Raw genomic sequence first — 144,179 nt, forward strand, 5'->3', positions numbered from 1 at the left:
ATTTCCTTCAAAATATGGAAATACACTGTTGAGTAAACGAGCCTGTCAGATGAGAGCTGGGTGAGAACCGTGGAGACAGCTGCAGCCTTTCAACAGGAGTCACGGGAGCGCAGAGTACCTCCCCGCCTCCCGAGCCTGCAAGGAGGCTCCCACCCGCCGGAGACACACGCTCTCTCCTCCAGCCCTTGCAGGGATACTCGCCCAGACCTCTCCAGGCCGGGCGGGGATACAAAGGGCTGGAGACCTGAAAGCACCTTTCAAAGGAGCTCCATTCATAAGGAATCCCCCCAATTCAGAGAAACCCACTTTCGACCTGACATCTCCAGGTGTTGAGTCCATCTTCCTGAGATCCCATCACTCAACGCGCAAAGGTCAGCCTTTTAGAAGAAGAATGACTTATCCATGGAATATGGATTAAAATAGAAGAAAAATGGCTTTGACTTTAATCACAAGGTATTTTCCGATTCTGACTGAGGTTTAAAAATTCCACTAAATCAGATCTGAGAAATTGATTAGATGCACTGACCTCTGTGATACATCACTTCCTTCTGTGTTCCCCCAAACCAGCCTTCTTTCTCACCTTCTCCCTTCCTTACCTGAAACCTGGGATCCTTCCCCTCACCCTTACCGTGGGGAGAGCAGCGCTAAGCTATGGCTTACCTTTAAAAGCCAGTCTCATTTCTGTCAGTGAGGCAGCGGGTGTGTGTGGATGGAGCCCAGGTTCCTGGCCTGTACAGCGTGACGGGAAGTGGGAGGGGGGAACCTATGGTTTTCTCCTCCTCAAGCTTTTCCTTTAACAATGTTTGGTTTGTGTGTGTGTGTGTGGGGGGGGGGGGGGGGGAACCTTTATTTTTCTAAATATTTTCAAAATAGACCATGAATTATGAGCAATTTGTCGCAGCGTGAAAAGCACTGAGGATGCCTTAAGTGGGAAGCGGACACAGCAGGGCCAGTGCATGTGGCTTCTCAGACAGGCCGTGTGCACGTGACAGAAACAGAAGTCACCAGGCAATGGCGGTAGAAAGGCATGGGCGACTGATTTTCCCCACTTTCAGTGTTACGATTAGTGCGGGAGTACAGATTTCCTTTGAAAACCTGTACAGATTACTCGTGATGTTTTAAAAAATTAAAGAAGAGAACAGAAGTCTCCCACTTGCAACAAACAAAACACACAACGACGCGTCTGCTCGGTCGGTTCAGACTCACGAGACCGTGGGCTGCAAGGAAGACAGGCACCTGACCCTCCACCAATGAGACGCCTGTTCAAGGCCAGCGCTGAGCAGAGGAGGCGGGTCTGGGGGGCCTGGGGACAACTCCCAGCCTCGGAGGGACGGTCCCAGGGCCCTCTGTCCACACGGGCAAGACATGGGACGGACCGAACCCGAGTGCGAGAAAAAATAAAAGCTACACAGGACAAAAGCAGAAACTGCAAGGTATTTATTAACACATCTTTCAAATTACAGTACAGTTCAAAACATATTTCTCAGCATGGAATCACATAAATGATACACACAAGAATACATTTTTTCCAACCATGTCACAACTGTTCTTCACATATATTCCTGATAAAGCTGTCACAGTGATTAGAGCAAAGTGAAAAACGGGGTAAAACAAGGCAACATCATTTCCCGCAAATGTGTGTAGCGTTTGGTAGAAAACACGGAGTAGATCACCCAGAGGAAAGCAATTCGCTCAGCCCTTGATGTCTCAACTCCCAGTGCGCGCCCCATAACCACAGCTTCAGACTCGACGCCGAGCTGGCCCAGGCCAGCTCACAGCGATTAGCAGTAAGGTTAGGAAGGATCACAGTCAGCGAGAGCGGTAACAAAGTCAAACAGGCCGCCACCTCCCAGTGGAAGAAGAGGCACGCTACCACTAACACTCAACTCATGCAAAAGAGGTCCTGCAAAAGTGGATAAAAACAGAGAAGGGGTGATTAATGGCAGGGCCGGCGCAGGCTGCAGGACGCTGGCTTCCGCGGGGCCCCAGCCCCTGAGTCGGACTGCAAAACAACAGAATCCAGATGTTACTCTCGCCAACCAAAGACCTGGAGGGACAAACCGTGAGTAAAACCTGTCAAAGCAAAGGTTTAGATGTAATCGAGTTGTCGACACAGCACAAAGATATTCACGGCACTGAGAGTGGAATTCTAAACGTTAACATTTGGACAGAGCAGCCAGGAAGGAGCGCCGTCACCAGATGAAGAAGCCGTCACCAGGGGAGACGGCAGGAGAAGAGAATGGACACCCAGCAATGGCGAGTGAAAGAAGGGGCCGCGCCTGAGGACGGGGGAAGGTGGGTTTGGCAGGGAGACCCCCGAAGGAAGGAAGGAGGGTGTGCACCAGGCCTGGCTGACGTGGCCCAGACCCTCAGCAGCAGCAGCAAGACGCGACGGGGAGCCCAGCAAAGAGAACCAACTCAAAAATGGGGGGCGGGAAAAAAAATCAGATTTCAGGCTGTGTTGTTGGTGAACCTGAAAATTAAACAGTGGAATTAAAGCCTTAGAGTTAAAATCCTCACAAAGGAAGAACAATTCTGGATCCCATGCCTGTGAAAAGCAAAGCTGAATCATAAAAACAAATGATTATCTGCTCTTCCGTCAACAGTATAAATGTGTGTTGCATGCATGCGTGTTGCTTTAAAAACATAAATTATATACTCTAAGACAATACTGCAGAGTGCACACAATTTAAATAGTCCTTTAAAAATCAGGTTCCATTACGTGCCCTTAAAATGAAAAATAGTTTAAAAGAAAATCATGCTAGCAAGAGGTCTACTTTCTAGAGTATATAAATTACTAAATACAGAATATATTAAAACAGTACAACTGTTTGTCCACTCTGGAAAATATTAAAATTCAAAGACTACATCATGTTCCTTTTTAAAAGGCCTGTATTTTTCTACATACCTTTCAAAATTAGTAAAACAAAACACCAACATGGAGACCTTTTTACATTTTAGTTGGTAAGAAGTAAAAGCAAAAAGCAACTTCTCACTAAAAATACCTGTTCTGCCTGCCCATCTTAATGAAAAGATTTCCTACCAAAACACGGCACAGAAAAGAGCCAGTTAAGATTTTCTGCACCTTCTCTAGAAAGGGCAGGTTACACGTGTAAAACCAATGATCCTTCCCAACCACACGCTACCAGAAGGTATACCTGGGATCCAATATGAATCAGTGAGTTTTGTTTGGTTCTAGGACACAAAACCAAGGGCACTTTAAATGAGAAAAATTAAATAGGTTGTAAAAAACCTTACACAAAATCCTTAGGATTTAATAGAAGTCAAGGCTGACTGCCTTTGCAGAGTTCGTATTTACCAATGTCCAAAATAACGCGTCATTCACAAGTTTTAAGAAGAGTTGAGAAGGTTAATTAAAATGCTCATTAAATACAATGGAATATCTCAACTTTCCCTCTATCGATGTAAACTCCTGTGGCTTCCTTCATGGGGGGTGGGGGCGTCTCCTGGTCCTATTTCGCATCACCCCCCCCCCTGTTGGTTAATCCCCTTTCAGAATTCTGTCACTTAAAACCCTGTAAAAAATCAGTAATACCTTTCAAGCACCCCACCCCCTCCCCCAACAAACAAAGAGAAAGGAGCTGGGCTTGGGGGGACGGGGCGGGGCGGGGCGGCTCTAGCTGACTACAGGAAAGTAGAAGCAGTTCTACTGGGGCGTGCGTGAAGCCCGGAGAGGCACTAGGAGAGCGAGGGCAGCGCGGGCCTGCGCCCGCCGGGACACGCTTCTGGACAAGCGGCCTGCTGCCTCTCCAGGATCTAAGGGACAGAAGGGAGGACAGAAGCCCCCAAGAGCGGCTCTAGGTGCTCTGCACACAGACCTCGACCAAAACCTGACCGTCCCCAGAAGGGGACGACGAGCACATTGAGCTTACCTTCAATTAAACAACAAAGAAATTTAAAAACATAAGAAAACAAAAGCCAAACAGAACAAAACAAAAACCAGAAGCCAAAAAAAAAAAAAACACAAAAAAACAAAAAAACTAAAAAAACTAAAAAAAGAAAGTGACAGGTTCTCAAAACAACACGGCCTCAGTTCTCATCTACCCTCCACGCAAGCCAGCCAGGCCTCCTCCTGTCCAAGAGCCCGGTGGTCCACCAAGCCCAAGGGGCTGGACCTGGTGCGGACGACCCTCCTCCAGCCCGGGCCGCCAGCGGACATCTACCGAGCCCACCGTGCCCGCCGCCCGCCCGCCGGCCTCCCCACCAGACCGGCTGACTCCTGTGCAGGGCCAGCGTGTCAGAACAAAGCCTCTGATGGACCCTCGCTACCAACCCTCCGTGCTACGACTCTCCTCGCCCCACTTCTGGGCTCCTTCTTCCCTCACCCTGGACACCTCTCCCAGCCTCCTTCCAGCAACAAAGTCTGTTTGCATAATTAAGCCAAATGCCCTTTAAAAAAAGACCCCTTTGTGCAGGATCTAAGCTGTCACAATTCAGAAATGCTACAGAACCAAGCACAAACAATTGTTTATCCAGGACCTTTACAAATCATGAGAAGGAAGACCCCCAATTAGGAATGGTTATGATGCCGCCCCCCTCCCTTCCCCCGTTCCCCCCCCACCCCCCCCCCGGTGGGGAGGGGGCACAGACACCCACTTAGCATGCTGCCTGCCCAGAAAGGGGGGAACCCGCAATATTTCTTTTGGAAAAAAGAGACGATGTTTCTCCTTGAGAAGGATATCAGTATAAGAATTTAACAAATGTGGCCAGACCAACGGTAGTGCAAGGTTACGCTCAGATAAGTAGCTAAGTGAACTTATATTACAGCATAAAATCAAAACAAGATAATGCGAAAAGAAAAAGCTCCTCAGCGCCACACAGTCACCTGCTGTATTTACCTTCTGAGATACACTGATATTTACTGGCTTCTTGAATTTGTGAACAAATAATACACAGGTCAGGATAAATGTATTGACTTACTACCATCTTTATAAAAATCGAATATACACACAAACACATCAACAATTATGGAACTGTATCCATTAAACTTTGATAAGACAACACAAAAGAACTAACAAATAGCTAAGATGCTGCTGCTGAATTGAAAGCATTTCCAATAACATTTCATTTTAAGAGGTCCGTATTTACAGGGTATGCTAACTGCTCCTGCGTATCCTTTAAATGCATGATAAAGAAAGAACAAAGATAATGGTTGCAGCAGATCTTCCAAGAGGGTTCAGCTCACGGTGGTCTGATTTCACTGCGAGAAGTGCACCGAAAATGGAAATAACGTTCCTTTCTAATTCTGCTTCTTTCTTTCCTTTTCCAGTTTCCCTCAAGGAAATCAAGCCTTTGTTCCTAGGCCTGGCTGGCACTAACAGAGCCCGTGACCAGGGGCCGTGTGCATCAGGAGGCGACCGTGGGAAGCCTTTCTAACCAGTCCTTTCCGGAAGGCCCGGCTCGACTTGGCCTTTCAAGAACATTCTATCAAGAGAAAGCTTACTTCTCTGTGTGTGTAGACTGTTAACAGACACACACCTGTCCCGGGGCACCCCTGTCAGACTCAGACAACACAAGAACAGACCTTAAAGTAGCCATGAGGTCTGCCTTGAACAAAGGAGCCCAAATAGGATTCGTTTCTTACCACTAACTAGAAGAAAGTATGCCTGAATGGCTACTTTCCTGAGACAACATGCAGATTTTTAGTTTCAAAGCCACAACACACTCAGACTATTTCAAAAAGCGGTAAAATTTTGTAAACTCAGCTCATTGCGTCATTAAGTCCTCAGTGATAAAATAAGTCCATTAACTGTGAGCCTTCCTGCTGCCCAGGGCGGGGAAGTGGTCTGGATCTCTCCTACGTGGTGCCTGCAGGTTACCCAACTCACCACTTCAACGCAGCTCTCTGTGGACGGAGCCACATAAGCTACGCTCCTAACCTGTGAACACACCTGTATCTACTACTTGTGAGGACGGGGCAGTGGCCACTGGCCACCTGGAAGCTCCACTGGAGCACCCGGGGCCAGGCTGGCACACACCACCACCTCCCAAGGCTTAGGCAGGGGCTTTCTGGAACACGGGTGGCCAGGCACCTCAGCTGGGGGGGTGTTCTAGTGTGTTCTACGAGTGCCTATAGTTTCCTGGAACCGAAATCTTCTGAAGAGCAGCCATCAACACCCACCTTCACATTCCAAGCTCACTCCTAGCACACGGTACCACAGTGGAATCAATGCTACAGAAAGTCTCACCGGGTCTGAAATGCTCTCCTCTGGTTCTGGTAACTTAATTTGAAAAAGTAACATAAAATTTCAACTGTGAAAATAAGAAGATACAAGTTCACATGACCTGTGTCTTAGCTCCCAAGAGAAGGCTGAGAAGGAGGGACGCCTTGCTGCAGGGGGCTTCCTGCTCACATCTGGTCCTCGCTAGGCTAACCAGACGCATTAACTGGTGGTAACAGGCTTCTATTTCCCTTAATTCCATTAATAAATCTCACAGGAAACCTTAGGTATAAAATATAGCTTAAAAAGTCTGAGTATGTCCCGGTATCATCTGCTCAAATAGTTCAGGTCCACGTTAGAATCAATCCAAAATAGTGAAACTCCTTCATGAGCAGTACGATAAGGCACTTTTTTCCACGTTTGCCCAGCATGAATTTTACTACAGATGACTCTAAGGGGAGGAAGTGTCTCACCTGAAGGAGCCTACCCAGAATCCCCCAGACACACTGCGCCACACGCCACGGAGCGCGACAAGCCAGCGCAAACGTCCCCTCGCTCTCGGGTCCGCTGAAGGACAGCGCAGCCCCTGCTCAAAAGGCCTTCAAAAAAGAAAATCTTAATCACAGGTTGCCCAAGAATGTTCTATATGCGTCACAGAGCCGGTGACATGAACATGCCACTTGGGGCTGCATTTAAAAAGAGGAAAAAACCAAACAGGCCTGCGAAAGCTTCCGGCTGTCCGACCCTCCTCGCCTGGCAGGTATGCTACGCAGCTCACCTAGCAGGGAGCCCGGCGAGGGCCGGAGGTGAGGGCGTCCCGACACCTGCTCTCAGCCTGGGGGCGCATAACGACGGCCAGCAGCACTGCTGCCGCATTCAGGACGAGTACAAAAAGGGGCTTTCCCTTTGGAACTAGGACTATACAGTTGGCGCTTTTGGAATATTTACAAGAAGCAGAATCGGCCACACAATTGGCACCGCTCCCAACCACCCTCATACCCTGCTTTCCAGGATATGCAACTGCCAATCATAATCACCCGAATTTTAACCTACGTTTTTACAACAGCCTTTTGAGGGTTTTCTGAGAAGGTAACACAAGTGAAGCTGGTTGAGAAAACGCTCATCTAGCCTGCACTGAAGATAAGTGCAACCATTATCAAATATTCTTTGCTGTGAAAACTACTGAGAATTTGTGACGTTAATGTTCTTTACTCACTCTAAGTCGCTGTAATCGATCATACATAAGATCACGAAGAACGATGTCTACATGCATTGTAAGCACTTTGAAAACAAAAGAAAGCAAAACCTGTAGTTCTTTGTGGTGACAAGAGAATGTGAAGCGACCTAACACCGAGTCGAGTCTGCCGCGTCCCGTAAGGTCAGCTCTTCTGCAGTTAGTGCTGGGCCGCTGGGCGCTCCGGACAACAGCCACGCAGGGCTGCGGACGGAGAGACCTAAGCGCGCGGGGCTCTGCGCGGCGGCTCCCGGGAAGAAATCCCACAGCGCGTGTGCAGCGTTACGGTCGGGCTCTCCTGCCAGAAATCACTCAACAATCAGGGCCACATTTATGTGGGACAAGTCTACCATATGCCTGTGGGGATGTAAAGAAATAGTGACCGTTAAGCTACCTCTGCACACCAGCAGCCACCTGATCAAGTAGAAGGAAACATGCGGACTGGCAGGGAAGATCAACACAAACCCAGGGGTGACCACCCACGTCATAAAAAGAGGCGGCGTGCCCTCTCTCTACACCCCCGGTGCGTCTCCGCAGAGACAGAGAGCAGGTGGCAGCACGGACCCCTCCCATCTCCCACCTGTCACCGGGGAATCCAAGGCTACCTGTGGAACTTCTGCTGAAACGCTAATGCATGGGCGGGTTCCTTGAACTTGGCTATGGCTTTCCGCTGCTGGGGAAGCATCTGTAAACTCTGAAGGAAGATGACAGAAACACTTTAGAATCCTGTTGTATAGGGTGTAATATATATATATATATTTTTATACATTAGATTTAATGCAAAATTTGAGTCCAGGCTGACCCTTAGATCACTAAAACAAACTAATTCTACCTCCCTGGCAATTTTTTGTAACCTATCCAGATAATCTATCCAAAACCAGTGCTTCAGTAAGTCACTGCCCTGAGCAGCACTCATTCATATCCTCCCAGATTGGTGTTAAGACCTTCCTTCCATCGTGGGGGCTTCCCTGGTGGTGCAGTGGTTAAGAATCCACCTGCCAATGCAGGGGACACACGTTCGAGCCCTGATCCAGGAAGATCCCACATACCACGGAGCAACTAAGCCCACGAGCCACAGCTACTGAAGCCCGCGTGCCTAGAGCCCATGCTCCGCAACAAGAGAAGCCACCGCAATGAGAAGCCCGCGCACCACAACGAAGAGTAGCCCCCGCTCACTGCAACTAGAGAAAGCCCGTGCGCAGCAACGAAGACCCAACGCAGCCAAAAACAATAAATAAAATAAATAAATACACACACACACACACACACACACACATATATATATATAAAGACCTGCCATCATTTGCCCCGTCAGCCACCCAATCTTCTCTCTAAACCTTCTTGGGGAGGCCCAGGACAGGTGTCCTTGGAAAGTTACTTTCTGGTTTCACGTCTTCCTGTCAGGCGATTTTCCACGGGGCCCTCAGTCAGCTTTTTAAAAGTACAATACTCATCATACAGGAGGAACTGCTGTAAGGCAATGGGACCCCACGGTCGGAGTGGGTAGTTACCTCCTAATTACCACTGGGGTAAATTAAGGGTTTCATATATGTAGCTGGGCCACAGTGAGGGGCAGCTGTGTCTGTGGCAGCCATCAGCACAATTTGGTCACGGTTTGTGCTTTAAAAAGTCTGAGAGAAGTGGCATCTTAAATTAGACCTTTAGGGGACTTCCCTGGCGGTCCAGTGGTTAAGACTTCACCTTCCAATGCAGCGGGTGCGGGTCTGATCCCTGGTCGGGGAGCTAAGATCCCACATGCCTCGTGGCCAAAAAAACCAAAACATAAAACAGAAGCAATACTGTAAGAAATTCAATAAAGACTTTAAAAATGGTCCACATCAAAAAAACCTTAAAAAAAAAAATTAAATCTTTAGGATTTGAAACAACCATTCCTGAGGCTACTGTTTGCAGTAAAAACCAAGTGAGTTCATGAAGAAGATGGATCCATCAAGTGAAGAGACGGGTGCAGGGACAGTGGACTTACACCTGGTCCTCCCTCACACCTGCCCTGAGGACAAGGGGCAGCTTTGTGCTTCCCCGAGGACTGGAGATGTAGGATTCCAGGATTTGGGAGGGATGGGCCAGAGGAGAATTCGGATTTCTCAGCCAGTCCCACTCTCCAGAGTCTGATCCTTCTCAAGCATTTTGGTGACTTGCCATGTGTGTCTGGGGCAATAAGCAAAGTGGCAGGGGGGGGCCTTGCTACCACGGGGACACAGCCTGAGGAGGCAGCACAGGATTCAGTGGCAGGGAACCGTCTGCTGTGTCTGGGCTTCTGTCCAGTGATGCTTACAGCCAGAAAAAATAACTAATGGTAACACACAACCCTTTAGAAGTGTTTACACACATGGCTGTTTCATTTTAAAGCATTTGTTCAAAGACCTACAACAAAAGCACACAGGCAAAATATCAATTCCTTGAAATATGTTCAAAAAAGGTATACTGTATATGAAATAAGCACTCTCCATTTTAGTAAACAGAACTCCCATGAGTAAAACATGACCAGGAGAGCGCTAAAAAAATAATTCTTCCCAAAAAGTTGCTTTTCAGTGCTTCACACAGAAATAAAGAGTTTCAAGTCTCCGCGTTACACGGCACTAAGGTTTACACACAGACTCCCCTCGGAGGGGCAGTCAGATAGTCTGGGGCACATCACCAACCAGACCCAGACCAGTGAGAGGAACAGGCCCGGAGGTGGCAGAGGCAGCCACTAGGCAGCAGTGAGCTCTGTCTGCCTGGGTTTCTGAAACCAGTTTAGTAGACACCAGAGTTTTCCTCTTCTTTCAGATATAAAAACCAGACGCAGAAGATTTTTCTTGATGATTTCACTTATCATTAAGTTAACTGGACAAGTAAAGCTCAGCAACTTGGTCTTTAATTAACGCCATCAATTAATTTCTCTTGGACACATTGTCAGCATGCGGCTTTTCTGGCCTCTCAAATTCCACTTTTGTTACTTGACAAAGACCTGTTTTCTCTGCCAGCCCCAGCTTTCGGCTCACGCCCACTCTGTGCCTTATCCTTGAACGATCTCCAGTTGTTGAAGCTCTTCTGGCACTGCTCCTGAAGAGAAAATGCAGTGCTGTCCTGTCACCACCAGAGGAGGCCAGAGAAGAATGTGGGTAAGAGCCTGCTTCAAGTCACAAGTCCAACCCAAGCACTGCAGCAGAACCTCCCACCAGGCCCTGCTTTCTAATTCGATCTCGGGCGCCTCAGGCACCCTTTTCCTCTTCCGGCCACATGGCTGCAGTGCTCGAGGGCGCTGGGGTGTAGGCACAGCTTCATACTAACTGCTGCCAGCACTGTGGCAGTTCTTACCACAAGACTTAGAAGAACTTACCTAAACTTATTTTGTCCAAAACTACAAAAATCGCTCAATTAGGAACAGACAAGAAAAAACTAATTTGTTATGATATCACAAATAATTACCCCCACTCTACAATTCACAGATGGAATCTGGATTTTGAAAATACTATGCTCTTCTTTTGAGAAAAAGCATGTCTAGATGTCATTTCCTCTGGGTGATTTCACAATGTGGAATGAAGGCATGAAGCTTCCTCTTTACCATTTACCAATTTATAAGGTAAGAGGTAAGAAGATACGCTTATCTGTATCTCAGTGGTTTAAAGCTCAATTCGATTGAGAAGGTATCAATCAAGAGAGCATAAACTTTCGATGAAATTTTTTTAATATTTATTTATTTATTTATTGGCTGCGTCAGGTCTTAGTTGTGGCATGCAGGATCTTTCGTTGAGGCCCTCGGGCTCCTCTCCAGTTGTGGCGCACAGGCTTAGTTCCCCCGCGGCATGCGGGATCTTAGTTCCCCGACCAGGGATGGAACCTGTGTCCCCTGCATTTCAAGACGGATTCTTAACCACTGGACCACCAGGGAGGTCCCTCAACGAAATTTTTAAATCACAGGAAGGAGTTGGTTCTCAATAGTCAACAAAAGTAATAAGAACACTGTCTTAAAATGTTTTCTGTCTGTTCCCCTTTATTGACATTTTTGCACCCTTTTCCAAAAAACAAAACCTATTTTCAGATATAAGATTGAATTGCTAAAACTGTCAATATTCAACCATTTCCGACCTACCAAAACGACAAGTATTAGCGATCACTTTATTGGGAAGAGAGGAAAAGACACTGTCCACTAATAAGCTAAAAACTTACTATGATCACCAGCTTCTACTTTGAAAATATGTGCTTCTTCTAATCAGCAGCCCATTTCCAAATAATTAAACACTTCAATTCACCCAGAATGAACGGAGAGTTAAACTTTGTCTCCAGTCTACACACTCACTCTGACCCCGCCCCATCTCCCCCACAAATACGGTACTGGCCCACGGAGAGACAGGCTAACTTGCCCACGCCCACCCTGATACACTTCTCATTTTTCAGAGACAAGACATCTGCAGACAATTTGAGAATAACTGTGCTACTATAAGTAGCAAATTACCAGTTAAAATACTCCTTTAATTGGCCGCTTCCTTTGTTTATATTCAGCCATCCCATTCAGGGCCATTTGACTGAACTGCCACAAGGCACTACGTTAACGGTAGAAAAGCTGCGACAACCTACAATTTAAGTCCAGAAAAATGTCCATGCTGTTCAGAACCTTGGCCGTTTCTTCCCTGATTAGGAGAAGTTCTTCCTCTTTCTAGAAAGAGCTTGTGTTCATGTCCATGTATACTAATAAATTACAATATTAAGGGGATTCTTTTTTTTTTTAAACATCTTTATTGGAGTATAATTGCTTTACATTGTTGTGTTAGTTTCTGCTGTATAACAAAGTGAATCAGCTATACGTATACTTATATCCCCATGTGAATGTTAAGGGAATTCTGAAATGATTCTGCAGCCCTGAAAATCAATTAAACTATTCTCCCACTCTGGCCAACAGTTCCCAGCACCTTCAGGAATCAACCTAAAGCCAAACATGATATTGATATTAGTTGTTTTAAACAAGTGAAATTGCTCAAACAAGAGCCCCATTGATAAATCATTAGATATCTACTCTCTCGGGCTCCACCCCAGACCTGATAAGACACCCTGGGGTGGGCCCAGCCTCCAGGGACAGCTTGGGAACCATCGAGGGACACGCGCTAGTCCTCCTTTCTCACGCGATGGCACCTGCACGTGTTGGTGGCAGCTGGCCTATGCCCATTAAATCTTTTCTTCTCCGGCCTCGCAGTCGGCTTCCTCAAGCCAGTCCTCGGGCAGCATGGCGCAGGACCCCTTCGCTCCGGACTCCTTTCTGTGCACAGCCCACCTGACCTCTCGCTGGTGACAGGGCAGCGTCTCAGGCTGCTCCATCACACACGCTGCTCCTCACGGAAATCAACGACTACTCCCGTGCCTGTTCACATTTAACTCATCATCGCAGCGTGTGTGGTCTTTTCTGATGCCGATTCTGTTTTTTCCTCGATTCCTATGTTTGGGCTTCCTTGTGTCCACGGCGTAAGTGCTGTTCTTTCTGCTCTGATACAGTTTGAAGACATTCTGAGGCCCTCCTCTTCCACACTCACCTTCATCTTGTACAAACGTGCCCTGCAGGTAAGAGCCCGTGTCTTATCACATGGTCTGCCTGGAATCTTCTTTTTTCTTTTGGGATTATTTACAACAGTGTTTTCAGAACTTTGTGTGGGAGCCTCCAATTAACAGTTTTTCCCATTACGGTTTCAGATCATGCGGCCACGCCTATATTTTCTTTAAACCTCGTGACGTCAGTTTTCGGAAAGCCTACATTTGACTATGCCTGGTGTTTTCCTTCCCAAACGTCCTGAACTTCAAAATGACTGAACTGCTTTCACTGAGATCCCAGCTTTCTCCACATCACCCACCAGACATCCCTGGTCAGTCAGAACCAGACGCAAAGAAGGTAACATGGTCTCATCCCAGAAGGCGAGATGCTCCAACGTGACCCCACCTTACACGACTGCTCAAAGGGGCTCTCTCTCACTGGGCGGCCCAAGATACCCGCCAGAATGAGGGCTTTCCAAGTGTCTGGTTCCCTGGAACTACCGCACTGGGAGCTTGGCAAACTTGGTGGGTCCCGGAGGGCCTCTCCTCAGCAGCCTGAAGCGACCCCCCCAGAGGACTCTGCTCTGGGACAGCAGGCCGCCTTTCGAGAGCACACGCTTTCCCTCAATGGCATGTGGAGGCCTCCGTGTTTCTTCCATTCCCCCTTCTGGGCGACGCCAGGGAATGGTGAAAGAGGTAGGAGACAGCGCTTGCAAGCTTGTGTGGTTCATGAGACTCACGTAGGTGACGTACTTGGTTGGGGAGCTGTACACCAAGAAACGGCAGACTCGGGACCGAAACCAAAGCCCTCTCTCAAAGCCCAACACTTGCTGCTGCACCGCCGCATCTCGGAGGGCCCGGCAGCTTCGAGAACGAGCCGCCATGTCCACTCCGGTCACTCGGGCTCTCGGTTTAGTGACTACTTTCCAGGGTTGTTGGAGAAATCAGGGAAGAAGCCGGGGAAAAGTGAACAGCACGGTGCCAGGCACGTGTTGGCCTAATCTAAGCCTCAGCGGTTATTACTGCCGTTGCTCATGGCCAGTGCCCGGCTTTTTATTTTAGTGATGATCACAACAAGGAAAATACTTTTATTTTTACACCGTGGCATTTCATTTCTCTATAGGATAACACATTTTTCTTCTTAGCAGTTTTAGGCAAAATCCCACAAACAGGGAAATAAGGATAGCTCAGCAAAGGGGCTCAGAAGTTATAACTACCTTACTTCCTGACCCTAAGAGTTAACTCGGCTCCAGCCTTGCGGAACGCAGCGGAGGCCGCTCCGCGGGAACGTGCGCTGGTCCCCGGAGGGGCACCTGCGCGAGGCTGACCTGTCTGTGGAGCCCCCGCGCCCCCGCACAGGTCAGCCTCCCGGAGCCCCACCCGCACCCAGCCGGCCCCTCCCTTCCCTAAGAGCAAGACCCCCCAGTGTCCGGGCAGAACCTTCTTTCTGATTCTTTCTATATCACTGCTAGAGAGTACCAGGTGGGCTTATTCTCACTGCACCCTCTCACCTGAAACTCTCAAACACGCTGCGATGCTTCCTGTGTCATTTCTACCGCTGGTCAGAATATTTCTGACAAAATCCTATCATTTTTCCTTATTCTGTCAGTGAGTCTACAGATAAATGTCTTTAAAAAAAGGACTCTTTAGAGAGGCTTATGAGAACAGGTTAAGGGGACAGCACACTAACCGGGGAGTGACGCCGCCACAGTAAAGAAGCAGAGCTGACGTGCTGTTACTGCCGTTCCCATAATTAAAGGCCCAAAGGAACGGGCCTTTCTAGTCCAGACACCGCCTCTTGCTGTTACACTAAGTGAACGCCAGGTGGCACCACAGTCCAGCCCACCAGAGGCTTGACACACGTTTCTTCCTCAGCCAGCGCAGCGGGGCGGGGGGCCTGGGTCCCCTAACCATCCCTCTGAAGTGTACTTATAGTTAAACCACAATGAAGTCTTGTTATAAACGCCTTTAAAAAATTTATACCTAGCAATATCATTCTTTAGCTATCTAATGCTGGCAGAAGCTTGCTATTGACAGGTCAGTTTGTTTGTTTTTTTAAATTGAGAAACTCAGCACTTTGTGAATGCAGTGTTTAAAAATCTATAAACTCCCCCTCAAAACCATTCCATGGAACTAAGTAAGACTGGCAAGAAACGAGAGCTCTGCTTTTTGCTCCCTGGGATGGACGAACATGCCCTACTGAGTAAGTGCTAGATTCATCACCCATGGGGATTTTTTACGGTGGCATTTTCAGGGTACCTGATGTAACTCAGAAAACACCACTCTCATTTTCCTATCTTCCTCTCCCTTTCTAGTTAAGAGAAGCCCTTAAAACACTTGACATTGTTTTTGCCTGGCTTTAAGTGCCCTCAGTTAAACTTTACTTAACACAATGATCTCTAATCCTTCTTTCCAGAACAGGAGGAAAAAAAAAAAAAAAAAAGGCAAATGGGAGGAAAGATGGCCTCCAAAATGAAGAACTCAAAATTCAGTTTTTAAGATGGATAAAACCAAGGCTAGGTGTTTTAGCAGTGGCTCCAAGCTAACTTTCGCAGGGCGGTCAACCTCACGCAGTGCTGTAAGCAGCAACGGCACTGCCATTCACACTTCCTGAAAACCGAATCACATTCAAGCATGCTCAAGATACGGAGGAGGAAGCAAAGCCCAGGAAACGAGCAGGTCACATGTGGAAAGCAACAGTGCTACCATTTCCCACCCAAACACAGACACCAGGAACACGAGCCCTCAGAGAACAGACTGGACGAGGCCCCGGGTCTTTAACTCCAGGCTCCCTGATGAACTGTGATTTGACCCCAAGTTTTCAACCACCATTTGTTTGAGAATCCACTCAGGATAACCATATTTTAATGCATTGTAAGTTCTCTAATGCCAGTTCTGTTCCTGCAGGTTAATCCGTGTTATGACGGACTGTCCAAGGACAACTCTCCTTGGACAAGAGCTTAATGCCTCTTGATGACTGACAAGCCGCTACTGACCACACAGCTGGGAAACTGACCCTACTAAAAACAGAAGCCACAGTCTCTGGTTAACGTTTCACTATTACATACACATGAAAACTAAGCTTAACCATCTCTCTGAGAATCCAAGGATGAAGGCAGAAGTAGTTAAACCTAAACAACGAAATCATCTCGGAAGGGCTTCCATCTACGCCTCACTCTTGTCAACACTCAATGGTAGATGAAGGCTTAAAATACACTAAAAATTAATTACTTGTGTCAACTCTGTTTCCCCATTAACCCACGAAGCAAGACACCTTAAAAGAAAGCACTCTGTGCTTTCTGTGTTCTTTTTTTTTTTTTGGCCATGACGCTTTCGGGACCTTAGTTCTCCCCGACCAGGGATCAAACCTGTGCCCCCTGCAGTGGAAGCACGGTAACCACTGGACCGCCAGGGACGTCCCCTTTCTGTGCACTTTTTACTCAGAAATCTAACATTCACACTCCACGTCCTACGATTTGCATCAAACGTCCTTCCGAAGTGCTCCAGCCTCAGACACGGATCCTGGCGCAGGATTGGGGGGTGTGCTGCTCATGGCTGTGACTGGGGTTGGGGGGAGAGGCGGGGAGGCGGGGAGCTGGCAGGAAAGGCCAGAGTTGGGGACACGCTGCTCAAGGAAAACCAAGTCTACCCACTGCGCTGGTTTACCTCCAAGGCTCTAGAGGCTGGAGCGATCAGGGATTTCAGTGGCAATTTTTGTTTACAACACAACTGGAGACCTATTTGCAGCCAGCAGAGATCTTCACGCATTTAGAATTAGCCAGTTTTAAAATTAAGAGACCAAAATATAGTCCACATTATTTTACATTTGTAAAGTCTAAAGCAAGTTCCAAAGGTGTTAACATGTGAGGCTATTTCTGAAAATTAAGGTCAAAAGGCTAAATACTTTAAAATTTTAAAATTGTTTCACACAAAACAAGTGTGTGATAAAGCAAAAAGACTGTGTGTTTGGGTGCATATAAGAACTTTAGGATAATTTGAGGATTTCAAAGGATAATTTGTTCAGCTAGAATAAATATTTCATAACGTTTCTGAGCACCTGATAATTTCTAAATAATCTAACCCTAAGGCAAAAGTTCTGGCATCAAGTGTGCACAGTAGATAAAATATGTGTCTTTCTTCTCAAGAGTCCTGTTTTAACATGAAGTAACCAACACAAAGGGATTTTAAATGAAGAAATAACCGAGTCTTGGGAAGGACAACAGGCACCGACAGAGCGGGCCCAGGTGACCCACCTGAATAGGTCCCACTGACATCAGCAGGCTCTTCAGTTGGGCGTCAGTAGTGGATGAAGAAAGCCCTTCAACAGACACGACGCAGGGCTGAGGCTTGCACTCCACCACCCGGAGATTCTGCTTGTTCGGCATCAGGCGGCCCCGGCCCATCGCACCTGCCATTCCCCGGCCTCTCCCGTGCATGATGACCTGGCAACAACAAAAGGAACTACTCAAGGTTGAAGCTTGGGGTTTTTTTTCACAGCTACTAAGATACAAAAGTGAACAAATCAGAATCCATTAAAATATACCGTGAGCGAAAGGACCTTCTGTAGTTTTTATCCACTATCAGAAAAGGGTTTAATGTCTAAATAAGACCACAGTACCCAGCAAACTGGAGTGAAAGAAAAGGAAGGAAAAGGAAGTAGCGAAGTCTGCACCTATCTTGGTGCCAAGCATGGTACTAGGTAGGTACTTTCTGTGCTACCATCATTCTGTAGACAAAGCAGCAGGATCACAGGGGTTCAGAAACTTGCTGCGAGTAACACAAAGATCTGGGTCCAGTCCTTATCGGCCCCAGAGCCCAAATTTCTCCCACTGTATCCCAGGCAAACCCAGCGGGGGCCAGGGGGCTGGGCATGGTGCCCCCCACAGCCGCCTCCCTGTCACGGCACGCCACAACTCTACGTACCCTGGAGGGCAGATTCTGCAGCAGGGGTCCCGCCAGCTGCACCACTGCACATTACACTCCTCTGCAGGGCTTTCAAAACAAAACCAAGAACCCAAACTACAACGACTGAGTGCCCCTGTCCCCCACCGAAATTACAGCCATCACTGGCCTCAGGTAGGGCCCAGACCTTAGCATTGTTTAAAGCCGTCCAGGGCTCAAAACCACTGTTCTGGGATCCTTTAAACAAGAAGGAACAGCTGAGCTTTCCGGTCTTCTCTACTCCGGCAATCAGATAAAGCAGCAGCACCCCCAGATCAGGACAACAGTGAGACGCAGACACGGGCGTGCCTGGGCTCACTGGGCTCTCCAGACACCCTGCCCAATTCTGCCCGAGAGTCGGGGTACAAAGAGCCAAAAATGACCTCCCGTCCCATCACAGGAAAGGGCAGAGAGGAAGGCGGACAGAAATCAGAATGGAACCTTAGTACATGAATGGGTACCACACAAAGGGAAACTGAGAAAAAAACGCAACACTTCTGAACATTCCACAGAAGGTGACACAACTACTCCTGTGAAGTGAGTTCTTGGAGTGCAAAAGGGTATTTCAAGAGAAGTCACACGGGAAAACACCATCAAAAAGTGCAAGTTTCACTGCCTGGAAACCAGCAGTAAATAACCATTCTTGTGTTCTATAACATTAATAACAATCCTTTACCAAATGCTGGCTTACATTCCAGGCACCGTGTATCTTCTTATAAAACCCTCACAAAAGCCCAAATAAGACAGGAAAGATTACTGTCCTCGCTTTATAGGAGAGTAACCTGAGGGTGAAGATGAAGAAACGCGAGTGCTTTATCTAACGTGTACAACAGCTGTATTGGGGGGGCGGGGGGTGGGGGTTTCTACGGTCTTTCTCATCGCATACCCAGGGACAACACCTGACTGAAGAAAATTTAGACTGGAGCAATTTTTAAAGAGTGTATCTGAAGATACGACAATGTGTCTGTGCCTGTGCCACCTGCAGCAAAAATGTCACAATTCTGGTTGTCCCTGTATCATAAGGTATTATGAGATAATAAATCCGGAGTAACTGAATTACTTCAAAGACCTAGAATGGTCTTCAGGCTAACACTACTCCTTAATATCAACTGCAAGGCAAGCAGAGAGGATGAACTGGCAGAGTTCAGAGCTTTCTAGAAGAAACTCAGAGCAGGTATTGCTGCCCCTCTTCCACCCTAAGGTCATCAGGCAAGGGGCATCTGGCTTCTGCGCCAAGAGGGGACCTTGCTGTCAGGCAGAGAGGGGGGCCTTGGGAAAGCTACAGAGACACCCTCACCAGAAGCTGGGGGGGGGAGGGGGGCGGTCCCCAGCAGGACATGACGGGACAAGGGGGACGCCCCTCTCCTCGGGAAGGTTAAATTCACAAGGGGTACTAGATGCCCACACCTCATCTCCCACACTGAGCTCGGAGAAGGAAAACACCCCCTCGACCCCCAGAGCGAGGGAGGGAGGAGGGAAGAGCCGGGGGGAGAGGCACTGTCTCGGGCAAGGTCCTTCAGCCCCGAAGGCTTCCCACCTGCGAGCTGGGGTGACAAGGAGGGAGCAGCCTCTGGAGGAGCAGCTGGCAGGGGAGGAAGGCGCGCCGGGCTGGGCTCCGCGCAGGGCTGTCCCCAGAGCACGGCTCAGAGCTGCCCGAAATACCCGCAGCCTGGGTTTAGGGTGATTTCCCAGCATCGTACCACTAAAAAAGCCGCGAGAGGAAAGCGCTTCTGTGAACACGTGAGCTTCCAAAGCCAGGGCGAAGGAAACTGTGGCTCATTTGTCCACAGTCTGAGCACTCCTGCCGCGCCAGGCACTCCCATCAGCGGGTTCACGGGCCGCCGGCGCCACGCTCCTGGGGCGGGGGCAGTAACAGGCAGTACCTTCTTGGCCGGGTGAATTCCTTGGATGCTCTTGATGCCTGGAGGGCCGGCTGAGTGCACGTGGGCCCCCACCGGAGGGTGCTGGGGCTGCTGAAGCGCCCCCTTGGTCAGCGTCACCTTGCGGGCAGGCTGCTGTCTCGCTTCTGGGGGCTGCGGGAGCCGCTGAGGCTGGCCCTCCAGGTGAAAAAAGCCATCGCTCTCTCCTCCCTGCTGAAACCAAGGCAGCACACTGGTCAGTCTCCGCACAAGCAGGCATCCCCCCCCAGCATCGGGGTCCACCTCGATCAGTGTTCAGCTGAGAAGCAAAACCATCAAGGCTGCCATTTCACTAGGGCCACTAAGGAAATTTCTTATTTGACGGGTGTTTGGGTTTTAACAGTATTTCTCAAATTTAAAACTAAGATCTTTAATTACTGTATCCACTCAAGAGGTCTATAATTACTAAAGTAAGTGCTGTTGAGTTCAGTGAAATAGTGCTTGACTTTAAAAATACTTCATACTCAACATGCCTTTTCCATTTTCATGAGCGTTCTTGTTAAAATCTGACAGTTTGTCTAGGCAGCGGTTTTAAACTTTTAACTCCCATCCGAACCTAACGAAAGTGGGTCATCATCCTGACTCGCCCCGCTGCCCCCCCCGGCGCTGGTTGTAAATCCTGGGGCGCGCCCCAGTGCCTCCCTCCCTGCAGACACGACCCTGAACACTTGGGCTCCCCAGAGCGCCCGCAGGCTGAGGAGCACCCTGGCCACCCCTCCTCCTCTGAGTCACAAGTGTCCACACGTAGGCTGGCCTCCGGCCTCAGTCCTGTCTGGAACAAGAGCAGACCAGCCAGGAATCCGAGAAACTGAATGAGGAAATTCTAGAAATGAAAGAGTTACTGGAGGCCCAGACAAGTCCTCCCCACGTGGCTGACAGGGAGTCGCGGGGGGGCAGCAGGAAGAAGAGCTGAGGCGGGGTCTGAGGGGGCAACCTGCACACAGACCGCCGGCCGAGGGCGAGGCACCGAGCACCAGCGACTCCTGAACGCTGGCTGACCACTAAGCGAGGCAGCAGCAGGGCTGCCTCCCTAGGAGCCCAGGCTACGAAATGAAAAACCCAGGCCCAAACGGATCCTCTGGTGAATCCTGTCAACTATTTAAGAAAGACAGACTCCCAATCTTACACACTCTGGTTCAGAAAACAGAAGTGGAGGGACAACTTTCCCACTCATTCTCTCAGACTTGTATTACCTTTTTACAAAAGTCAAACAAAGACATCAAAAGAAACAAAAGCCACAAAAGAATATCCCTCATACATATACATGAAAAAAATTCTCACCAAAACACTAGCAAACTAAATTCAGCAACACAGAAAAAGAATCATACCCCATAACCAAGTAAGATTTACCCCAGGAATGCAAGGTTGGTTTAACTCTCAAAAATCAGTTATCAGACCACATGAGTAGAGGAAAAGACCACATGACCACCTGCACTGACACAGGAAAAGAACTCATAATAAAAATTTTCAATGAACTAGGAACAGAAGGGACAAATCAACCTGATAAAGGAAATCTAGCAAAAATCGACAGCTCACATCATGCTTAGTGTGAGACTAGTCAGGGGTATTCGACCTGCACGTTAGTCACCCGGGGAGCTCTCGGGTGTCAGTGTTCCTGGGCTTTAACCCAGAACCATCCAATTAGACCCTCTGGAGCTGGAACCCAGACATAAGCATATTTTAAAGGCTCGTCCAGTGATGTTGTCCAGCCAGGGCTGAGGATGGCTGAACCAGGCGGGTCCCCCCATAATGTTCTGTGACTCTGTGACTCTATAATGTCGGCTATAATTGCCTGAAACGTGATCCTGCTGGGAGTTATTCCAACCTGATGGAAGACTGGTTCCCCAAATGGAAACGGAAGCACTATGGAAAGGCAGGCCCTTCTGCAGGACCAGGATCCACATAAACTCAGACTGCTCCTTGTGCTTCTTGAGCAGGTGCCCCAGCCAGGCAGGGATGGCCTATTCTCAGCACACAATTTTTCAAAGTCCTTATCTTGAAAAGCTATGTGAACACTCTCTAGTTTTGTATACGCTTGAAATTTTCTATACTAAAAAGTTGAAAATTGTAAGGATATACACCACATATTTCTATCTTTAAAAGCCAGTAATTCATCACTTATTAATTTACCTAAAATCATATTGAAATTATGTTAGTATAAGATTCATAAATTCACTATTCAAGTGTTAAGTCTCACTGTTCTTAAAAACATCTTTTTACATGGGCTGACACTTCACACTAGCCCCCAGGTCCCACCAGAGGCTGTGCCATAGATGCAGGTGGCACTGGGTCACTAAATTCTCCACACAGCTCAGCTACCTAACAGTCTACTGACTGCTTCTCCACCGTCTACCTTTTTCACGAATGTGGATAAATGAACTGGCTATGGCGTATGGTTAGCTCTCTGGGAAAAGTCCTCCATTTTGCGGACTCCCTGGCAGCTCATCAGAGGAGGGCAAAGTCTATGGACACCTAGAGCACGTGCCATTTTGTAAGGGTCTAGAAGCGCCAGCGGCTTCGACTCTGCTGAGTCTGCTTTTGTTCCCCAAGCCAAAATTTCCTATGCATGTAGATGGCACTGAGGTATTTACTGAAGAAAACAATCAATGGTAGAGCAGGCTTCTGAAAACTACGTAGTTCTGAATGTGCTATTAAAAAAAAGATTACAGTATCAGGATACTAGGTTATAGCCACTGTCAATTAGTACATACATATTTACTAAATGCCACCGTGATACTAAAAAGGCCAGCCTTCAGTTCAGCACTGATACTGGGTGCATCGGAAAACATACTGTCATGCTGTACAAATCGGTAATTAGCTGGTACATGTGGTCTAAAAGGAATGATGTCCATATATATGGTGGACAACACGGTGAATATCGTTGCAGGTATTTTCTTTAGCAATCCAGAGCTAAAAACGTAGATGATCTTAAAAAAAAACAAAAAAAGAAAAAGAAAGAAAAAGAGAGAAAACAAAAACGGAATTCCCTCGCCACCAGTGGTCAGGAATCTGTGCTTCCACGGCCGGGGGCCTGGGTTCAATATCCGGTTGTGGAACTAATATCCCACAAGCCGCGAGGAGCGGCCAAAAAAAAAAAAAAAAAAAAAAGTAGATGACCTAGATAGTAAACTTTTATTTAAAAAGAAGAGCTTGCACCAGAAGTAGGATATCTGCCTATTTTTAAGGTGTACACTGTGTGTATGTATTTGGGTGATAAATATGTAACACTGTGGTGATCCGATGATTTTTAAACTGGGAATTGAGAACAGAAGCATTTAAGTCAATAAACACCCCAAACAAAAATTCTCTTTACTGCTATTATGAGTTAAGAGACTGGTGATGATTTATGTCTGACAATATTAGGTCAGAGGAACACCCTGAAAAACAAAGTTCTAAACTTTTTATTTTCCTTTCAAAACAAGTTTACGTTTTAAAGTAAGCTCGATTCCCATCTGCAGTTCGGAAATACAGGTACAGGTATCACAAAAAGCCTCTCCACTTAGGACTTTCTAAGAGATGGCCTGAGAAGACACAGGCAAACGACGTCTGTGGTCAGAGCGCCCGCAGGTCTGGACCTCGCCGCCTGGCGGTCTCCTCGCTCTGTCTGCGTCTCACAAACTCACGAGCACGGTGAGCGCCCCCGCCCCTCCCCGCCCGGGGAGCCTCCGCAGCCGCCAGCCTGACCCGCTCACTCGAGGGGGCCCCCAGCACCTCCGATCCTAAGGTTTCCCAGGCCACGTAACTGCTTTGTTTTTCTCCACAGCATTCATCACCACTCACAGTCCTGTCATGCTCACGAGAAGGGGCGCCCCGCGGGGAGCACCGGTCACCACGGCATCCTCAGGACAGAGGAGAGGACCGACCCCCGAGCACGCAGACGACAAGCGCTGGGTGAGTCAACGATGAACAAGAAAGAGGGATGTTTCAGGCAGGGATTATAACAAAGGCCCAACTTTTGGGAAAAACTGCTATCACCAGCTTACTGACAAGTGACGGGAAGGTCTGGGTAAGCCCAGGAGTTACTTATATTCAGAACAATGTTTTATACCTTCTACAGCTACAAATGATGTAATAAACTTTATAACAGAAATTTCCAAGGCACTCTAGGCTCTCCACCACCATGCTGAATGGCATCATTCAACATGCTCCACTCATGGGAAGATGGATGGAGTTGTTTGCTGGGTGTCTTCAATTTGACAAGTAGTACACTGGGGTCTGTACAGAGACTGTTTTCCTTCAATCCTCCCTCAAGGTAAATATTATTATTCTCACTTTGCAAATGAAAAACCCGAGATCCCTGGTCACACAGGAAGTGCTTCTAGGACTTCCTGTCTCAGTGGTTCCAGAGCATGGACTCCACACGACCTCACAGGCAAGGAGCTTATACTAACATAACTATTTTTAGCAGGGTTGGAAACAAAGGGACTAACCATCATTCAATTAAATCATTTTAAGGAAATGAAGGTTTACTATAATGCTCTGCTCTGACATTTTTCTGGAAACCATGCTGAGGACTCAAGGCTTAAATATAAGTAATAAGTTATTTCATTTTGTAAGAAAAGCAGATTTTTTTTTTCAGTTGAGAGAACAATTATTTTCTTTCAAATTAGCACAACGAAAAGCTAATTCTTAGGATAAATTTTAAATCCCAGAGTTATTCCAGTTAACACTAGGCAACATTCAACCTACTAACTTCTAGGCTGTGGCCAGAAACATATTTTTTACACCTACTCACATACTCACAGACACAGAAAAAAGGTGAATGAGAACCAAGCCAAACTGAACCCACCTATTTATTTAGAAGTCTTCTACAACTTGTGCATATAGTTAACAGCACTGAAGGAGATCCCAAAATTATTAGTTATGTAAATTTAAAAATACTGTCGATTCAAATTAGGACTTTCAGAAACCTGAAAGTTTCATTAAAAACTTATTAAGTTACATTATCATCTTAATGTAAGGAAATAACTAGTCATCTGTGGATGGCAGATTACATTCCACTCAAAGAAAGGAAATCCACTTTCAAAGTTCATTTCTCTAGGGTGGCACAGTTCCCTTTTAAATTCCTTACACAGCAGTGTGTTTAGACATGATTTTAAATACCTTTTACTTACTCCAAAACAGATGAAGAGAAAAGAAGTTTGGCCTGTCTTAGACCAACCTGGAAATATTTTCTTGTTTTTTTTCCACAAATAATTATCTTTTAATGAATACTATAAAAATGTCTTTTGAGAGCAGTTTTTCTTAAATATAAAAGGCACTTCCTGAGTTAAGTAAGCTTAGGGAACACTTTTTATCAGCTTAATCGTTACAAAAAATGAGGTTTGTAGCCAACCAACATTATTAGCATGACAAATTTATTTATAACAAATTGTTTAAACGTATAGATATAAATGCCCATTGATACTGTCAGGGTATCCTGCAATTTGACAGATCAAATCTTATTTTCATTCTTAAACCTCATGAAGAAGTGGTATCGCTGGCTTGCATTCACTAGTGAGCAAATTGATTAATCCCTCTCTATAGAAATCTCAACTCTTGATTACACCTATCAGACGTTAAGCAGCATTATTCTAGAGTGACAACACTTGACAAATTCCCCAACCATTTTTCTCAGCCTTTGTGGCCCTGCTAGCTTGTATTAACCCTGATGAAAAATTAATTTTCCTTATCTTCTTCTAAACCCCAAAATCCAAATCCGCCAAACTGGCAACTCTTTCTGTAAAGGTATTATGAAAACCTCTAAAAGATTAATTGCATGTCTTCAGGTGACATTAAATTAATTTCTGTACTCATGACAGACATTTGATACTCCGTACTGAGAGGACAGATAACATTGTCGGGACACAGAGAAGGACAGTGGTTAGGGTCCCAGGGCAGCCTCTTATGAATTCTCCTTTCGATAAGGCCTACTTCACTGTCATGGCAATGGTGCTGATCTGCCAGCCCACAGACCTCACAGAGCAGGTTTCTATTAACTACAACAATGCTGGGCCTAGCCCTGTGATCTTTAGAAAGCTCACCCAGAATCTGGACAATAAATGATATGCATGCTCTACGAAGTTTCTAAACACAAATACATTTCATGCTCTAGTTTGTCTTTGAGACTACTACTTAAAGGAGAAAAGATAAAAGAAAATAAACAGGCTAATAACATTCTTATCCAGGCTCCTGTGTCAATTCCCTAATTAAACTGCTGCAATATGATATGTGGTGAGGACACTTCACATGTGCAGTGTCCATCTCTTCTAGGCAATAAACTATCCTTACATACGGCAAGCATGCAAAACATGTAAAAGCAGCAACTTAAATCTAAAATGCTTCCTATAAAATTCCAGTAACAGGTCTACACGGGTTGAACTGAAACAAAATCCATAAGGTTAAAGGGATCTCACAAGTGCTTGCTTGGGCTTCCTGGAGAAAAAAAGGATTCAAGCGGTAGGTGCACCAGGATTTCGCCTTATGGGGATAACACGGCACAGTTATTCACGTGCTTGCTCTCTCTCTCTCTCTCTCTCTCTCGCTCGCTCGCTCTCTCTCTCTCTCTCAACATTCTACCTTTCTGAAACTAGCTAGGTTTGGGGAATCTTTTAAAAGCAAAATTAATTGGCCTTTGGAGAAATATACCAAAGCCCTGAGCCTGTGAGGGGATCTGATACCCCAGGATTCTCCAATTTCTACAGCACAGACCTACCAATCTAAAAAAAGGAAAGGACTGCCAGAAGTGAGACTGCGGTTCACCCAGCAGCAGGGGCCCATAAACTCTGGCTTCTCCAGCAAGAGCGCCCCCGTAGGGGTGAAGCTCCAGACTCTGGAAAGCAGACGCTTCCAACCTGCCCCGGATGGGCAGCTGGGAAGGACCTACTTTAGAGCGCTGGGTGACTTCCCGGCCCAGATGACGAGGCTCCTATTCTTGGTAGCCGTTCGAAGTGAGGAGAGGGAAGTTACTCAGGACGCTGGAGAAAGCAGATTCCTTTTCTGCTGGAGAAGGTGGGTTAGCAAATCCTGATTCCTAATTACAAGAGAATTATTTCTGACTTAAACCACTTATTTCGCTCTGAAAGAAACACCATATGCCTAAAAACACCTATAAATTCATGTGTAGACATTCTAATTCATTAAAACTGATTTCTGTACTCTAATGAACAGTAGTCTATTTTGCCCAAATTTAGAGGTCACATGTTTATGAATGCTTAAAAGGTCATGCCTCTAGAAGTTATCAATTCTTCCCACCAAAGTGTTTCAAAGCTCTTAAAAACAATTATTTATGCACAGTAGCTTCTCCTCCAAAAGAAGATTCTAGAATATACATCTTATCAAACAAGCAATTAATCAAGATTCGTGCCCCATTTTTCTTCCTCTCTTATTTGCCTTTCGGCCACCTGACTGCTCATCAGCTCCTCTAACAGGGAAATGATCGGGCAACAAATGAGGCCCAACTACAACCAGCCACTTGGCCACTCTCCCCACCAGAGAGGAGAGGGATGGCAGGATGAGAGGGAACCAGGGGTCAGCAAGGTGGGAGTCTGGGCTCTCACCTCCTTGGACGGTGGTGCCTCCACGCCCACCCCCACGCCCCGTCCATCTGGGCAGGGCCTCTCCTGGCTCCCCTACCTGTGTCAAAGCAGCTTCTCTTACACTCAGCTTCCCAGAGGTGTTTCTCTATCACAAGCCCACTGCAGTTCTGTCCTTTACTACCCATTTGCAACTCACTTTCATCTGACTTGCTTTCTCCTGGTCCTCTAGCATGGCATCAGCTCTTGGGTACTGCCCGAAACCATGGCATCAAGTCAGCTTCCACCAGAAACCAATGAGTCAGGACAGCTGAGTCCTCCAGCCGTGGCCAGGCAGCCTGGCGAGTCACAGAATGACATCCACAGCGTGAGCCTTGTTCCGCCTTGGCCTGGGGCATGGGTCTCCCCAAGAACGAGCCATCACCACAGACTCATCAAACAGCAGCCAAATGTACGACACAATCGCTTCTTGTAAACTGAATTAACAAGGATTAATGCTATTTTTGGTGTTATCATACTCTGCTTACTAGTGTCATCTAAATGTCTACGATATACAGCTATTACTTTTATAATCAGAAGTACCGTGGGGCGGTGGGTGGGTGGGGCTGACGACGACACGACACCGTGTTAACTCCTCCTTGGATATTTCCATAAAGAAACTGTAAACAATACCTGTATTTTTAAAGGGAGAAGCTACTTATTTTCTCTACGATTTCAACGAATGTTTCTTAAATATTTATAATGTATTTGAGACAAAAAATGAACTGAAGCGGAAACCCAGCCTCAGTCAGGAGCAGTGACCAGGAGCCAGCTCCAGCAGTGGGCAGAGAAGGGCAGGGCGTGGCGGCGGCGTGCAGGTGCGGTGCCGAGAAAGGGCGCAGCGTGAGTGTGGACGGAGCGGGGAGACAGAACTGCAAGAGCAAGGCGGCCAGACCACAGAACAACAGGGCACGTCCGGAGAACAGGAGGCCGCGAGGGTGACCACTTGCATCCCCACCTGCGACTCCTTCTCAGACTACGGTCCCCGAAGACTGACAGATGACTCCAAGACCAGCACTTCTGTTTCTAGTAAATCTGATACACAGTGTAAGAAACTCCTTATACTATTTTTGCAACTTCTCTTAAATTGAGATTACGTATATCAAAATTAAACGTCCTCCACTCCACAAAAAAAGATCAGGTATGCACACACCACCGCGCTAGAGAAAATCTGAGAATAACTTTTGAGGAAGAGAAGAAATCTACAAATGCACACCAACCCCCAAAAGCAAGCTCACACAAACAAATTGGGACCTTCTACGTGAAGCATTTTGACAGCCTTTTAAAGGTAAAATACAAGAGTATCACGACTGGACAGCTGGCTTTCCTGCTGAGGCATTCTGTGCTTCTCCCATTTCTCTGTGTGGCCAGCAGAACAAAGGGCTTTTTACTTAATCTGCTGCCAAATTCTTAAAATTTTCATGACCTCAATTAGAATAAAGCAGCTGAATTCAGAATCTGCTTTTTCTTAAAGAACACTGTAAGAACACACTTTTTCTTTCTTTAATTAAAAGGAAAGGGTAGTAATATCTACGGAGCCACTGCCATGCGCCCAAGCACTGAGCCACTCATCTCACCCATGTCACGACAGTTAACCCTCACAGCCACCCTGGGAGAAGCTTAGCCTCATTCTGAGGAGGAGACGGGTTCATTCTGGCCAGGTAACCCGACGCAAACATCTCAAGGGTTCCCCATTTCCCCTAAACTGGAAGACAGAGCTGCAGGCCTAATTAAATTCCTGGATAAACAAATTTGGCATGGCACTTGCTCGTCCTAATTCTTTTTTCTGGTGTTTAATCACAAAACATGGCTGAGAATGGTTATAATAAGTTTACACTAAGCAAACATTTTACATTTTTATATACGCTCTGTTATTACCTGAAGAGTTTTTCTGGATTACGTACTGGCTATGAGTGAAATTATGATTGGGGGCAGGGGGTACGGCACGCTGCACAGCCTGTGGGATCTGTTCCCCAACCAGGGACTGAAGCCAGGCCCTCGTCAGTGAAAGCGTGGAGTCCTACCCACGGGATCACCAGGGAATTCCAGAAATTATGATTTAACAAGATTGCTCTTTTGGTTTCTGAAAATTAAATACTTAAAAGTAGCTTTCTGAGAAATGAGCAAATGGAGACTATTCCTATGTTTTAAATAATAAAAAGAGAACCATTCCATCAAATAAAATTCTTTAAGTAGATTACTTATATAAATAATATTCAGGGAGGCACATGAAATTTTAGAAGCAATATTTGCCAACATTTAACACTCTTTATAAGTAGCATTAATTTATTCCTTTTTAAATCTCACCCAACAAATCCAGACAATATAAATGGGAAAAAACTAAAATTCACAAAGAGATTGATTAGCCTCATCACAAAAGGTCTCTTTAAATTCCGAAGTCCCTTCATGATTTCAATTTTAAATATAAAATCTGATCTATTTTGATTTACATAGAAATGGTCAACGACACATTTCTAGCACACAGCTAGTCATAGCTACGCTCCGCCCGGGTACACCGTCCCTCGCTTTAATTCACCACGCCAGGCTCCTCCACACAGGTTCCGGACCAGGCGTGACGGAAGCCCAGCCGCCCCCCAGCCCTGACCCACGGCTGAGGCCGCTCAGCGGTCAGGGCGCTGCGGCCCGCCTCTCAACCCTTCTCAACGCGCTCTGCGGCCCGCCACTGCCAACCGGGGCTGGCAAGCCGAATGAAACCTCATCACCCCCTTATCCTAGAAGCCCCCCCTAAAAAACTCAGTGGAAAAAGTAGACTCCTCTCCCTAATCTAGAACTAAAAAACATTGGAGGAAAAGGAGCAGCAAAAATAGCTACTATAAGTAATGGTAAAAAGCACAGGATTCAGAAGCCTCACTCTGCCAGTCAGTAGCTGAGCGGCCCTGGGCTACTATCTGAGACTCAACTTACTTACCTATGAAATGGCAATAACAGATCTAACTCATAAGGATGCTGTGAATACATGCTAAACACCTGATAAACAGCAGCTACTACCTATTATGCGGCATAAAATCAGGGAATGTATTTCCAGAAGGGGCCTTCGGAGCATTCCAAAAAGAAAATGGACAGTTATAAAGTAGCTTCTACGTGTTAGAAGGGTCCCCGAGACAATAAATAATAGACAAGCATCCAGCCACGGGTCTTCCTCAAACACAGCCACGTTGTTTTCACCTCATCACACCCTCCTGGTGACTGAGGGCCTCAACCTCCACGCCCCACACACAGGAGCTTCGGAACGGCCAACAAAGAACGCATGATGCCAAGACGGCCCCCGAAGAAAGTGAGGTACGACTCTGCGGGCTACAAACCCAGACCAGACCCTGGTCAGGGACTGTGTGAGAACCAACACCAAGAAAGACTTTTCATTACGTTCTTTTTGAAAATGCTTCCCATGTCCGTAATGCATTAGCTCTAACAAAGAGGAACAATATAAAAAGACTAGAAATTCTCCTTCGATGATCAGTATGAATTAAAATCACTTTGAAGATAGTATAATTAATGAAAGGGCAGACTGAAAAACCTATAGTCTTAAGACTCAGGCTCTTTCACCTTTCAAAAACCCCAATTTAATAAAATCCAAAGATAAATTATTTAATTACAGGTAATGAAATATGGAAAATGACAAAAGAGAAGACCTTATTGATTCACAATTGCCTCACAGGTAAAAGTTCACCTAAAGAAACCTAATTTAAGCTGTAATATATTTCCAATTTGTACATCAGAATAAGACTGCCAAGAAAATTCTGCTTTCCTAACAATCCTGTAGATACATATTTTTACTGTGATCACCACCAGAGCACAATTTCTAGAACAGCACTATGTACTGCGATAGCTCTGTGTCCTGTCTGAAGACCAACTACTAGAACGAGGAGACCACTGAATGCAAAGAATAGTTTAGTTAATACATTCGATGCCAGGTTAAGTTAGAAAAAAGTGAAAGAAATCAAACGACTCTCTGAAAAGTAAATTTCTCTAGAAAACCTTATAAACAGAATATCTATTCTATTTCTGCACTAACAGAATGTGAAGAAGTCCTGGGCTCATAGCAAAATACAAGAACGTGAACTGACAATGAAATGCTTTTATTAAACAAGTAACTATAAACCTGAAATGCACAAATAATATTCTGCACAGGTACGATATACAAGTCAATCCTCCCAGATGCTAAGCCCCTGTCAGACCCTCACCAGGGTGGCCGGTTCAGCTCCAGGCACACAACACAGCACAGCCCTGGGCATTAATGCCATGGTGCATGAAAGGAGAGAGGGACCAGCAGGGACAGAGATAAAAGGAAAAATGAGAGCATACTTAGCACTTGCAAGAACTGTCTCCTTTTTGCACAATGGGTATGTTACAAATAGTTCCTACCCACCAAAAAAACACAAAAAAACCCCCAGGCCATTAGGAAAACACTGTTTGTTCTGGTTCAGAGAGATACAAACAAGAGACATTTATCCTCTGATAAGGTGAAAGTTGCCAACGTGCTATTGGAGGAATTATTGGAATAAATCCTAATATACAGAACATGTTGGTTAATTAACTTAATACTTAAGAATTAAAAAGGGAGCTAAAAAACCATTTCAAAGTTTGGCAGATAGCTATTTTCATGTAAAATTCCTCTGTTGTTTTCCTGTGTATTGTAAAATTATATAGCATGACTTTGGAATATGGTCTGATATAAAAAATATATTTTTTCCACTGGAGAAAAAAAGATAGCAAAAATTGAGGTAGATAAATTCTTCTGAAGTAGATGAATTCGTTAGTTGAAGGCTGCCTGTGGACAGCAGAGCCGTGCCCCACACCTCCTCGTCTGCCGGAGCCCAGAGTGCCCAGGCCCGCACCGCACCACTGTGGCTGCCCAGGGAAAAGGCCTATTCCCAAACCATCGCCCCATGGCCCATCCTCAGAAGTTTCTAACTCAAGTAAAACAATGAGACACCGACAAAGTATGATTAAAACACGGTCAAAAGCAAAAGGCCACACAGACACCGGAAACTGATCAACACTTGGGTCTTCGCCTAAAGATAATAAATTCATACAATATTTAAACAATCTGATATAATACAGGCCATCTACTTATCAACATTTTGAATCACAATGAACGGAGGTGAGAAACAACAGATTTGCTCTGTCACAAAGTTTCTTATGGCACGTGAAAAACTTCACACCTCAGTCTACAAACCTAGAAACAAAAGCAATTAAAACTCAACTGATTAAGCAGCTAACGAGGAGCTGCCCTTCCTCCAGCACAGCAAACAACTCCTGCCCGTTCCTAGCGGTACTGCTCTCCCTGGGTGAACTGAGAATTAGAAGTCCTTTTCTTTTTTTACTGTCAGTATTTTGTGGTTTTAGAAGTAACCATCTGCAGCTGGTTTGCTCTAAGAGCCCGTGTCTTACAGCTCTCCCCCTTCTTCCCCAGTTTGTAACACAAAGTGCACACAACAGGGAGCTGCGACAGAGAGTACGACAGTCACTCGGACCAAAGAGAGTTTGCTGCAGAATTCATCATAATTAAAGCAAGAGATGAGCGTTACCTCCTATAATAAATAAAGACTATACGGCAGAATTAAGGAAGCGAGTATTCTACAGACGCTGGCGGGAGAATCTCCTGCAATGGGAATCTATCTGCAGCAACTCTGTTTAGTTTAAGTACTGAATTTATCCAAACTGCAATTACTGTGCTTTATTGAAAATGCTCTAAAATGGGCACTGTTCTGAGATGAAGACAGAAATGAGGGGTGCCCCACTTCTGAAAGCACATGGTAGGACCACACATGATTTCACTTTAGAATACTGTCAATCCCTTTTTCCCTCAAATGTGGGCGGGGGGGGGGGGGGCAATTAGCTTGAACTGGAAGACAGGAAACAGTCTTTGAAACAACGCTGCTTAAAAGCAACACACACACTGTCCCCCCCACCCCCCCGCTGACATAGATGCTCCCTGAATCTAAAGCTACACACAACAAATTATGTGTTCTGTGGTAAAGGAAATTTTATTTTTAAAACAAACTTGATGGTTCTAGCATAAATTATCTATAAAAAGAAGCTAAAACTGAGAAACATCTAATTTAGGAACTGTTACACTGGTTTTTCTCTAAGACTCAAGAGACAACTGAAACATGGGTCCCAATTGGAAGCAGGATTTAAACGACAATTCTTACACCAGCTTCAAGTGAGGAAAGGCTGGTCCACATGATTCTAAGACAGGCAACTTTACTTCCCTTCCTTCAAAAATCCTCTCTGGGAGTTAGGACATACTAAGTGAAACATAGATTCCAAGAGGCACTGGTGACCTCGTCAACTTACCCCGCCTGACAACTTAATCACCCTGACCTTGGAGCTGACGTGCGGCCCGTCTCCGCCACCGCTGTTGGCCCGGTGCATGACAGTCCTTTTCGTGCCAGGCTTGGCCTCCGGGGGCCGGCCCTGGAGGGACGTGGCTCGAGCAGTCTGCGAGGGGGGTGGCGGTCCCTCCCCGTCTGCAGGCTTTACCTGCAGGACTTTGTGCTGAGCTGGACACTGAGGTATGGTTCTGGCCTGTCTCAAATGTTTCAGTGGTTTCATCTGCTGTCCTTGATACTGCGTGTTAGCACCAGATGGCACAAAATTGGATGTTTTGGGTGGAACACTTGAAACAGTGGCATCTTGGTTTTTCACGAGAAGTCTGTGTTTCACATGCGGCCTGACCTGTGCCCCCGGGAAGGGTAACAGTGGGCTGCCATTGGTGGGCGAGGGTGCCGACAGCTGCTCTCCCTGCTCGGCCAGGGCCGGCGGGGGGCAGAGCTGCTGCTGCTGCGCCAGCCTCTCGAGCAGCTCCTTCTTCCTCGCGCCGGCCTGTTGCTGCCGCCGCAGCTCCTTCTGCTTCAGGATTTCTTCTCGGAGGCGCTTCTGTTCTTCTATCTTTAAGCGGTATAACCTCGTTTCTTCATCTTCATCAGGAAACTGAAGCAGAAAACATGCATGGTTTACTTTAGAGTACAAGGCTAGGTGATGGTTCCAGTCTGTTTCAGCAAACTTAAGAAAAGGCACTTTCTAAAAACCCTTTAATTCAGGATTTGAAAGAAGCCATTCAAAATCTGCTTACAGACTTTAAGTATAACTCCTTCCCCTGGGGAGGGAAAAAAAAATTACACAGCTAAAGCTAATTTGGAAAATCTTATCAGAATATTAAAAATGAAATAATGTAAATTTCCACTCATTTACAACTTTGAAACCAATTAAACTATTCATTTAAGATATCAAAATATGTTTGAAATGGAAACTGCAACAGTAGGGAGGCCTCGCTGTCACACAGGTTTTATCTGGCTCTCCTCTGACGAACCAACAAAAGGTGGGGTGTAAATGACCTGAAAGGGCCTGATTAGAACTATTGATTTTTCGTACAGAATTTTCAGCCTGATCTCAAACTCATTTGTCACAGAATAATTGCTTATAATGAACAGCACAAGTCAATCTCTCTGACCTTGAACTCATGCACTCTCCTCAGAATCAAAATGCTGCCAACTGCAGTATTGGAATATTAATGGTATATAAGGAATGCCTTTAATATGCCAGTCCCAAACCATTCTGAAAGTCTATCAGAAGAATCTTTGTAAAAGTCCAATAATTTTCTTAAAAAAAGCATCCAAAGAGGAAAGTTTATTAAAAGTTTAGCATTTGTTTAAAATTGTAATAATTTTCTTTAAAAAAAAAAAAGTCATAGATATCATCACTCACAGATCCTCCGCAAAAGAATATAACAGGATTTACTCTATCTAGAATTCAGCTGTTAACAAATAAACCTTAGAAGTTAGGAATTATAAGACCAAAATGTAGCTGAAGCGCTGGCTGGTGCCCCCAGAGCCCGTGCACTTGACCTAAGAGACACAGAGCCAAGCCCCCTCACTGGCGCTTGCTTGTCATTTTAGAAGCAATCCTGACCAACTCAGTCACCTAATTTCAAAGTCTAGGACAGATCTGAAACAGCAAACCTGAAGTTGGGTGAGGGCTACACAGAGCTAGAAGTGACATTAAGGGGAAGACAGAAAAACAGAAGTTCGAAAAGTACAGGGGCCAGGGCATTCTGGGGAAATAGTAACAGGTCCAGAGGGCCCACTGTTTCAAATGCAAGAATAATTAATATTCACTAGGATTTTTCCCCATGTAATCAAAAAAGAGTTAAAGTATATTCAAGAATATAGGTAGAAATACTTCTAAATAGATTTGTCCTTCATTATATCATTACCAATTGGGTGAATATAAGAAGATAAACCACATTTACCTAAGCGAAACAAACGGAAGATTTTAAAAAATAAAAAAAACTTTACTCCTGGCCCCATTCTATGTGCACAGAAAATTAAAAGCAAACAAATTAAGACACGCGCCACTTACACTATGGCCACCTGCAAGTTGCACTTCACGCACAAAGCATCCATTTTATTCTACAGAAGACTTCTTCAGAAGCCTGCTTATTAAATCAACTATTATGAAAGGGACAGACAAACGTGGCTAGTGGTATGCCTAAAAAGTCACTTTTCTCATTTTACTTAGCCACTGTTACTATAAAAGTGTATGTGACTTCATTTTTGAGCCAAATCCATTTATACATATGAGTTAGGAGCTAGCTATATAAACTAAAAGCAGGATAAAATTTTTAGCAATGATTTCTTTTTATAAGCTATCCCAATCCAGTTTGTAAATCTACATGATTTTTTCATATATTGATTTTAAAACCGAAATGTCACCCTTCTTCTAATAAGATGTTATTAAACGTTAATTCAGTATTTTCACTTTATACTTACATTTCTGACTTGGAAACATTACATTACAGCTGCTATAATAATTTACTAGAAGAAAATCTGACCCCCCCCCCCGCAATTTAACTGATTGAAAGGCAAAAACCAGTTAACGCTTGTTTTTATTATGATTAAGGGCTTATATTCTCATCTAAGGAAACTTTGTGCCATTATTTTATAAAGTTAATAGATGTACTTACTTATTACATTATACATATTATTATTAACGTAACTTCCATGTACTGATCCTCTTGCCACGTCTCAGGCACATACACCCAATAGTTAAGGAAACTGAGGCTTGGGATAAGTGAAGTAACTGGCTCAGAGCCGCACTGCTAGCGACGGCAGATCATTCCAAGGGCGTGTTCTGACCTGTGCTACACTAGATGCCTATGCTTCATTAGAACCTACATTATACAGATACTGCCCAACTTTTGTATCTATAATTCCAGGGAACAGCCCACAATGGAATCCTGACTTCAGGGAAGCATTAGACAAGCACATTCACTTCTTTTACAGGAGACCAAGGGCCTCAAGGAGTTTGTCTCAGACATAAATTTTACTGACGTAAAGAAATTTTTTTAAAAAATGTAAAAGTTCGTGACTAATATACTACATTAACACTGAACTGCCTCTAAGCAAAACATAACCAAGTGGCCAAAACTAAACCAAGGTGCAAATAACATCTCAATTGGAAATCATGTAGAATACTGACTTGCATTTATCATTTATTCTTACAACATTTATACCTATTTAGAAATCAGCAATAATATACACAATTCAGAACAAAACACCCCTCCCCATCTTATTTAAAGGTCCAAACTGGTCCTACCTTCTAGAAGTTCACAGTGTAAAACCAGAAAAGCCACAGGAACGTAAGAGTAAACATAAGGAGTCAGCTAACTATGGCCCATGAGCCAATCTAGCCCAACACTTGGCTTTGTCGTAAAGTGCTACCAGAACACAGCCATGCCCATTGATGTAAGACTGTCTATGTTTGCTTTTGTGATAAAACAGCAGAGTTGAGTAATTCTGAGAGACAATTTGGGCTATAAAGCCTAAAATATTTATTATCTGGGCCCTTCAGAGAAACAGTTGGTTAAGATCCCTGATAGACACAGATTCTGTAACACACAACTATAACTGTATAAATATATAAATACAATCTGATATAGTACCAGTGAGAATGAAAGTGTATCTTATATGAATATGGCTGTTAGGTTAAAAGAAGGTGGGAAGATTTTGTGAAGAACTCACTGGGTGAGAGTGAACTGAGATAAGAGGTACAAACCTTGGTTATAAGGTCTCCCTGTTTGAGACCAAACATTATTTTTTAATTAGAAAAAGAGAAGTCCTACCTCTGGTTCTGTTTTTGCTTCCTCTTTAGGCCGGCCCACAGGGCTAACTGGCTTGACTTTCACATCAGCCTTCCCCTGCGCAGTCCTGGGCCCCAGCCCGGGCCTCGTGGGCGGTGACGTGCTGATAATCGGCTTTACTTGAGCCGCAGGTGTGGAGGCGCAGCGGCTGTTACTCAGTTCTATAACATGTGACGGTGCTATTGGTAATTCACGCAAGTTACTGTTCCGTGGAGCAGTTGGCTGCATTTGCTGCATTGGTCGTTTGGTTACATTCTGAGAAGTCGTGTTCTATCATCGCAAGAAGAAAGAAATTCTAATTACAACTGGAAACTTGGGAGAAGAAACATAAAAAGGCACGTTAGACTAAAATATTTTAAAAAATCATTCGAATTGAATAAGTGACTTCTCCTTCGGGGGGCAGATACCTTCCTGTTGGTAAACAGATTTTTCCTGCATAAATGCTTCCTGCTCTACATAGTAGCATGCCCTCACTGACGAGGACTGGGGCTGGGAAAGGCACCGTACCTGCCGACACACAGGCTCCTCGTCATGGACATTACACCAGGTGACTTACAGGATGGGGACAAACATTTTTAACAGAATCAACAGTGCAACAAGGACTCCCGCACAAGGAGTCAGCTGGGTTAATGGCACCACCACTGTCAACGGGTCTCCTAAATTGAAGGTAGAACTAACAAAGAACAAAGCATTAAGTTAGTGCCCTAAGAAAAAGGAGAAAGATGCCCAAAGCTCTCATCGGGGAGGAGACTGTCAAGTCACGTTCACCCTGAGGATTCTTAACAGAGACCCGACGCCTAGAGGCGTGTGTAGATCTGTGAGCCGGCTGGGGGAGGACTGCATTCCACGGCTGCTCAGCTCCAGGCTGGGGGTGTCGTCTGCCACTGTTCTTACAAAATGAAGCCCAGATTGCAGAGCACCCTCTTTCCAGATCTAGAAATCCTTTCTTATTTCTTACATCATTTTAGTCTCAATGTTACTTTAAGAAACAAAGAGGCGGGTATGAAAAAAACTGAGATTAAAAGTAGGTAAGTGACATGCTTGAAGCTCAAGGTCAAAAGGACCAGTATTAAAGGGAAAACCCAACTATCTCCCCTTACAGCCTGGCACTCTAACCCTGAGCCTCTTTACAGGGTTAGTTATGTAATGGAGGATAAGACAGTAGCCATGCCTAGTCTTTGATTTTTAAAGCGACACGCATCTCCCAATCTCTTCCAATGCATGACAAGCCACACGTCTGCTGATGGTACTCGAGAGCGTAACCTCACAGATCAATGCAGTTCATCCCCCACGATTAACTATAAGCTCCATGAAGGCAGGAAATGTGTCTCTCTCATTCACTCATTCACTGCTGTATTCCCAGGAACCAGAGTAGTGCCTGACAACAAAGGATATTCAAGAAATTCTTCCGGAATTCATTTACTTGTGCATTCATTGCCCAAGGAGATAGACAGAACCTCGGTACCGGCAAAGGTAGAATGATTATCACCCAAAACTACTTTCTGAAGTTATGCATCAATTACTAAGGCCATCTCACACTACAGGAGGATCTAGATACACAAGGCCCCGCGACATAAAAGGTGCCCCTGGAAGACAGCTGAGGACACTGGACACTTACATGCCTTAGCCCCTGGCGCTGGGGGCACTGCGTCCGACTGCTGTTTGGCTGAGGCGGCCCCGTCTGCATGTGAGGCCTGAACTGGGGCTGAGCCACGGGCATCAGGGGCGGGGGAGGAACAGAGAGGTGGTGGTGCTGGTGCTGGTGCTGGTGCTGGTGCTGGTGCGGGTGCGGCGGCGGCGGCGGCGGCGGCTGGTGCTGCGAGGGTGCCTGGAGCGGGGGCGGGAGCGGGGGCTGCTGCTGGGGCTGAGGGGGAGGCGGCAGCGGGGGGTGCAGGGGCCCCTTCCAGGCCAAAAAGAGAGAAGCAACAGTTTATCATGTACGTACTGCTCGTGTTCCAATTCAGCCATTTCCTTAAAAACCCCAACACCAGAAAGAAACTTCAAGTGGCACTAAAGTTTCATTTCAGATTTGTTGATGAAGCTGATACTATCTTAAATGCAGTGATAAGCCAAAAGCTACTACCCTGCATTTTATATTTGCCCTAAATCCTTTAGATCCTGAAATTCCAGGAATTTATCCTAAAGAAATAACTAAGGATGCGAGCAAACACAGCCTCAAGGACGTTTCCTGCAGCACTGTTTCCAATACCCAAGGACGGAAACCAATAAACGTGCGCCAGAAACAGTGACAGCCGTAAAACGTCAACTCGTGCAGTGTTTTCAAATGCCGTGGTGAGAGAACTCATCACCATGAGAAGACGGTAATTACATGTTAACTGGGAAAAGAAAGCATCACGATGAGGATGCAAGCACTAAAGAGGCTGAAAGACATGTGCACCCAAATGTTAGTGGTAACTGTTTCTAGATGGTGGGATGACTTCATTACCTTTTCAAATTCCTATCTATACTTATTTCTGCAATGCACATGTAGCAATTATATATATTATATTATATATATATATATATTTATATATATATATATATATATATATACACACACACACACACACACACACACACACACATTTATATGTATTTTGGTTGTGCGGAGCAGCTTGTGGGATCTTAGTTCCCCAACCAGGGATTGAACCCGCACCCTTGGCAGTGAAATCACAGAGTCCTAAGCACTGGACCGCCAGGAAATTCCCAAATTAGATTTTTTTAATAAAAAGAAAAAAACATTTTATTCTACTGTAACACCTTATATAATAACCATTTTCCTGTTCTTACTTTAGGTACATATTCTATGTGTTTCTAAATAATCGGTTCAAGCACATCATCATTACATACCTTAACAGGAAACTTAAAACAAAGAAAAAACATACTGGGTGAGAGGGGTATCAGACTCAAGGCAGCTGATGAAACATAAAACACCAGCAGAGGGCACTCAAATCTCTCAAATAATGAGGGAGCAGCAATGCTTTTTTTCCCCACTACATATTGCAGGAACATAATTTGACAAAGAACCTTATTTCCTGTTAACCTTTTAAGAATCTTGCAATGATAAGCAAAGGTATTATCAAAACATGCCCTAATTTCATTAGCAGTGTATAGTATATCCTTTACAAAATCTTACTACTGAATTTTTTCATTTCCCAAAAAACGACCATCACTTTCTCCATTTCTCCTATGATTAAGGAGATAAGCAATACTGTTAAGGAAGTTGTCTTTAATAAAGAGCACATTTAAGTTTAATACCCTTGTTCTTTAAATAATCTCCACATCTTGGCAGACGAGAATAAAAATGTGAAAGGTTCTGACTTGAATTCTGAAACACAAAGCCAGCCCCGATGCCTACCTGCAGGTTAGGCTGTGTGTGGGCGGGCAGGAAGGGCTGTCCTGGGCCGGGCAGGAAGGGCTGTCGAGGAGGGATGAACGGCCGCGCTGCTGCGGACCCTGGCTGGCTGAAGTGCAGGATCCCCACCGGCCCCGGCGGCTGGAGGGCTGGCCTCACGGGCCTCTCTCTGGGGAACACAGGCTGCTGCCCTTGCTGGTTAAATGCTGGTCCAGGCTGGGTGAACGGTAAGGGACTGGGAGTGGGCACAGGGTGACCACTGCTAAGAAGCGTGGGAGGAGGTGGCGGGGGAGGGGGACTTCGCTGTTCCAGAAAGAGATGGCTCGGGAACCTTGGTTCACCTGAAACGGAAGGGCGTTGCAACGTTATTGCCCTCTGGTCACACAGAATACACACTTCACAGAAATCAGTTTTATGTACTGTCTTACTATGGACGAAAATTACAAGAGGTGGCTGGGGGTGAACGTCTGAAAAGAATTCTACATTTTGCCTCTTATTTCTAGATTGCTACATTAGTCATTTTCTATAGATGATTTCCTCCTTCGCATGAGATTTTCACATTTCAGATACCAATAATGTCCAATTTTAGCATGTGAAATGATAGGCAGAAGGGTTACGGGACAAAAATCTGACACTCTTAACAAAATCTCCTATTGGGAGCTAAATACCGTTTAAAACATAAGCGTGTTCAGGCACGTCGCCCCACGCGGCTTTGCTCTGTTACTCTGCGCCATCCTTTACCTCCTAAGAAGAAAGGGTCTCGCTCCTGGGGAGGCGGCGGGGCCCTCCACTGGTCCTGAAGAGGAAGCCGAGGGGGCTGGCTGAAAGTGTTGGGAACAGGTCCAGGTGTGTGCTGTGGGAACTCTGGAGGGCCCTAAAGCACAGCAGGAAAACAGGGTGGAAGGCGGGAAAATAAACGGTAGTTTTCAGAAGGGTGTACATGTTTTAAGTTTTCCTCTGCAAACGTCAAGGAACTTATCTCCTGAAGCCGCCACCCCCGTATATAGACGCACACATAAATATATATAACCTCATATTACAAAATAGGTGATTCTGCCATAATGAAACAGTCAAACGTCAAAATGCAGCATCTAAAAATTAATTCAATGTTTTAACAGCACTACAAAACCAAAAGAGTATTATTTTTAAGCTTACTGAAATCCATGCAATTACTGAGCCTCTTGCCCATTAATCCAAAAGACTAAATGTCTGCTTTCAGTGTTCCTGACACTCATCTTCTCAAACATGCTATTCTTTGCTACCTTTTTCACACAACCATAAGCCACAGCTATGAAGCTGCTTTATTTCAACAGAAGAAAAAAGAAACTGAATGTGTACCATAACAAAAATCAGCAATCGGGCTTCCCTCGTGGCGCAGTGGTTGAGAGTCTGCCTGCCAATGCAGGGGACACGGGTTCGAGCCCTGGTCTGGGAAGATCCCACATGCCGCAGAGCAACTGGGCCCGTGGGCCACAACTACTGAGCCTGCGAGTCTGGAGCCTGTGCTCCGCAACAAGAGAGGCCGCGATAGTGAGAGGCCCGCGCACGGCGATGAAGAGTGGCCCCCGCTTGCCACAACTAGAGAAAGCCCTCGCATAGAAACGAAGTACCAACACAGCCAAAATAAATAAATAAATAATTAAATAATTAAAAAAAAAAAAAACAACTGGTACTGTATTTAAAAAAAAAAAAAAAAAAAAAAAAAAAAATCAGCAATCTCTGACGGAACAGGACAATGTGAAATGTTTAAGAAACCACATTACTACGAAAGAAATAATACAGTCAGATTCCACTGGCTAGAAATTCTGAACTCTTAAAACAGATTACCATTTTCCAATAACTGCAGGTTACCAGTAGAACTCTACAAAGACAAATTAAAATTACTTCACTTTTTAGCCAATATTTTATAATAACTTTAAATGGAGTATAATCTATAAAAATTTTGAATCACTACGTTGTACACCTGAAACTAATATTGTAAATCAACTATACCTCAATTTTGAAAAATTACTTCATTTTTCAGTTGGCCTTTCAAGCATTTATGGAGATTCTTTTAAAACACCACATTTACTTAAGAAAGCCTCACAACTTTTTTTCACTTCTTTATCCAGAAATTCATTGATTATACATACTGCATCATCAAAATAATATTCATTTAATAACACCTCATTCTTTGAAGTATTTCTCAACTTTCAAAAACCACACTTTTCTCATAAACTTAAAATTCTAATGACTTTTCTGTCATTTTATTACGAATTAGCTGTTCTTTCTAAATGTGACATCATATTATAACACTGAAAATGCTTTTGCAAACTACATTTGCCTTCCTTCTCTCTTTAAAGGTCTGCTCTATCCATAGTGTTGTAAGAATAATGCAAAATGAACACAATAAACACCACAAACCCATATGACCACTGGCTATATAACATTAACGAAATTAGATTTACACACAAATATTACATCTTCATAAAAACACATGGTACTGAAACATATGGATCAGAAAGTTGCAAAGCTTAAATTCTTGTAGTCTGTGTCTATCAGTTTACGTGAAATCAAGGGTATTCTCACCTTACCAGTGTTTGACATCTGACATTAGGGAACATCACTTCTCACTCTAGATAAAGGCATCAATTAAGATACAACTGGGGGCTTCCCTGGTGGCGCAGTGGTTGAGAGTCTGCCTGCCAATGCAGGGGACACGGGTTCGAGCCCTGGTCTGGGAAGATCCCACATGCCGCGGAGCAGCTGGGCCCGTGAGCCACAATTGCTGAGCCTGAGCGTCTGGAGCTTGTGCTCCGCAACAAAAGAGGCCGCGATAGTGAGAGGCCCGCGCGCCGCGATTAAGAGTGGCCCCCGCTCGCCGCAACTAGAGAAAGCCCTTGCATGGAAAAGAAGACCCAACACAGCCAAAAATAAATAAATAAATAAATTAAAAAAAAAAAAAAGATACAACTGAAGCAAACATCATCAGAGAAATGTTGGATTTATAACTGAGAATACATACTGTATACACTCATACTAAACCATAAAGCTTTTTACCCCTAATAAATGTATATATTTTATCGCAATGTTTGAGACTTTACTAATATGATGCTTTGATATGGATATTCTTCAATATCTACTATTTTTTTACTATGGTAACAATACGCTAGAAAAACACATTTCTAATAGCATCGGCTATCCTACATTGGTACTGATTACATCTGCACTAAGAGTTTCAATGGACTTGCCTTCTGTCTTCCACTGCCGCGTTCTTTCCTCGTTTTAAAACTACTCTTACTTTTGTGTGAAGCCGATGAAATACGTGGTGTGCATTTGCATGGATATTTTGCCAGGTAACTTAAACAGAACATTTATTAATAAAGTATTTCTTTATAAAATATAGCATTAGTACCCTGTGTATAGTTTTACAGGCCTTTTCCCTTGTGTATACACGTATTTCAAAACTTTCTGGACGATAACAAATTAGCAATCAAGGTCCACTCATTTTCTTGTTGTTGTTGGCCGTGCCACGTGGGATCTTAGTTCCCTGACCAGGGATCGAACCCGTGCCCCCTGCAGTGGAAGCGTGGATTCTCAACCACTTGACTACCAGGGAAGTCCCCAACCTTTTTTTTTTAATGTTTAAACCATTTTTCTTGGAGTGGCCCAGAAAATAGAATTTTAAATTGTCTGCCCTCTGGCTTGTGGCAAGGTTTGACTGGTCACGCTGCCTCCAATCCGTGCAATCTGACTGCATAAGTTAGCGACGTTCACCTAAGTAAAACCCCGTTTCAGCTATACGGCGTGTTTCCTTAAACTAATTTGATGTATACCTGACTGTCCCTCTTCTGGAGGGGGAAACACCAAGAAGGAGTTTCGAACAGATAAATACAGAAGGGACAGATAAGATTCATTAACATCACCACAGACTAAATAAAACAAGCTATGGGATGTAAAAGGTAAAAGAAATCACTGAAATTTAAAATCTTTTAAAAATGAAATATATGTATTTTTCATGAGGCTTTAGCTTACAAATAGTAAAATATTAACACCTACTTGAAGACAGAAAACATTTTCAGCCTTTAAAGTGTATTAAGAAACAACAGCTCTCTTCATATACCTGTGCTGTGATCACTTACAAGCAGGTGTATGTTAGCCTGCATCAGGTCACTAGGGCAGGGTTTGTCTGGACACGGGTTTGGTGGGGTAGATCCCAGCCAGGGAGCGAACAGCACCACGAAGCCTCAGAAAAGCCCCTTGGGTATGGAAGTGCCCCACGGCAGGGGGACTGCTGCACCAGGAAAGGACCTCAGGCCCGTCCGTGTTCTGAGAATCAGGCGGCAAGCTGAAAGACCGAGTTGTGAACCTGGGCCAGCGCTGGAGCAACCAGCAACCTGCAGGTCCGTCTGCTGAGCTGGGCACGGGGTGGCATCAGGACGGCTCCAAGCAAGACAGGGAGACCTGGGGGATGATGGCTTGGTGAAATGCAGGGGCTGGGACTCGGTGGGTGCTTACTTGGTGTAGTCACCTGGATTCAGTGTCGATTCTCTTGCTTCTCTGGCTGGTCTGACAGCCCTGGGGGAGCTTGGTCAGAGACTCAGGACCCGCGTAAGAACCCAGGCCAGAGCCTGAATCAAGGCTCAGGTCCGGGCACGGTCAACCAGAGCGGGAGATAATCCTTTCTACTCACAAGGATTCTCAGCCTGTGTGTGTGCAAGCCCATGCTCCTGACACACTCCCACTGTAGTACAGCGGATAACGGCAGCGACTGGCACAGAAGTCACACAAGTAACCCTGTGAAGCCAGCGTGAGCACCTGCTTCACAGTAAGAAATAATGAGGACCCAGGCGTGACGGCAGCAGCTTCCACCACCTGTGGCTCACGCACTGCCCCCCAGGCCCTGTGCAGAGCCCCTGACCACCTGAGCTCATGAACGCACAGCACAGTGACATCGGGGGTATGTGTCCTACTTCACAGCCAAGGAAATTGAAACTCAGGACATTAAATAATGTGTCCAAGGTGACACCATTCTATTTTTTTTTTTAAATCACAGATTTCAATACCCAAGAAAAACAAGTTAAGATGAGGTAGGGGAAATTTCATTCCATATGGTATAAATCTTGTCAAAATGACTAAATTTGGGGATTTTAAAAACCATACTTTCCCCTGACTTAGATATGAAAATGATCGTCTAGCACATGAATTCTGGAAACCATCACATCCCATACAAACTTCCATATACTACAGATTTCTTCAGGAAATGTTCACTCTATACTTCTGTTTCAGCCAAAACGTGAGCCCTCTCATAAGCCCTCATTATACAAACTTCATTTTCTCCCGTCCCTCCTTCACTCTCTCACCGACCCGTCCGTCCCGCAGCCACAGTGTTTCAGGAGACCCTGCGTGCACGTGGGCCCCAGCGCCCCGCTTCTCTATGGCTGCTGAGTACTGCTGGGTAAAACTCTCCGTACGCTGAATCGGACTCACTCTAAGTTTCTATTTACTCTTTTTTAAAAAAAATAATAAATTTATTTATTTATTTATTTTTGGCTGTGTTGGGTCTTCGTTGCTGCATGCAGGCTTTCTCTGGGGGCTACGCTCTTCGTTGCGCTGCGCGGGCTGCTCATTGTGGTGGCTTCTCCTGTTGCAGAGCACAGGCTCTAGGCTCACGGGCTTCAGCAGTTGTGGCGCACGGGCTCAGCAGTTGTGGCTCGCGGGCTCTAGAGCGCAGGCTCAGTAGTTGTGGCGCACGGGCTTAGCTGCTCCGCGGCATGTGGGATCTTCCCGGACCAGGGCTCAAACCCGTGTCCCCTGCGTTGGCAGGCGGATTCTTAACCACTGCGCCACCAGGGAAGCCGAGCTTCTACTTACTCTTAGCGGGCCCAGCACTGTCCCTCACAGTCTCCCCTCCTCCTGGCCAGCCCTCCCAATGCCCAGGACATTCTCCCTTCTCTGAGCATCTTCTAGTCCCTCAGCCTCCTGACCTGCCCTCTCTCACCCTCCTACCAGGTAAGATGCTTCCTACCCACCCCCCGTCAGGTGTCCCCCTCCCCTCCTCCCCCGCCAACAGTGCTCTCTGCGTTCTCGCTTCCTTTCTGTCCCCTCCACTTTCATTCAGCTACATCTACAGAGAAGTTTCTGGCATGAATCATGTGTTTGTTGCTAATTTTTAGCAGCAGTCTATTTGTTAAAAATATTAATTCTCATTCTATTACTGCATTTGGTCAGATTTTTCACTTAAAAAATAGGAACAGGGCTTCCCAGGTGGCACAGTGGTTGAGAATCTGCCTGCCAATGCAGGGGACATGGGTTCGAGCCCTGGTCTGGGAAGATCCCACATGCCGCGGAGCAACTGGGCCCGTGAGCCACAACTACTGAGCCTGCGCGTCTGGAGCCTGTGCTCCGCAACAAGAGAGGCCACGATAGTGAGAGGCCCGCGCACCGCGATGAAGAGTGGCCCCCGCTTGCCGCAACTAGAGAAAGCCCTCGCACAGAAACAAAGACCCATCACAGCCAAAAATAAATTAATTAATTAAAAAAAAAGAAAGGAACAGTATGCTGAATTATAACAGCAGTTGAAAGTATTACGCTACTGATTTGTTGACAAGCTTTCAATCTGAACTACAGTCAGCATACTTCAGGGCTCATAAACTCATTAGCTGTATCAGTCACCACTATGCTAACGAGCTGACAAAAAAGGACAGACACAGGGAGACGGTGTCAGAAAGGAGGACGGGAAGAGTAAAACGCATTTTCTGAGAAAGAGGGAAAGTCCTTTGGGGCTATTTCCACTTAGCCTTTCAGTACTGCGTTGTATGAATAGCTAGAAAGCAGCATCACTCGTTGTGGGAACTTTTACTAACTTACAAATGTTTCGCCGATTCCCATAAGGGGTAAAGCAAAACTTAACCTCTGTTGTTCAGAACCACTGTAATCACAGGCCCCAGTCCAGCACTGCTCCTGCACCCCAGCTCGGCCCACTTCCACTTCCGTCCGGTGTGGGTCACTGCAGGACACGTGGGGTTTTGCACAGTGCTGACATCGGCACTGCCAATACCTGGAAGGCAGAACTCAGCCCCGTAAGAATGACTCCTGAACTGCTCCTTCACTCAGCTTCACGGAAGCCAGGGAGTGACTGACTCTCTTTGCCTTACTTCCTTGATTCTGCTCACAATTAGAAGAAGCCTGGAAAAGCGTCCTGACTTTTCTGTCTTGACTAATAAACACAGCTTTCTTCATTACTTAACATGTGAAGCCCCGATATTTCTTACCACTTTTCTTAGCAGGCTCGCATCAGGCTGGGAAAATACTCGGTTTCTTCTGAAATCTGTAGTTATTTGTAAATTCCATGAGTGCATTTTAGTGCCACAAGCCTCACCCCCTGCTGATGAAGCTCTGACCGGCACTGGTCACGTGGCTGCTGCAACAGGGCTCTTTATAACCTTCTTTTCCTCCTTCCATTAGACAGTTAATTTCAAGCCCTCCCAACGATAGGTTTTCTCATTACAGATAAGGCAAAATGTAAGTAGAAAAGTAGACTGGCTTCCCTCCACTGTAAGTAGAAAGTCTGCTAAATTTTGATTTTTACCTTGCCACAGGCTGAGATCAGGGAAAGTATTCACCCCTTAGCCCCTTCATCCTTTTCTGAAAAGGAAGTAGGGGGCTTCCCTGGTGGCACAGTGGTTAGGAATTCGCCTGCCAATGCAGGGGACACGGGTTCAAGCCCTGGTCCAGGAATATCCCACATGCCACGGAGCAACTAAGCCCGTGTGCCGCAACTACTGAGCCTACAAGCCACAACTACTGAGCCCGTGAGCCACAATTACGGAGCCCACGAGCCACAACTACTGAGCTTGCACGCCTAGAACCCGTGCTCCGCAACAAGAGAAGCCACCGCAACAAGAAGCCCACGCACCGCAACGAAGAGTAGCTCCCGCTCGCTGCAACTAGAGAAAGCCCGTGCACAGCAACAAAGACCCAACACAGCCAAAAATAAATCAATTTTTTTAAAAAGTTTAAAAAAAAAAAAAGTAGTCACTGAGTTACAAGAATAAACTCAAAGAGAGACTGATAATTTCAAGTTGCCTGAGAACTAAGTACATTACTTCTTGGGTCTCTAAGCACTTTCAGGTTTCCTGGGAGATTATATTGAACATTCCTAACTTCTAAAGACATTTTTTGGTATTAAACTGAAAATAACATTGGGATCATAAATCTTGCCCCCTCTGGAATTTTAATATTGTGATTTTCATCTCTTCCCCAAACCCTCTTCCCTTTTACTAATCATCCATGTGCTAACTGCACATACACAGGCATTCAAGTGTTAGCAATACAGAACAAAGCCCCGGAATTCTTTCTCCACCAGTAATATTTAACTAGAACTTTATTCTTACTTCCAAATGACCCTCTATTATATAATATATAGTATATTATATTGATATAATTATACTATAATATAATTACAATTAATAAACGTATCAGCTTCTGACAATTAACGTGTTTCCTTGTAAGGTGAAAGACAAATCAGCACAGATCTCCTTCCTGTGCTCTCATTCTGAGTTCAAACCGGAAAGCCTTCACAGAACAGGTATGACCAAGTCCTAGTAATTTTACCTCCTAAATCTCCCTCAAGTCCACCCCCGCCTCTCTCTACCCTTCACCCACAGAGCCACGAGGGCCGAGACCACGACTGCTTCATTCACCAGTGCATTTCCACGCTCGGCACAGAGCTTGGCACAAAGACGCCCATAACACGTAAGGGATGGATGAACCGCCTGACTCCGAGGCGAGGGGAGCCAGGCCCCACATCTAACGGAGAATGCCGCAGCACGCCCAGCAACCGGCTGCCCGGGAAGCACACGGTCAGGGAACGGCTGAAAGCCTCAGGAAGCAAGCAGAGGAGGGCGGACCGTGCTGACCGAGGCGCCGGCGACCAGCCCCGAGGCTCACGCGCCGAGCGGACTCGGAGCACAGACAGGGCAGCAGGACCAGAGAGCAGCCAAGACCAACAGACCCTGACTCTCCAACCTAACTGTCGGAGACAATTTGCTGTAACTTGTCCTGTAATGATGTAATATAATTAGAGAGGAAAGGTGACGTGAACCTGGAGACTCTCGTCCTCACCCTATGACCACGCCCCTAATTTTAGAAGAATGAAACTGAGGTGGATAGTGGGTGGGGTACACTTCCAGCACTGCTGTTCAGGAACACAGCCCAGGCTAGTGTCCCCATCTTGCCTGTAGATCCAACTGAAGAACCATGCACCTGTAAGATGAATGAAGCCAATACGGCCTCATGACCAAGTTCCTGGCAGATGGCGTGTGAGCAGAAGTGAGGTGGGCTGGTTCCAGGCCCGGTCAGTGAAAGACAACCTCCCGTGAATAATCTTCCCTCTTTCCCCACCTGCCAGAGGGTGGAGAGGAAGGCCCCTGGGGGCCAGAGGAAGATGCCCAGAGGGTGATCTGAGTGAGAAATAGGCATCCCGGTGGCGCTGTGAAGTCAGTCCACTCTGGCTGATACTCCCACGCTGGACGCTCTGGGGCCATCGCCGAGTCTCCTTCACTGGGCCAGCACCACATGCCCCAGGTGCTGCAAATGCCGTCCTTCTCCAAGGACTGCCTGACATGGCCACGCACTCTGCCCTCTGCCCCAGGATGGACAACTTACGCTCCAGAGCCCTACCCTCTGGGGATCAGGCCAGGGCTGGGGACTTTTACCTGAAACCCCATCTTACCCTGGGGGCGCCACCTCCTTCCTATCCTGCATCCCCTGTGCCCTTACCTAGTCCTGGGCACCCCAAATGCCCCTCCCGGGCCCTGCTGCTGCCCACCTAAGGCTCAACCCACACTGCTGCTGCTGCTGCTGCCAATTGTGCAGAGAGCTCCTCTGCTGTCTCCCTCAATCCTGCCAACAGCCCTACGAGGGAGCTATTGTGCTCACAGAAATCTTCTGAGCACTTAAATCACCTGCACAAAGCACAAGGTTAGAAAGCACAGGTCACCTATGTCCAGAGCACGGACACGTACCCACCATGCTATCTACTGCTTGCTGGGAACAGCAAACAGCAGGGACTTAACTTTCACATGCCCTTATCTGTCTCAGTGTCTTTCAATCACATACGTATATGTAATTGCGTGAGAGTGTGTGTGCACTTTAGAGTTAAGAAAACCAGTAAATACTAAATCCAGTCAAGTCAGACAGCCATGGACATTCCATGGCTGGTCTGAATGGCTAATACAGATTAGCAGTTCTTATCTGATCAACCTGAGAGACTGATAAAGGAGGGAGGACCAGAGATGCTATCCACAGCTTAGAAAGAAATAGCTGACTCAAGCTGAGTAAACAAGGAAATTTCTGGCTTTGGAAGTTGGCTCAATAGAATAAGAATGGAAAAAGAGGGGTTTTGTGGGCTTAACCTTGAAACTAAGTGACACTAGCAAGGTGTGGGAACCTGGGACAGCCAGGTGGAAGGCAGCAGGTGCCAGTTAAGATCATGGCAGCTGACCCGCAGGCCCCCAGGAAGCTGAAAGCCACCCTGAGGTGTACAAATGAGGGAGGCCGACACTGGCAAAGAGACAGCTTTAATGATAAATGCAGGCGTATCCAACGAGGAAGAAGCCCATTTCCAAGAGGGCAAATGCCTACGTAAGAGGATTAGAAAGAAGAGGGCAGATAATACAAGATATTATTCCGAAAGAAAGACAATGGCTGATACATGAAATAAACCACAGTGATGGCTGATACATGAAATAAACCACAGTGACAACGGCTACTTCTCTGGCGATGTCAGACCATGCCGGACGCTAGGGAGAAACCATCTGGGAAGATAAGCGGGCCCCTAGTTGCCTCCATTTGCCTCAATGGATAACAGAACTTGAGGGTCTGAATATGTAAACAAACTGAACAATTTTCAGCTTTAAGGTCCTAGAAGCTGCTTACTGTTATCAGTATTGGCTTTATGAAATAAAAATTTAACAAATAGTAGGTATCATTAAGCTCACAATACCATTTTTCCTCATTGTTTTCTGTTCTGTTTTGAACACAGATGTCACTTTCTTTTTCTCGATTTACACAACTTAAATTCTGACCACAAGTTTTAGCCACATGGAAAAGACTTCCCATTGCTTACCTAGTATAAATTCTCACTTCTTCCTTAGTAACAGAAGGACAACACTGTGCCCAGCTAGAAGACCACCAATCCCAGCCTGTGACAAGGCGAGCTGGCACAGTTGGACAGGGCCTCCGGGAAGGCTCACTAGGGGCTGCCTGACCCCCCCTCCTCTTTCAGCCTGAAACTTGGGTAGGGGAAAAAAACGGATCTCTGATAACAACACAGAAGTGCTATACCCACCCAGAAGAACTTTCTTTTTTATGCAAAAAATATGACACTCAGTTTGTTAAGTCACTATTAACTGAGTTTTCCGTTACCTGCAGCCTCATTCACATCCTGACTGATAAACCACGAAACCAAGTTTCTTTCATAAATACAGTGCCAAGAATCAGGCAGAACCAATAACTTTTCCTTTAGGGGATGAAGAAACTCAGGTTTACAGAGTTAAACAATTATCCAAAGTTACACTGTCAATAAATAACTCAAGACACGAACCCACATTTTCAGACTCGTGGTTTATAAATGCTCTTTTTCTCCCCTCGCGCGCTGCTTCCGCTGCGGCCAACCTGTCCTCAGGTAATGCTGAATAAACCGTCGTTCCTGAGTCTGGCGTTCACTACCTAAATTCTCTTGATGCAATCATTCATGTAATAGCATCTGCCATTTCACAAGTAGAAAGGATAATAAATGACCAACTCTCTCTAGAAAATGAAGAATTATTTTAAGACTGTTAGTGAGCTGTAAATACCTCACTTAACAGAACTTTTAGGACTACCGTAATTCTGCCTTTTGAAAGAAAAAGCTACCATAATCCTTTCAAATAACTGCTCTGTTTTGCTTTTCTTTATATCCCTTTAAAAGTCCGAGGTAAGAAATTATCATTCTCCCACATATAATTCTTATAGAAATTGTACTTTCTTTTTTGCATCTCTTGTTAATTATGTGATGTTATCTATGTTAATCCTATTCAGGAAGAACTGATAACTTCAGTTACAAAAAAAGAAAGATGAAAAACTTTGCATAAATTGCTTAGCACGAAGTTAATCGTATAATGCAAAGAATAAAGAGGCTCTAACAGCTATTATGTGACTTATCAGCTTCCCTGAAAGGGTCAGTTGGTATATTTTAATAAGACTAATTGAATACCTTAACAATGTCATTGAAACTTCATGAATCTTTCAATAAATTACAGCCTCTGCTACAACGTGTTTTCATTTATTAATCTCACTTAAAATGCAAAGAACTATATATAAGAAACCAATAGACACTTGAGAATGCCTCTCAGTTAATTCTGATTAAATGATGGGTTAAGTGCAAAGAATCAAGACCACTAGTGACCCACGACGTAATTAGAATTATAGCCCATTGTCACAATGTTAATCCTCTTATTTCAGTATTTTCCAGAGATTTTTTTCTTTCAGGTTATGCCCTGTTTAAATACCTACATTCATTTTCCTAGAAGATACTCGTGTATTTGCAGATGCATTCTTAACATTCTGAAGCACCATATACCCAGCAGCAAGCGCGAGGTTTCACACTGGAGGTGGTGGGGGGAGGAGGAGGACACCACATGAACTTAAATACACTAGGGTATTTAAGGTTACTGGTTCAAGCGGTGAAGCTAGAGCAGGCACTGCAAGTTATAACACTGTTACTTTAGTACAAAATACTGTTTCCGATGAACCTACTGAAGACTATTTACATTTTTTCATAAAACGAAAAACGTTTTATTCCTATACCTCACCCCTCCACTCTCCTCCGTAAACAAGCTCACCCAATGTCAGGCCCTACCGCGGTAAACTTCTCCACTTCAGCACTCCTGACGGTCACAATCTTAAATAGTTAGGATTCATCTTACCAGATCCAATTATTTTTACCCGGTTTACTGAGGTGCATTTTAATATTTAGAGAGAAAGGGAGAAGGTTCAGCATGATTAAGAGACTCAGGTCGCCTTGCTTCAAATCCTACCTCCTGCACCCAGTTATGTGAACTTGAGCGATTTCATCTTTCCAAGACTCAAAGTTTCCCTATCTGTAAAGTGGAGAAAATGGTACCTTCATGAGGTTGTTGAACACAAGCTTTGAGCAAAATCTGGAATATTGTCATCACTCAATAATGTTCTTCATTTCCCACTGGTCATCAATAGTATATGCTCTAGGAAGATGGTATTTCCTCATTCAATAAAGGACTAAGAAAGCAAAGCAGCGGTATCAGCTTTATTGACTGAAAGCACACAGTCTGCCTCAAAATTCTCATCTGAATATACCTACCGTATGACCCACAATCCCCACTCCCAACTATTCACTGACAACTATGACCAGAAAAAATTCCAATGTCCAAATGGTGACTGGGCAGACAAACTGGGCTACATGTGCACAATGGAATAATGCTGGTCAATAAGAAAGGACAAACCACTGGCAGGGACGACAAACGGGATGATCGAGCCTCAACTACACTGTGCCGGGAGCAAGAGGCCAGGCTCGAAATGAAGCATGCCATGTGGTTCCATTTATGCGCCACAATTGGAGGAGCAGAAAGCAGATCACTGGTTGCCAGGGGCTGGGGTGGGGAGAGGGGCTGCCTACAAAGGGGCAGCACAAGGAAGTCTTTCGGGGAGACGGAACTGTTCTCTATCTTAATTGTAGTGATTACACAACTGTATGTATTTGTTAAAAATCAGAGTGTACATCAAAAGGACAAAATTTTCAAAGTTTAAAAAAATTCAAATCTTTTGGAAGAAGTGCTTTCAGGTACTTTAAAATAGGGCCACTTTCAAAGTTTAAACAGAACTATGGATCTTCAAGGACTCCTGGAAAAATAAACATTAGAAAAAAAAATTGGTGTGCTTTGCAGGACAAATCAGTAAAAACAGGACAGAGATTTTCTTGGCATGGAAGGAGTTCTAAGACTTTGAAACTTTGTGTTATTGTCAACATTTCATTGGCTGAGTTATTAAATTACAGATGGGCAAGTCATACTCAAAGTTCAAGTCTACTATACAATGAATGGCACTATGTATCTGGGAGGATTTATGAAAGGTATTCAATTCAATGTAACAGTTTTACTTAGCCGAAAATGAAACAAAATAGTGCATCACACTTTTACAATGCAGTTTTTACACTGTGCCTTAATGGCTGGCCTTTACGATCTCAGTGAGTACTCCCCGGCCTCCGAGGTACCGCTGTGGATGCTCACCACCGTCTCTCCGCCCAGCGCACACAGGACAGCAAGTCACGTCAACAGGGCACTGAATGTTATAACCACCACATTTAATAGCTGTTACCACAGTGCTTAGCTGCTCCTGTTACTGCTGCAGATGGGAATGCACTGATATGATTAAATCTGATGGTATGATAATGTATGGTAATCATGATTAATCAGAAACCCACTAGCAAATGGAGGATGTTGGGTATTATGTCACCTGCATTTTAAAACGCATCCTCTTGCTGCAAGCCTGACAATGTTTGACAGGGGGAAGGACCTCCTCCCACATTCACCTGCTACTACTCAGAGATCTGATAAGAGAAAATGCCCATCATTCCTTACCCATCTTAAGTGCTAATAATTACAAGGCATTGCAGGCAAGTTGTAAAGACAGTAAAAGGGTTCAAAAGAAAGACTTCTTTTTCCTAGACGGAATAAGGTCTGGACTCACATCTGCAAGGGCTATCATCAGACAGCAATGTAATTTGATGCAGCGGTCTCATCAAACATGACTTGCATGAAACGCCATACAAATACATCCAGGAAGCGTCTATCACCACCCCCTGACACCATGCATCCGCGTTACACGGAAACACAGTGCAGTCAGACCCACCCGTGAGGTGCTCTAACTACACAGTAAGCACAAATGGCAATTTCATTTACTGGGTCTACCTAATAAGGTAATCACTAAGGAGACTAATTTAAACTTAGTATGGTAGTCTTTTTTAAACATAATTTTTAGTTTTAATTTAAACAAAGATCACTAGGAAATTATTCAGTAGCCAAATTACTCAGCATTTAACTGGTTACCCTGAAATAGCAGCATTTACCAGAAACACCAATGCAAAATGAACGACTAAGCAGGTTTTAAAATAGCCTAGGTCAAGAATCTTCACAATGGGAGTTACTTGAAATTTATCTGTATGCTTACCTGACACTGAAAACACTTTTAAAAATATTATTAATCAACACTTCATTGTTGCTTTTTCAAGTGGACAAAGTTTAAAAACAACAAACATCTCTTTGAGGACAAATACATAACTGGATAGCCATACTTATAGATAAGGAAAGGACCTAAAACTTTAATGACAAAAACATCAGGAACAGCCTCTGTGGAAAGAGAGATCTATTAAACTAATGTGTAAAACAAAGAACATGGAACTGAAAACGGAATTCAAATAGACACAAAAACAGAAGCTGACTTGCAGAAAGGTAAACTAGTCTCCCCATCCTCGCTCCCTTGCAAAAACAAAACAAAAAAGAGGGCTTCCCTGGTGGCACAGTGGTTAAGAATCCGCCTGCCAATGCAGGGGACACGGGTTCGATCCCTGGTCCGGGAAGATCCCATATGCCGCGGAGCAGCTAAGCCCGTGCGCCACAACTACCGAGCCCACGTGCCACAACTACTGAAGCCCGCGCACCTAGAGCCCGTGCTCCACAACAAGAGAAGCCGCCGCAATGAGAAGCCCGCGCACCGCAACGAAGAGCAGCCCCCACTCGCCGCAACTAGAGAAAGCCAGTGCGAAGCAACGAAGACCCAATGCAGCCAAAAATAAAGAAATAAATTTATTTTTTAAAAAAACAAAAACACACACACACACGAGAAAACCACAACTGTCCTGTGAAATCACACTCAAAGGTCGTGGCATGAACAAAAATGCTTCAGGAGTGGACTGCGGGCAAGCAGGCGGCTAGATGGCAGGATGGGGCAGAAGAGAAGGAGCTGAAACGGAGGAAGGACGAACACTCACTCGATGGCCCCCTGATCTCCTGAGGCACGTGCTTCCCTCCTGTGCCAATCTGCTCTTGTAAGTAGTCGCTATTTCTAAGGTACATTTTACATTCAGCAGATTAATATTCTGATATGAAAATAAGTATGAAAAAGATTCATTCTCTGATATGCTTGCTATCAACTGAGATAGACTTACGATTCCAAAAAAGATTCATAACTCTGATATGAAAAATTAAAATAGTCCTGGGAATAAAAGCTTAAGTGAGAAGAAAGCAGTAATGGCTCTATCTGTAACTAAAATTAAATACGTGAATCTAATTTTTAGAAACCTAAATTACAAAGCACTTCACTAAATTCCATAAACAAAGGAAGAAGGGGGAAAAAATCCCATCTGGATGCAAAGACTAACATGACAAAAGAAGTGCTGGCAGTGAGCTTAAAAGCTTAAGCAGTATTTTCTAAAATGATCAAAAATAAGGAATCCTTTTCTTATGATATTTATTACTTTGACATTCAAACCTTTGTTTTGGAAACTAATTCAATTCTGTAAATAAAATTCATTAACAGGAAATAAAAATACTAGTATTGCTACATTAAGCGTAGCCTAGAATACCATATTTTGGTCTAAGACTGTGATTTTAAAAAATAACTATAAATAATTCTATTAAAAAATTGTGTTTCATATTAGGTTGTCTGGAGTCCTCTGTGATTGTTTAATTAAAAAACTGGATGTGTTATCACTTAGTACAATTTCTAGGCATACTAGTTCTAAATTAAGAATTTCTCAAGTTTTCACAAAATTGTCAAACAAACTGGACCATTAAGAAAGTAAAGTTTACCAGTGTTGGGGAAGAGAAGGAATATCTTAGCATTAATACCAACTGTATCCTAATCCCATTAAAACTGGGAAATCTAGTGGTACTTCTGTCTACTGCCTGCCGTTTTCACTCTTTAGTCAACTGGGTAGAGCTGAATTCTTATATAGTTAAATGTGGATAATGTAATTCTATTGTGCAAATCCATTTATGTATTCTTGAAAACAACAAAAAGTAAAAAATGAAAGTATATACCCCTTCTCTACACTATTAATTTTATGTAGGTTCCTAATAAATAGCAAGATAACTCAATATTAAATCCCTGTATACACTTATTCCACAACTATTTATCTGGACTTCTGTGCACGAGGCCCGGAGTCAGGTCAGCTCCACAAGACACAGGATGCCTGGGTCTCTGTACAGACATGAATCGGGTCCTTACATCAATACAGTGTGAAGCTGTGAACAAGAGCATGACCTACTCTAGGAGCAATGGGAATTCATTCAAGGGGCTTAGGCTGGGAAAAGACAAGATGAAAATCAACTTTGCTTTGCTCAATACATTTCTGTAATTCAGATTTTTTTGTGTGCCAAGGAAGCACACTGATTCAAACAGACCCTATGATGAAACTGAAGTTAGGTTTCCTAACATGTTTTATCAACGAGTGTGTGTGCGCGTGCTCGCATGCGCATGTGTGTGTGTGTGTATAGTCATTTTACAAAGCAAAATTCAGTTTAACAAATAATGACTGAAGTCCCCTATGGAAAAGTACCAAGAAAGAGCCTGCAGGGCACACTGCCGTCAGTAAGAAATTGCCAAGGGGCTTTGTTAAGCCACAACAGTACTGTCTTCAGGAGGAAAGTTAGGCTCCAGTGACCTATGCTTACACGTTTTATAGTTTAAGGACTAGCTCTGTGCAGAGCATTCTGCATAGGAGAAACTCACTCAATGGTCACAAAACTACACCTACATTGATAAAAATCCAAGTATAATCTATTAGCAGAAAAGGGAAAAAATAATTTTACTCAGAAAAGATATATGCACCCCAATGTTCACAGCAGCGGTATTTACAATTGCCAAGACGTGGAAGCAACCTAAGTGTCCATCAGCAGATGAATGGGTAAAGAAGATGTGGTACATATATACAATGGAATATTACTCAGCCATAAAAAAATGAACTGTTGCCATCTGCAGCAACATGGATGGACTTGGAAGGCACTACGCTAAGTGAGATAAGTCAGACAGAGAAAGACACATACTGCACGCTACCACTTATATGTGGAATCTAAAACATACAACAAACTAGTGAATATAACAAAAAAGAAGCAGGACTCACAGATATGGAGACCAAGCCAGCGGTTAAGGGCGGGGGGGGGGCTGGGATTTTTTACAGGGGTGGGGAAATGGGAGGTACAAACGACTGGGTGTAACATAGGCTCAGGGATGCACTGTACAACATGCGGAATATAGCCAATATTTTGTAATAACTGTAAATGGAAAGAAACCTTTAAAATTACATAAAATTAAAAATTAATACTCATAAAGATATTTTTTAAAAAAATTTGGCGTACGTATGACAGGAGATGGCCTAGAGTTACTCTCCCTTCCCAACAATATTTTGATGGACTTTTAAAAAACCTAACACCTCTAATGTAATTTTTAAAAAATAAATTCCACATCCGATTGTTCTCTCTAAGGGAGACTGATTCCAGAAGTAAGTAGAGCACTGCATTTTCAAGATCACAAGTTTACTGTAACTTCAGCTTAAGAACCAGCATTTGGGGCTTAAAGATACATACTGGCGCAGTGGTTAAGAATCCGCCTGCCAATGCAGGGGACACGGGTTTGAGCCCCAGTCCAGGAAGATCCCACATGCCGCGAAGCAACCAAGCCCGTGAGCCACAACTACCGAGCCTGTGCTCTGGAGCCCGCGACCCACAACTACTGAGCCCACGAGCCACAACTACTGAGCCCGCGTGCCTAGAGCCTGCGCTCCGCAGCAAGAGAAGCCACCGCAATGAGAAGCCCGCGCACCACAACCAAGAGTAGCCCCCGCTCGCCGCAACTAGAGAAAGCCCTCGCGCAGCAACAAAGACCCAACACAGGCATAAATAAATAAGTAAATAAATAAAAGATACATAATAAACAGCGGTAAATATTTCTGAAATTATATCACACAGACAACTAATTTCTAGGCCAACTACTTCCCATCATCCCCACACACATCCCACCTTAAAAACAGTAACAAAACATTACGCCTTGCAGAAACTTCCAAAAGCAGTTCAATAATATTTACCACCCTCAGAGTACAATATAACTTAAAAATAAGTTCAATTTCTCACAAAGAAATTCTGTTTTATTATCCTCTTGTAAAATCCTCAAGTATTATGAGGTTTGCTTCTTCCAGTATCAGATACAATTATATCTGTACAATCAAAAATTATAAGTAGATAAAAACTGCAAATGATTATTCTAATTTTATATTTACATACAACATTACTTTATGATTTAAGCTACAATTGCTTTTTCACATCAAGTTTTATCGCTATACTGCAAATAAAACATAAACACAAGTCCAATGAGGATTCTAACACAGAAGCTCACAACCCTGAAAATAGCAAAAAGTCCATTTTTTAAAACGTCAGTGCTTTACAATAACTAGCAGTTAAATTACTTCACCAAAAGAAATATATCTAATGACTAAAATCATACGCACTTATCCTTGGGTAATACAATTAATAAATCTTAGCTATTTAGACAAGTGCTTCAAATACAGAATTGTACTCAATAAACATCACCTAATTTTTAAAACTATTTTTAGAACTTGGTAAGTAATTTTTAAAAATTAGCTAATACAGGGTATGAAACCAGTACGAATCAGTTTCAGAAATCATAATTCATAAATAATAATTACAAATCAAGGAATTTTCTAAAAAACACTCTGAACCTTAAATCCAATACTGATTTTTTGAATAATCATCTGACTACACATCTAGATATCCTTCATTAAAACCTTTTTGCTAAATGCCCCACATAACTATGGTATCTACTGAAGCATCAAAGCTAGAGTCAAATAGGTCATTTAGGCATTTCCTGGATATCAGATTGTTTAGCCTCAACAAAACTACATGTTTTACATACAAACTACATTAACATGTTATGGTCCTTGTTTCCTCAAAATTGTTCTTAGAACATGTTCTCACTGATTTCACAAAACCATGAACTAACTACAAATCAAACCAAAAACTCAACTAAAATGAAATTTACTTATTTAAACAGATATAACTATTTAATGGACATTTTTCTTCTAATTAAAACATGTTAGAAAAATGGATAAAGTTATGGGAACTACAGGAAAGTGTGGGGAGGAGTGTTTTCTCTTAACGATATTTTAAAAAGAAAACCTCCATTTTAAAATATAAAACCAATGGCTCATGAAGACTTCTGAGGGTTTTTTTAAAAACAAGTAGACATCTCATTATTATTCCCTAAAATTGCACACACATACCCGTACTTACCCAAATGCACATGTTCCCCCCCCACACACACGATAATAAAGGCCCTTTTTCACTTTAACATAAGGCAATAATAAAATCAAAATTCATATTCTTTAAGACGAAAGGCATTCTACTGATGATCCTGATTCAACAATTTTACAGTTAAACAAAATTAATTCCATTCTCAAAAATCCATTGACCTTAAGCTTTTAACAAACATTTTCCACTGCAAAAATTATTGTCAATATTTACAAATCCTTGAACTCATATTTAGCTGGAACCACTTATATTTGCTATATTAATATTTCCTAATAAATGTGTGCGCATCCCTATCAGGGCAGAAGGAGCAGCTGCTACTCACCGGGAACCTCTGGGGTCCCACAGCAGGTCTCGGCTGGCTCGGGACCGGCAGCAAGGGCACTGCAAGAAAAACACCTTTCATTACCAACACATCCAAACCCACCAGAAAAGGAGTACAATGTATTAAGCTTAATAAAAAACATATACTATGTGTATAATACATATAATAAGTTTACACTTAAGGTAAGTGCTGAATATTTTTACAATTCCATAAAGGGAAAGGGGAGAGAACTTCTGTCTTCAGTATACAATAGCACGAGCAGAAGCTTAAATTTCAACAGTGAATTCTTATTTAGAATTAAAATATTTTGCAATAAAAGAAGGTATTATTCCTCTACAATAAAAAACCTACTTTATTTTTGACATCCATACCCAGGTTATCCAGGCTATCTAATCCGAGTTATATTTTCTGACTCCAATCAAATACGAATTTAAACCCAAATCCTCTAGGATCATGAAAGAGAGAGGAGGAGGGAAGGAGGAAGTGAAGCAGGCAGAGAAAGGAAAATACACACACCCAGGGTACTGTGACAAAGAATAACCTACTCAACAACCTGCTATGCCAAGACTATTAGTTTGTCTTAGCTTTGTGTTTAAACAGGCCGAACTCTCATCAACTTACCAGAAGAACAAGGAGCCAAATAATTTTAAAACAGACATTTTATCATAGGGAAGAAGCCAGATGCTAGTTTCACACCGTGGGACTAAATCAGATATGTTTAAGCTATTTAAAACATATGCCTTATACTGATTTTGATTTTGGGGGTGAAAAAAATGCCCACCCGAGTGGTGACTGCTACACGGTAGCATGCTGTATCTTCCATTAAAACGTCCTGCCAAATGCATCCAGTAAGATCTCAGACGGTCAGAGGCTGTGGGCTGACCTGTGGCCCCGTCGCATATTCGTATGTTAGTCCTAACCACAAGGACTCTGGAAGGTGACTGTATTTGGAGATGGGCCTTTAAAGAAGTAATTAAGTAAAATGAGGTCCTGGGTGGGCCCTGATCCAACACGACCAATGTCCTCATAAGAAGACGACGTCAAAACACAGACACACACAAAGGGATATCCATGTAGAACTTGGCAAGAATAATATAATAAAAGTTCTGGTAAATGAGAAACACAGAAGTGATAAAGCTTAAAAGTCAATCAAAATTACTTTTAAAATAGATTGCTAAGGATGAATTTTTTTTTTAGTTATTATGATTACTCAAAGAATTCCATAACTCAGCTTCTAATTAACATCACACTTCCACAGGTCCAACTGAAAGTGATACAGTGTGAGGGCCTGTGTCAACTGCCTGACCAAAGCCAAAAAGTGAGACCAAGAGAAACTTCCTTTGATAAAATGTAAAAATGGGAGAAGTCCATCCCTCTTGACAGTCTAATCTAATGAGTCAAAATTTCAAAGTAACAGTGGGTCACTGTGCAAGACAATATAAAATTTTATACAGCTAGGTAACAGGCAATGGGGTACGTGGATTATATACCTGAAGCAAAATATTAGATTGTGAAGTGGAGAAAGAAAAAACTAATAAAGTACCTCTGACCTCAGAAGATTATAATGAAGGTGAGGAAGAAAAAAAAAACTACATAGTAAACAATATAAAGACAGTGTTTTTAAAATTAACTACCAAATAGAAAATACGCAGATCTCCAAGAATATGTACCACTTATTTTTAAACTTGGATTTAAACATCAATTCCTATCAAATAATTCCAATATAATGAAAGGGTAAGTATTTTAAGTCTCTCTAAGTTTGGGGGGACGGGGAAGGGGGGATGGATGAGAGCAAGAAATCCCGTCATAATTAATAGATTTCTTACACAGAAGCCTTCTGATGAGTTGGCAATTTTTTTTTAATCAACTGTAAAAAGCAAGGAAAGAGAAAGAAGAGAAAAAGAACAAAAGATGACAGAAGACAGCATCTGAGAACAGGTGTGATAGGAGCAGATCAGAAATCTAGCCAAACCCAGGGGGGGCCGTGGTCAGACTGCCAAGGTGTTTGCAAAGCTTCTTTGCAGGAGTCTCGTAGCACACGACCTGGTTTGCAAGCAGAACACTTCTACTTATCTGCCTCCTTCTTCACTGTGAACAGGAGAGAATTTAAAACCTGTAATGCTAGGGCCTCCCTGGTGGCACAGGGGATAAGAATCTGCCTGCCAATGCAGGGAACACGGGTTCGAGCCCTGGTCCTGGAAGATCCCACATGCCGCGGAGCAACTAAGCCCACGCACCACAACTACTGAGCCTGCGCTCTACAGCCTGCGAGCCACAACTACTGAGCCCGCGTGCCACAACTACTGAAGCCCAGGCGCCTAGAGCCCATGCTCCGCAACAAGATAAGCCACCGCAATGAGAAGCCCGCACACCACAACGAAGAGTAGCCCCCGCTCGCCGCAACTAGAGAAAGCCTGTGCGCAGCAACAAAGACCCAACGCAGCCATGAATGAATAAATAAATAAATAAATTTTAAAAATAAATAAATAACACCTGTAATGCTAACAGAGCATTCTAGTTGAACCTTGAACTCTTTGTATTTGATATTTAATATTTATTTCCCATATTGTCCCACGAAATAATGAACTAAACTGATTAATGTTTCAATTCATTCCCACAGTTCTAATACTGAAAATCTGGAAAACAAGATAAATTTCCACCAAAACTGGTTAATTACAATATGATAGAACACTCTTCATCCTTGAAAAGAAAATATGTACTATCAGGCAAAGGTGGGCATACATTTTTAAATTTTTTAGAAACAGTTTTTTAAAATACCTTTTAATTGCCTGAGGCTCTGAGAATCACGGGTTAATCTATCTCTCATGTACAGGAGACCACTAGACATTCAGCCTCTCTCAAGAATAACGGCGGCTTTCTATTTAATTAAGCTCGTTCATTTAATATTGAATAAACAACTGCTTCAAAAGTGTTCTCAGTGTATACCCTGCAAAGGCAATTTCTCTCTCTCCCTGTGTCAGGGTTCTCAAGATCAAAGTTACATTAAAGAGAAGGAACGTGGGTGGGGCACTGAGTCGCCTGGCTTCCTGAGGAGAACACATTTAGCTGGTTCTAAGAGTTTAAAAACTCTTGTCAGAAAGCTGATCTTGTATTTACTGAATCAGGCGCGAGTGTTGGGATGCAAGGCCTGCATTCTGTACCCATATGGCAACTGACTCTGGCAAAGCACACTATTTTCATGCCTAGAGGACAGCTTGGGGTTTCCTTATAGCTTTCCCACTGTGTAGTTCCAACACTGTTTATTTTCATTAAGCTAAAGAAAATCTGTGCACCTTATCAACTGCCAGTTTTCCATTCAATTTTAGAAGGAAATACACAGTAACAGATGCTGACATCGGTACAATTATTTCGACAAATTAGATCTACTGCAGTTGCACGTCTCGGGAAGCCGCTGTGGAACAGCCTTCCCCAGTGAGTCGCCCTCCCCCTTCACGCAGCGTGTGCGGGCTCCTTCATCCCACAGCTGCTGCAGGAGACCCAGGCCGCCAGTGCGCTAGCTGCAGGGACTGCAAAGGTTAAGTGCAGCAGCCGTACTGCCTGCCCCTGGGAGGGGGTGAGGCCAACAAGTGACTGCAGCACAGCATGGGGACAAGGGAAGGGGCCAGGGAAGGAGGCTCAGGGACCCACAGGTACCAACCCGACTCTGACCCTCCCGGGTATGTAAAACAAGAGCAACCCCTAGAGCCCCACGCGGACACTGACACCCACGGCCAGCCAGCTGCCCTCACGGCCCTCTGCTCCAAGGCCACAGCACAGTTTCACGGTGACGCCGGGCCCTGGCTGTCTCCCATACTCCAAGTCCTATCTCAGGCCTCTCTCCAACTTCTGGAACTTCCTGACCCTTTAGAATTCCAAGTTCACCAGCAGCAGAACCCGTGATGGCCTCAGCTCTTCCCCTTCTTGCTCTAATGGAAACCTAACTCTCCCACAGGGTGGGGCTGTTTTTCTCCCTCAGCCCTCTTCCCGCTGGCTCTGGAGGGGGGGCGGGTGGGAATCCTTCTTGGTCCTCACTGCCGTTTCAGACCCCAGATTTGGGTCTCATGTCATCGGACAACACGGCCCAGGAACCCCTACTGCTGCCCACGTACTGGTCACACCACTGCTCTTTCTTGTGTCTCAGAGTTCAGTTCCTAGCTCACCACTGTCTTCAACACCAGCCCTGTCTCAGGTCTCGGCAGCGACGCTCATGCTCCAGCGCCCTGTCGCCCCGGCGCCCGGCTGCCATCCTCTGTCCCAGCTCCACACCTGAGACCTGGTCATTATCCATGACCTTATGCAATCTCTACGAGTCCCCCTTCTTACCACACTACCTTCTACCTTTCCACCCCACTTCCTCCAGGACCCCAGTTCCTCCAACTGTTGGACCCTCAAAGATCTCCTGGCCCCTTGTCACCGTACACGCCACAGCCCTTCATTATGAGCAAGGCGCCTTCTCTACTGCTTTGCCAACACCTGGACTCAAGCAAGTCCAGCTCTGTCTAGGCTGCACCTGACACAGAAAGGTGAGAGTGGCTGGAGAAGAGCGTGCAGGCACGCGGCCGGGTCTCCGGTCAGGACCCACAGCTCGAGTGGGCGTCGATGCTGCCCAGCACCCCCACTCCCCAGCTGTCTCAACAGGACACCTTCGACAACTGTCAGTACAACCATCTCCCATTTCTGTGCGCCCGTTCCCTCTCAAACCCACCTCAGTGCGGCGTGTACTGCCACCACTTCACCAAAACCACTCTGTCAATACCCCAAAGACCCCTCTACCGCCACGTGCAGCACACGGCCTGAAGCCCGTCCCCAATGACCTGGCAGCAGTGGGCCCCCTGCTGTCCCCGTCCTCTACACTCTTTGGGTTTCCGCCTCCCTGCGGGCCCCCGCCTATCACGTCGAGGGCCCCAGGTTCCAGGCCTCGGTCCCCCCGACACGATGACGCCTGGGTCTGCCACTGGGTGCAGACTCTAGGTCCACTTCTGTGCCAACAAACCCCCACCTCTGCTTTGCGCCCAGACCCCTCGTCTCAACTCTTCCTAGTAACTTCATACGTGACGCTTCCACCTGCACGTCTAGGTGGCATCTCCAGCACAGAACTTTTGTTGTGCTGCTCCTCAAAACTTGCTCTCCCCCAAGTGCTCTCAGGTGAAGGCAACTCCATCCCTCAAATGCTCAGGCCCCCTCGGCACCATCTCGCCTCTTCTCCCTCTCATGCTCATCCGGTCCATCGGCTCCATCTTGAATTACATCCAGCATCTGAGCCCCAACCACCACCACGGCCCTGACCCGAGCCATGTCATCTGTCGCCTGGAGTATCAGCGTCACCTCCTAGCTGAATGCCTGGCTCCACCCCTGCCACCCTAACAAGCCCGCTCTCAACACGGCGGCAAGAACAGCCCTTTTAAAACATACACCAGATCACGTTATTCCTCTGCTCAAATTGCTCTAATCACAGCCCATGTCTTTCAGAACAAAAGCCAAAGCTCTCAGGATGGTTCCCAGGTCTTAGCTGACCCAGGTGCCACACTTCTCTCCACCTGTATCACTCCGTTAATGTTACATGGTCTCTTTTTAGTTACTTGAACACAAAAGGCATAGTCTCACCATAATTAAAGAGCCCCTGTACTTGCCGACCCCTCTGCCCGGAATATTCTCCCCCGAAAGAGTCACGTCACTAGCTCCTGGACCTTCAACTCTTTCCTTCTCAATGAAGCCGGCCCTCACCACCCCATGGAAAGCTGCAGCCCACCCCAATGCCCCCCACCCTGCACGTGTGTGTCACTGTACGTCCGTCCTCTAACACGCCACACGGCGTTCTTATTTTATTACGTTTACTGCTCGTTGTCTCTGCTAGAAAGCTAGGTCACAACTGAAAAAAGCATTTGTCTGTTTTGTTCACCAATGTATCTCCAATGCCAGGGAGAGCGGGATCTCAATGAACACTGTGTTGAACAGATGCATGAAGATATGCTCCGTATCAACTGCTCAAAACTAGTTTCCCAGCTTCAGGAACATGCATCTGTAATCATAACAGAAGAGGTTATTCCCTTAGAATTAATAACTAAAAGATGGGTTTGTACCTCTGGAACTCAAAGGAAGCACACCGAGTGGAACCTGAAAGGAACATTCACTTTGCAAACATCCCCACCTGGGAATTTATGAAGAACACCAATCAGACACTTCCACAATTAACTCTGATGCCCTTTACATTTACTGTGTCTTCTCAGTACCCGCCACTGAATGATACAACAAGAGACGCACGTGTTGCAGCAAACGAGCGTGGCCTGGCCAGGCAGCGCGCATCTGAGTGGTGGGGGAAGAGTCAGGGAATCCACGTCGTCCTTACAGACCTGCACGTGAGAATGATCTGCCAGAGGAACCTGGAACTTTTCAACAGCAACGGAGACACGTACCTTGCACGGGCGTCACCACCGCCCCCTTGAAGTGGGGGTTTATGTGTATGTTCTTGGGCTGCTGTGGAGTCACGGGAGGAGGGGTCATCATCGCCCTCGGGGCCTCGATCTGGGGCGGCAGGTGCATCCCCTGGGGAGGGGAGGGATGGTGTGGGTGCTGCAGGGGAAGCAGAGGCTGGAGCTGCTGCTGCTGGAACAGACTTCTGATCGGCTGCTGCTGCGGCGGCGGCTGCGGGGGAGGCTGAGGCTGTGGCGGAGGAATTAACCTCGGAGAGTGCGCCTGAAAAGCACCGGAAAAGAGACACATTCACGGAGATCAACACTCAGAAGAAAAAAGGCCAATGCCTTACAGATTTCACATCGACTGAACTGTAAAAGTTATGACTTGGAAATAAGTTTACAGGAACAACTTGTGTAAAACAGCAGGATAAATAAGCTGCTCCGCCCGCTCACAGTAAGGGCCACTGTCGGACAACACGAGTCAACCTCAGGGCCAGGAGGGAAAAACAGCAGCCCCAGAATAACACGCATGGATTCCAAAAGGAAAAAAAATGCAGTTCCACCATCAAAACTGCCCACTGCGAGCCAAGCGCTGCGCTGGGGACGGAACACAACCTGCCCTGGGCTGTCCCTGCACAGCCAGCCCTGCTCCTCTTTGAGAAAGCCTAGTGAGCGAGGCGAGAACGTGCACAAACAACCCTGCTAGAAACCAGGCTGCAGAAAAGGACAAAGGGCTCCCCGAAGGGAGGTGGGGGAAGCTCCTGAGAAGACGGCATCTGAACCAGGAAGGAGGGGAAGGAGACGGGCCATGCCGGGAGGGGAACAGAACCACCTGAGAGCAGCAGAGGCAGAAACACGTGCCTGCTGGGTACACGAGGGGGAGACCAGTGTGGCTACAGCCACATCTGAAGACCGGAGGACGCGAAGGTGGGAAAATACACCCTCAAGGTGGTCAAGGATCTCGGGCTGTTTCATGGAAGAGTCGCTGGAGAGCAGGAAACCACCACCCACACAAACAGCTGCAGGGCACCGGGCTCTTTTGTTTTAAGCACCTACTCAAAGGTCAGTATGTGGAGTAACTGACTCACTCCCAACCACCCTATGCAGTGGGCCCTTGTTAGGACTCTCCTTTTACAAGACCAAGCGGCTGGTAAGCAGAAGAGCAGAGAATCTGATTCCGCAAGTCCTGCTTGTAACCACTAACCAAACCGGCCACACGCAGCAGTCGAGGCAGCAGGCTACTACCGACCAAAGTCTCTCGTATAATGAGCTGTTTTCCCCGGGATGACGCCAAATTACGGAGGCTTCTCAGTTGTCACAGCATGCATGACGACGATGACTAGCAGTGTGTGAGATGGACGAGGGGAAAGAGGATGGAAGAAGACAGACCATTTAACAGGCTACGGCGGGAGCTGAATGGAAGAAACGGCCGTGGTCTGAACAAGAGCAGCAGGAAGAAGACATTTCAAAGGAACAATGAGAATTTTGAAACCAAAGTGTACATGACCTTGTCTAACCTATCCTTCCTCAGGGGGACTTCTCTAAAGATTCTGAAACTGGCTTAAATCCGTGGATACATACATATGCTCCCAGAAACCAGTCTGTTCCCTCCTCTAACTCATGACATCTGTAATGTGCACATTTGCACATGGTGCGGGAGTCTTTTCTATCTCATTCACCACTGAATCCACATGGAGAGCATGCTGACAGAGGGACAGCTAAGCTAAATCTGAACAGAACTGGGAATGAGCACAGCGCAGGGCCATTCACTCAAGAGCGTGAAGGATTTTTAAGGAAATCGTGTGTTTTAAACAAGGGGAATTTAGGGCCTGGGCGACACCCATGCAGAGAGGCCCAGGGCAGCTAGGAAATGAAGACACTGAGCTGGCAAGAGCTAGGGCTACAGACCCATGCTCGTGTGGAGACAGCAGATGGCAGGAAGGACAAGGCTGCCGACTTAGAGCTCTGACTAAAAAGAGGCCTGAGAACAACGCAGCCAGAGGAACAGGGGAGACGGAAGGGGCCCTGCTGGAAGAGAAGAGAGTACACCTCAAGCTCAGACACTCAAAATAAGAAAGGCTCAAGAAAGAGGAGCTCATGGGTGATGCCCAAGGTCCCAGAGTGCAGTCCAACAAGACGGACTGCAAAGGTCAGGTGGCGATTCTGGGAGCACATTCGGGAGAGGGAAAAGAACGAAGTCCAGGCAGCAAAGGATGGACCGAGAAAATGGACACAAGCAAAGACGGTGAGCAAAGGTTATTCTTTCCAGAACTCTGAGGGTGAAGAGTCAAAGAGACAGACAGCTCTGGGGTGGGGAGTGGCCAGGATCAAGGGTGGACACAAGTGTGAGTGAGGTTAAGGTCGTTTCAGACAGCTGTGACCGTTTCAGTAAACTGCAGCTTTAAAACACCACTGACTAGCAGAGATGAGCGTAGAGCATATATGCCAAAGCCCCAGGAGTGGGTGCAGGCCCAGTTCACTGGGAGCCCTATAGCACCTACAGAATTCCAGAGACACGGCATCACTGTCGGGAGGGACTCAGGCCAACTCACACTTGGGCAACGTTTTTAAAGCACCCACAGATCTCCCAGTTGAGCCTCTCTGAAGGAGACACATAGGGGCACATACTTCCTCTCTATGTAGATAAGAAAACAGGGAGTTCAGTTACTTTTCCAGGATCATGGAGACACAGTTATGCAAAAAAACTGGTCTCCTGTGTGGCTGGCTCCCCCCCAGGAGGCCAAAATAACGGAGCTGGCTGTTCAGTACATGGCAAGTGGAGGTTGGGGGAGAGGAGATGGGATGGAGAAGAAAAAGAAAAAACTGAAGGGCCAGTCTTCTCGCTATCAGAGAAGCTTAAGAACAGTTGTATGAGCAGAAAGCAGTTATTAATATCATCAACCTCTTTATGCTGTAGTCAACCCACCTACCCTCTTCCCTGTAGATCAAAATTAGAATTCTCATGCTAAAACAGTAAGTCATCCTTAGAGGACAAATGTATGGACACCAAGGGGGAAAGGAGTGGGGTGGGAGGAATTGGGAGACTGGGATTGACACATTTACATTATCGATACTATGTATAAAATAGACAACTGATGGGAACACGCTGTACAGCACAGGGAGCTCTACCTAACGCACTGTGGTGACCTAAATGGGAGGGAAGTCCAAAAGGGAGGGGATCTCTGTATGTGTACGGCTGAGTCATTCTGTTGTGCACTGGAGGCTAACACAACACTGCAAAGCAACCAGACTCCAATAAAAATTAATTAAAAGTAATAATAATAAAACAAAACAAAAAACCAGTAAGTCATCTTTTCTACTTTGTTATTTCACAAATGAATGCCTCCTAAAACATCATTTCTACACGGAGGCAAAGTGTGGTTTTCCCCTAAACTCAGATAATAATGTAGGAGGGTAGACAGTGTGGACACATATTTATATTAAATGAATCTGTCCTTGAAGACTGACTTCTGAAGGAAAAAGCTATAAAATCCTGAGGCTAACTAAAGGAACAACAACAAAAAAATCACTACAATTCCTGTCTTTGTTCCTGAGATGTCTCATCTTTGAAATACAGAGGAAATTCAAATGAAGTTGAAATTACAAGTACTTGATTTATTCCTAAATTATGAAAACTTTTTATGGATACAACAATCTCCGTTTTTATGGATAGGATATGACAGTTACCTGTAAGAGAAACTGCTACATTTAAGGAAAAACCTACGGTAAGCAGTGTATAAGAAAAAATATTTTATAAAATATACCATTACTGCTAGATTCTAGATGTAAGACGTTCAGTATTTTCCGAATGGTGCTCATAGGAGCAGCACCTGCCCACAAGCAGAAGGTAAAAGCAAGGCTTCCCTGTGGTTCGGCCACTGGAGGACACCAGGTCTCCTTATCGCCTCTCTCTTTATCAGTCGTGTGCAGAGAATTAGTTTGCACTACCTGAATACTAGAGGACTGAATGTGTGTGACCATACACGAAATCATACTATAGATTACAAAGAAACTTGAGCCACTATGCCTTTTACCAAATTTCAACTTCAGACTAAGATAAATGCAAAATATGATACCCACACAAAAGCGTATTTCCATTTGTTCTCAAGTCGCAAGCTCCCACAACGAAACTGTAAAGCTTACCACCACAGGTGGCTGCGTGGGCAGCAGGGCGGGCCTGTGATCCTTGGCTCTTCCCCTCTCACTGTTCTCTCTCCTCTGGTCTCCGGCTCCACGACACATGGACGAACCTCCTCTCCTTCCTCCCCGCCTTGAGCCGTAGCGTCCCTGTTTATGCTGTCGCTCCCTTTCTTCGAATTCAAGCAACGCAGCTTTGGCTTCTGCTGAAAGCTCTATTTGAAAAGATGCATAAGTGTTAGATACCTTCCAATAGCCTAAATCAGACTTATAGGGAAAAACAGGAAAGAAATACATGACGATGAAACTTAGGAACGGCAAGTGCTTCACCCACTACAAACAACTCAACTAGCAGCATCAAGCAGGATACGATCACAGAGACATGCAGGCCCCATGAGTGAGACCAGTTAAATGGAAGACGTGCCTTTCCCTCGTAATAAAATACAAGGGTCTCCTGTAAATTTTAAAGTGTCTTCATTTGTGCTGAGGGAAGCTAAGAAGGAGAAGCTGAAGTTCAAGCCCACCACCGCCCTTCATCTGCTAGGTATCCTGCAGTGATGGCGGATGACGCTGGTCAAGACCTGGCTCCCCCAGTCCTAAACCAGGACACTCTTCTAAGCGGAACCAGGACGAGTATTAGTGAACACACAGTGGCACAAGAGACTCAAAAATGACAAGTTCCTGATTGTTCTGCTTTAAAAGCAAAACTAATAAAATCACTCTCGAGTCAAATACTTAATTTCATAAAGAATGGAAACTTATTTAATACTGTCATTTCAGATTTTCAGATTTATTTTTTAAAAAATAACAACTTAACTCTGTGAAGAAAGGCTTATAGCCATGCAGTCTGAGAGGGAAGCTACAGCAAATGAGAGCAAAGCCACAAAAGAAAAAAACCCATTAATGCAGATATTTCTGGGACACCCAGTAGGTGCTGCTCAGCTCTCTGACCAATGCTTTAGGGATACAAGAAACATATAGTCTCTGGCCCTAAGAAACTTCAGTTGGCACGTTATTCTGAATTCCTAGAAGAAAAATGCTAACTTATTCATATATGGTTCCTTCATTTTAAAATATTATCTAAGTTATGATAATATATCTTCCATTAATAAATGAATACCTTCTAAAGATTTCACTGCATTCTACTAAGAAGGATTGTTATGCCCTCTTCCACAGTGAAGGGTAAATTTTAAATATTACCAGTTTATCTCCTACCTTGGATTCCATAATCATCTCCAAACTCTTCCAAAATCTCTAAGCCACATTTCATTTTCTTGCAATTGTTTCTATGGTATTCCCCTCCCCTTCAAATGAATCTCTGACTCCGTTCAAAAGAAAATTTAATCTCTTCTTAACAAGCACAGACTTTTATTCTCATCTTGACTACATGATTGGTTCACATACACATTTTATGCAGTGAATCAGCAATTATTTTGCTAGTGGTTCTAAGTGTCAAGATTAATTTCACTATCCCCAGTAATAAAATGGTTTCAAATGACATCTTTAATCAGCAAGTAAAAATGCTTTCCTCCAATTGAGACAAGCTGTCACAAAAGGTCACCAAAATATGACAGGATGGAAATTACATTTGTAACTTCAACTGAAATGTTAATTTCCCTTTAAGTGTTTTCTGAACTATGTCCATATTCCAAAGTAAAGAGATATAGCTCAATGTAACAAGGTTTTACAGCGTTGTCCCTTTCTAAAATGTGCTTAAGAAAAACATATTTACATATAAATAATTTTATAATAGTTGAACTAATACATAATGAATATCTATAAAACACAGTTTACTTGGCAAAATAAAAACAAATGACAGTCTTTTTTTTTTTTTAAACAGATAACTGAATCAAGAAATTTGTGAAAATCTTGCAAATACAAGGACCATCGTGTAAACTGAAGGCGGTATCCTATTGCTGGTACTAGGTGACCTTAAACTGTTTATTACTAGATGAAAATATTTTTCCCAAAGATCCTTTGCCTTCAGCAAAATTAACCGAGGATATTATTTCAAGAGAACTTTATGTGGGCATAATAACAACGGTCTTCAGGCTAAAGCAGTAAAACATAATTTAACACATTACATGTGCCAATGAAACTGAGAATATGGCAAAATCTAGATGCCTCCTCATAGAGAAAGAATTGTCAAAGCCTAACTAAAATAAACATAGTCTTTCATTTATTGCTTGTACTGCTTCCAAAGAGAATCTGAGGTCCACCTCCTAGGGCAAAAGAACTGGCAGCTCTGAACTGCTGTGCTGACACTTCAGGGTAACTGGTCAATGACACCCACGTTTCAGAGATGGCTTTTGACATTTCCATTCAAAATAAATCTTTCCCTTACACATGCATGTGCTAGAAACCCTTCTCAACTGCATTCTGTGAGAGAATTAAGCCCTTTTACCCAATGGAGTCCTTTTTATGTAATGAATGAATGTATTTCCTAAGTACGTAGTTTTGTACCATCCTTGGGAAAACTGAGAAACGGTCACGTTTTCTCTAAGGTATTTAATTCCCAGAATCCTGGTTGAGGATAAAAGCTCACTACTTAAGATCATAACTCAGGTAAAAGCCCAAAATTCCATATCTAATCCAATCTGTAATTCAAAATACAGATCAACAACTGTGAATTAGGCTCTACAATGGTCAAGACTGTCATAAATATGAATTAGTGTTCTTCATATTTAAGGATGACATCATATATTTGAATGGAAAGAAGACTAAAAGTGACCAAATGCCCTTCCAGATTTTGAAAAGAACTCACTAGTCCACATGCAGATGGAAGGGTCAGAAATGGGGGATGCTAGACCATCATTTCATTCTTCTTTTTATATTAAAATATTTTATTTATTTATTTATTTAGGCTGTGCTGGGTCTTAGTTGCGTCACGTGGGATCTTTAGTTGCGGCATGCAGACACTTAGTTGCGGCATGCATGTGGGATCTACTTCCCCGACCAGGGATCGAACCCAGGCCCCCTGCATTGGGAGCACAGAGTCTTACCCACTGGACCACCAGGGAAGTCCCTCTTCTTTTTAGAGTGGAGTGTTCTTAACATTAATCAATGATATCACAAAATAATTGTTTTTATTTGTATTCAGAATGTTAAAAGACATCATTTGTCAAGAAACACATATCAGGGCTTCCCTGGTGGCGCAGTGGTTGAAAATCTGCCTGCTAATGCAGGGGACACGGGTTCGCGCCCTGGTCTGGGAAGATCCCACATGCCGCGGAGCAACTAGGCCCGTGAGCCACAACTACTGAGCCTGCGCGTCTGGAGCCTGTGCTCCGCAACAAGAGAGGCCACAATAGTGAGAGGCCCGCGCACTGCGATGAAGAGTGGCCCCCGCTTGCCGCAACTACAGAAAGCCTTAGCACAGAAACGAAGACCCAACATAGCAATCAATCAATCAATCAATAAATAAATCTTTAAAAAAAAAAAAAAAAAAAAAAAAAAGAAACACATATCATATGAGACGACATATATACTCTGGTAGCAAGGTATTTTAATCCCATTACAAAGAGTAGGTAAGCAGCTTTATACAATCAAATAAGTGCAAGCATCTGTATACAGAACCTGAAACTGATATTTTTACCACCAGGAGTATACAAAGTGATGAGTACAAATTTATGTGAATTTCTAGTATACCAAGTACTGTAGTAGCTTCTCTTTCTCACTGAATATTCTTCTTCTATATAAAATTAACCTTTTGTTGGAGGGGAGGGGTCTTAAGGAAATAAGGGAGCTCACTGCTTTAGGAAACCAATCTCTAAAATGAACAGAAAAATCGTTTTTGTACTGGGAATAATCCTAACTTTTCAGTTACTAGAAAACTCATGTTTTCAAACACTAAGCTTTCTTAAGTTAGGGCTTACAAATAGGGAACAGAGAAAGATACTTTTAAAGTATCATTTTTACTTGCCCTATTATCTAGCCAAAGAATCACATTCTGCACAAATACATTTAAAGCCTTTTTTCTTAACGTTTAAAAAAATGGTAAATGGTCAAACTGTTTATGCTTCAGACACTCTGCCTCTAAGAACCCCAGGCCCTCTCTGCCCATATGTAAAGGGCCAACCTGCCCATCACTACCCCCCTTCCACCCTCTTGTCTCAGGATGACATGACTATAGCAACTGAGAAATGCCTTAAAAAGAAAAAAAGCAAAGGAAAAAAAAAAAGATTCAACACAAATTCTTTTCAGTAAAGTAAATACAAATGACCCTGAAAAGAATGAAATGAGGCAAAGATCCTGAAAAGAAAGAGATGCAGGAGTGAAACAAGTACAATTTATGAACACAGGCAAGCTGGACATTCCAGAACACGTCAGCGCTTGGGTCAAGGTCAAGTGAAAAGAGATGAGAAGACCGTAGCTGAGGAGCAGGGGACGGGAGAAGCAAGGGCGCTGAGGATGCGGGGAGGGTGACCCATGCAAGGCCCCAGGGCCCACGAGGAGCTGGCTGCAGAGGGGGAAGGTCGCCATTCCTGACGGTGTCTGTGAAGTGGTTTCACATCCTTAGAACGTGTAGCTATCCCAGTTACTAAGATGTGACACACATGTTCCCCAATTTATGTAACAAAGCCACAGCCCACCTACACAGAAGCAGAAAAGAGATGATTCACCACCACCACCCGCCCCACATGGCACCTTCCTTCCCTAATAAGCCGCTGCCCATTGCCCTCTGGTGTTCAGCCAGGGGCGCCATCTTTCCTTTGTTCATCTTATCCCAGCCCAAGATTGAGATGTCTATCTATTCCAATAAGCTTGTTCCATAATGTTACCAATTACTCCTGCTGACGGATACTTTTGGTCTTTTCATCCCCTTTTTAAGACCTTTGATTCATCTCCTTTTACCCAAGCCCAACTTTTCAGCTCCGCTTTCTTAGAAACCTATGGTGTACCGGTTCAGACCAACCGGCAACTTTATACCATAACTTAAGAACAGTCTAGGGAAATCCTGGGCCAAAAGGCAGAAGGAGGAAACTGGAGGGAGAAGAAATGGAGAACACTAAGTCTCTAGGTCAATCTTTCCACAAACCTCACTTAGTAAAGGAACATGATAAGACTGGCTCACTACTGTTAACTCTGGCATCTTGTGAGCTTAGTGCCCTGACAGAGAATTCCTATCTGCCACTTAAAGACACACACTCAGGGTTCCGACTGAACACGGCTACAAATAACAGTTTTATGAAGTAATAAAGGTAGTAACTAATGGTTAGTTTCTTGACTTTTACTTTGACCAAGACCAGAGAACAAGTACAACAACCCTCCGTCCTTCCATCCTTCCACCCTCCTACCCTCCTCCTTGTAATACGGGACAATATCCCAGTGGTTCTCAAAGTATGGGTTCCAGGGCAGCAGGAACAGCATTACCTGGGAACTCACCAGAAATGCAACTTTCTTGGGCCCCACCCTAAACCTACTGAATCAGAACAGCTGAGAATGCATCCAGAAATATGTGTTTTAACAAGTCTTCTGGGTGATTCTGCTGCTCAAATGTGAGAACCACTGCTTTATTCTCTGCAATGGGCACTAGACAGAACCACAGACAAGGGGGGGGCGGGGGGTCAATACTGGAAAAGGCTCTGCTGATTAGCAACAGCCTGCAGTAGGTCTGTAACAGAAATGACGTTCAACTGATTGTGCTACAAACAAGTCATCTTGTCTCATTAAACACTGAGAGGAATGGCATACAGAACAACAACAAAAAGAGATGGTTATAATAACACTAAAAGGTACAAAATAAAAACAGTCTGGCCCAGAATTAGCCCTGGCAACCTGGACAGTCTCGGGAAGGGTAAAATGACCCTGTACCACCCCACACCACCTTCCCAGAGCCAACCAAGAACCACACAGTATGCATGAGAGCAGGTCTAAGCCACAGACTCCAAAAGAAAAACTATTAAAAAAAACAATCAAATATTTTATTCAAACATGTTTTAATCCAGAAGACAAGTCATTTTTATAGACCGACCTTTACAGCACCGTAACTCAGCTCTCACCTCACACAGACCATCCACCCTCTGAATGCCATGCATAATACTCTATAAAGGTAACTTTTTTTTAATCTGTTTCATTAATCATAACAGTACTATGGAGGAAGTTGAAATGGGAGTGAAGGATGGGAGACAGGCAAAAAAAGTTACCCAAAGTTTCTGGAATGTTCCTTCTCTCTCTAGTTACATCTGAGAGCCTAATAATTGTTCCTTCTTTCCTTTCAGTTTTGAAACGTAATCGTCCAGATTCTTCATCATCATCCTCTTCTTCATCTGACTCCTCTTTCATGTCCTTCTGCAGCTCCAAAGTTTCCATGCCTCCCTACATTGCAGACATACAAAAAACAAGAGGAGGGAAAGTGAGTTCTTATTCTTTTGAATTAAATATTGAATAATGGTTATGTATACACATATGTGTATGCACACATAAAAGCTCTTTATATTCAAGATGTAAAAATACTGCAAAATGTCCTATTTGTAAAGCCATGTGAAACATTAAACTGATCCCAGGAGACAAAATCTCAAACATTAAAAATTAACAATGTTAGAAAAAATTCGAATTCCTCCTCCTGGTTAATATACAAAGTCTTACACATTGTTACTACTTATACTTCTAAGAGAACAAACATGAATTCCAAAAATCCCTGCTGCTCTGGAGTCTAATTCAGAGCTAAACAAAGTTCAAAATATTAATTAAATTAACACTAGTGTTCCCGTGAGCTTATTAGCCTATAACCCACCTTGTAACTCACATTAGATGACAGCACACTCCTTCCCGTTAAACAGGCTCCACATTTCCTGTAATTCCTGACCCCATCTACTTTGATTTCCAATGCCAGGCAAGCGCTCCAAATCTGCTGTTGGGTTGATTTGGTTTTTTTTCAGCCTCCATAATCTTTCCTGTAACATTTCTCAACCCTTTCCACTTCGTTCCACTGCCTAGTGTTCGTTCATTACCACCTCTGGCTCAGATTATTAACCATAAAACTATTTTTTTTCTTCATTCACATCACACTAAAACCAGTTTTTATCTTATATTTCGCTACATCAGGATTCCTACAAAAATTCTGCTTAATCTGGTCCCAAACTAAAAGTAATTTCTTCATCAACAATTCTTTCTGTATAACTCATGTTCCTTTTGACACTAATCACTTTCGCCTCATGTTACATCTTAGTGACCTACTGTTAGGTAATAAGGTAGGTACCTACTGACCGTTAGGTTCACTTAGATTTTTGGTAAACTTGAAAAAAAAAAAGACCCAGAAACTACTCCTTCAGTCTCATCCATAATTCTTACATGTCCTTTACTCTTAACAGAAACAAATATGAACTACTTCATTAGAAAGTGTGCAAAAAGAAAGATACAATCATTTTGGATTCTTTCCCCAACATTTTCTGTGTAAAAAATGCACACACTCATTGCTATAAACTCTAAAGTAGAGAATCAAATGCCTGAAAATAAAATAATGAATGTAAACTGTAACTTTTAGCCTAATGATTGCAAAACCACTTTTCAGTATTCTGATACTCAGCATACTATAGAATTTTTTTTTTTAATTTTAGTCCCTTTCTTTTTTTTTTATTTATTTTACTTATTTATTTTTGGCTGTGTTGGGTCTTTGTTGCTGCGTGTGGGCTTTCTCTGGTTGCGGCGGGCGGGGGCTACTCTTCCTTGCGGTGCGCGGGCTTCTCATTGCAGTGGCCTCTCTTGTTGCGGAGCACGGGCTCTAGGCGCGGGGGCTTCAGTAGTTGTGGCTCGCAGGCTCTAGAACACAGTTGTGGCGCACGGACTTAGTTGCTCCGCGGCACATGGGATCTTCCCGGACCAGGGATCGAATCTGTGTCCCCTGCATGGGCAGGCGGATTCTTAACCACTGCGCCACCAGGGAAGTCCACTATAGAATTTTAAAGTACCAAAATTTTGGCATTTTGTTGGCTTAATACCATTACTTCTGTCTTACTGAATATCTGAAACCAAGAATGAGTGACGTGCGAGATGGACCCAGCTATGTTTGTGCTGCGCTACACTCAAACTGAGCAAACGTCAACTCATTTACAAAATACTCTTCTCCACCGCCATTAATGCTCCAGAGCAGTGCTTCTCAAATTTAAGGTTTATATCGATCACTGGGAATCCTGCTAAGATGCAGATTCTGATTCCACAGGTCCAGGGTGGGGTCTGACTTTCTGTATTACCAAGAAGCTCCAAGTGAAGTCAACATGCAGGTCCACAGACCACACTTTAAGTAGCAAGGCCACAGAGGAGGAAAAGAAATCACTACCAATAAAGCAAAGATTCTATTACAATAGTCATTTCTAATTCAACCATTAAAAGCAATTACAGTTCAAACACTTTCCAAGCAAGTTTAACATGAAACACGACAGTACTGAAGCTAATAGTTTATTCTACATACAAATCTCCATCTAAGAAATCTAAATACAATACAGACAAGTTGCAAATTGTTTCTTTGAAACAAATACTACAGGCTACCAGAAACAAACCAACAAACAATTCTAGTCTATGACCCGGCAATCCCACTGCTAGATATTTACCCAAGAGAAATGAAAATTTATGTTCACGTAAAAACCCACAGGAAAATGTTTACAGTTCTCTTTTGGATCACCGAAAACAGAAACAATAGTGAATGGATATACGAACTATGGTGCATCCAAACCATGGAATGCTCTTTCAGCCATAAAAAGGAATGAACTACTGATACAACAACTGGGATTCAATCACAAAGGCGTCATGCTGACTGAGAGAAGTCAAAAGGTTTATCACTCAAAAGGTGATATTCTGCGACAATTCCACATATATGACCCTCTCCAAGAAACAAAACTGCACTAGTTACCAGTGATTAGGAATGGAGGGAGGGCCTGACTACAAAAAGGATGGCACAAGGTAGCTTTCTGAGAGATGAAATGTCCTAGAATGCAAACTTCTGGTCCAAGTCGCAGGGTCCAGTTCAGCTTTGAACTACATCAAGGATTAGACAAGCCCTGAGCTGAAACTGAAACACCACCTGGTCTCAGCTGCTTCAAGTACAGGCCACCTGGCAACATTCACTAAGCTAGACTCGCTCCTTCAGCCACTGGTCACTACCTCTTATTCTAAATACTGGGCATCTCCTTTGGCTATGTGCTTACAGAATTAACTAACAAACCTACCTGCCCAAATGTTGACTTTCTCTGCAGAGAAATACTTATGAATGGAATATTCATACATATTCACAATATTCCATTCACAACTAAAATTCCACTGAAGGGTGATACTGGATAACAATATAAAAATTAAATTAGCCTAAGATTATATTTTGTAAGAATTTAAATACGTATGTAAATCTCTGATTTCATTATAGACACTGTCAGAAATATTTGAAGGTTTGATTTTTAGCTATTTAATTATCTTGAAAACCTGAAACTTGTAGTTGTAATGCTTAACAGAGGGTGCATATGAAAATCATCATGAAAGTTCTTTAAAAATAGATAAGTCCACTAAAGTCTTATCATATATATTGGGTTGGCCAAAAAATTCGTTCGGGTTTTCCCGTAACATCAACACGGAAATAATTAGAAACCCTAAGGGGTAGCAAGACCCAGACTTGTATATTTTGTTACATTCTCCAGCTAACTCTGAAATGAACTTGTGATCTCAGTGTTTTGAAAGAAAATTCAATATTCCATCCCAAATGTGAAGAAAAAAAAAATTAGGCAGTTCTCTGAACTACTGGGTTGGCCAAAAAGTTCGTTTGGTTTTTCCTGTAAGGTGGCTCCAGGAGCACGTAGTTGTCTCTAACTTCATTCAAAACAATTTTGTTAGACTGTATTGTGACAGCTGTCATATCAGCATACATTAAAAAAAAAATATCAAAATTGGTGAATTTTTGTGTAGCCATTTTAATATTGAAGATGGAAGACAAAAAGCAACATTTTTGGCATATTATGCTTTATTATTTCAAGAAAGGTAAAAACGCAACTGAAATGCAAAAAGTGATTTGTGCAGTTGTGCAGTGTATGGAGAAGGTGCTGTGACTGATCGAACGTGTCAAAAGTAGTTTGCAAAGTTTCGTGCTGGAGATTTCTCCGTTGACCATGCTCCAGGGTCGGGTAGCCCAGTTGAAGTTGACAGCGATCAAATCAAGACATTAATTGAGAACAATCAATGTTATACCAAGTGGGAGATAGCCGACATACTCAAAATATCCAATTGAGTGTTGAAAATCATTTGCACCAGCTTGGTTACATTCATCACTTTGATGTTTGGGTTTCACATAAGTTAAGCAAAAAAACCTTCTTGACCGTATTTCTGCATGCAATTCTCTACTTAACTGCAATGAAAATGTTCCATTTTAAAACAAATTGTGATGGGCGATGAATAGTGGATACTGTACAATAATGTGGAATGGAAGAAATCGTGGGGCAAGCGAAAATAACCACCACCAACCACGCCAAAGGCCGGTCTTCATCCAAAGAAGGTGATGTTGCATATATGGTGGGACTGGAAGGGAGTCCTCCATTATGAGTTCCTTCCGGAAAACCAAACAATTAATTCCAACAAGTACTGCTCCCAATTAGACCAACTGAAAGCAGCACTCGACGAAAAGCATCCGGAATCAGTCAACAGAAAACACATAATCTTCCATCAGGGTAACACAAGACCGCATGTTTCTTTGATGACCAGGCAAAAACTGTTACAGCTTGGCTGGGAAGTTCTAATTCATCTCCCGTATTCACCAGACATTGCATCTTCGGATTTCCATTTACAAACTTCTCTTAATGGAAAACATTTCAATTCCCTGGAAGATTGTAAAGGGCACCTGGAACAGTTGTTTGCAGTTCTTGGCAGAAGGTAGTGGAACAAAAGGGTGAATGTGTTGTTCAATAAAGTTCTTGATGAACATGAAAAATGTGTCTTTTATTTTTAGTTTAAAAACTGAAGGAACTTTTTGGCCAACCCAATAGAAAACAACTATAGAGAACACTGCTTTAAAAAACTTCCCAAAAGTTTTTAGTGCTTACAAAATATTTGATAGAGAATATTTCTTTACTATATCATGAAATACAAAAAGTATCTAATTCTACCAACAGTTAAAATTTACAAGCTGGAAAGACTGAGCAATTAAATTGTGCAAAAATTACAAGAGAATAAAATTACAGACCAACCTCCTTCGTGAATACAGAGACAAAATTCCTTAAGAAAATAAAAGCACATGGAATCCAGCAAAAAATAAAAGGAAAATTCGTCACGACCAAGTGAGGTTTAGCCGGAAGCATAAGGTTGATTTAACATTCAAAAATCAATTTAACAAATCTTACTTCGAGAAGAATTCCAAATATATGTACATACTCTCCCCTCCTCCAGGGGTGGACCTTAAGTCCCTCCTCTCCCTTGCCTTGGGTGCAGACTAGACTTAGTTACTTGCTTCCAAAGAAGAGAGCAGAGAAAGTGAAAGATAGTAACTTTACAGAATTACTATCTTTAACTGGCAAAGGCCACCTCACCACATAATCAAGGGTGACATTGCCAGGGAGGTCCTGTACCCAGTGGTATGATGGAATGAGGACACCTAACCTCCATGGTATTCTTTCCAAAAATCCATAACCCCAGTATCATCATGAGAAAAACATTAGACGAGCCCAGGTTGGGAGACATTCCACAGGACACCTGGCCAGTACTTCTTTAGACTATCAAGGTCGAGAAACTCAAGGAAAGACCAACAAACTATTACAGACCAGAGGAGACAAGACAGCAATGTGGTGCCCTGGACTGCATCCCAGAATAGAAAGAGGACATTAATGGAAAAACCTGCAAAATGGAAATTAATTCGGGAATATAGTTAACAGTTTTTAAAGCTAATTTAATTCACATTAATAAAACGGGGGATAAAAGTCACAAGATTATCTCAACAGATGCAGAAGAAGCATTGACAAAATTCAACACTCATTTCTGATTTAAAAAAAAAAAAATCTCAGCAAACTAGACATAGAAAAGAACTTCAATTTGACTGAAAAACCTCCAAGTAGCTTATATTACTTACTTGATGAAATATTGACTATTTTACACCTACTATGAAGAACAAGGCAAAAACTAGTGCCCTCAATGTTTCTATCCTACATAATGCTGGAGATCACAGCAAAAGAAAGAAATAAAAAAACAAGTAGGAAGAATTAAACTGTGCTTATCAACAGGCAACATGGTTATTACGATGTTAGTTTTCCCCCAATATGATCTAAAGATACAATGTAATTTTCATAAAAATCCCAACCGGATTTTTAATAGATATTGACAAGTGAATTACAGAATTTATATGCAAAATTCAAAGGATTTAGAATAGCCAAAACAATCTTGAAAAGGGAACAAAACTGGTGAATTACACTTCCTGATTTCATGCCAGAGTAACCAAGACAGTGTAGTATTGGCAATAGAACAAAAAAGAGATTCCAGAAAGAGACCCAAACTTAAGTGGTCAATTGATTCTCAACATAAGCACTAAGGCAACTCAATGGAAAAGCCTTTACAACAAATAATGGGACAAAAACTAGACAAACAAATGGGAGAACTGAGACTCTCATACGCAACTGGTGGGAGTATAAACGGTACAAACACTTTGGAAAACCATTCAGCTGTTTCTTATAGCATTAAACACATTTCCACCCTGTCTCAGTAATTCCACTCCTAGTTAATGCCAAGGGAAACGAAAAATTACATTCACAAAATGACGTGTAAAATAAGCTTTGAGTTATTCATAATAACAACAAAAAAAACTGGAAACAACCCAAATATCTATTATCAGGAGAAAACAAATAGGTATATCCATAAAATGGAATGAACTGTTGACTACTGACATACACGACCACTTGGATGAACCTCAAAAACATTACGGTGAGCAAAAGAAGCTAGACACACAGCATTACCTCATCACATACTGATTACATAAATGTATGATTACATTTACATGAAGTTCTAGACTAGGAAAGACTAATTTAAGTCAACAGAACTAAGAACACGGCTTGCCTCTGAGAGGAGTCAGGACAGACTAGAAAGAAACAAGGGGGAGTTTTCTGGGATGATGAACTGTTTCTCACCAACAGAAGGACAGTAACTTGGATGTATACATGTATCAAAACACTGAACGTATACCTCAGATGTGTGCCTATCACTGAATGTAAATGTTATGACAATTTTAAAAGTATTTCGAATTTAAATAGTGCAAAGATATTTTTAAACTTCTCACTTGTTCCTCTATACAAGCCAAAACCTTTTTAACCATGTTTGAAGACAAAAGCATCACTGACACTGAAGTGGCTGTATAATTAGAAAGGCTTGAGAGTTAGTCTTCGTAATTGGGTCTTTCTAATTTGTTTCGAGTACAGTGATTCCTTTGTATTAACCAAGCAAGAACATTAGTTAAATAAAAGGAGCCACTGAAAATAGACTTTTCAACTGAAATTACTTTTTAGTTCCATAATTCAGATTCTAATGTGTACTTAAACGTAACTCCTAGAAAGAAGTCAACTGAAAAACTGCAATATGCCTTCCACCTCCGTCTTAAGCAACCCAGAGCCATGAACGCTGCAACGCAAGGTGGAGTGCAAAGGTTTGGTTCATCAACACACTGCAGTTAATTTAAGAAAATGGGTCAAAAAACTAGCAAGACACCAAAACACAGGTGTATGCGGCAAAATAAAACTGCTGCTCTTCCCTGAGGACTCTGTAACTTATTTATACTTCTAAAAAAGATGGGAGGACAGCCCTCCAAAAGCAAAGCCTACCAAAAGGTACTGAAATAATACCTCCCAGCACCTACAACAGTACCGTGCATACAAGTTCTCAATAATGATCTCTTTGACTGACATTCAGCGATTCCACTACGAGGAAGAAAACAAGCCCAAAACATCTGTTGCCAGGAGAAAAGACCAGCACAACACCTGCCTCCAAGAAGGACTAGTTAAGTCCTGAGAGCAAAGAGCAATACAAAGAATTTTCAGTCAGTACAAAAACAAGCAGCATAAACAAGGTAATAAACAAACCAACAATCAAGGACAGAGGATAAGGAAACTGTATGAGTGACTTTTTAAAAATATTTTTAAATACTATATTTAAAATTAAATTATGGAACATACAGCTTAAAAGAAAAAGCAAATAATATACCTCTTAACAGATGGTATAAACTATGTAATCTGGATGAGAGTTTACTTTCTTCTCTATAAAAAGAGTCACATAGAAAACACAAGCATTAAGATGTTTCAAGTGAGAGTTAGCAGCAACTAGAAATCACAGGAGTTAAACAAATGCATTCTACTTCTTTCCCCTCCAAATCACCAAGGATCAAATTTTAACCACTCTGTATTTCTCTGTTCACAAAAGTTATTTTATTCGTGGCAAAAACATTTTAAAATATTTGACACACAAAGTATAAAATAATCCCACCATCCAGAGGTAATCACTATCACCATTTCTGTCTTTATCCATCCAGACACGTGTTTGAGAGTCACACACACACACATTTAGACATGCAAAACTATGGAGGAACCTAAGGGGAGGAAATCTGTTAGCTTGCTCTTTCACTTAACGCATCACGAGCCTCTTTCCATGTCCAACAGAGCAAGGGCATCCTTTGGCAACCTGCAGTTCCCTGACCATCATTTATTCAACCTTTTAGAAAAATCTATTTACATTGGTTCCACTTATTTTCAACGCTGCAAACAAATACCCGGTGCACGTATCCTTGAACACATCTTAGATTAACTCTTGGATAACTTCATCAAAGTGGAATTATTGAGCCAAGGACCTTCAGGCTTTTGATACTGTCACGAACAGTGTAGGGTCTGTAATTTTACTCTTCTTCCAAGTTAATAAGGTAGCCTGCCACTGTTTCATGGAGGCTGTGAGAAGGCACGAGACTCTCAGCCACAGACTAGGACAATTCATTACTTTTAACAATAGCAGTAGCATTTGGGCCCAGCTCCCTAAGCCCCAATTCCCATTGGGCCATCTGACAAAGAGGGCCAGGTGACCCTGCGCAAAGGTAGCTGTATTACAGGAGGGGCACTGAGTTTAGGGAACTGTTATAATGTGCAGAAGGCATGGCTGCCTCCTGCTCCAGGGAAAGATGCGTCTTTCCTAGATGCTGCTACAAAAACATCCTTGAAAAGATTGTCGGGAACAAAGGAGGTGCCTTGCTCCCCCGAACATGCAGAGACATGACAGAATTGTGGAAAATTCTTCTGGCAGTCAATACTTCCAAAATAATCCCAACAGAATAAAAAATACCTGACCAATAGTTTTGATTTTTGCCAATATTAAGACAGGTTAGAATTCTCAACTGTTATAATTTTTATTTTATTGAATATATTTTATATACTTAGTGATCATTTGCTTATGTTATTTTTGGATTACTTTCTCACATTATTTGCCCTTCTTTCTACAGGAGTGCTCATCTGTATATACGGAACATACTGAATATGTTAACTCTTCCATACTGAACATATTAACTTTACTACATATATTAATTCTTAGGCTCATGTGTAAATATTTCCTCATATTGTCTAAACTTGTTCATAGTGTTTTGGGGTATTTCTGTATGATCAAATCATTCTTTTCCTTTATGGCTTAAAAAGGCCTAATACCAAGAGTAGTAGAGTAGTGAAACCAAGACAACTTGGTACTCATTTTTACTCATTCTCTATCATGTCCTTAATCATGAAACTCCCAGCTTTTAACTGAACATGCTGTCACCTAATAAAACACTATATTCACCAGTCTCCTTTGCTGTGAAGTACAGCCACGTAACTAAGACGTAACTCATGAGATGTTTACACAGTGTTGTTTGAGAACTCTGGGACGTGTCTTCAAAGGGTGGGCATGGTCTCATTCAGTCTTCCTGCAACCCACTGCTTGGATGTGGACCATGGTAAGACCAGCAGCCCTGGAGTTGTACCACGGAAGTCTGGAAGAAGCCTGGGTACGTGATTACCTCATGAGGCCAATACCAGATCTGAAATGCCTTCTGGAATTTTCTGACATCAGTGAGAAATAAACTTGTACTATTTGGTGAGTTTTCTGTTTTGCAGATAAGCCTAAGGCTAACACACCATTATTAAAACATTAAAACATTTTCTTCTAATACATGTAAAGTTTGGTGTGAATTAATCTGAGATCAATATTGGCATAAGGTACAAGGAAGGGATCTAACTTTTCCCCCAATGATTAAGCCTTCCTAAGTATGTCTGAGATATTGTTATATTAACTCATACATGTTATGAGTCCATTTACTTGAGGGCTGGGTCTGATCATTCATGCTCCTCCAAAGATAACTCTCTCCCTCAATCTCTCTGTTCAGAAGACACTGAAAATGGAAGGTAAGATTACCATTTTTTAAAATAATAATCCACTTTTGCTTCAATATTTTAATGAATACAGTTCAGGAACCAAAGTCGGAAACATCTAGATCTACAAGTCATACCTTATCAGTTCCAGAAGGCACCCAAGCAATAGCATAACACCTACTAGCATTCTTATTCTTTAACTGCTTTACAATAAAATAGTTTATATCTCCAGAGATCATTTAAAGCTTAAAATCTACAAAACCTCTTCTCACTCTAAAATATGCTACAAACACAATACATTATCAGAGTAAGGAGAAGTATTACCTAAAATGCTGAAAGAATAAATTACTGGGGGGGAAAAAAAAAACTATGGCATTAATTTTCCAACTACAAAATACTACAAACTAATGAAGAGGACATGAACTAACTAATGGGCGCTGGATTCCCAGGTTTCCCTTTCAACTACTCACCCCCAGAATGACCTCCACAGCCACTTCCGTCTGTCCCCCCCGCCTTAACAGCTTCTTAGATTTCTCTCTCAGAGATCTTTTGCCAAAACACCCTTTCACAGGTCTGACCTAATCTAGGCTCGTACTGGCTCTGCGCTGGGCACAACGTGGTGCTAAACACGACCCGCATAAATCGGGCCTCCCTGAACCTCGGTTCCGTGGCTCGTCACTCAGAACAGAGCAGTCACCAGTAGGAGAACCATTTCTTACTTAACATCTTCTTTAGCTTTGTCTTGGTTCCTTGGGCTAAATATATTTGCCTACAATTGAAGAATCTGGGAAAAGGGAGCGTTCTACTATTCTACCTTTTCTCTAAGTTTCAAATTATTTCAAATAGCAAGAGAGACAGAGAGAAAGCACAAAAAGAGAAGTTAAATTTAGCTCGTTGGGGAAAAGCAAGGATGTGTCCCAGAAAGTGTCTGTAAGTGTTCATATAATCTGCCGTAGCATTATATTAGGGAAAAGAAAGGTTAAATATTTTGTATACTGAGTTTCTAAAGCACTGGTGTAAAACCTAAAGGAAATGACCTAAGCCAGTGAAATACCACTTTTCATGATCTCTTGGGAAAAAGAGGGAAAAAAGTATTAAGGAAAATAAGTGAGAAAAAACATTAATATGGAAAAAAAAAATTTTAACCCACAAGTTCTAAGACTATAGAATGATTTTGTGGCTCACATGCTTGACCCATGGGACAAGTTCTAAGGTTGGAAAACAGAATCTATAAGCCTCCATCTCAGAGCACACCTCTATTCGTCCAATGACATCTATTTTTCCAGACCTACTTCACAGGCTACCTCTTCCATAAAGCCTCAACACATCCCACCCCGGTTCCCCAATCCATCCTCAAGACACACACCCGACCGGAGAGGTCCCCTGTGTGAGCTGCTAAAGCATGTACCTGAGCCTCTCTTCCGGGAGGTTTACGTCTATGTTTACATCACTGGAATTTGCCCACGTCTTCTCTCCCTTTTATGAGGCTGCAAGTACCTTGAGCACAAGAACCAAGCTTCTCAATCATCCTTGTTTCTTCAATACCTAACACAGCACCTAACTCCAGGGAACTCTGCAGTATTTTTTGAATAATGGTCAAAATTAACTAACGTTAACTAATTTGAAATAATTACAGCACTCCTTTCAAAGCACTAACATATACTGCGCATTTCAAAACATTTCTACCCACACTCCCATAAAACATTTAAAACATTCTAACACTCAAAGGGCAAACAGCTATCTGGAAGCCACAGCTAACCAGAACTCACTGTCCAAAGATTCTAGAAAGCTCAGGGTTTTGTTTTTGTGGGTTTTTTTAAACTACACTCATACTTCAAAGAAGAGATGTATCAACTTTTCGCTAATATTAAAAGGATGCTCATTTTAAATCTAGAAGAAAAAAAAAAACTCCAGCAAACTTTTGGACTCTTTTTAAAAGATGAACAAATACCTCTTCAGTTTCAGGAGCAACCTGGGAATCAGTAATCTCATCTAATTCCTCTTCAGCAACACAGTCTTCCTGCTCTTTCATCCCTTGTTGCCCACAAGCCTGCAAGTATTCTTCATCCTAACAGCCATTAAAGAGAAAGTAAGTTTTTCTCATATAGCTTTGGGGTTTTTAAGCACTTTTCACCTTCATGACTCATGCTTAGTTATGTTAGCAAATTTTACTATGGCAATTATCAGACTGAGCAGAAAAGCACTAAGCACAAAACCAGAATGGGGCCTCCCCTGGGTGTTCATGAGAGCAAGAGAGCAGTACGCCAACCCAGTCGCTACAGGGAGTGACACGGACCCTGCTTCAACCTCCAAGGGCCCTGACAAGTAGCTCCTCTTCAAAGCAACACTAAGGAAATATAATCTTAAAAGAAAGTGTGTATGTGCTTGCACAGAGCAGCTCAGCAGCAGTACGCGGGCTGGAATCATGCCCAACTCGAACAGTTTTTACAGCAACAGAAGACAACAAAAGTATGGGCAATTCAATTCAACTCAGGAGCTGTATTAAAATTACATGTTAGAATTAGTTGCTCCATCAGCCGCTCCCTTGAATTAGAAGGATGATTCCAGGTTTGCATGAAATGTAAGGGCACGGCAGCAGGCAGGCATCTCTTGAGGGCATAGAGAAGGAAGCAGGCAAGCTGGCTAGAAACAACAACTGCAAGGAAAGAAGGGCTCCTACAGGTATCACTACAAGTAACATGATCTGATCCCCTCCAGGGGAGCTGAACTCCCCAGTGCCCCTGGCCACCAGCTCAAGTGAACAATAGGCAGGAAGGAAGAGCGGACCAGCTGCGGGACCTGCACAGCCCTACTGCCCAGAATCCAATAGTCTCTCTACAAAGAACAGCCGCTGTACCCAAGGTGACAGACCACCTTAGTCCCCACAACTGTCTCTCAAGACTGTCCAAACACACTGCATTTTACTTCCCAAAAGAAACTGTTACCATCCTACCTAAAAGAGCAACTATCACTACCCATGATTCACGGAGAGCAAAACTGTCGGATACGATGCTAATCAAAATTTTCAGCCAACATACAATGGAGAACAGTCTACACCACTGAACTCTCACTGGGAAACAAAAATCTGCTATCCATTACATAAATTACCAATCTGAAATTGTTTTTACAGAACAATGTTTATGAAATCTCAATCTATGTTAACTTCAAAGGCACTAAGTAAATCTGGTTGTGCTCAAAAGTATAAATCATCTGACAGTGTTCTAATATTCTGTTGAATAATAAATAATATACATCTCTTCCTAATACAAGAACACAAGTTTTTACATCAAATCCCAATTCACTCTCAAGATTAGGACAGCAAAATTCAAAAAAATTTTTTTGAGTATGAAAGGAAAGAACACCACAATTTACTACCAACTTTTTATGGGAAAACGCAGTTTCTTCATACGTAAGACTGTTCCTTCCAATTGTAAAATTCTGCGATTTTATGATTCCACTCCCAGTTATACACAAAATTCCTCCCTGTGACGTTACGTGTGAGCTCAAATAGAACATACTCGTGATGAGTACAGTTAATTCTAGCTTTAGAGTACGAGTTAAGAAGTCCTAACTAGGACATGAACCACAGTTAAATAAACCATTTAATAAACTAAAATACCACTGGGACACACAGGACTGCAATCTACTCATATGTTCGTTACTCTAATAATGAATAATTAATTAATCTGTGCACCAGTGACAGCCTAAGAAGACAGTAAGAGGCCCGTACTGCAGAGCTGGAGAAAAGTATTTCACAGCTTAAGTCCATTTTTCTCTTCCCATGCAAAGAAGAGGCAGTGCCAGATTCTACCACTGTGATAACTATAAAGAAACCAATAATCTTCAAAAAACCGGGAAGAAGGGAAGGAACGAGTGTGGCTATAAAGCTGGATATACTGAGGTGAGCCGATACTGCTCACAGGAAGACGTCTAACTTCGCCTTACCTTTAAACTTCACAACTCTCTGTGAAAATATTTGGACACGTTCAGTTAAGTAAATTTATTTACTTTAAGATTTTTTTTTTTTAATTCTGAAAAAATTTATTTTAATGTGGAGAAGTACTGTGAGTATATTGAATTTGCATTTTTTTCTTTTCAATACCTGAATCTTAGGCACAAGATGCTGGATAGTTAAGTTGGATTTTATACAACGAGGGGCCTAAATGTAGCCTCAAGTTTGGAAAATAAGAGAGGGAAAGTCCTCACTTACTAAAAATTCTCTTTACAACAAACTGTGCAAGAACACCAAAGTGAGAGATACCTCTTACGTGACCATGTATAAGTGCTATCAAGCACTTTCCACACTGTGATTTGTTCCACTAAAGTCTAAGTTAACAGAAGGCAGGGGCCATGCTTCATGCTTCATATTTCAGCAATACTTACATCCCCACTGCTTGGACACTGGTAAATATCTGTTGAGCTTTTGAATTTACAAGGGATGTGACTGACTGACCATCTTATTTTAGGGATGAGCAGTAGAAATACTAAAACGCTCTAACCAGGAAATAACGGGGCACATTTTTAAAAGATCTTGGCTTAATTTTTAAGAATCATTTTAAATCACAGTGTCTCACTTTAACATAGTATATGGACACACCAGTAAACCAGAGAGCACCTGTCCACACTACTGAAGGGTTTATTACCAAAACAAATCATTACAGAGTTATCGAAAAAACAAGGACCCATGATGCCTTTTACAGGATTCTGTTTACCAAACCCAGAAACATTTTTTCATTACTGTATCTACTAAAGAGAAAGGATTCAAAAAGAATAAATCTTAAAAACAACACTGTGATATATAAACGCAACTGTGTTTGGAACTAAATATTCTAAGGCTCCACATAAACAATTAGTGTCTTTCAAAACTACACACACACACACACACATTTTTTCTCAAATGAAAAATTACCTACTCTGAATGGAAACATTAGGAGATAAAGGCAGAACTCTAGCCCGAACGCTGCCTGCCTCCACCCCACGCCAGCAGCCCCACTCACACTGCGCCTCGGGGGACCCCACGCCAGCAGCCCCACTCACACTGCGCCTCGGGGGACCCCACGCCAGCAGCCCCACTCACACTGCGCCTCGGGGGACCCCACGCCAGCAGCCCCACTCACACTGCGCCTCGGGGGACCCCACGCCAGCAGCCCCACTCACACTGCGCCTCGGGGGACCCCACGCCAGCAGCCCCACTCACACTGCGCCTCGGGGGACCCCACGCCAGCAGCCCCACTCACACTGCGCCTCGGGGGACCCCACGTCAGCAGCCCCACTCACACTGCGCCTCGGGGGACCCCACGCCAGCAGCCCCACTCACACTGCGCCTCGGGGGACCCCACGCCAGCAGCCCAACTCACACTGCGCCTCGGGGGACCCCACGCCAGCAGCCCCACTCACACTGCGCCTCGGGGGACCCCACGCCAGCAGCCCCACTCACACTGCGCCTCAGGGGAGACTAGCACCCTGAAAACCCTAAGATCCGATTGCACCTGTGGAGGTCATGTCCTTCCAACATAAATTTCGTTAAGTGCTTATTTCAAAAACAAATCTTTTTTAATGATAAATCATGAAGATAGATGAGCCATCTTTCACTAATACCTTTTTCTTTCTTGACAGTTCAACCTAAAAAAAAAGCTACCAACCAAAACCACCTTTCTGAAATAAAAATCAGTGCAATCTTTGCTTCCTGATTACAGATAACAAATTGTGTGTGACATTTCCTAAACTAACCTCCAATCTCTTTATTCATGTTTAGACAGTTCTCGGTTACAAAAAAGGATGAATGAACAGGACATCAATCACTCTGGAATATTAGCGCCTTAAAGATGTCTTTAGCAGGTCAATAATCTTTTCACCTTAGAAGGACTTTATCAGATCTTGTCTAAAGCCTGGATAAAAGCCCTGCATTAAGTACTTCTAACAATTGACAGTGTATCTCCACCACACAAAGCTGTTTTCTTCCTCAAGGTCATGATTCTGTGCAGCCTTCCAGGATGACAAAAGGAGCATTACCTCTGGCCAAACAAGCTGTCAACACAAACTTTGTCATAGCGCAGATAAAGAAACTGGCAGACAGTGATAATAAGGTCTACTTTCCCGCCCTCCCAGGGGAGGGAAACAGACTTCAAATCAGTCTAGAAACCTATACCCAGGCAGCCATGCTATCTTCAGCCATACAAAGGAGAGAGACTCACTGTGAACTCATCTAAAGGCTCATTGATCTCGATGTCTAACACCTCGTCACTGTACAGCTGCTCCTCCTCCGGCTCCCCCACGTACTGGATGTGGTCTTCTGTCAGCTCAGCACCGTGGCCTTCGTACTGTCCTTCTTCCGGGTACTCAGGAGCATACAGTTCAGATCCATCAGACTTGTGATAAACGAGTTCATCCTCTCCTTGTTCATACTCGGATTCCTGTTCTCCAGACTGGTCATTAGTGTTGTCAGACAGTTCAAATGATGTGACCATGCCAGATGTGGTATTCAGACTAATTGTGACACCCTGAGAACTAGAGGGGACAAAAATACAAAGAAAGGCAGGCAACTGGAGTGAAGCTCAAAACTAAATCATTGCATAAGTTAACTGTTAGAAAGACCGGTGAAAAGTTACTCCAGTGACTGATCAAGGCACACTGACAACAACAATGACTGAAAGCAAAACTCAACGTGCTACCTACTAAGCCAGCACTACAAACTCCGCCTGCACACCGCAGAGCTCAGTGCGCTATACGTACACAGGGCCAGCACCAGACTCCTACTGCATAAGGTGCCCCCTCTATCATCAGCTGCAGCTTATTTGACCGGGAGAATCAGACCAACCATGAGAAACAGGTCTACCTGGCAAAAGTCCAGGACTGAAAGCAAATGGACTACGTTTCATTCTAACTTCCAAAATGAAACGGGTGGTATCTATTTTCTAAAACATCCAGGTAAAACTAGGAGTATTACTCTATAAAGAGAAAATCACAGATGGAATTTTAAGAACAACTTGTTTTCTTTTTTAAATCTATGACGCAAACTATAAACTCCTATTTAAAAAATCAAAATATTAAAAATCTGCATGAAAATACATTTCAATGTTCAACTAAAGTTTATACTAGCCACAAATTTTAAAAAAACAGTTAATTTCTGAGTAAAATAAACGAAGGCAGTTTTAAAACTGCAAAAAAAGAAATCATATTCCACCTGTTAAATCACAACAGATAAATGTCAAACAATTAAAAATGCATAATAACACTTAAAATGCAAGGTTTTGTAGCTAGATCTAAGTTTACACTTATTAAGTATCCAATCCTAACAAAAAATTGAACATGCCACATACACTTGAAGACATATGGCTAAAAAAATTCCAAAGGTTTATTTCAAGGGCAACTTAACTAACTCAAAAGATCAAAATATAATAATGATGTCACAGAATGGAACTGGGAAACAAATAACTGACAGAATAGATTAATTTAAAACTTGTTACCCATAAAAATTACTTTATGTTAGAAAAACTATTACAAATCTATAGCTCAACAATGAATGGAATATATGTTAACTACATTTATAAGCAAGAAGTGTCTCTATATTTTCACAATAAATGTTTCCTCATAAAACTGAAAAAATTACTCCACCTAACAGAGTATACTAAATGCCTCTTCCTCTTCTTATAATTGCATTACTATGTCAGCAACAGAAAGATATTCTTTACTGCCATGCACTGAATATTTGTGCTCCACCCCCCCCAAATTCATGTGTTGAATCCTAACACCCAACGTGATGGTGTCTGGAGGTGAAGCCTCTGGGAGATGCCTAGGTCATGAGGGTGGAACCTCATGAATGCGATCAGTGCCCTTACAAAAGGGACCCGAGAGAGCTCCCTCCCACCTTCCAACCATGAGAGTACACAGTGAGAGGGCTGGGGGTCCTCACTAGAACCCAACCAGGCCAGCACCTTGACCTTGGACTTCCCGGCTCCCAGAACTGTGAGAAATAAATTTCTGTTCTTTGTAAGCTACCCATTTTATGATATTTTGTTATGGCAGCCCAAACAGACTAAAACCACTATATTCAGATAGTCAACTAGAGTCGAAGTACAGTCCAAAGGAATTTTCAAAATGGCAATTCAGTTACTACATATGTATAAATAAAAACTGTCTAAAATGAAAACAAAAGCAGTAACATCAAACTGTGACCAACAGTATTAAGAGTCGGAGGCCACTGCCCCCCGTCCAAATAAAGGAATTCTTTAAAAGAGCAGTGCATATACCTGTACTGAACTTCTATAACCAGCACTCAACAGAGCTCTCAGAGGTCGTTAAATGCAAGACCAACACTGACTTTAAACAGTTGATGTATTTATAGAAAAATATATATGGCTTCCACATCAAAGTTATATTAATATCCTGTTTACAATATAATCATATGTTAAAGATACAGTACATTATCATTTACATCCCACTATAATTATAAATTAGTTACTAGAAATTTAGTTACATAAAGAACATTTTTAATGAGCTAATATTGAGTACCTGAAATTTTCTTCGTCTTCGTTATCACTCTGTAGAAGATCATCATTTAGCTCCTCATCTGACAAATCCGATTGATTCTAATTAAAGTAAGAAATCTAATTAATGCATGTCACTTCCACAAAAAAGACTTGTTACAAAAGTGCAAAATTACATTGACTGGATTGTTTCTAACCTTGTTATTAAAACATCTGCCATTCAGAAAGTTTTCTCAGTTTGATATAACCATTTGACAGTCTTGATTCTACATATGGCCTACTGGCTAACTACCCCAGACTAATTTTTATTTATTTATTTTTTAATTAATTTATTTATTTATGGCTGTGTTGGGTCTTCATTGCTGTGCGCAGGCTTTCTCTAGCTGCAGCGAGCAGGGGATATTCTTCGTTGCCGTGCACGGGCTTCCCACCGCAGTGGCTTCTCTTGTTGTGGAGCACGGGCTCTAGGGCGCGTGGGCTTCAGTAGTTGTGGCGCACGGGCTTAGTCGCTCCGTGGCATGTGGGATCTTCCCGGACCAGGGCTCGAACCCGTGTCCCCTGTACTGACAGGCGAATTCCTAATCACTGTGCCACCAGGGAAGCCCCAGACTAATTTTTAGATGCACAGTCAAATAAGTATAGAAGCAGCAAGCATAATGATCATATTTACTGTAACTCTTAACGAAAGAAAAAAAAAGGAACGAGTCCTTTGTCAGTACCCTATAAACAAGTAATTTTTTCTTATCATAAAAAAAAAAATGGTATCCTTAATATTTGACTATATTTAGCACAACAAAAGAAAAAAATAGTGGAATTTTAGAAATAAGCAGATTTTAGATAACTAGAGTGCCCAACTGAAATGGTAATGGACTAAAAGAAAACTCTGGTTTGTCCAGTACGGATGAACACATGAAAATAAACACAACTTAGACCCTCTCTCCTGTTCTTGACAGGCTTGTCTACTCATCAGATCAGTAAGTAGAAGCAGCCTAGTGATTCCGCCAACTGGTCAAATTTCTACAGTTCCAGGCTTTGTTAGGCTGCATGCGTGCATGCCGGTCTCTTAGATCCCGGGGCACCTCACACTTCCCTACCCTATCAAAATGATTTCTGTGGTGTGTGTGCGTTACTACTCCCCGACAACATGCACACAAGGGAAGAAAGAGGAGGAAAAAAGGACTTGAGTTCCTACTTAAAGATGAACTGGAGTGAAGTGTTTCCTCAGGCAAGAGAGGAATAGCTAGGGAGGACTCTGGTCAGCGTGGTCTGCAGGAAAGCAGGGCAAAAGAGCGTAAGAGAGAGTGGCCAAGAGCGCCTGTGAAGTCATTAGGGCCAGGTGGGCTCCCTGATAGAAACCCAGGGCAAACTATGAGACACCAGCCTTGCCCAAGGGTAGAACTCCAACTTCATGTCCAAATACTTTACTACATTTAAACATTGTAACATGTAATTGGTATTCCTCACTAAAGCATTTTAAATAATTACAAAGGAAAAAAATGTGTCTACGTTAGGGTAGTGGAGCCCCACGTACAGTGAGTGCAGTTCAAGGATGTGCAAACTAATTCACTGAGTCGGAAAGGACACAGTCCTCCCCTCCCCTCTACGACCATGACACAAGAAGGACTGGCCCTGGCCCCCCAAATCACACTGCACATGCGGCATCCTGAGGCCACAGCACAAGCTCAACATGGGCAGGCTGAGGGGCACCGTCCCTGGCTTTTCACTTTCAGTCACTATGATCAAGTGGGTTTACAGATAACGGGAACTAATCCTTACTTAGAGATACAGGTGATGACAGAGCCACTTTTTAAAGGAGAAAATGTTGGGGGAGGCCAAAGCCAAGACACCTGCAGGCCTATGGTGCAATAAGAAACAGAAAAGAGAGCGGCTACAGCAAATTCATGTATTAGAGAAGATGTTAATGCAACATAGTAAGTTACAGGAAAATGGCAAAGCTGGTACTTCTAGTACTGGACCTTCATCAACTAAATTATAAAAGGAAAAGGAAAATGTAATCAGATCTGATAGATCAGACAACTGATGTGGCCCAATCACCTAAGAGTACAATGAGCTTGAAAACAACTGACAGTAAGGAGCCATCACAATCTGAAGACTTAAAAAAACTAAGCATGAAAAGCTATCTTGATATTTAGTGAGAATAACAAGTGTCTTTAAACTGTTAATAAGTAAAATAAAAATTCAGTATTTCACTTTAATTTTTGGCTTTTTATTTTTAATGTTTCATACTGTTCAAAATATATTGGCAGGGGACTTCCCTGGCGGTGCGGTGCTTAAGAATCCGCCTGTGAACGCAGGGGACACGGGTTCGAGCCCTGGTCCGGGAAGTTCCCACATGCTGCAAAGCAACTAAGCCCACACGCCACAACTACTGAAGCCCGCGCACCTAGAGCCCATGCTCCACAACAAGAGAAGCCACCACAATGAGAAGCCCACGCACCGCAACGAAGAGCAGCCCCCATTCGCCACAACTAGAGAAAGCCCACACGCAGCAACAAAGACCCAACGCAGTCAAAAAAAAAATAAATATATGTATATATGTAAAGTTACATATATACATATACACACACGATATATAAACAGATATACACATCAACGATAACTGCTTCCAAGATTTTACTTGATCAAGAGTTTAGAAAAACCTACATCAGGTTTTAGACTTTTATTCTTATTTATCTGAATATTTATCATATTTGAGTATGTTTATTTTTATGCTTATCTCTGAATATTCCCAACAAGTAAATCCCAGCTCCAGTATGCAAATACTAACCACTGAATGTTAAGGAAGGAGCTGCCACTTCCTTCGGGCAAGTGGCAGCTTTGCTGCCGCCTTCATAGATTCAGTGCCTGCTAGAGTGCCTTGGCGTAGCAGGAGCTAGAGTACTTGCTTCAAAGGGTTTAGGGCTTGAATTCTAAGTTATCAAAGAACTTACAAATTAAACACTCAACTCTTTGTGCATTTAAAAAGTAATTCGATTCACAAAATTTTAATCTATACCCAACTTTCCAGTAACACATCCCATGCATAAGATGTACTCCTATATTTTAAATGCAATTAAATAACTATCATTTAATTTCAGGAAGATCTGTATTTCTTACCTTTTTGCCAGAGAGCAAATCTTCTCCAAGTAAGTCATCTTCAAGTTCACTGTGGAAAAAAAGAGACATGACAATGTATTATTCCTATTACACACTGCAAAGTTTGTAGACCACTGGGAAATTTATCCAGGACTTTAGGGTTTGGGTACTTTCACATTAAGTTTGCTACATTTTCCTTTATTAATAATGAAAACATATTTTCAAATATATAGGGAACATCTGGTCCTTTAAGTATGGGAAGCTTTGCTATAACTAGCGGCTCTCACTAGACTTCTAATCTTAGTTTTTTCACCTCAATATGAGATCTTAATTTCTCTGGACTTGTTCATTAATGAGCAAAAGAAGAAACTATAATACAATATCTATGCTTTCTCTTACCTACGATGAAATAGGAAAAGATAGATGCCCAACGTCATTAACTAGGAAAATTAAAAACCAAAATCATTGAAAGACCATTTAACACTCAAACTGCGAAAACTGAAAAAGTTTAAAAATGAAAAGTCAATGCTGATAAGGACATTCAAGTAAATCATAACTAAGAGAATTATCTTTATAACAAGGGAGTCATGTCAGCTGTCTCCAATTTTTTTGTCAGCATGTTTATGTTTTGAAGCAATCAGAAGTTTTTCTCATAATTAAAATAGAAACCCTTACCAGATGAAAAATCTGAAGACATTTCCCACTGTATGTTCCTCTAACTGATGAAGATGGCTACCACTAAATTACGTCTTTTAAAAGCAAATGACTAAGGACCAACATCTAGAAGGAGGAAACGCAATTAGACTATGATTCTAGGTACAAATGCCAATGGAGATTTAACTGCACCAATGTTCTTATTACGATTTGCTACTTTTTAAATAACGGCTCTGGTTACAAATATCTATAAGTTCTATAAGTTTTGAGTGCTATTTTACCCAAAACCCATGTTTACTGTGCAGAATGCCAGAATATCCTGGAATGCACATATGAAGTTACAACAGAAATTCTATTTACTACCTTTTAGAACCAGAAACAACTCAACAAGTCATTTCATTCATGCACTGAATACCTCTTTCATTATCTTATGTTACCCTACATAAATCGTATACCATCATTTTATAGATACAGAAAATAAGGACAAGATTAAATGATTTGCCCAAGGTCACACAGCAGAGACAGATTCAGGACAAGAACTTAGCTCATGGAAAAAAATCTTTCATGGACCTGTACAAGTAAAACGGTTACTAGAGACTAATGTATAACTTCTTCCAACATTTTCAATTCACAAATCATCTAATCATCTTTCAGATACAATTTTTGTATCTTCAGTGTTACAATCATTTTCCATGGACGAGGAAAAAATGCTTTCTAGTCACAATATTTACAATAAGCGCATTTGAGAATGTGATTCTAGATTACCCCCCAAAAATACAAGCATCCCTTTGGGGACAAGCACCCCTCTGGAGCATCCCTCTAAGTAACTGAAAAGGGCAGGTAATACCATTTGCCCAGGGGAAACTAACTGAGGAGAGCTCTTAAAACCATAATATGAACAGGTGCTGGTAATCATACAAGCAAAAATCTAGAAAGTATTTGTTGCTGACAAATATATGGAAATAAGAAATCAGTCTTGGACTGTCACCTATTTTTTCTAAACAAAAGCATTTTTTAAAAGAAGATAAATGCAAACTTTACCAGTTGTAAATGAGTGGAGTGTACAGAGGTGGAGAACAGTTGTTTCCATGACTAACAAAGGCAATAATAGCATGAAATAAGAAAGCAAGACGGGAGACAGAGGATTAAGTGCACGCGACTACAATATGCATAAATTATAGCTCAAGAAATCACTAACGCCCATTCAGTGTGCGACATGCCAAGAATCACTCCACGCGTTTCACACGTACTCGCTCTTTTGTTGACATAACACAACCCCAGCAACCAGACACCTACATCATTCTCCACTTTTTTCAACGTGAAAACAAAGAGGCCGAGATGTTAAAGAACTGGCCCAAGGTCACCCTGCGGCCAAGTCAGAAACCAGTAGATGAGTTGAGAAGTCTGGCTCCAGAGTCCAAATACTAACTACGATGCACACACCCCACAAAAGTTAAATGTAGTTAGTTCTCTATTGTTATCATAAAGTTGGATCCTTACAAAGAGGTACACAAAAGGGAAGAAACTTGTAAAATACGAAACACTACCGAAATTACAGCAAGGGTCACCAAAAACAACAATGAATGAATGGGACTGAATGGTCCAAATCGAGTCCTTTCAAAGGGGTGAGCAGTAATGCTCGTGGACAATACGGTAACTGTTAGGAAGTGACAGGAGTACCAAAAGGATGAGGAGGCTTCCTGCATTCAACGGCAGAGCTCCCACAAGATTTCACCAGTAAACACTATGGAGGAAGAACCACCTCTTTGGCAGGTATTTCTTATCAAAGATGAGAGACAACCAGCTCTTAGGGAGCAAGTGCATTTTTACTAACAAACAGAATTATACTAAAAGACTTTTTCGGGAAACAGGTATTTTGCAGGCAGTCACCTGGCTGCAGCCTTTCAAAATGAGAAATCTAAGTGACAACAAAGACTGCACGTGAGTTCATCGTCTCTGTGCCTCCCCACTCCAGGCCACCCTCGTCTGGTCCCTGCCGGCTCCAGGCCCTGGAGAGGGTCTCCGGGAACGGCCCCCACGGGCTCTCCGGTTCCCCCGGCCTTTCTTCTGGATGGGCTCGGCCATGGGAGCTCCCAACGGAATGTCACAAAGCAGGAGGAGAGATGCCCCCCCCCCCCCCGCTCAGCTCCAGTTCCACCCCCCACGCAAGCGCAGCCCTGGCTGGGCCCTCGGACACCCCTCCCCCGCGGGCCTGCTGCTGCTCCCCCAGTGCCACAGCTGCTTCTTTAGCCCGGCCCTGTCACCGTCCCCGTCATCAAACGACCTTCAGTGGAGACCTCCTCAACATGCTCTTTCCTACCCGGCGTACACTGATACGTCTTGACTCACTCTTCTCCTAAACTTTCAAACTTCTCCTCTACCATCCAGTACATGGAAGAGGTGAAGAGAGGACACTGGGACAAATGCTAGTCACACTGGAAAGAACAAGAAAAACTAGAGCCCTGTCTCACCGCAAACAAAACCCAATTCCATCATAGCAGAAGACCAACAAATGTCACAACAACCAAAATAAATTCCCACTGAACAAATACTGGGACAATTCAAACATTAATAAGAATAGTAACTACAATGGATTAAAAAAACACATGCAGTATTTAAATCTATGCATTTGAAATGATTCAAAAATAGAACTCACCTCTGGAGGATGCTAAGGAACTGACCCATTATTTTGAAAACTGGTAAACAAAAGTAAAGAATCAAGCACTTATTCTGTACCTCAGAAGAACCAAGTACTTTACAGAATTACCACAACTAACAGAAAAAGAAGGAATGACAGAATGAGAATATCACCACTTACATCATCTAATGGCTGGTAACCCCACAAAAAGTTAACAAGACATTGTGAAGCTCCTGACGGAGGAACATACCACCAACTGAGACACTGGAGAGCCCCTACTCCTGCCCAAATTCAAACCTGGATCTGATCAACCTCCAGATCTAACTATGAATTTACAGAAAATGCAAGAGATGAAGGAACATACTAAAAACACTCCAGGAGATGCAATCACCAAAAGTAGAAATTCTCCAAGATAAACCCCTTGTTTCTTCAACAAAAACTTCAGGGAACTAACAAAAACTGTGGAGAGAACTTACAGATGAAACAACACTTAAAAGACCTACCAATCAATTATGAAATATGGATCTTATTTGGACTCCAAGTCAAACTATAAAAGAACACACAGACACATATCCACACTATACGTGTGTGTATTTGTGATATACTTATATATACATGAGACAATCAGGAAAATGTGAACATTAATAAGACATTCCTATTAAGGGACTTCTTTTTAGATATAACTCTATTATGCCTATATTTATAAATCCTTTATTTTTTAGAGAGATACAATCTGATATATTTTCAGATGAAATTATGTCTGTGATGTGAGGAGGGTTACAGAGATCACAGATAAAACAAGAGTGCTTCCTACTGACACCGTTGAAGCTGAAGGATGGTATATTGCCTGCACTGTACTATTCTCATATACACTTGAAATTCTCAGTAAGTTAAAAAAAAAGCAATCAATTTAATCAATTTCAGGAGGAAGGAAGGAACGAAGGAAGAAAAGGAGGGAGGGACGGAGGGACGGAGACCAAAAAACACTTTAAAACTTTCATAGGAACATACAGAATACAAGGTAGGGAAGAATTTCTTGAGGACAAAAGGCAGAAAGCAGCTTGACTGACATCACATGTCTCCTGGAGAGGTGCCCTCAGGAAGGCCACGGTGTCACCAAAGAGTGCTCCTTACCAAATGCACAACCTGAATCTAGGCTTGAGGAGACACTAGCAAAGCCACACTTGAGGGCTGCTACAAGATAAACAGTGTGTCCTCTTCAAAAATGTCAAAAGTCATTAAAGACAGAGGCTTTACAGAAGTCTTTAAAGACAGAATTCTTCCAGATGAAGAACAAAGAGGAGGAAAAGAAACTCATTTTTGGCTAGAAAGCACATTACTGGGACAACTGACAAACCTTGGATAACCAATGTAGATTCAGAAGAAAATGGCATGATACAAACTACTGCAAGCTACTGTAAAATGGTACAGGAAAGAAAAATGTTCTATGTGTGTGTATGTGAGCGTGTAAAGAGGGAGAGAATAACATGAACATGACAAAAAGCAACTGTGAGTCTGAGAGAAGGGCTTGTAAGAATTTTTGGGTTATTCTTGCAACTTTCCCATAAGTCTGAAAATGATTTCCAAATACATTTTTCATATTTTAATTTAAAAAAATAAACAAAAACCATACAGGAAAAGATTATAATGATATTATTTATAAAAATCTACTTGAAGACTATTAAGTTTAACACAATACATGCCACAGACTGGAAGGAGATATCTCTAAGCGCAAAAATAAAATTTCAAAAAGTATAAAGAATCCCTAAAATCAATAAGGAAAAGACAAGCAACCCAAACGAAAAACAGACATAAACACTACCAGATGACTAACAGAGAACAGAAAGTCCAAATGATGAGTAAACTATGAAAATACACAAGACTTTACTCAGCTCCCCATCATAGTCTTTTAAATAAAACTAGTTATCAGTACTTCCCAATAGGACCACTGCTTATATAGAAAACTTTGCTCTAAGCTCTCACTTTTTTATGGACTACCTTAAGAGTCACTGAGGGTAATCAACTTTATGTAGACTATAAGAATTACATAGTTTTTAATGTAGATTTTTCAGTAAAACTTCTGGGACATCACAGTTTTCAAACGGCAACCAGGTATTCTTTTCACAGCAGTATATCGTTGTTGTTCCTTATTCAGGTCTACTGACCTTCATTATCAAACTTTCTGACTGCAACTCCAAGGTAATGTTCACATTTTCAACACAGTATTTAAGATGGTAAGAAATACGTAACGCGTAGTCATCATTTGAGAACTCCCCCAACTCAAATGAAGGCCTCTGTGCGCTTCTCCAGTGCACATCCCTCTAACCCCTACTAGAGCGCCTTCCCAGAAGTAATCACTACACGGAACTGACATCTATCATAACTGTCGACATTTTTAATAGAATGTGTGTGTGTGTGTGTGTGTGTGTGTGTGTGTGTGTATTCCTAAAGGGAGATTTCCATCTTCACTAGTTATCAGAGCAATACAAATTTAAACTACGAGATACCATTTTACACAAATTAAAATAGCAAAAATGTTAACGTCTAGCCAAATATTATGTAGGATGTGGAGGAATTCTGTTGCTATTGTTGTTGTAGGCGTACAATTACTCCAACAATAGTTCTGGATGCCCACCAAGTCAGTACCATCACTGTATAAAAACAGAGAGATAAGACCCCCAGTGCTCCACTGGCAGCCCTGAGACAGCACAGGCCTGGGGTAGAAGCCCACTACAAAGCCTTCCACCTGGAGTGCTCGCCCCTGCCCTACTTTCGCCCAGTAAGGACCAGCCTACCCAGGAAAGAGCATCAGCAGCTAACACGCTGCTTTCAGTAAAGATCTCTGTGTGCCCTAGCGACAGGAGATAAATCAGCATGGACCCTGCACATGACAAGGGGTTTCCGCACCTGTCCCAGTCCTCGTCTGCAGCTCTTCTCCGCCAGGACCGCTCTGCACCAGGCTTATCAAACTGGTCAAAGTCATCATCTGTGAGCGAGAGGCCACGAAAGTCAGTCTTACTAAATTAAAACAGACACACATTCAAATACTGAAACAACTTGTTTCATTTAAGGATTCCTGACACGACATTTTAAAATACTAAAATTTCATATACACCAATTATAAATGCTTTAGCCATTTTTAATAACTAAAAAATTTTAAAGCACATATCTACCTAAAGAAAATCAACTTACTAAACACTATTAGGCATGAAAACTGACAGAATAGTTATTTTTAAATCATAAATTTAAGTAAAACTGTTTTCTTTATAAAACAATGGTTTTTGAGTACATATTTTTTACTACAACTATATAAAAGGGGAAAATTGCTGACTTTGCAAAAATTAAAGAGACTTTTCTAATACTTTTTGAAATTTTTACATTTTTCCAAATTAATCATGGAAAACACCCTATTTAAGGGCAGTAGAGATAATGTAGAGAATTAACAAACAATAGAAATACAATACAAGCTACATACATAATTTTAAATTTTACTAGTGTTCACATTTTAAAAAGTAAAAAGAACCAGACATAGAAAACAAACTTATGATTACCAAAGGGGACAGCGACGGAGGGAGGGAGGGACAAATTAAGAGTACAGGATTAATAAACACAAACTACCATAGGTAAGCAAAAAGGATTTACTGTACAGCACAGGGAATTATATTCAACACCTTATACTAATCTATAATGGAATATAACCTGAAAAAAAAATAACTGAATCACTTTGCTGTACACCTGAAACTAACAGAATACTGTAAATCAACTATACGCCAATTTTTTAAAAAAGAACTTAAAAAAATTTTTAAATAAAGACGAAATTTAAACAGGTTAAATGTTGACAACATTTTAACCTAGTGTATCAAAAACATCATTATAACATGTACTCGATACAGAAAAGATTAAGATATTTTACATTTTTTTCCATACTGAGTATATATTTCACATATACACCACATCTCCTACCTCATTTTCAAATTTATTTTTATTATTAGGAAAATAAAAGAATTGGAATTCAAGTTTTTCATCTGAGAACACATGCAAGCAAAGAGGCTTGAGAAGCAGCAGCATATGTCTCCCCAGAGAGTCTACCTAGGGGAGCGAGATGATATAAACATAAAACCCCAGGAATTTTTCCAGCCTGGGGCTAGAAATTAACCAATAAAGTTCTAGCAAAGTAATACATCAATTCCTACCGTACACTACCAAACAGAATAGGTGCTTTAAAAAAAAAAGAAGAAGAAGAAGAATGAGAGATATTAAAGAATTAGCATCCTTGGGGAATTCTGCTTCCAGTATGACATCAGGAGGAGCTCCACCAACCCACTCTCTGTGAAACTGGTGAAAATTATTTTTAATGAAATGACTATTTAATATCTCTGGAATTGATTCTAAATGCATACATTAAATGAAAAACACTCATCCAAGAAACCTACTCAAATCTGGTAAGAACGGCTACAGGATTCTGTGGTTTCTGAACCAGAACGCACTCACTCCTCCCCCTCGCAGCTCAGTGAGGCACCAACTCCATCCACTCTAGACCAGTGCAGCCAAGAACACAGACCTCCGCATTCCTCCCCCTACGCCTGGCGCTGAGTTTAACTCCCGGGCGTGAGCAGGAGGGGGGGGGGTTCCCTTCTTTCACCCAGGCCCCAAGTGTGGTACAGACGCCACCGGCGCCCAGATCACCCCTGCCCCAGCTCACGAGGTGGGGGTTTCATACCGAGAGGTAAGCAAGCAGATCCAGGGCTACTGCCAGCACCCGCCCCCCACCCTGCTGCCACCCAGGCACTCAGCTCCTAGAGCAAGGGTGTCACCCAAGAGACAAGTGCATCACTGTCCCCACCCACAGCACAAGAATTGGGGCTCAGAGGCAGCCCAAGGGGCAAAGCAAACCTTGTAACAACAGAGCTCCAAAACTCTCTCAGAGAAACTAACTTCGTTATGAACAGAGTACAAAAAAAGTCCTAAGCAAAAGGTGCTCTCACAAACAGTGAAGGTTTCGAAGACAGATTATTAGAAAGATAAGAGTCACTGGAGATAATGACTGAACTGCACGGTGCCTAGTGGACCAGAGAGAAATGAGAAGACAGGGGCCAGTGTCCTCACTTACTTATAACAGATCTCAGTCACTGACCTCAGACACTATCCAATCAAAGGAGCCTGAATTTGACTGGGCAGTCTATAAAGGAAATTATGGCCCAGGGCACTGTGGAAGGTGTGGTCAGAGAAAAAGACAGAAGGAGTCCAGCCAAAGCACCACCATCCCAGGGTGACTATGGGCATGCCCAAGGCTGTGGCCCCCTTGAGGAGTGACATCAGAAGCTTCACACTGCCCAGAGTGGGGTGTCGGTTGGGAACAGACTTCACTTAAAACCTAGCTGGTCACCAAACAAGTAAACAAGCAAGTAAAAACAGGCCTGGGGTGGAGAAGTGGGGAGACCAGCACTCAGACATGACACAAAATATTATCTAAAATGTCCAATTTCCAACAAGAAATTACAAGACATGCAAAGAAACAGGAAAGTACAACCCATAACCCATCAGAAAAAAGGCAGGCAACAGAAACTGCCTGTGAGGGACTTCCCAGGCAGTCCAGTGGTCAAGAATCTGCACTTCCAATGCAGGGGGCACGGGTCTGATCCCTGGTCAGGGGACTAAGATCCCACACACCATGAATGTCAGCTTTAACAGACAAATAGGCCATTATAAGTATGCTCAAATAACGAAATGAAACCACGATTAAAGAACTAAAGGAAGGTATGATGACAATGTTGCACCAAATAAACAGTATGAATAAACAGTAATTATAAAAAAGAAACAAAAAAATTCTATAATTGAAAAATAACTAAAATGAAAAATTCACTAGAGGGGCTCAACAACAGATTTGAACTGGCAAAAAAGAAAGAACTGCTAAACTCGAAAACAGATCAACAGAGATTATCCAATCCAAAGAACAGAAAGAAAAAATGAAGAAAAATGAACATAGCTTCAGAGAAACGTGAGATACCATTAAGCACACCAATATATGTGTAATAGGAGAAAAACAGAAATAGAAGCAGGGAGAAATATCTGAAGAAATAATAGCTGAAAACTTCTCATATTTATTTGTAAATATTAATCTACACATTCAAAAAGTTCAACAAACTCAAAGTAAACTAAACACAGAGATCTACAAATACACACATCATAGTCAAAATGTTTCAGAGACAAGGAGAAAACCTCAGCAGCAGCAAGAGAAAAACAACTCAGCACTTACAAATGCGATAAGATTAACAACTAATTCTCATCAGAAACAATGGAGGTCACAGGCATATACCAAGTGCTCAAAGAATTCTATATCCAGCAAAACTATCAAAATAAAGGTGAAAAAAAGACATTCACAGCTAAACAAAAACAGAAGAAATTTGTTAACTGACTCTGTAGTTGACTGAACTGTGTGTCCCAAAATGACATGTTTAAGTCCTACCTCCCCATTCCCCCACCTATGAATGTGACCTGATTTAGAAACAGGGTCTCTGCAGACATAATCAAGTTAAGATGAGAGTATTTGGAAGTAAAATAGAAATTTAAGACTTTGCAAAGCTCGTTTTAAAAATAAATAGTACAGTACTATCATTTTTTTAAAAAGATGAAATTATACTGGATATTAGACCTAACAGATAAATACAGGACACTCAACTCAGCAGCAGAATATACATTCTTCTCAGGTGTACACGGAACATTCTCTGGGATATACATTAGGCCATAAAACAATTCTTTTTTTTTTTTTTTTTTACAATTCCTAATTAATAGTTTCAAAAGGTCAAAATCATACAAAGCATACAAACCTGACTAAAAAATGGTTGACCCTTGAACAACACTGGATTGAACTGCATAGGTTTCACTTATGTGTTTATTTTTTTTTAATAAATATGTACTACAGTACTACACAATCCGTGATTGGTTGAATCCACAGATGCAGCACCATGGATATGGAGAGCCGGCTGCAAAGTTATGCGTGGATTTTCAACTGCATAGGGTGTTGCAGTTGACCCCTGCATTGTTCAAGGGTCAACTGTATAATAAAACTAGAAATAAATAGAAGGAAAACTGAAATATTCACAAATACATGAAAATTAACCAATACGCTTCATCAACCAACAGGTCAAAGAAGAAATAAGAAACAGGGAAATAAGAATGTACTTTGAGAAAAATGAACACAAAAATACAACACACCAAAGTTTATGGGATGCAGCAAAAGCAGTACTTGGAGAAAAAGTTATGGCTATAATTGTCTACACTAACAAAGAAGAAAGATCTCAAATCAACAACCTTAATTTAAATCTTGAGGAACTGGAGAAAGAAAAGGAAATTAAACCAAAACATAGCCAAAGGAAGTAAATGATAAAGATTAGAGCAGAGGGACTTCCCTTGTGATCCAATGGGTAAGACTCCACGCTCCCAATGCAGAAGGCCCGGGTTCGATCCCTGGTCTGGGGACCAGATCCCACATGCATGCCACAACTAAGAGTCCGCATGCCACAACTAAGAAGTCCAAGTGTGGCAATTAAGAAGCCCGCATGTGGACTTCCCTGGTGGCACGGTGGTTAAGAATCCTCCTGCCAAAGCAGAAGACACGGGTTCAAGACCTGGTCCGGGAAGATCCCACATTCCACGGAGCAACTAAGCCTGCGCACCACAACTAATGAGCCCACGAGCCACAACTACTGAGTCCGCATGCCACAACTACTGAAGCCCCTGCACCTAGAGCCCGTGCTCCGCACCAAGAGAAGCCACCGCAATGAGAAGCCCGTGGGCCGCAATGAACAGTAGCCCATGCTCACTGCAACTAGAGGAAGCCTGCGCGCAGCAACGAAGACCCAACACAGCAATCAATCAATCAATCAGTTTATTTATTAAAAAAAAAAAAAGGCCCGCATGCCACAACTAAGACCCGGTGCAGCAAAAATAAACAAACAATAAAAAATAAAATAAGTATTTAAAAGAGAAAACTGGGCCTTCCTGGTGGCGCAGTGGTTGGGAATCTGCCTGCCAATTCAGGGGATACGGGTTCGAGCCTTGGTCTGGGAAGATCCCACATGCCTTGGAGCAACTAGGCCTGTGAGCCAAAACTACTGAGCCTGCGCGTCTGGAGCCTGTGCTCTGAAACAGGAGAGGCCGCGATGGTGGGGCGGCCCGCGCACCACGATGAAGAGTGGCCCCCGCTTGCCACAGCTAGAGAAAGCCCTCGCACAGAAACAAAGACCCAACACAGCCATAAAAAAATAAATAAAATTAAAAAAATCTGATTGTCTTAAAAAAAAAAAATCCTTAACCTCATTTCATTTAAAAAAAAAAAAAAAAAAGAGAAAACTGTCCATTAAAAAAAAAGATTACAGCAGAGATACATGAAACACTAGTAAAACACTTTCAAATTCATTCTGAGGCCACTATAAAACTAGACAAAGATATTAAAAGAAAAAAAAATTTGACGATTATTCCTCATGAACATACATGCAAAAACTATTTTTAAAAAATTAGCATATAGGACTCAATAATACATTAAAAGGATAATACACATCATGACCACATGGGTTTATCCCTGGAATGAACGGTTCGTTTAACATCCAAAAATCAATACTCTTTAAAAATCAATGTAATGTGTCATAATAACACACTAAAAGTAGAAAACCAAATTATCATCTCAATATAAGAAGAAAAAGCATTAATCAAAACCCAATACCCAGGATTTCCCTGGTGGCACAGTGGTTAAGAATCCGTCTGCCAATGCAGGGGACACGAGTTCAAGACCTGGTCCAGGAAGATCCCACGTGCCACGGAGCAACTAAGCCCATGCGCCACAACTACTGAGCCTGCGCTCTAGAGACCACGTGCCACAATTACTGAAGCCCGAGCGCCTAGAGCCTGCACTCTACAACAAGAGAAGCCACCGCAATGAGAAGCCCGCGCACCGCAACGAAGAGTAGCCCCCGCTCACCGCAACCAGAGAAAGCCCGCGTGCAGCATCCAAGACCCAACGCAGCCAAAAATAAATACATAAATAAATTTATTATTTTTACAAAACCCAATATCCACATTCCTTATACAAACTCTCATCAAATTTAAGTATAGAATAGTATTTCCCTAACCTGATCAAAGGGCATCTGTAAGAATAACCTATAACAAACATCACAGGTAAAGGCAAAGAGTCAGTGCTTTCATCTGGAATCAGGAACAAGACTGGGATTGTGGCTTCCATTACGCTGCAATTCGGCACTGTAATGGAAGTTCCACCTAGTGCAACCAGAAAAGAAAAAGAAATAAAAGGAATTCAGATAGAAAAGGAAGAAGTAAAACTGTCATTATTCACAGCAAACATGATCAACTATGTAGAAAATCATATGGAATCTATGAAAAAAAGGTACTGAAACTATTCAGTGAATGAAATAAGGTCGCAGAATATAAGAACAATATTAAAAAAATCAATAGTTTTTCTACGTACAAGGCATGAGCAGTTGGAAATTAAAAAACAAATCTTTGCACTAGCATAAAAATATGAAATACATACTAGGGATAACCATAATAAAATCTGTGAAAAACCTATTAATTAAGAACTATGAAACACTGCCGAGAGAAACTAAATACCTAAAGGAAGTGGAAAATAACTAGAATTCCCAAAAGGAGACACGAAAGGTTGTAAATGTGGGTAACCTTGTGCTTGGACAAAACCACATTAAGCAAAGGAAAAACCACACCTGATAAGGCAGAAAACAAAAACATACTTTCTTTCCACCTGGAATATGGAATGTAAAAATGGATATGAAAAGAACTCTAACTCAAAATCCTAAGAAACAAACTAAGACAAGAACTCTGTATGCCTATTTTTATTCTTCTTACATTTTCTGCATCACTCCCCTTCTGTTCTCCTTTAGAATATAAACAAATCCTTTTTTTTTAAAGTTCTAGTTTATATCTGTCATACTGAGCAGAACCAAGAGAACAAAACATGTCCACACTAATCCAGAGTTTCAAAGGAAAAAGAGCGCATCCCTGAAGACCAAGGGGAAGATTAACTCAGCAGGACAAGAGTGGTCAATGCCTTTACCTAGAAACTCTCCTTCTAAGGCTAAACATTATACCAGACATGCTATGTTATTAAGGGAATCAACTTTCCTCATCAGCAAGACTTAAAAACAGCTACTGGAATTTTTACAATATTCAATTACACAGCAATTAGATATCTATAACGAACACAACTCTTTTACTTATCATTCTTATTTCCTCATCCTTTCCAGGAACCTGCAGCTTAGATTAGAAATTTTATAGAATATTAGCTTGGAACAGGGTTCTAGCAACTGTCTAGTCCAAGGGTCAGCAAACTACAGTCCACAGGCCACGTAGGGTCTGCCACCTCTTTTTGTCCAAATTTGGCTACTGCCTGATGTATAGAAATAAGCTTTTATTGGAACACTGTATGCTAATTCAGTTACATATTCTCTATAGGTCTTTCAAGCTACAAGGCACAGCAGAAGATTGCAAGAGAAGCCCTGTGATCTGCAGAGCCTAAAATATTTACCATTTGGCCCTTTACGAAGTTTGCCAATCTTTGCTCTAGTCCAAAGGTTCTAACCTTCTTTCTTTCGCCTCAACACCATTCTCATGTATACATGCTCATATTCTGAATCACTAACAGAGTCAAAATTCCATATTTTATAAGTGAGGAAATCCAGACCCTTTATTTAAACAGCAACTAGAGAAAAGAATTGGACTAATATTTAAGAACATTCAAAGTGAGCATCTTCGCCCTACAGTATAACTATCAAATTTTGAGTAACCAAGCAAAATTTTCAGAAAGCACCCCTACATCATGTACTTGAAGAACTATTTGTAGTCTTGTTCTAAAACTCTCTTACTTTCATGGGACCCTGGAGAGGTTTCCCTAAAGTGAACTTTGTATTTCGCTTATGAAGTGCAGTGCACACTGACAATTTGTTTGCGGGTCTTACAACTGAATTTCCTCTTCCTGTGTTGGAAATTAATCACAGTATGAGTCCTGAAGGAAGACAGGGCAGGGCTCTGCCTCCCAATTACAGAAGTCATAAAAGCTAGGCCCTTGAGTTCTCTGCTGGCCCGGGCAGGCTGGGAGAGGACAAGTAGTCTGAGCTCAGCCAACTGAATGTTCCCATCATGACTCAGAATCTAGAGGAAATGACACCCCATTTCTTTTCCCAAGAATCCACACCTTCTTTTTAAAAAGGGAAACCTTCTCAATTGCTAAAGATTAGTTGCTAATTGGTGAAGTGTACGGGAAGAAATGTCAAAGAAAGGGAGAAAGTCCTTCCACCCATCTGTCTTTCCTTCCACAAACAGAAGTAACAGCTCTGCTGAGACTGTGGTCCCCTCCGCTCTACGCAATGGTGCAGGGAATGGGAGGAATAGACTTCCCAGAGCCTCCTTCCCTGTGTGGTTTTGAGTTAGAGTATGCAAGGTAAGGCTGTCACAGGAGCTTTGAGTCACAATTATCATCAGTTACTCTGATGAGGCAGAGGCAGGACAGATGACAGACGGACACACACACTGCAGATATGAGGTTCTCAGAGGTCAGAATGTGCTCTTGAAAACCATGTGTGGCATCCGGGCTTGCAGGAGCTGTGACGGTCAGTGGGGGCTTCTTGAGACTCAATACCATCAGAAGTCAACACCGCCTGTGCTGCAGACTTGAGACAGTCCACTGGAGCTTCCGCAATAGTCTTCAGTTACAACGGCTTCTGGGCAAGCTCCTGACCATCAGTATCAGATAACCAGACTAAGTTTTCCTGACCATCACACCCCCAGCCTTTCCAAGGATTGTACAAGCCTCTAAATCCTGTTAAAACCCTTCACACTTGGAAGGCAAAGCATGGCCTCTGTCCTAACTAAAACAAGACTGATAAAGCTCAAATAAGCCTAGCACTACTGAAGAGCTGAAGAGAGGCTTCATTTTACTTCAGCAAGCTAGCATTTTTATATTTGTCTTCTCATTTAATCCGTCCCCAAATTCTCCTTCTAAAGATGTGAAAAGTTAAGACTAATCAAAGTTAGTAAAGAGCAAAATCAGATTTAAACTCTGGTCTACCAAACACGAAGTACAATGCTCTTGAATTTATTCAGGAAGCAACTGCAGTAACAAACCCTCTGATTTCCTATGTAAAAATATTAAAGGGTAACCATAACTTCCTCAATGTTTAGGTAGGAAGATCACTAATTCATGGAACCTACAAAAGCACGAAGGCAGACTCACTCTAAAGCACAGGTTGCAATCTGGTGGCCTAGAAGACACACACTCTCTTTGAATTATGTTGTCCTTTTTTAATCAACTTGCTTGCCAACATTTTAAAAATATAATTATATATAAGTGCCAGAGTTACAGCTTCTTTCAAAAAACATAAAAATATCAAAAGATGTAGAACAGTGGACCCACATCTTGCTGTAGCTAAATCAGCTAAAGATGAACAGCACCTGGCCAAACAGGAACAAAATTCCTGTGTCTATAAGAAAAGTAACTGAAGAGGAAGTGGCAGCCACAGAGCCGAGCTGGAGCAAGCCCCATCAGCAGCTGCAAGCCCGCCCAAGGCCCACACCACCCTGACTGCTGTTGTTCTGCAGTCTTAGTTGTCCAGCTACTTTATCTGACTCTGTGAACTACCAAACTATCTATCCTTCCAAAAGAATCCTAATGAACTGCCTCATCATGCGTATCTTTTGTATATAAATGAAGCATCAAAATCCAGTAATAAGAATTTCAGAAAGTGAGAACAGAGGAAATGAAAGGAGAAAAACAGTACTGTAAGAAAATTTCCCAGAACTGAAGGATGCATATTTCCAGACTAAGGTATCCACCAAATGCAGCACAAGAAACAGAAAAAGACCTATGCTAATGAATGTTGTAACAGTAAGGAGGAACTGTTAAAACCTTCCAGGAAGAAAAAAAAGGTCACATACAAATGATAGGGAATCAGAATGTCATCAGACTTCTCAAGAGCAGAACTGGAAGCCAGAGAACAACACAGCAGTACCACCAAAAATCTAAGGAAAATGAATCTAAGTCAAATCTAGAGTTCGAGACCCTACCAAATCATCAATCAAGTATGAAAATAAAGTAAGAATTTATTCAGACATGCATGGGTCTCAAAATTTTACCTACCTTCAACACACCCACTCTTAAGAAACTGAAGCCTTTATATTTGTTCATTTGAAAATATAAACATAAAGAATAATTTTCCCAGAAAAATTTATCAAAATTGACCCGTGGATTTAAAAAAGCTAAATAGACCAATAATATCAGAAGAAACCGAAAAATAAACAGGCAACAGATCCAAATGGCTTTGCAGACAAGAGCTCTTCTGACATTTAATAAAGAGATTCTTACAGTGTCCAGAAAAATCTCACAACTCATTCTAGGAAGTCAGCCTATCTTAAAAAAAAACAGGATAGCACCATGTGCACACACAAATACAAAGGAAGAAAACTATAAGCCTATCTCTCTTATGATCACAGATAAATCCTAAAATGGAAAGCAACAAAACACTGAAAAGGACCTACAGAACCAGAAGGTTTTGAACCCAAGATTGCATGATTGATTCAGCACTGGAAATCTATCAATACATCACAGTAAGATATTAAAGAAGGGGCCTCATGATCACCTCAATGATGCAGAAAAAGCTTTGATAAAATTAAAACCCCAACTCAAAAAATAAACTTTCTTAGCTAAACAAACAATAACTACCAGAAAACTACAGCAAACACCATACTCACTGGTAAAACATTCAAAGAACACTCATTAAACTCATAACAAGATGACAAGACAAAGATGCCTGTCATCACCCCTATTACCCAACATTATACTGGAGGACTTGACAAGGAATGGTTCTAGAACGAGAAGTACAAGAAATGAGACGTAAATACTGAAATAGAAGAGACTGCAGATATGACAGTCTGACTAGAAAACCTAAAGCACCAAACTCTTAAAACAAGATTCCAATAAGCCAGTTATACACAATAACCAAAAAAAAGTTTTTCTATAGTAGATCAGTAACAAATTTCAGAATATAATAGGATGAAAAACTATACCATCCACAACAACAACAAATACAAAATATCTAGGAATAAAACTAACAAGAAATGTAAGAAAACTATATAAAGAAAATTTTACTAAGGTACGTTCCATAGAAGACAGAGATCCCTTCTCCTATGGAACTTACCTTAAGTAAAATTTTCTTCGTATCTGCAATCTCTTCTATTCCAATATTTATGTATCCCAACCTCTTAGATCAGTGCCCAGCACAGAGCAGGTGCTCAGAAATGTGGCAGATGACTGACGGGTAAAAAAGAGCTTGACAGCGAGACATTCTTGCTGCTGAATGAAAGAACCCATATTGTAAAAGTATCCATCATCCCAAAGTTATATTAATAAACTCAATGCAATCCCAGTAAGAATTTCAGCAGAATTCTTTATAAAATGTGATGATTCTGAAGTTTATTTTTTTTAAATGCAGAGCTAATCGAAATTACTGAAAAACATGCTATAATATATATAGTCACACACCATGAAGCAGTAATTTTTTAAAACTATGAATGAGAATTTAATGTTATAAAGTTGGAAAAGATAGAGAATTCAATAAATCATATTAGAACTGTTAGAAGCCCCAAATTCACACCACACCCAAAATAAAATTCCATATGCAATAAAAGCTAAACATAAAAAAGCACAGAAGCATAAAGTATTAAAAGCACAGAGGAACTCTTGGCATGGAGACACCATTATGAAAAAAATTTATGAAAAACAAGTGACCAAAAAAAATCTGAAAAAGGAAATATAGATATGTGTAAACATATATAAATGAATCACTCTGCTGTACACTTGAAACTAACACAACTTTGTAAATCAACTACACTTCAATTTAAAAACACTTGGGTGGAGGGGTAGTTCCCTGGTGGCCTAGTGGTTAGGATTCCGGGCCTTCACTGGTGTGGCCCCGGGTTCAATCCCTGATCGGTTCAATCCCTGATCGGGGAACTAAGATCCCACGTACAAGGCTGAAAAACAAAGAAAGAACACACACAAAAAAAGTTTTTAATATATGTAGCCTACAACACCGTATTTCCACTTCTAGAGTTATCAATCCTCCAGAAATATTTGCTTAAGCACACCAAGATGTATCTGTAGACGTTTAGTGCAGAATTTTCCATAGCAGTGGAAAAGGACGTATAACTGAAATGCCCATCAATACAAAAATGGTTAATCAATAAACGGTGGATCCATGTAACTCTCACCTACTAACACAGGAGAGGTCGCCAAGACCTACTACTAAGTGAACAAGCTGGGGCGCACTACGTGATTCCATTCATACCATAAAAAGCCACACAGCTGTAAATGTGCAACTTACATATGCACAGAAAAGGGTGCAAAGGGATTCATAAAGAAAATATTTTATTCTTTAATCATTAATTTGTCAAATATTTGTTGAACATACACTACATGCCGGGAACTTGGAATACACGGCAGGTAAAACAGGCAGCATTCCTGTCCTCAAGGGGCTTACAGGCTACTGGGGAAGGGAGATTTTAAAAAAATAAATAAATAACCAAATAAAATCACAAACTCAGATAAATGCTCTGAAGAAAGGAGGGTGCCACAGAATTTAGGTGAGGGAGGCACACAAGCAAGAGATGGGCATATCTGAGACAGAAAGAAGAACGCTCAAGGAAGGCCTCCCAAGGAGCCTGAGACCTGGGGGATGAGGAGCCAGAGGGAGGGCAGGAGCAGTCCTCCTAGAGGGAAGCAGGTTGACCCAAGAGCTTGGGGAGGCTGGGGGACCGAGTCATGCAGAACTCGCAAATCTTGGCTTTAGTTTGGCTTTAGTCTAAGAGCAATGGGAAACCAGGCACCTGTGACAAAATGGAAAGAAAAACTCCAAATCATCAAGGACAAAACCTACTTAATCCTCTAAAATAGCCATTCTCAAAAACTTTCTGGACTCAAATTTATTAAGGACACCAAAAAGCTTTTGTTTATGTGAATTACGTTCACTGACATTTGCTATTTTCGAAATTAAAAATGAGAAACGCAAAAAGCTATGCAAGCACACATTCCATTGGCCACCTGTACAACGATGCCTTCACGTGTCACGCAGCCTTTGGAAAACTCCACTATGCTCTAGTGAAAGAGCGAAACATGCAAGTGACACTAGTACTATTAATGGAAACAGTTCTGACCCAGGAGTTCCCAGACTACACTTTGAAAATAATACAGAACCATGATTTTGAACCCCAGAAAGTAACCAAGTAAGGAAGGTAAACCAAGTATTTTCAAAATTTAACTAGAAAGCCTCAGAAAAAAAATCACGTGACAGAAAAATGGCATACACCAAATCATACTGCCAGAAGTGACATTTCTTGCATTTAGTCTCTGTGGGTTTTTCCATTGCGCCATATGAGCGCTTCAATACTTAGACCAAAATACTTAGACCTAGACAAGATTATTGCAATGTACTCATAAACAGGCATTCCTAAAGAACACGCAGTAGGATGGTTTGACCTTTCAATAATGAGAACTAAGCCCAAACACTGCTGTTGTTCATACTTTACCAGTTAAGGGACTCCTTTACCAAAGTTTTCGAACAATCGTAAAAGTCACTTTCAAGTGTTTTTCCCACGTTAAAAAAAAAACCTCAATCAACAAAATGTGATTGCAACCACAAAGTGACTTGACCTGAAATCTGTTTTGAGTTAGGTCCCCTATCAAGCTCATCTACGCTCGGAAAACAAGAGAAACTACCCAGAGGAACTGCATCAGTAGCTGACCCTTTTCGGCCCCGTTTCCATCTCTGTAAGATGCCGATCACGAAGCCCTAATGGGTCGGTATCAGACCACTAAGGAGTTCATGGAAAATGAGACCAGCCCGGGGAGATTATTTTTTCAGACTCCTTGCTCTCCGAAACGCCGCACAAACACATCCCCTCACGTAGGTGAGTCTTAGCCGGGTCTAGTGCGGGGCTGCCAACCACCCCGAGCCCGACAAGACAACCCCCCCTGGGCCGCAACCCTCCCCCAAAGGGCCCGGGGGCGGGCGCTGTCCCCCCTGCGCAGGCCGCCCGCCGCCTCAGGTGAGCCTGACGCCTCACCGCCGCGAAGGCAGGGACACTAGGGCACAACGACGGCCAGGAGCGGCCCGCTGCCCCCCGCCGCCGCCTCCCTCGCGGGGCCGCTCACTTACCTCCAGCGCCGGTTCCTCCGCCCGCTCCCAGGGCGGCCGCCATAGTGCTCGCTGGGCCCGGCCTTCAGCCTCGCCCCACCAAGCCAGCTGGGGGGGCTGCCGGGCCAGCCGGGGCCCGGAGACACGCGGCGGGGGACGAGACGCGGGGGGCAGCAGGCCGTGCCTGGGGGCGGAGGGCTGGGCAGCCGACGGGTATCTGGCCCTCCAGCCTGCTTCTCCTCAGGAAGAAAACAACAAACTATCGCAACATGGCGGCCAGCTCGGCCCGCCGCCGCGGTGCACGCCGGGATGATGGCGGCCGGGAGGCGCCGGCGCGGGCCCTCCCCTCCTGGCCGCGGCGGCTCCGAGCCACCTCCGGGGGACGCAGGCCGAGTGCGGAAGTCAAACACGCGAGCGGCCGCCTTCCTCGGCTCCGGATAGCCTAACGTTTAACGCGGGGGCGGCTGCCGGCTGTAGTTCGGCCCCGGGCTCTGTCGCAAAGCGCTTTGCAGCAGTTGGCGCCGCGCTTTACGGCCGGCGAAAGTCTCGCTGGAAGCGGGAGGGGGCGGACCCGCGCCCCGCGATGGGACCTGAACCTGGTTTCTGTGTTCGGACTGTGCGGGGCGGGGTGGGGGCGGAGTAACTGAGCGGTGGACCGACGCGGGGAGCGAGCGCGCCTGGGGCGGGCCGGGAGGTGCCGGGCATGCGCACTGCGGACTGCGGGCAGAGGCGGGTGCGCTGAGCTGGTGCGGCCCTGAGACAGACGGAGCGGAACGAGTGCGCGAGAGTTTGCGTTCGAGCAGCGACAAAGGTGGAGAGCAAGATGCCAATGAGTGACAGAAAGGGGACCAGACAGTGATACGGAGAAGAGTGAGGGCTACTCAGGATAAGGCGTCCGAAGACGACTTATGACTTGTTGGCCTTTGCGGGGGAGGGGGAGTGAATGTAGTTAGGCCTTTACGTACTCACAAGCTGCAGACGGTTCCAAAACAACGAATGTGGGGATTATGGGGAGAGAAAAGGGTCGTTTTCGGTAGAAAGAGAAGGCTGAGCAAAGGCGCAGAGATGTCCAATGACTTCATATGATTCCAGATTTGCAAGCAGTACACGTGGGCGCTGGCGTATTAGTAGAAAAGAATAATTTCTGGTGGAAGAGCCTAGAAAACTCCACCTAAACTGATGATAGTAAACATTTTCAGTAATGGGATAAATCAAAATTGTGTGCCACCTGAAAGGATGCAATAGGAAGAAACAGCATCACTTATGTGGTAATCCTGTCGCAGATACGTAACTGAACCTAATCCTGAAGAAGTAAGGACAAAAAAAGTGAGGGACATACTACAAAACAATTGTCCTTTAGTCTTCAAAAGTGTTAAAGTTATGAAAGTCAAGGAAAGACTGAGGAACTGTTTCAGACTGAAGGAAAAAAAAGACATGACAGCTGAATGCAATGCATGATCCTGAACTGGATCATTTCACTGTAATGAATATTATTGGAACAAGTTGCAAAAATTGATGAAGTCTGAAGATAAGATGGGAGTTATATAGCAAAATTAACTTCCTTATTTTGATGATTGTAGGTGATATGCAGGAAGAAAATCTTTGTAGAAAATACTAAGTGTTACGGAGTCCAAGTTCATACTGCTCACTGCAGGACAGGCCAATAAATTGAGAGATGAGGTGTTGGGACAAGGAATAGCGACTTTATTCAGAAAGCCAGCGGACCAAGAAGATGATGGACTAGCGTCCCAAAGAGCCATCTTACCTGAGTTAGAATTCAGGCTTCTTATATACCATGTTCTTGGACTGGAAGAATCAACATTGTGAAAATGACTCTACTACCCAAAGCAATCTACAGATTCAATGCAATCCCTATCAAACGACCACTGGCATTTTTCACAGAACTAGAACAAAATTTTCACAATTTGTATGGAAACACAAAAGACCCCGAATAGCCAAAGCAATCTTGAGAACGAAAAATGGAGCTGGAGGAATCAGGCTCCCTGACTTCAGACTATACTACAAAGCTACAGTAATCAAGACAGTATGGTACTGGCACAAAAACAGAAACATAGATCAATGGAACAGGATAGAAAGCCCAGAGATAAACCCATGCACATATGGTCACCTTATCTTCGATAAAGGAGGCAAGCATATACAGTGGAGAAAAGACAGCCTCTTCAATAAATGGTGCTGGGAAAACTGGACAGCTACATGTAAAAGTATGAAATTAGAACACTCCCTAACACCATACACAAAAATAAACTCAAAATGGATTAAAGACCTAAATGTAAGGCCAGACACTATCAAACTCTTAGAGGAAAACATAGGCAGAACACTCTGACATAAATCACAGCAAGATCCTTTTTGACCCAGCTCCTAGAGAAATGGAAATAAGAACAAAAATAAACCAATGGGACCTAATGAAACTTAAAAGCTTTTGCACAGCAAAGGAAACCATAAACAAGATGAAAAGACAACCCTCAGAATGGGAGAAAATATTTGCAAATAAAGCAACTGACAAAGGATTAATTTCCAAAATTTACAAGCAGCTCATGCAGCTCAATAACAAAAAAACAAACAACCCAATCCAAAAATGGGCAGAAGACCTAAATAGACATTTCTCCAACGAAGATATAGATTGCCAACAAACACATGAAAGAATGCTCAACATCATTAATCATTAGAGAAATGCAAATCAAAACTACAATGAGATATCATCTCAAACCAGTCAGAATGGCCATCATCAAAAAATCTAGAAACAATAAATGCTGGAGAGGGTGTGGAGAAAAGGGAACACTCTTGCACTGTTGGTGGGAATGTAAATTGATACAGCCACTATGGAGAACAGTATGGAGGTTCCTTAAAAAACTACAAATAGAACTACCATATGACCCAGCAATCCCACTACTGGGCATATACCCTGAGAAAACCATAATTCAAAACGAGTCATGTACCAAAATGTTCATTGCAGCTCTATTTACAATAGCCAGGACATGGAAGCAACCTAAGTGTACATCATCGGATGAATGGATAAAGAAGATGTGGTACATATATACAATGGAATATTACTCAGCTATAAAAAGAAACGAAACTGAGTTATTTGTAGTGAGGTGGATGGAGTTAGAGTCTGTCATACAGAGTGAAGTAAGTCAGAAAGAGAAAAACAAATACAGTATGCTAACACATATATATGGAATCTAAGGGGGAAAAAAAGTCATGAAGAACCTAGTGGCAAGATGGGAATAAAGACACAGACCTACTAGAGAATGGACTTGAGGATATGGGGAGGGGGAAGGGTAAGATGTGACAAAGAGAGAGAGTGGCATGGACATATATACACTGCCAAACGTAAAATAGATAGCTAGTGGGAAGCAACCACATAGCACAGGGAGATCAGCTCGGTGGTTTGTGACCACCTAGAGGGGTGGGATAGGGAGTGTGGGAGGGAGGGAGATGCAAAAGGGAAGAGATATGGGAACATATGTATATGTATAACTGATTCACTTTGTTATAAAGCAGAAACTAACACACCATTGTAAAGCAAATATACTCCAATAAAGATGTTATGAAAAAAAAAAATTCAGGCTTCTTTTATTTTAGAGGGGCGGGGGTGTGGTTGATTACTGCAAAGTTCTTGGGCCAGAATCCTTTTTTCTTGCAGCTGTCCACAGAGGTCTGGTCACAATGTCCTTATAAACCTCCAACAAGACAAATGTTATTCTCTCTTCTGCAACTTTTTATCTCTACATGAATGGAAAAGTGTTATACCTTTAAAGGTCAGAGCCCTGAGAATGGGCTACCCTATATAGTTCAGGCTATAGGCAACGTTCTTAAAGTGTAGCAAAAGCAATAGAATACAAAGGTTAAAGTAAAAGAAACAGATCCAATATGGAGTCAGATTTGTTCTTCCCTCTTACAAAGGTACTTGGGGGTGATGGGGCTTCAAGTCAGGAACTTATTCTCAAATGGATCGCAGTAAAAGGGTTTTAATTTTACTCTATATTAAATTTTTCTATAAAATTAAATATTGTTTTCTATTGCTTCACAACAAAAAAGAACCAAAGAGAACATTGTTTAAAAATGCCACTGTTTAATTGTGGTGATAGCATCACGGGTATATACCCATATCCAAACACATCAAATTGTGTACATTGAATATGTGCAGTTTTTTGTACATCAATTATGCCTCAATAAAACTAAAAAAATTCATTGTTGAAGTAAAATGCAAAAGAAAAGTTAAACAGATAAGAGACAGTTGAGAGAATTTTAGAATTACGGACAGGCAGGAAAAGATTTCCCAGAATATGCCACAAAGAAAAGTGGGGGAGCAGAGGGACAATATGACGGAGAGTTTTCAAAATTGGGAGGTTGGAATGAGAATATCAAATGGGAGTTCCAAAAAGTAGAGAAAAAAGAGGATGGAAAAGAGGCAATGTTTGAAAAGATGATTCCTGAGAACTTTTAAGAACTGGTGAAAGATATAAACCCACAAATACAGGAGACATAACAAACATCAAGCAAGAAAAATAAGTTCACACCTATACATATATGGTGAAACTGAACAGCACCCACAAAGGAGATCTTAAAACAACCATAAAGAAACTGCCACCTCTGGTCATGATGAAGATGCTGGGACAGACTGCCCTTATATCGTAACTTGAAAAGTAGACAAATTTGAGAAAACAAAGCTGCTTTCCAACGTTGGGCCACAGGCAGTACAGGCCTGTGGTCACTGAGAGAAAGAAAACCAATGAAGTGGGCCTTAACGATCATCCAGCTTTCTGCCTGGAAACACTTTCTGGACCATGAGGCAGGAGGGGAAACACACGTGAAACGCAGTTGTCTTAAAGACTTGAGGAGACAGACCAGAATTTAGAGGGCCTAACATGGGGCATTGTGGGGAGGTGGTAGTGGAAATGATGGAGCTATGCTGAGGAAGAACTCCAGAAATCCACACGGGGACACCTTGAATGTGCTGCTGCAGGGCAGAATCCCACGAGGATAAACAGAGGACCAGAACAACCAGACAGCTGTAAGTGGAACCATTCCCGGAGCTCACACAGAGCCTGGGAGATGTTTGAACTTCAACCACCCAGAGTGGATGATCCTGGCTGACCACCCAGGACATTCAGGAGAGACCCAAGAAGGGCCAGTGCATTAGGACTAGGACAAACCAGTGCTAGAATCTCCTAACAAAGCTTTAAAACAACTCTCGAAATAGTTTATGCTAATCAGCAAGTAATTTAATGGCCTACCAGAACAAACTTCATTTTTCTTTAAAGAAAAACAAACCCAATACTCAATAAAGTAAAATTCACATAGTCTAGCATTTAATTAAAAAAAGCTACTAGTGAAGGGAAGAAGCAGGAATATATGACCAATACCAGGAGAAAAATTAATCAATAGAAACAGAGATGACAGAATTAGCAGGCCAGGGATTTCTAACAATTATAAATGTGCTCAGGGTTTTAAGGAAAAGTGGGCCCATAATGAGGAAGGAAATAGAAGATATAAGTGGAACTTCTAGAGCTGAAAAATGCAATATTTGAAATTCAATATTCAGTGGATAGGAATAAAAACAGGTTAGAAATTTCCAGTTTCATCTGAGAGACATAGCTGGAAAGAGCATCGCTCCCAAGCTCACAACAGGAAAAAATTACAACCACCTTCAATTTTCTCGAGCCTTTAATCAGAGAATTAAAAGATTTCAGAGCAACCAAGTGGAAATCGAGAGAAAGACAGACATCTGCAAAGAAAAGCAGGACCTGAGCCTTTGCTTACCTGGGGCAGACGAGGCCGGATGCCATAGAAGCTGGAACTAAGATTCAGCTAAAAATGTTCAGTGACGTCTAAAGGCCACGTGTGGGTTAGCATGAGAGCGTGAAGCCCCTCAGGGCTGCAGAGGCAGAGAGACCTGCACCGTCTTGCAAGCTTCTTCTCCATGAACCCCACCAGGCACTGACCGGGAAGATGGGCAGAGTCCCGAGCACAGCCCTCGTTGTGTGGGATGAGGAAGGGAGCAGCTACCACTTGAGACCACCTTCCACACACATACACACCCCTCCTCATCTTCCCTCTAAAAATAAGCTGTAATCTTCAGGGGGAAAAGCAACAAAAACGGTGGCCTTGGGACAATGGGGAACCCATTTCTACTGTGAGAAGGGGACAGCTCGCAGGGGATCCCGGGCGACAGGTGGAAGCAGGGATACTGGAGTCCACACCCTGAGACCCGGGACAGGACGCTGTGCTGGCCCAAAGAGGCTGGCAGAGAACATCGGATCTCCCCTCTCGCACCTCCTGCCACCAGCCCAACAGACGTCAAATAAAACTAACAGCGGAATACAGTTGGGAGAGCTGCAAAGACTGATTCTCCAGTGAGCGCAGTGCAAAGAGAAGACCCCAACCCAGGGGACAAACAGACAATCTCTGCAACCCAGCCCTCATTCCAGCACGAGGCATCACTGGAGGACTTGGGAGCTTTGGGTACAAAGAAGGTAGCTGTGGCTACAACAGATACCTGCTGTATGATCCTTTCGAGGGATACATTACTGTTACTTACAAAGAAAGAAACTTCATAATCATATATCCTATATTTTACTTCTCAGCTATTACTTTCAACATAGTTAATTTTCTTTTTATGGTGTTTTTTTTTTCTTAACCTATTTTTTTCTTTTGTTATTAAGAACATTTTCTTTATAAAGATGTTAAAAGGATATCACCCTAATGCATATTGATAAGACTAAAATATCCCATATAAATTGAGTGATTTTCAATTTAAGATGTCAAATAATGCATTTAGTAATGGCAACTGAAATATGAAGAGATGTTAAATACACACCTGAACAAGCAACTGTGCAGTAGTATGCAAATCCAAGCTCTTGAGTTTCACTGTTTGCTTGGATTTCAGTTGCATTTAAGTATAAGCCTAAGATGGTAACTGATAATTGATTACAGAGCAGCGGTAAGCCTGATTCTCAATTCTAGCATAAGGTCCTCACCAAAAAGTATCCCACTTCTTAAGTATAAATCTGGTAATGAAACTACACTCGCACCAGCATGGTTTCTGAAACACGATTTCATCCTTTTTGCTAATGGTGACTTGTGTGACACACACACATCGTCGGTGTTTTCTATCGTGTTTCAGAAGCATGTTTAAAGTGTTAATCTGGACAGTGTTCATGGGAGTCACGGATGGCAGTGGCTGGTCCCCCAACCTTGTTACCATCTTCCTTCACTGTTTTAACAGATAATAAGACCAGGCTCACAAGATTTCCTCACTACCGCAGCAGTCCACCCAGGAGAGATTCCAGCCTAATCCTTCCCCGTGTTGTGGAGAGCTGTGTGAAATCACTGCATACTGTGAATAATGAAATTGAGAGTTGTGTAAAAACAAAAAGAAAAACAGCGCTCCTGAAAGTGGGAATGTTAACTTTCTAAATTAATTCTTCCAGCCACGTACGAATATAGCTCATCTTCACCACTTGTCCATGCTACACATTTTGCTTCCAACGTGAGTTCAGGCTCCCATCTTTTTCTTCCTAACGTTGTTTTATCCTTCCAAGTCCAAATGATTTGTCTTGTCCGAATACTCATCATTCTTCCATTCCCTCCCCCATTATACCAATTGATAAGTAGTTGCTTGGGTGCGCCCTTCTCACCTTCGGGGTTACCTTCCAGAGGGCGAAGGACCCAAGTTTCTGGTTTATTCATTTCCCATTAACATTAGCTACCCACCCAGCCACCACGTGCGCAGGTGTGCCCGGCTGGGGCTGGGCAGTGGAGGCGCCAAAATGACCAAGATCCTGCCCTGCCCCAGGGTGGCCCCGTCTGGCATGAGCCAACAGCTCTGTGTGGTTGACACAAGGACAGCCCGGTCCCGGAGTGAAGCTGCAAGACCAAATCATTAAAACACGTTCTTACTGAAGGAAATCAGAGAGCCCCACGTTCCATAGCTGGCACTGTCACTCTAAAACCCATAAATTTAGTTCCTCGAGTACTGACTGTAGATTGGAAAAGGAAATATAGTTATTGATTATTGCAACTAAACATTAAAACTGCTGTTTATCATTTTGACTAGTGAGAAATCTCATGAAGCCACACCTCCATGGGAGCCCTGAGCATTCTGGGGTGTCTTTTATGGTGTTTAACCTGACGGCAGCCACTTACATGTCTGCACCTTCATTTCCTCATTTATGCATAAAAGGCACTTAGTGCTGTACCATGAGCACAGAAAGTGCGCTATGAAGTTCCTGTAGCTTCTGTATAATAGAACAGAAGTCACTCTCCCCCTCCCACCACCTTCCAGACTGTCCGCAGGGGTGGGTATGTAACCCAAGCCGGGGCCCTCAGGACACTGCACACAGCGGCTGGGGGGTGGGGGGGATAGCCTTTCACGCAATGAGGTTGGGACAATGTGGCCTGCAAGATGCCAGTGGCCATGTCCTTCCCACGGCAGGAGCCCCGGGCTCAGAAGAGGGGAGGGAAGAGGCAGGAATGACAGAGTCCAGAAATAATTTCTCGCGACTTCAAAGTCAGGCTAACATATTGTACAACGCAAAGGATGGAATCTTCACCAGCAGAAAATGAAGCGAATGTGGATCGCTGCTTTCTGAGCTGTAGATAAATATTTACCAGCTGTATGAAATCTAAACAATCCTGTCCAAGTGGCGTACACCAAATGTTTGTTCAATTTTTCATTTACCACCTTCCATTTATAAGCTACTACACTAAGTGCTGGGAGTGAAAACAGCGGTTTAAGCTACATCTGGTCAGAAGGAGTTTTTAATGTGGCTAAAGAGACCAGGGAGAAATCAATGTGAAGCAACAGCAAGCAATTGGAGGAGTAGCTGGAAGAAAGGGAGGCGTTCAGGGAATAGCAGCCTGGGCGGATCTCGGGGAGCAGGGTCCGGATTTATGGGGTAATCCATATCCAAGAGCATATGCTAATCCATTGTTACTTTTCAGGTCCTCAGTATTGAATTAGATACCTAAGCACTTCAAAGATCTTCTTTTTAAAAAAGATCACTTACAGATAGGATATCTTGTTTGAACTGAAAAACGCTTATAAAAAGGTTTTGCTGCTAGAAAGTGTTAGTGTTAACATTTAGACAATTATAGGACTGATTATGAAGGTAATCTAAGTGCAACCATTGGAAAAGGCACTAATAAATCTCTCATTGACCAGGACTTCACTGGTGGTGCAGCGGTTAAGAATCCGCCTGCCAACGCAGGGGACACGGGTTCGAGCCCTGGTCCGGGAAGATCCCACATGCCGCGGAGCAACTAAGACTGTGAGCCACCAACTACTGAGCCTGCGCTCTAGAGCCTGCGAGCCACAACTACTGAAGCCCGCGCGCCTAGAGCCTGTGCTCCGCAACAAGAGAAGCCACCGCAATGAGAAGCCTGCGCACCACAACGAAGAGTAGCCCCCGCTCTCCACAACTAGAGAAAGCCCACGCACAGCAACAAAGACCCAATGCAGCCAAAAACAAAAACCAAAAAACTCTCATTGACCTACATTGGAACTTAGGGGAAAATAATAAAAATGCTTTGATAAATGTTTGCCTCGTAGAATTATATCGATTCAGTGGGTAAATGAGGATATTTTTTTAAAGGATTTAAAAAAACATAACATAACAAAACAAAAACAGGCAGAGACTGGTAAATTGGAGCTCATTAAAATTTGAAACTGCTCCGTTATCTAAAAATGTCACTTAAATGTGAAAAGACACACCATAAACTAGGAAAAAATATTTGCAACATGTATGACTAGCAAAGTATTAGTACCCAGAATACACACATATACACACTAATTGGTAACAATAATAAAAACAAATAGCCCAATAGAAAAATAGGCAAAGGATATAAACACACAGATGACAGATGAGGACTCTCAAATGGCTAATGACAATACGAGAAGCTGGGAAGCCTCACTCTGTGTAAGGGAGTATAAAAATTGAAACAAATTCACACCCATCAGATTGGTAGAAATTTAAAAGCTGGACAATACCAAGTGCTGGTGAGTCCGCGGGTGCCGATAGGAGCATAAAGTAGAACAACCATTCTGCAGAGTGACTGGTAATATCTAGTAAAGTTATTAATTAGTGAAGAACAGAGCATGCTCTCCTATCCAGCAATCTCCCTGCTGGTACACACCCTAAAGAAATGCTCACACGTGTGCATTAAGAACCAGAACATGCTTGCAGCATTGTTGATTATAGCAAAAACAAAGCTCCCAAACGAATAAAAACACAAAACAAACACAGTATCCAAACACACATTTTGAAAAAGAATAGAAAAATAGATTGTGATATACTCACGAAGTGAAAATGGTGAACCAGAGCTATGCATGCCATAATGGAAAGACCTCAGATCAGAGTGTTGAACAAAAAAGGAATAAATATGAAAATACGTATACAGAGAAAACTTTCATATAAAGCCAAGGTATAAAGATGTGCCCATGCATGATAACTATTCCTGGTAGGGCACAGGGGGAAGGGCTGCACCAGTCACAGGGTCCATGTATTTTATGCTAGGTATGTCTCAAACTTCAGTCGCTACAAGGTATTGTATGTCTGAAAGATTACATCATGATAAATCAGGCTTTTGTTCAATATCTGTATGGTAGTAGAATCCTCTGAATTCTGTGACTTCTTTCCTATCACAATATTTTATTTTCCATTGCACAGTTTTATTTGTAATCATTTGTCATTATAAATATCAAAAAGCATCAGATTTATTAGTCTGAAATTTTTAACACTTGAAAATCAAAAAGTAATATTCTATTAGAAATTGTTTTTTGAGTTAAATATAGAAAGAGAATGAAGACAACTCATCACACTGTTGCTTTATCAACTGGTTGCTGATTTTTAAGGCTAGTTTGAGATGTAACTGATCAAAAAAGAGAGATTTTATTGAATCAAAGCTGCCTAAGAACATTCTCTAGGTTGGTTTCAGTCTTGCAGGAAAGTTGTATTGTTCCATCTTACTTTTTAAACTAAAGTTTTGTTAAATCTCCTTCCAACTCAAAAGTAATCCCAAAATAGGGCATTCAGGTTTTTCTCTGGGTAAAATTGATCAAAAAAATTAAGGTCCAAATTTTGTCCATCAGAAGAAAAAAAAAAAAGAGTTTGCGCACCTGCATATCTGCTAAGCACGTGCTTATGTGCCAAGCACCTGGATAGGTGTGAAAATGGGAAGTCAACTAATAACTTGTCCTGCTGTCAAGAAGCTCCATATGCATATATATTCTTTTTCACTATCTTTTTCATTATAGGTTATTACAAGATATTGAATATAGTTCCCTGTGCTGTACAGTAGGTGTGACCGAATATTTTTAATGCTTAAAAATAATGTATTGAAAGAAGGAACAGAGGTGTGCACGGTGGAGATGTGAGGGCAGCCACTCGGCTTCTCCTCTGGTGTTTAGAGCCACCCCTGCCCCCCTTCCCGTCAGGGGCTGCCTTTCCTAGTCTTCCGGGTTGGGGAGGGAGTGGCTTGGAGTATAATTCTATCCACAAATAGTATTCTTCTTCAGTGGAATTCTAGTAAACATAATTTTTGCCACCCTTCTACATTTCTAGTGGGTCTCTCTGTGTGTAGATTGACACCTCAGGAAACTGCCCAGCTGGTCCACCCCTAGAGGTGTCTACCAGTTTTCTCCACTGTACCATTCTTCTCCCCTTTGCAATTGATAAGTGTCTCATAAGGAGTTACTTTGAGACTATGTAAATATTCTGTTTCTATTCAAACATCGCCCACTAGTTTACATTCATTGATTATTCTTGCCTGAATTGATGCTGATGATGTTGGGTGGCAACTGATGCTTTTCTAAGTCCACAATTCTGCATTCATCACTTGTAATACTGCTGTAAGAAGAGCTTTCACTATTTCCTATTCATTTATTTATTCAATTATTTATTTAAATCAGTATGGACTCATGAATTTGTATTCTATTCTACGGATTATAATCTATTATTATCATTACTTATTATGTTCAAATTGTCACAGATTTGGCCATAAGAAAACCCTTCAAGTTGGATCCGTATCCTTTTGCCTTTAGCTTTAGAGTATGTTATAGAGCTAATGTTTGTGTCTGCCCCCAAATTCCTATGTCGAAACCCTACCCCCCAGTGTGATGGTGTGAGGAGTTGGAATTTTAGGGGGTGATCAGGTTTAGATGAGGTCATGAATGTGGATCCCTCATGACGGATCAGCGCCCTTACAAGAAGAGACAGCAGAGCACATACCATGTGTTCTCTGCCATGTGAACACACAGCCAGAAGGCGGCCGTTTGAAAGGCGGAAGAGGGTCCTCGCCAAGAACCCATTCTCCCGACATTTTGATCTCGGACATCCAGCCTCCAGAACTGAGAGAAATAAATGTCTGTTGTTCAAGATGCCCAGGTTGGAGGTTCTTTATTATAGCAGCCAGATCTGACCAGACAGAGAGATGAGAGAAAGAAGGTAGTTGTAGTTCTTTCCTTGCCCACCCTCTTCTGTGCGGCTATGCTATTTATGTGTAACACACTTTTTGGTTCTTCTGTTTCTGTGTGTATCTCATTGGAGGTCTCCCTCCCTCCTTACTGAGCAAATAATGTGAAACATTAACTTGGTTCTAACCCGTCAGAACCATACAAAGGGTATATTCAGAGAGGTGTCCCTCCACATCCCTGACACCCCCTTCCCATTCCCCCGTCTTTTGCACTCCGTGCTCACCATCCTCTCTAATGTTTCCTGATTCCCCTTTTCTGGGTTTCTTTTTTGCAACAGACAACTCGTATGTTTTCCTATTCTCCTTCTTAGATGAGAGGAGCTCCCTGTGTAGACACACACACGGTTTCCCTCTTTCTCGTGCACTGGTGCCCTGTGTCATTTAGTGTCTGGGACCTGTGAGCGATGCCATCCCTCCTCCTTAGGTAGGTGATGGTCTGGGGTCTGCTCCTTCGGCTGTTTCCATTGGAAACTCACCCCTACCTTTGTCGCTGTCAGCTCACGTTGGGAGCACAAAGAACTCTCTGAGACGTGAAAGCTGTAGTGGGCAGTGCCCTGGCTGGACCATTTACGTATCACTGTCCCAAACAGTGGAGTGAACACTCCAGAATAAATGTCATTATCTTCGAAGCTCTCCTGCAGAATGGTAGAAACAGATGGCAATTAGGCAGTGCCAGGGATGTCCTCATTCTCTGCCCGATCTGGACACACGCTTTCACAATTCCATGCTGTTAACACAGCACTCAGCCCACAGGCCATGTGCCCTATTTAAACATAAAACCACAAGCGTGGATATGAAGACTTCAAAGGGAGGTTGAAGGGAGATGTTTACTGCAATTGTCCTGAGCACTTTTAAGGTGTCCCTCAGCGAAGTCCAAGGCCCCAGGGGTGGGGTCTGGAGAGCAGGGGGAGACATGAAGCACACACGCAGCAGGGGGTGATCCTCTGTCACCCCAGATGGAGAGCTTGCACTTGGGAAGTTTAAAACAGTTGCGCCTGAGGGGCCGAGCCAGTGCCGGCCTGGGCTCCCAGGTGACCCTGAGGTGTGAAGATGAGCAGGGGTGTCCGGGTAGGGTCTGTTCAGGCTTGAGGCCCAGGTGTCGACTCACCTAGTGGCGGGGAGCTGAAGCAACCTGCGGTCTCCCTGGAAAGGCACAGGCGGCCTGGCCGCAGGGCTCCTCCCCAGGCCCCGAGGATGGCCCAGCAGGGCCCAGAGCGTGTGAGGCATCTTTCCTGCCTGCCTGCAGTGCCGCAGACAAGGGGAGGGAGGCCCAGGAGGCCCAGGCCACCTCTTGTGGGTTCAGTGGGAATTTATAAAAACTGACCTTCTTTGAGTAATTCCTACTTGATTTTACTTGACCTACTTGTAGATTTTTTCTTTTTGGCCTACTAGATGAGAGAAATAAGATTTCTTTATTTTTATTTTAAAGAAATAGCAGTTTGAACCACACTGTAGGCAGTGAAATGGTACAGTCAGGAAACCAGACCAGCTACAACTGGGTTTCCTTTCACCAGCCCATAACCCCAAACAAATCACCTACGTCCCTCCGCTCTGTATCCCTGTCCTCAGGCTTATGGTGGGTGATAGTGGTGCTGACCTCTGGGTTATGGACAGGATTAAGTGAGCTAATGCACTTAGGTGGTGCTTGACATTGGGTAGGTATTGACCAGCCTGCAGCCTGATTATTCCCACCACTGCCAACACCACCACCACCAGCCCCACCGCCACCATCACCATCACCACCACCAGCACCATCACCACCACCACCATCAACATCACCACCATCACCAGCACCAGCACCAGCACCACCACCAACAACAACAACAACACCAACACCATCACCAACACCAACACCAACACCACCATCACCACTACCAACACCACCATCACCATCACCAGCACCACCACCACCACCATCGCCACCATCGCCACCACCATCACCATCACCACCATTGCCACCACCATCACCACCACCACCACCAGCACCAGCACCACCAGCACCATCACCACCACCAACACCACCATCACCAGCACCATCACCACCACCACCACCAGCACCATCACCACCATCACCAGCACCATCACCACCACCAACACCACCATCACCATCACCAGCACCACCACCACCACCATCACCACCACCACCAGCACCATCACCACCACCACCAGCACCATCACCACCATCACCACCACCAGCACCACCACCACCATCACCAGCACCATCACCAGCACCAACTTCACCACCAGCACCATCACCACCACTACCATCGCCATCATCATCTAGCGATTGCTAGCAGAGTGTACACAGTCTGGATTAGTCTGGCAGCATGCTGATAACCTCAAAGTCCAAACAGCTAGCTAGTGGGGGTTGGGGCTTATTTAAAATACAAACTGCTGGTCCTGCCATCAGATAGTCTAAGTCAGTAGGTCTGGTTGGGGTCCAGGAATCTGCATTTTTAGTAAGCATGATGACTGATTCTGCTGCAGGTGTCTCTGAGGCTTACACTCCGGGAATCATCATATCAGCCTGGGTCTGCGGGTGGAGGGGTACGGGTGAGACCCAGAACCATGTGCCCAGCTCCTCTTCACCAGACCAGATACAATGAAAAGCTTGCCATCAATTCATTCTAATTTGTAGAAAATATTTAAGAAATTCCATCAGCTGGTGTTAAACATCGGCCAGATGCTGCTCCATTCCAGGTGAAATGTGTTCGTGAAGAAAAGGCAAAGATCCCTGCCCTTCTGGAGTTAGAGTCTAACTGGGAGAAACAGACAATAAACAATACATAAATTTACTAAATAATGAAGGTGAAAATGCCATGAATAGGACAAAAACAGCAAGGCAAGGCTAACTGAGAATGTGGCTGCTGTTTTAAACTGGTGGTCAGGGAGGGACTTACTGAGAAGGTGACTTGGAGGAGGTGAGGGCCTAGTCATGGGATATCTGGGGGAAGATGCTTCAGGCAGAAGGAAGAGCCAGTGCAAAGGCCCTGAGGCAGGACGGTGTGTGGAGGCGTGAGAAACAGCAAGGTCATTATATGGTTGGAGTAGCCGCGGTGCTGTTCACAGGAGTAGGAAACGAGGATCCAAAAGGTAAGGACTTCTTTTCAATAGTTTCTAACTTTTAAAGTATACTCTGTTCACAAATAGATGAACAGGCTCCTTCGTGTAAACATCAGTCTTTCCCCTACAAAAGTTGTTAATGAGACACTAAAGTGTGTGTCACCAGGCTCACTACAGGTGTTTTTCAAACCATGGTCACTACTCATCAGTGGATGATAAAGTCAATTTAGTGGGTCATGACCAGCACCTAAAAAAAAAAACCAAATAGTATAGAACAGAATACACACCATCAGGGTCATTGCACCTAGCTAAAGCGTTACGTCATGAAACTTTTGTTTCCTGTGTAACAGAAAACCAAGGGAACAAAGGCATTTGTTAAAAGTGAGCTTTGAATCTTGTGGACTCAAATCTCTGCTCGGGCTACTGAATAAAATTAATTCGTAACCGAATTGGTCTTCTTTCCAAAAATCCGCACGGAGCTTCAGGAAACACCTCTGCTGTCACTCAGCAAAGGAAAAACAAGGGACACATCTTTCTGGAGGTGAAATGGCCAGATGGATGCAGATAACACGGAGGGCAAGGGTGCCACCGCAGGCTGCTCGCCTTACATCATCGGACCACCTACGTGGACCTGTTTCCTGACTTTAAAAACGGGGTCATTTGAAGCCCAGTGGGCTTCATTGGGATGCTGTAGGATTGGTAATGTGACGGAGATGAATGTGCTTCAAATACTGTCACCTACAAATTGGCACTTGCCATCTGCCTTTACGAGGATTAAATCATGTGCTGCTGCAGCTACTAACCTTCAACACCCCCTGAAAGGAGTTCAGGTGGAGATCAGGAATGAGGTGCTCTGTGCTCTGGGAAAAACTGTCAGGACAGGTCTTCAGAGGGTTAGATATTTTCAGGAGAAGATTTTATGAGCCAAATTCTTGCATCTCCTCGTATCTAGAAAAGCACAAAATACATCATGGTGATGTCTGGTCCTCGTGACTAGCAGTAATCTTCTGCAAAAAAATATGTGCTTGATTGCATGTACTCCCCCTTCACTAAAATCACATCTATACTGACCTGACCTTCCCCCTACCTCTTTGGAGCAGTTTCTCAGAGCTATCTGAAATGCTGTCTCCCGGGCTATAGTCCTCATTTTGCCCCAAATAAAACTTAACTCAGAACTCTCACGTTGTGTATTTTTTTCAGTCGACAATACAATTGCTACCAAAAGGTAAAATAGGATATTAAAAAATCAATGACTAGCAATTATGAAACTTTTTAAAATTTTATTTATTTTTATGTTACTTTTGGCTGCATTGGGTCTTTGTTGCTGCGTGTGGGCTTTCTCTAGTTGCAGCTAGCAGGGGCTACTCTTCGTTGGTGCACGGACTTCTCATTGCGGTGGCTTCTCTTGTTGGGGAGCATGGGCTCTAGGCGCACGGGCTTCAGTAGTTGTGGCACGTGGGCTCAGTAGTTGTGGCTCGCAGGCTCTAGAGCACAAGCTCAGTAGTTGTGGTGCACAGGCTTAGTTGCTCTGCAGCAGGTGGGATCTTCCCAGACCAGGGCTCGAACCCGTGTCCCCTGCATTGGCAGGTGGATTCTTAACACTACGCCACCAGGGAAGTCCTCTCATGAGATTTTTATTTACTTTTTTTTATTGAGGTACAGTTGATTCACAATATTTTATGTTTCAGGTGTACAACATAGTGATTCATGATTTTTAAAAATTATGTTCCATTTATAGTTATTATAAAATATTCCCTGTGCTGTACAATATATCCTTGTAGCTTATTTAATTTATACATAGTAGTTTGTACCTCTTATTCTGATGTTTATCTCTGAAAGTATGTATAGACATTATATTATTGACTAAATCTATATAATCATACGGCTATTTTATAACCTAGTTATCTGTTCTGTTGGTGATATTTAGAATGTGTCCTGTGTTCTTCTACTATGTATACTGCTGGAATGAACAACTTCGTTCATGTATCTTTGGATTTGAGATTCTTTTCTTGGGTCAGATTCCCAGAAAGATTTGATCAGTTTATCCTCTCTCATATAGTACTTGTGATTAATACATTTTTTTGTGTGTGATAATTTGATTGGTGAATCATGACATCTCAGGTTGGGCTTTCATTTGTATTTGATTGCTGTTGAGGTTAAACGTGTTTTCCAATGTTCACCTTCCTTCGTCTGACCTCTTTCATGATTTGTCTGTTAGTCTTTTTACCTATAAGGCAGTATCTCTATTAGTAGGCATTCTAAGACATATTCACCGTTAGATGGGAAACATCACAAAGTCCTGACAGCCTGACACCTTTTTCCACTTAGTATAACGTGCGAAAGAGACAAGGAAAATGTATTTCTATCAATCTTTGTGTTGTTGCCCTCTTGATTTCTTGAAAAACAAGAAAAACACAGTAGTATTTTTGACCTTTGAATTTTCAATTACTATGCCAAGCTTTCGAGACAATTAAGACATAAATATTCTTTATACAGGACCTTGTCCTTAATCCATGATTGATACCTTGTGCTGAAATAGCATAGATGGTGTACAAAAGAATCATCTCAGAGAATACAAATGTTAATACAAGATCGGTTGTCAAATATGTTTAGAAAGAAAACAACAAAGAAAGAACATAATTTGCCTTTGTCAGATGTCCTGACAATATCACAGTAGGCCCCTAACACCACCCGGATTTCCCTCTCCGTGACTCGACTGTTGTGTGTGAGCCTTGGGGATGGCACCCACTGGTGGCTGTCAGCACTGCACGTGGACAGCTTCCCGAGAAAGGACCTGTTTTTAGAACATGGGCTGAATTATGTTTGAAGATTTAAGCCTGTTTCATATGTCTGGGTAATATGTAATGCATTTTATAAACATAAGTTGTTAAAGATGGCCAGTTAATTGGATTGACGATTGAATAAATTCTCCAAAACCAGCCAGATCCACAATTTGCTTCTCTTCTCTCATTTCTAAACATTGTAACCACTTTGATGAGGAGGAGGAGGAGGAGGAAGAGAAGATCTACAGACCTTGTTGATGTTTTATAGAGAGTCCTTGAATAGTCCTTTAGGGAATGTGGAGAAATTTGAACTCCTAAAGGAGTCATCGCATTAAATGCTGCGTACTTTCTCTTTTCCACTTATTCAAAGGGAAAATGGGTGGGGAGTAGGTGAGTTCAAACCAGGCCGTGTAGGACACTCTGCTTTAAGAAAACAAGGTTTCCAAAACTCCAAATGCATGAAGTGAATAATTTAAAATTAGAACTTGATTGACTGCATTACAAAGGAATTTTTTCAGTTGGGAAAAATACGCTTTGTAATTTTTGTTTTAAGTATCAGCTCTGTTTGTTCATTTAAAATAACTAAGGGATTCCCTGGCAGTCCAGTGGTTAAGGCCCCTGTGATTCCACTGCAGGGGGCACGGGTTTGGACCGTGGTCAGGGAACTAAGATCCCGCATGCCACACGGTGCAGCCAAAAAAATAAAAATAAAATAAAATAACCGAGTTGACACATTTTTCATATCATTCATATATTTCCAGTGCACCCACACCAGTGTCTTAAAAGTATTTAGAAATACAAAATTGTATCAACCCCGTATTCTCTTTCATTCTCACACAAGCTTTGCGTAGGTGTCCTAGTGAGGACGCTAGAGCAAACGCAGACACACTTTGCATTCACTTGCAACCGGAAATGTGACTTCTCAGATATTTATCTTTTAGTATATGGTGAAAGATGCACATTTTTCTTTTCCTCTCCAGTCAGAAAGATGTTTTTTTTTCTTTTGGCAATAAATTTCCTGCTGGGAGAGCATTGAGGCTGATCTATGAGAGCAAAACAAACCCATTTAGGTCACTTAAACAATGCATTATGCTTGTCACAGTTAAAGTCTGTGAACCAGCTAATAATTTGCAATTTAGAAAGATATGCCTGTTTGGACACCCAAGTTCTCAACGTAATAGTTTATTTCGTCTCAGGCTGCCTTTCTCATTAGGAGCTCCCAGTCTATTAGATGGGTGTTAAAACAAAACAGAAATGAGTCCTGGGAACCAAAGAATCAACGTAAGTCTGGGCATTGCAATGTTGATGTGTTTTCAGTGCATGAGGAGCCCCTGTCCTAGGACCCGGCCACCAGTTAAGTCAGTGGGACCCCGAGGTCCAGGTGTCCCCACCATCTCAGTGGTGATGGGCATTCGCGGGTTTGCCGTCATGGTTCTGAAGAAGTCCCAAAGCTGGACGTGTCTCTGTGACTGTTCTGTGACATACCTACCCGGGTGGGGACTGAGAGACTAAGGTGACACCGGTGGACTTTAAGGGACAGCTTTGCCATCGAGGAGTGCTCACGACAGACGAGTCAGTCTCAGGACTCTTGCCTGCAATGTGCAGAGGCGAGAGAGTCTCCCACCTTCTGGAGAGAGGCGCTGACTGGCATCTCGACAAAGAGGAACCGTGATCACTTCAGACGCCATCGCTTCAGGACTTCGAGGGTAGAGTGTGTACATGTTTCTATTTGCAAAGTGTGGCTCAGTGATTCCAGAAGAGTCTCGCATCTCCCTTGCTTTTTGAGGCTCCCACAGATACAGAATGCAGTTGCTTTCCCAGGCAGCCGGTTTGCCTATTGATCTCATTGGACAAAAGAGCAGAACTACGAAAAATTACTCCAAGTGCTGCTTTCATCTTCAGGCAGTAAAGCATCTTTACAATCTGATTAAAACACTTGGAGACAAATAAAATCGCTGTTGGTTTAACAGTAGCGCTGGATGTGGGAATCCCACCGGAACTGCCCCCCGACCACGGGTTCCCTCCCCGTCGCCCCCCGCACCGTGTTTCTCAGATCCTGAACTCAGGTTTGAAAGTCAGAAGACTGGGGTTTTAAAATCTCAAGCCTGAATTCTTGACGATGTTTCCTTCATTACCCTTTTGCAACCCTTGTCTTAATGTATGTGATTTATTTCTGGTGACTAACTGTCTCTCCCGTCTCTCTTAGGTTCTATGCAGTTTGGAATCCAGGCACAGGTTGTTCCAAAGGTCCCAGCCTCCCTGCAGTCAAGGAAAGGGACTCAGATTGCGTGCTTGACCAGGGCAGAGGGGGCAGGGACTATGTGAGGGGGAAAGGGTGAGGGAAGGCAGAGCACAGAGGGGGTCCCAGCCATGTGAAGGGAACCAGGAGCTGGTGCCAATGGTAACCAGGCAAATCCAGCGGCTCACCGCCTTCCTCCTGCCCCTCCTGCCTCTGTGTGACTTCTGCCCCCTTTGAGGCCATCCCGGGTATTAATTAACCTGATGTCACTTGTTGAGGGGCATGCCCTGTGACTCATTCCAGTGGTTAGAAGGCAGAGAAACAGCCAGTGGTCCTGCCCATACTTGCTGCTGGGGACTGAGTCCGAATATCTTTGAAGAGCTCTCTGCTCCAAGTTGCCTGGCCTGCCCCATTTTGGGGAGGGAAGGGAGGCTCAGGCTTCTGGATTCTGCAAAGGCTGCAACAGTGTTCAGGGTCCCAACCTGAGAACCAGCGATGTCGTTCTTTGAAATTACAAAGCTGTTTGCCGACATCTGTGGTCTCTAGCTCTGCTCATTGCATGGGGAGAAGGGGCGTGCCACAGCCACCAGTTTAGAACCCCAGGCTCTTGGGGAAACATGTGCTCAAGTCCCATGTACAGCAGGAGAGAAACACTCCCCGTGCCCAGCTTCCCGATAAGGGCAGTAAATGAGTTAGAAAAGATCATTTGTGAGGAAAGGCCAAATAATTGGTCGAAATAAAAATGAATAGTCATGTCTTTTACTTCCCATAGTTGAGATTTATGGAGCATTTATAATAAAATGGCAAATCCTGGAGCACGGGAACTCTCACAAATCAGGAATAATTTGTTTCTTGCAAAATTAACACTTTTTCTCATTAGATGTTGGGATTTTGTACTTTTTAAAAATCCCTCTGAGGTTGTTCACTGAAATATTTGATTTTAGGAGGCGTTTGAATTTAGCATTGTGAATAATACTACTTCCTTAAAACTTTTTAAATGGGATACATTGTAGACCTAGTGAAATTTTACTGTAAAAATGATGTCAGGTTTCTAAATCAATCTGACCTGATAGGGTGTGAACTGCATTTTAAATTGTCATTGCGCACAGTGACTGAAAAAATATTCAAACGAGCTACCACTTGTTTGAATATAAATTAAGGCCTTCTCACACCTGAGGGCACCCAACCAGGACACAAAAATATGCCCTAGACACCTGAGCCTCTACTAGGGATCGGGCCACCCCCAGTGATGGGCGTGGGGGGAGGGAAAGGGCCCGTCAGCTTCAGAGAAGCACTGCAAAGTAACCTGTGCCCCCAGGGGAGAGATGTGACCCCCAAATACAAACACGGGTGAATATGGGTTACTTGCAGTCCGGAAATGCCAAAATCATTAAAAAAATAATTCTCAAAAAGTTTAATTGTTATACCAGCAATGAACTAGTGGAATTAAAAATTAAGACACAATATAATTTACATTAGTATCCTCAAAATGAAATATTTAGACATAAATCTAACAAAATATGCATAAGATCTATATGACAAAAACTATGAAACTCTGATGAAAGATATCAAGGCAGAACTAAATAAATGGAAGGATACTTCATGTTCATAGATAGGAAGACTCAATAGTGTCAAGATATCAGTTCTTCCCAACTTGATCTATGAATTCAAAATAATCCCAATAAAAATTCCAGCAAATTATTTTGTGGATATTAACAAACAGATTCTAAAGTTTATATGGAGAGACAAAAGACCCAGAACAGCCAACACAATACTGAAGGACAAGAACAAAGTCAGCAGACTGACACTAACGGACTTTAAAATTTACTATAAAGCTACAGTAACCAAAGGAATGTGGTATTGGTGAAAGAAAAGGCCAATAGGTCAATGGAACAAAATAGAGAGCCCCAAAATAGACCCCCATACATACAATCAATTGATCTTTGAAAAAGTAGCAAAGTAAATACAATGGAGCAAAGAAAATCTTTAACAAATGGTGCTGGAACAACTGGACATACACAAGAAAAAATATGAATCTAGACACACACTTATACCTTTCAGGAAAATTAACTCAAAAGGGATAATAGACCTAAACATAAAATGCAAAACTATAAAACTCTTAGAAGATAACATAAGAGAAAATCTAGATGACCTTAGATAGGGAGATGACTTTTTACTTATTTTTTAACACTTTTTCTTCCAGTTTTATTGAGATATAATTGACATACAGCATTGTATAAGTTTAAGGTGTACAGAATAATTATTTGACTTATATCATGAAGTGATTATCACAATAAGTTTAATGAATGTCTATCATCTCTTATAGATACAAAATTAAAGAAATAGAAAAAAAATAAAAATAAAAAAATAAAAATAAATAAAAATAAAAAGTTTAATTGTAAGTTGATTGTTTGGAGCTTAGAATGAATGCTCCCAGGGAAAGCAATTTGGAATGCTGGTCGGGCTCCCAGCATCCCTGGGAAGGCTGACTAACCTTACGGTAGCTGGCAACCAGTGGCCAAGACTTACTTGGGAAAACCCACTCATGTTTTGCTTCTGGACAGTGAGACTCCGGGGGGAGAGCTCGGGGAAGGACCTGGAGGCCCAGCAGCTAAGTCCAGTCCTCTGCTGTGGAATTAATGAAGGGGCCAAATGAGAGCAAGCAGAGGCTGCTTCCTCAGAGCTGGGGCAGTTTCATCGTGGGAAAGGGGGCTCAGGGGTGCCCTGGTGGAGGCTGGGGGCACGGGGAGCTGGGGCAGGGTTGGAAGCAGGGCTCTAACGTGGCCGCCTCGGGGAACATATCAGGCTTTCCCCAACTGGCCCTACATTGGAAGTGGGGACAGAAATTAGGGATCGAGATATTGATGTCAGATAATTGATCGTGGCCCAGCTGTGGTACGGGGGTTCCTGAGCTAGTTGCTAGGGACAGAGGCTGACTTCCTGGAAGCCGGGCTGGCTTCCCAGGCTGGTCACCGAGGAGAAGGAGCTGGTTTCCGGGCATGACTCCTGCACGTGTGGTCAGGGTTCTGTGTTTATATGCGGTCTGGCTGTTGTCCATGTGTCTA

The 144,179-nt window shown here is 43.0% G+C and overlaps 1 protein-coding gene across 5 annotated transcripts; it reads right to left on the reverse strand.

Annotated features, from left to right (window-relative positions):
* Window positions 1–4,601: 4,601 nt before the first annotated feature.
* RBM33 (RNA binding motif protein 33) lies at window positions 4,602–121,077 on the reverse strand. Of its 5 annotated transcripts, none has more exons than XM_059932956.1 (19): window positions 120,556–121,077; window positions 106,229–106,307; window positions 100,051–100,099; window positions 96,959–97,035; window positions 94,642–94,954; window positions 90,399–90,515; window positions 78,269–78,440; window positions 72,129–72,337; window positions 67,986–68,265; window positions 61,573–61,631; window positions 41,611–41,743; window positions 40,873–41,210; window positions 39,133–39,414; window positions 37,497–37,784; window positions 33,671–34,306; window positions 19,761–19,967; window positions 17,190–17,378; window positions 8,022–8,110; window positions 4,602–7,773 (listed from the first exon to the last, which is right to left on the reverse strand). In XM_059932956.1, the coding sequence occupies exons 1-19, from the start codon at window positions 120,596–120,598 to the stop codon at window positions 7,725–7,727; spliced, it is 3,609 nt and encodes a 1,202-aa protein (XP_059788939.1). In that variant the 5' UTR covers window positions 120,599–121,077; the 3' UTR covers window positions 4,602–7,724. The 5 variants fall into 5 exon arrangements, with proteins under 5 accessions (XP_059788939.1, XP_059788938.1, XP_059788940.1 ...); XM_059932955.1 differs by having other exon boundaries at window positions 19,761–19,970; XM_059932957.1 differs by lacking the exon at window positions 90,399–90,515 and having other exon boundaries at window positions 19,761–19,970; window positions 120,556–121,075.
* Between the last annotated feature and the right edge of the window lie 23,102 nt (window positions 121,078–144,179).

This window comes from Balaenoptera ricei, chromosome 9 (genome assembly GCF_028023285.1).
Source record: "Balaenoptera ricei isolate mBalRic1 chromosome 9, mBalRic1.hap2, whole genome shotgun sequence".
Lineage (NCBI taxonomy): Eukaryota > Metazoa > Chordata > Mammalia > Artiodactyla > Balaenopteridae > Balaenoptera > Balaenoptera ricei.

What these genes read in the sequence shown, in the direction of transcription:
- RBM33 (XM_059932955.1), bottom strand. Translation starts at nt 120,598, where the DNA reads ATGGCGGCCGCCCTGGGAGCGGGCGGAGGAACCGGCGCTGGAG. An exon ending in TTGCTCCTGAAACTGAAGAG is followed by an intron (nt 78,441 to 90,398) that starts GTATTTGTTCAT and finishes TCTGCAATGTAG; the next exon opens with GGAGGCATGGAAACTTTGGA. An exon ending in ACACACAGCCTAACCTGCAG is followed by an intron (nt 39,415 to 40,872) that starts GTAGGCATCGGG and finishes TTGGCCTGGAAG; the next exon opens with GGGCCCCTGCACCCCCCGCT.